General features: G+C 50.1%; 2 protein-coding genes and 1 pseudogene across 2 annotated transcripts; 2 read left to right on the top strand and 1 right to left on the bottom strand.

The window, feature by feature from the left end:
* Nucleotides 1-37,953: 37,953 nt before the first annotated feature.
* Grhl3 (grainyhead like transcription factor 3) lies at nt 37,954-69,973 on the top strand. Its single transcript, XM_052175700.1, has 16 exons — nt 37,954-38,147; nt 50,753-50,939; nt 52,961-53,022; nt 54,462-54,807; nt 55,058-55,131; nt 55,688-55,841; nt 56,009-56,120; nt 57,154-57,248; nt 59,042-59,200; nt 59,716-59,794; nt 59,901-60,034; nt 61,451-61,485; nt 62,437-62,525; nt 63,343-63,428; nt 65,566-65,630; nt 69,211-69,973. Exons 1-16 carry the CDS (start codon nt 38,131-38,133, stop codon nt 69,323-69,325), a joined length of 1,809 nt encoding a protein of 602 aa, XP_052031660.1. The 5' UTR covers nt 37,954-38,130; the 3' UTR covers nt 69,326-69,973.
* A 4,030-nt stretch (nt 69,974-74,003) lies between these two features.
* On the bottom strand, nt 74,004-108,597 carry Stpg1 (sperm tail PG-rich repeat containing 1). Its single transcript, XM_052175699.1, has 8 exons — nt 108,519-108,597; nt 106,716-106,834; nt 99,172-99,273; nt 94,281-94,451; nt 90,232-90,343; nt 85,969-86,134; nt 77,110-77,300; nt 74,004-74,080 (listed from the first exon to the last, which is right to left on the bottom strand). Exons 1-8 carry the CDS (start codon nt 108,595-108,597, stop codon nt 74,004-74,006), a joined length of 1,017 nt encoding a protein of 338 aa, XP_052031659.1.
* Nucleotides 108,598-110,377: 1,780 nt separating this feature from the next.
* Nucleotides 110,378-110,455, top strand: LOC127681913 (uncharacterized; annotated as a pseudogene).
* Nucleotides 110,456-119,789: the final 9,334 nt, after the last annotated feature.

The following is a 119,789-nucleotide window of genomic DNA, read 5'->3' as shown; positions in this document are numbered from 1 at the left end:
TTGTTCCTTCCTCCATTGTACTGAAGGTCAAACCCAGAGCCTCTCACATGCTAAGCGATTGGCTTTACTGATGAGCTAGACCCAGCCCTTCTCATAGTTTGAGAAATGGTTGCTCAGCCTTGCCTTGAAGTTACTCTGTAACCCAGGCAGACACTGAACTGTCTTCCTCCTACCTCAGCCTCCTAAGCAACTGGAATGTCAGGCCAGCACTTCTGTTCTGACATCTCACTTTAAAACCAAGTCTGAATCCGTGAGGTCTATGGCAGCACTCCTGCTGCCACCGGGGTCTTGCCGCTGTCCCTTCTTGTTCCCTCCCTCATCCACTTCCTCTCCGTTCAGCTGTTACAGGGAATCTTCCCAAAGAGAAAACCAGAGTCAGACACTTGAAACAAAACCCAACCTCCTCTAACAGCTGCAGTCTGACCCCCAGTCGGGCTCCGGCAGTATCACCCTGTTCACTGTCAATACAACCCAACAGACAGTGGATGGATGGCGCTGTGTGGTATTGGTTCACCTTGCCCCTCTTTGTCGGGCTTTTACTGGACTTTGCTGATGCTGATCTTTGCTGACAATGCTGTGTGGTATTGGTTCGCCTTGCCTTCTTTGCTGATCATCGTTTGTCCTGACTTTGTAGAGAAAAATGCACCAAAGAACTTTTGGTGGTGTTCCCATAGCTCCTTGCTGCTTTTGGGGACTTGGGCCGATTGGTAGAGCCTCAAGGTCTCTTTTGGATCTAACTGTGTCATTGCTGATGAACAAATGGTGTTTACAGATGGAAGGAGTTACCACTGCTGATTTGCGTGAACCGAACTGCTGCTGTCCTGACAACACAGATTGGAATCTCCCCAAAGAACTATTTCTAAACAGGTCCACATCCTCCTTTGCCCTACTATCCTTTCCTTTCCACCACCTCTGGTGGGTGGTGGGCTAGAAGGGAGGTTAAAGCATTTAAGCACATTCATTAAAGTAGGTTTTAAAAATATCAGCCTACAGCCATCCTTAAGCTTTCTGCAACCCCAGGGCCTTTACACTTGCTGTTATCTCTGCCCAGATCCAGCCAAAGCCTTTCCAGTCTCAATATTCAGATCTCAGAGTCAACGCTTCAGAGAAGGCTTCACGACCACACTTTCTTCTGTGACCTCAGCACAGTGCATTGCTTCCTCTACAGATGGGAAATGGCCACTTGTAGTGACTTACAGGGCTTGATGTCTTCCTTAAGAGCAACCACCTCTATCATTTGGTTCGTATGTGCATTCTTGGTACATAGGAAAAAAATAAAAACAATCTGAGCATATAACAGAAAATTTTCTGAATAAATGAGGTTATTGTTATTATCACTATAATGTTTTCAACGCCTGAGGGAAAAGATGAGTTTCAAAATAGTGCCAAACAACAACGACGATGATGACGACGACGACGATGATGATGATGACAACGACGATGACGATGATGATGCTGACGCTGATGACGCTGATGATGATGACGCCGACACCGCTGCCGCCGCTGCCGCCGCCGCCGCCACCATGGCGACAACGATGACGATGATGACGACAACGACAACGACAACAACAAAACGTGTTTTGTTAATTAAAAAACAGGGCTGGAGAGATACCTCAGAGATTGAGTACTTGTTGCTTTTGCAGAGGACCAGGGTTCAGTTCCTAGCACCCATGTTGGGCAAGTCACATAGCCTCAAATTCCAGCAACAAGGAATCTGACACCCTATTCTGGCCTCTGTGAGCACCTGCACTCAGCTGCACATTCATTCTCTCTGTCTCTGTCTCTCTGTCTGTCTGTCTGTCTCTCTCTCTCTCACATACACACACACATGCAAACAGAATAAAATTTATTTTAAAAATAACCAACTGTGCCATAAATTAAAGAACAGTATATACCACATGGAAATGTAATCAAAGCCCATTATTTTATGCAAATGGAATTTGCTAAAAAAACAAAAATCCGCACATTTTATAGTTGCAGTTTTACCTCAGCCACAACATAATTCTCCTTTTCTGAACTTTTATTTCCCGAAGGCTATGCATAATGGAGCGTGTCAGCTGATGATATACGGGGCTCCTGGCTCCTGACCTAGCACTCACTCTAATAAACGGACGTGAGAGTCAGCAAGATGGCGCAGTGGGGAAGGCACTTGCTGCCAAGCCTGATGTCCGAAGTTCAATCCCTGGGACGCACATAGCAGATGAAGTGTGTGTGTGTGCACTCACACACAAAATACAAATTTAAAAAAAAAAGTGTATGTATATACATATACTCACAAAAACACAGAGGTACATACTCAAAAATCTACAGAGGCAAATAACAAAATGTTTAATTTTTTAAAATTATCGAGATGCGTGTATTTTAAAATAAAACCAAATCCATATAACAATTTGTTCTCTTTTTATTCCGTGGTGCTATTGGGACTTGAACACAGAGCTTGTAGATGCTGGGCAAGCAGGCTACCTACCACTGAGCTGCATCCCAGCTGCCTTTTCTTTCCTGTATTGAGGTAGGGTCATACTAAACCGTCCAGGCTGGTCTTGAACTCACGCTATAGACTTAGCTGGCTTCGAAATTGTGACCCTGCTACCTCAGCCTGCTGAATAACTAGTATTATAAGTCTAAGGCACCAGGTCAGGCAGCAGCGACTTTTCTAAGTTTTTTTAAAGTAATTTATAAAAATAAGTGCACATACGAGTGAGGTACTATGTCCTGTTCTGCTGTGCAAGCACCTTGGGTAATGACTGCATCGGGCTGGACTTCTCCCAGCAGCCACTATTTCTTTATGGTGAAATTTTCAAGATCTTTCAGCTTTACGAAATGTACAGTATGTTGACCTTATCTATAGCCTCTCTCCTGTGCAATAGCGCCCCAGAATTTCCTGTTCCTGTCTGACTGTAACAAGTTACCCATCCATCACCCTTTCCCCAACCCGCCCCTGGAAAACTATCTCCATTTAAAAAGACAAGGTTCAAAAGTATAGTTTTAATGGTTTTGTTCCTTTTGTTTTGCTTTTAAAGGCAAGTTGTCACGGTGTAGCCCAGGCTGGCTTCAAATTCGTTAAATAGGCTGTGTAGCCCAGGTTGGCCTTGAACTCATCATCCTTCTGCCTCGGCTTCCTGACGCTGGGATTAAAAGCATATATTACATACCAGCTTAAAACAATTGTTTTAAATGAAGAAAGCCATCGATGAGGGAAGGGAAGGCTCAGTGGACTTGGGCCAAAGTTCACTTAATTTACTTTCCAAATTCCTGATGGCCACAAGGGACTTGAGTAGATCCCAGAGTGTATATGCGGGTCAGGGAGACATGATCGTTCTGATGTCAGCTAGGGCACAGGGGATCGGGTGATAAGGAGCATTATGTCACATGGTGAACGCTATCCTCAGCTTCGCCTGCGACACTGACACGCTCTTGGGTGGCTGCCCGTCACACCCATCATCTATAAAAACCAGGCTATAGCATCAAATCGCAACTCAGCAAAGATATGTGTGCTTATAGCCAGGCTAAAAGTGCCTTGGATACATTGCCCAACTCTGGCACGGAATCGCAGGCACTTCTGTAATGAATGCAGAGCCAGACTCGGCTCTAAGCACCTTGCACACGCATGCACGCACGCATGCACGTCAGCTGGTGTAATCCTGCTAACCGGGACACAGGTGCTGATAGGTCGCCCGCATCATCCACTGCCCTTTGAAGGATGGATGAGCATAGAGAAAGGAGTCGGACTACTTGCCTGGAGTCAGCCAGCTAATCAGGGTAACGCTGGGATCTGATCCCAGACAAGCTGGCTCAGGTACCCAGTGGTACAGCCCCAAAGAACCAGGAATCTGGGCCAGTTACACCCTCATTTAGACTCATGAAGACTTCTCTAGACATTCCACCCCTTCAGCCAGGCCAGGTAGCTCTGAGTTTCAATAGAGTCTGGGCTTGAAGCAACTAGCGCACTGCCTCCCATGCCAGGGAAGGACGGTGAGAGACAAGCGTCCGGGGTTTGAACACCAGCCACAGCACATTCTGCTGACTGACAGGAAGCTGAATTGCTCTGAGCCTATTGAGAATGGGAAGATTTACTCTGGCATCTTAGGGGTTGTAGAGAGAGGGTGGATGAGGTTTTAGTGTGAAGGGACTGTCCCAAAGCCCGATTCTACTGAGAAAGACAAAGATGCATCCCACAGGGCGTGGCGGCTTATGCTCAACTCAGGCAAAGACCACCCCTGTAATCACAACAATTGGGATGCTGAGGCAGGAGGATTTCTGTGAGCTCAAGGCCAACCTAGGCTTATACAGTAAACTCCAGACCAGCCTGGTTTACAGTGTGAAGCCCTGTCTCAAATTAAAAATAGAAAAAAGATCAGCCCTTCTTCAGGGGTGTGTTAGTTACTTTCCAAGGGCTAGACCAAAAGGACTTAAAGGTGACAGCTGAGGGTCCAGCATGGTGGGGGAGGGCGTGGTGTCTGGTACCGGAGAAAACTGGTTGCATTGCGCATGTCATCTGCCATCAGAAAGGAGAGATGAGTGTTTATACTCATTAGCTTTCTCCTTCCTTAAAATAATTGAGTGTGTGTGTGTGTGTGTGTGTGTGTGTGTGTGTGGTATATGATGTACATGCATATGTCGGGGGGGGGGGGGGGTTGTGGTATATAAACTTGTTAATCTGAGTATCTAGATGTGCATGGGGTATGTGTGTGGTGTGTGCGCATGGGGAAGTGTGTATGTGGTGTTTCTAGTATTTTAACTTGTTAGTCTGAGTATGTAGGAGTGTGGGTATGTGTATGTAGCATACATGTAAGCATGTGTGTGTGTTAGTGTACTCACATGTCACGGCGTGTGCATGTAAAAGTCAGAGAACAATTTGTTGGAACCAGTTCTCTCCTATCATGTGGGTCCTGGGGATAGAACTCAGGCTGTCAAGGTTTAGCAGCAAGTTCCCTAACTACTACGTTGTCTCAGTGGTCCTAACCCTCCCACATTGATCCAGTCCAGGTCCCGGCCCTGCAGGTGTGACCCACATTCGGGATGAGCCTTCCCACTTCAGTTCTCCTAACCTAGATCAACCCTCACAGGTGTGCCCTAGGCTCATGGCCTTGCCAATTCTAGATCCAGTCAAGTTGACAATATTAACCATTATAGGGGGCCAACTGCAGCCGCCAAAGGTATTCAGTTTCCCTTTCTGTAAGGAGTGAGTGATTACAATATCAACGCACAGGTAGTTCTGAGGGTTTAAACACCATGATGTTTATCCCATACTATGTACATCCACCATGCTTGCTTGATAAATGCAGGTGTCAACCTGCAGTGACTGGGTGAATGAAAGGCAGTGGAGGGGGTCACCTGCCCGGGCTCCTGCCCTGTGTGATGGCAAGCAGGGTCTCCAACCCTCAGTTTCTCCATCAGAGAAAAGGATTGAGGATAATATATGGTAGGAAAATACGCTTGTTCTCTGGCATGGTCCCCGACAATAGTCCTTGGAAACTAACACCACCCCCTCCCTCCATAATACACACATAACAAGAGTCCACTTGGTTTTCTGCTCTTGGCATGAGTTGGTCTGACTGCCTACCTGAGGGGGGCCAGGCTGCAGCCAGGGGGTTTAATTTGAGGGCTGATGGCTGGTAGACCCTCTGGCTCCTGGCAGGCAGACTCCAGACTAGAATGCCTAGCTGCCCCCAGGAAAGCTGTCCAGGGTCCTGTCAAGGTGCACGGGGAGAAAAGACTCTGCTTTGCCTGTCAGGAGAAAGCCCATCTTAATGACAGGACTGGCCAGCACCTCTGGAAACCTGGGACCTATTTTTAGGACTGGGCACAAGGCTCTTGGGTCCCAGTCCAGACCTCAGAAAACTCTGGTGCTGCTGGCATCTAAAGCAGTATTTGTGACATAGTAGAGGTTTTTTGGGTTAGACGACGGAAGCCATCTAGGAAAGGCTATGGCAAGTAAGTGAGTTTCCTGGAGATGGTCCACCATTCTGCATGGCTTCAATGGTGCGTTCTGTAGAGGCACAACCCCAGAGACTTCATCACAGGATTGCTCCTCACTGATGATATTCCCTTCCTGCCACTATCACACAGCCTAACGATTCCTGGGCACCAGCCCACACAATTAGGCAAATTTCCTGCAGATCAACCAGAAAATTAACTTTCATGAATCAATGCTGTTTAGATGAATTAATGACTTTATAGAATTCCTGATTTGATTAAAAATTTTTTAGAAAATTTAAGGAGATGGTTTTAGTTGTTTTGCCAGAAAGATGTAATAAAGACTCAAGAATAGAATGTTCTCACTCCTCATAGAGTAAGTAAAGGCTGCATAATAAGGAATACAGTGAGCTTTCAGAAATTGCACTAAGAAGAGAAATAGGCTTGGGATGGATTTGTGATCAAGGAAAACCATTCACTCTAGGTCAGGTCCAAGGATGAGGCCACAGATGCACACTATGATAAAGAGAGGCCATGGGAAATTGTTGCTTTGAACTTATAATGAGCTTATGGAATGAAACACTGCTTTGAGCTTCCTATCAACATCCTTCTGTAACTCCCCTTTGTGCAACGTTTTATCTATGAGGTAATTTTATAAAGAACTTTAGAGAGAAAAAATAAAGTGTGGTTATTGGGGCTCTGCCCCATCCACCAAATGTCTGTCTGTCTGTCTATATGTATGCACACTTAAGAGAGTTCAGAGTTTCTCACTGGGCATTCTTGCCAGCTCCAGATAATTAAGTTTTGTTCTGTCAGTAGTGCTGACCCTGTAATCTCCTGTTGCTCTCAGTGGGGGGTGGGGCTGTCAGTGGGTGATTACTATTAGCATGACCCCAATTGGCACCCCCATACTCCCTTTCACTGCCTGACTCAGTTTACCCTGTAATGTCAAATCTGGCTTTTGACAGGTAGCAGTGGTGGATCAAGTAACCCATCCAGGGTGGCCGTCCACTTAACGAGAGCTGCTCCACTTAACGAGAGCTGCTCCACTTAACGAGAGCTGCTCCACTTAACTGCATCCACTTAACGAGAGCCATGAGGCCTGTCTCCAGGGATGTGTGACAAAGGCTGTAATGACACCTCACAGCTCTGGACCCATTCACAGGATGACACCATGTCTCCATCTGAAGCTAAGCATCCCTTTTAGCAGACTTTGGAAACTTCTAGAAGAGGATGGTCTTCAGGCTGACAGAGTCTGTGTTCTCCTGGTCTTCACTCCATCCCTGACAGGTAGGAATGGTAATTCTACATTTAGATGAGGAAACTGGGGCTCAGAAAGTAAGAGGTTAGGGGAAGGTCTCATGAGCAGCCCCCAGGTATCCAGGGGATCCCAAGGCCCTTCCTGCCAGCTGACAGGGGGAAGTGGGTAGGGTTGAGAATACTAAAGCACCAGTTCACTGCACTGAAGGCATCGGCTGCATAGAGAGCCCCAGGTCAAGCACTCTGTGTGCACAGATGTATGGGAACACAGCATCGGCCCATCAGAGGCAGGTGTCAGGGCCGTGCCTCCGGTGTGTGAGAAAGCCCAGTGTCATCGGGGCTTTTTGTCTCAGATCACATGACTGGTAAGTAGAGAAACCAGAAAATTGAATCCGAATTTCTCTGATTTCCAAGTCAGGTTCTACAACTTTGAGTCTCACCTAAGGAACCTGGGAGATTGTTTCAGAAGCCTGGTAGCCTCGGTCCTAGCTGAGGGGAGAGAAAGGGTTCTGGAGAGGAGGGGGAGCGATTGAAATCGGAATCCATGGTGAACTGTTACCTCAAACAGCCTGGAGCAAGACTCTTAATGACCCATTTTATTACATATAAATGATAATGTGCACAATGGAAAATCATACTCACTTTGTATTTTTTCAAAGTGGGACACTACCAGTCTGTAGGTCTGGAAACAGAATTTCCCAGAAGCCCAGACAACCAGCCCTTCCTGGAACCGCCCTACCCTGACCCCCAGCTGTTGTGTCTGGTTTGTCCTTCACTAAGCGTGGTCACACACAGTGCTCCTCTGTGCCTAGCTTCTTTGGTGTAATGGTGCGTATCTCATTTTTTAGCTTGGGCTAGAACACATGCACTCCAGCCAGTCCTCTTACCTCAGCCTTTCAAACATACAATGTTCTCAAGACAGACACTGAAATAGTACTGTGACTGTGAGTGTGTATCTATGTGTGTGTGTGTAGTCTATGTGTAGTGTGTATGTAGTATGCATGTGTCATGTGCATGTGTGTGTGGTGTGTGTATGCATCTGAGTGCATGTGTGTATAGTGTGTATGTGGTGTGTACATATAGTGTTCATGTGTGTAGTATGCATGTGTGTGCAGTCTCATGTGTAGTTTATGTGTATGTAGTATGTAGGTAGCATGTGTGTAGTGTGCATGTGTATTGGGTGCATGTGTGTGTTGTATGTGTGTATGTATCTGCATGTGTGTGTGTAAGCATGTAGTCATGTGTATAATGTATAGTGTGTGTGGTATGCATGTGTATATGTGCATGTGTTATGATATGTGTGTTTATAGTGTGTGTGGTGTGCATGTGTGTAGTATACATGTGGGTGTGTAGTCTGTGTGTATGTAGTGTGTATATAGTGTGCATGTATATGTGTCTTGGTGTGTGTGGACTCTAGAGCTGTCAGGTGTCTTCTTCAATGGCTTCACCTCTCTATGTGAATATTAAAAAGCATCTGACTTTCTTTACAGAAAGCCTTTCCTCTCCCGACTATCAATGCGACTGTTTTCCTTCATCTTAAAGAAACTGCAAACTCCATCCATGTCCCCTGAAGACCTGTATTCACAGTACTGTATACAAGCCTACATCAAAAGGACAGCAACTGTGAACAAATGGTCTGTATTCTTGTCCTTTGACATAAACCTTAAACATGCTGTTATCACTAATGTAAATCCATACTTATTGAATTCCGATGACTGTGTGCACCCGTATGGGTCAAACTCTCTCAAGATGAAAAGCGATCTAACTCCAGACGGTTACCACGACCCCCCACCCCCAGCTGGTTGCTCTAATGTCTGACATCATCGATACTCTTCGGAATGGAATGGTGTGCACTCTTGTTCAAAGCTTCTCCTACACAACACAGTGTTTCTGAAGTTTGTCGGTGTTGTAATAAAGACACACTCCTTCTGTGTCTCACTGTGTGCTGGTGGTCAAGCCCAGGACCTTGCACACGATAGGCAAATGCTCCACCATTGGCCCACACCCCAGTCCTCCCTCCTTTCCTTTTACTACTGGGATGGGACACTGGCTATTTCCAGTTTGGGGCTACTATGACATAGTGTTATGCACACTTTTGTACAAGCCTTCATGACAATAAGCTTTCATTTCCCTTTGGTAAATATTTAGTAGTGTAATGACTGAGTCATGAATTAGATGGATGTTTCATTTTTATAAATTATTGACACATCTTTCCCTAAAGTGGTTGCGTGATTTTCTTCTACCACTGTGCATCATTTATCACCGCCATGAGTGAGCGTTCTGGTTGCTCCACCGCCTTGTCAACATTTGGTGTTGTCAGTCTTTGTTAAGCTTCTGACTAAGTGTCCTGGCATCTCGTGGCTTTAGTCCACGTTTCTGTGGATAGGAGCCTTTCTCCCCATGGATGCAGCTCCTAGCCAGACTTCCTAGCCAAGCAAGCAGAGCTCGCTCACGCTCTCTGGGAACATGGCAACTCTGACTCTGTCCCTCTGACTATTGGGCACAATGAGCAGGAGCCACTTCCCAAAATGCCATCTTTCCTCTAACGAGAGATGCATTTGCTGTGGTTGTGGGGCAGCTTCTGCTGCGAGGCCATCTGAGCTCAGATCCAAGTCTCAGCCTGTGCCTGCTGAGATAAACCCCACGGTGTCGAAGTCTTTCTGTCCCCATATCTGTGCCTGGCTTTGTCGTGACGATTTGACTGACCATTGGTAGGTAGCTCTTATCGTATCAATGACATCAGACATCAGAGATACCAGCTGGGAGAGGAGGGGATCGTGGCAGCCATTTGGAGTTAGATTGCTCTTCCTCAGAAAGTTACATACTACTGCTGTTTTAATATTTAATTTTGTATTATTCTTAAATGCACATGTGTCTGCGTCTGTATGTAGGTATACGCATATGGCTCTCCTTCGAAGCCAGAGTCATTGGATCCCCCAGGCTGTTGTTATAGATGGTTGTGCGCCACCTGATGTGGGGTCTGGGAGCCAAACTCTGGTCCTCTGGAAGAGCAACAAGGGCGCTTAACTGATGAGCCATATCTCCAGACACCTGTATTATTATTGTTGAAAATTAAGAGGCTATGATTGCCATAGGCTGCACCCAGAGAACTATTGCTAATACTCCGTACATATTTCCTATGGATTTTTAAAAAATATAGTTGACACCACATTCAGTATACAATTAAATATTCTTCTGATATTTAAGTCTACACCATTGATATCGTCCCATGTTATCATATATTTTTATGCTTTGTTTTTAAAGTCTATACCTTTTAAGTTAACTAATTAACTAATTAACGTATTCATTTGTTGTGGCAGGCTTTTACTGCGTAACCCTGTCTAGTCCAGAACTAACTTTCAGGTCAGGCTTGCCAGCAATTCTCAGAGATCTACCTGCCTCTGCTTCCTGAGTGTTGGGATTAAAGATGTGCACCATTATGCCTGGCAAGTTATTTTATTTTATGTGACTTTCTGGTTTGTTTGAGAAAGGGTCACGTATAGTCCAGGCTAGCCTTGAACTCACAATGTAGCAGAGGCAGACCTTTAACTCCCAAGTGCTGAGATTACAGGTCTGTGTTAGCCCATAAACTTTTATTTTGGGGCTAGGCTCTTACATAGCCCAGCCGGCCCCAGACTGGCTAGAAAGCACAGGCTGGTCTGGAATCGGCAATCCTCCTGTCTCAGCCTCCCTAGTACTGGAACCACACATGTGTGCTGTTCCACTGGGCTTGAAGCTCCACTACTGAAGGCTGTGTCATGTGCCTGCAGCGGACACCCCACTCTTGCTCACACTCAAAAAGGGTGCTGAAGTATCTGAGTCTGAGAACAGTGTCTCCAGAAACTGACTCAGAGCCAAGGGATTCTGGGCGCGTATCGACCCCTCAGGATATTTGAAGGGCCTCTGATAAATATTGCGAATTACAACAATGAGGTTAAAACGTATCATTTCGAGTTTCCTTGAATATAAAAGGAATATATGTTATGACGGAGGAAATTGAAAGCACCTCCTGGATCCAAAATAACAGGAAGTGGGTGGCCGGCCTTCCCCTGTGAAGGATGTGGGCTTCCACACATACACTAACACATGTGCATTAGCATGGGGGGGGAAGGGTGCTCTGGAGCTCTCGCACACCCTGTTCCAGACCTGGGTCCACCCTGCTAGTCATGTGACTAGCCTTGCTGCTTCTGGGGCTCAAAGGTTTCAGTCAATCTCTTTTTAAGGGATTCTCCCCTTCCCCCCAACGAAGGCTTCTTCTTGAAGCTGGTTGGACACCCCCTCCACTGTGAACCCAGAAGTACAGCCTCCCTGGTGGACAGCAGGCAAGGCTGGGACTCTAAGGTTCTCACCTTGTGGACAGTGACTCACCCGGGCAAATGTAGAATTGCACGCAAGACCCATGCGATGGGTGGCTCATGCCAAGTTACCTAACGCTTACCTTGCTAGGTGTGGCTACCTGGGGACAGGTGGGTGTCTGGATGTCATTCCTTGACTGGAGACACCGGCCACAGTCATCATGCTACTGCTGAGAAGTATGGGGGGAGGGGTCCCAGTCCATCCTAATGGGCAGGCCCCTTCTCCAGCATGAGAAGTCAAATGAGGCTGCTCACCTGGGGAGAGGCACAGTGGCTGTGAAGTAGGCGACCTGAACCTCCTCGCTCAAGCCAGACAGACCTCGGTCACCATGGACTTGTCTCAGCTGTGTGGTTTGATTTTAGTCAATGCCACAAAGGTGTACAATGATGCACAGTGCCACTGAGTCCCAAGGTGCTCTCTCTCCCTGTGTTTGCAGAGGCCGCAGGGCTCTCTCCCCCAGGAGGAGGGGCCCAGGCCACATGTTTGATTATTTATTTACCTATCTACACATCTGGCCAGGGTTCCACAGTGACTCATTTTAAGAGAGGTGTATCAGATGGGCTGACTTCCAAGAGAATCGGGGGAAGGATGCCTCAATGGCAGAATTACCTTCAAAGAGGCAAGATATCTCTCCTCCTCCCCTTCTCTCTCCTCTCCTCCCCTCTTTCCCTCCCCTCTCCTCTCCCTTCTCCTCTCCTTCCCATTTCCTCTCTTCTCCTTCCCCTCTTCTCCCTCCTCTCCTCCCCCTCTTTCCCTCTCCCCTCCCCTCCCTTCTCTTTCCTTCTCTATCTCTCCCTGTGAGCTTCCTCCCCAGAAAACCTCATTAACTCTGACTCTTTCTGTATGTTTTCTACAGGTAAATAAGCCTGGTCCTTGGACCAGGGTGACTCAGGGTGAGTCTTCAGGAAACCCCCAAAGGCTCAGTGTGCTCCGTGGAATCCCAGGCACTTGGCTAACCTTCTAGAACCCCAGTTTCCTCATCAACAAGAGGAGATGTTTCCTCTTGGGGTGTTGTTGCAAGATTTCAATAAAGTCGCATTGCACATCAGGCCTGCCTGCCACTGGGCCTTTGCACATACCATTCCCTCTTTCTGAGGCCCCATTTCCCCTCCACCCACCCCAACCCCAGCTCCTCAATTTGGTTAACTCCCACGATCCTTCCTGCGTAGCTTCAATGCCATTTCTTCAGACAGAGAACACTCCAGCCTAGTTCAGCGCCCAATTAAAAGCACCCACAAGTCCTTTGTACTTTTCCTCTTGGGCCTTCTGCCAGTTGTAATTTTGGAAACTGTCCTCTGCCTGGGGTCAGACTGGAGGCTCCAGAATGATGGCCGAGACTCTGTGTCTCACCCTCTACCTGAGTTCCTCACACGGGCCTGGCACCCCGTGGACCCTTGGGTCTCAGTGTTCAGGACAAGGTGCTTCTGAGCTCCCTTAGGACAAGTTGGGGTTCAGTCAGTTCCATGATTTAGTGGTCAGATTAGGGGTGAGCAGGCTCAGACAAGCCAGTTCTCAGCTCAGACCCCTGGGGCATGCCAACCTTGAGCCTCACCCAGGTTGCTAGGGCCACAGCACTCGCAGGTTGCTACATGTCTGACCAGGCACAGCGGGCTGCTCCCTGGACACTGCCCGGCTGCTGATCTTCCACTTTAACTGAAGGGTATGAGGCTGGGGAGCACCATTCTCTGGACTTATGCCATCTGAGGAGGGTGGGCCCAGCCCAGGATGCTAGGACCTCCTTGTCCCTGTGTTCCTGGGAGTTACATTGAGAATAAAGATAAAGCCAACAGCGGTGGCCTGCAATGGCTGCTCTTCATCAAAGCTTAGAGCACGCCAGACACCTGTGCTATACACGTCATAAACTCTCAGCACGGAAAGAGGGCCTACTGCATGTTAGGCCCACATAAGACTCTTGGGTTACAGTCCTGAATGAAAGCTCCAAGCTCTGCCCTCGTGTAGCTTATGGCTAGAGACAGAGAAAGCCAAAGAAACAATTCATGAAGTGGCTCAGAAGGTGGTAAGTGCCAGGGCCGGCGTTGGGATGGGGAACAATATGGGGCTAGGTGGCAGAACCCTGTGACTTTAGTCAGCCTGGTCAAGAAAGGCACTCTCCCATCATCCCAGAAAATGGCCCAGTGTCACTGCATGTAATCATTTTTTTGTGGTGTGTGTGTGTGTGTACACATATCTGTGTACATGTGTGTGTACATGTCTGTGTACACACTTGTATGTGGCAGTTAGAAGTTGATATCCAGTGTCTTTCCTGGCTGTTCTCCAACTTTTTCTTTTCTTCTTTTTCTTTTCTTTCTTTCTTTCTTTCTTTCTTTCTTTCTTTCTTTCTTTCTTTCTTTCTTTCTTTCTTTCTTTCTTTCTTGACACAGGGTCTCTCTCTCACTACCCTCACCCATTAGGAGGCTGGGGCAGCCAATGGAGCACCAGAGATTTGTTCGCCTCTACCTCAGCATACTCACAGATCCTAGAGACCTAGACTAGGCCCCCTGCTTGTGTGGCGGCTGCTTTACCAGCTGAGCTCTCTCCACAGCCCTTCTCCATTCACCTTCTTAACTCCTCAAGTCATCACTATCACCTTCTCATTGTCCAGATGAGAGGTCTGAGGCCCAGACGAGGAATGGACTTGCTTAGAGTATCTCTGCCAGTGAGGGGTGAACCCAGGCCTTTCTAATGTCAAAGCCATAAGTAGCCAAAGGTTCTGCTCCTGGCTCTGAGGCCTGCCATGGCCTAGGAGCACAGACCCTGCAGGACCCAGAACTGTGTCCAACACTTTATATGTGTGGGGGGACGGCAGTTATCCAAGAGTCTCCTAGGACCTTGGTGTTCCTGCTGGACATGTGTCTCCAAGTCAGACCTGTTTGGGCTGAACAGCCCAGCCCCTGAAGAAGTTCCTTTGTGCTTCTCAAAGGGCCTCACGAGAGAGAGTTCACCGCCCTCACATTAGTGCTAATTTGGGGCCGACTTTCCCATTCAGCCAGTGACAAAGCCAGGTGTTTGCACAAGGTCAGAGGAGCAGGACCACACGCACGCACTCACAGTCAGCCAGCAGGTTGGATTCCCTGTTGAATTCCCTGGCTGCCCGCCCGCCCGGCTCTCACTCAGGACCGCCGTTACTCTGTTCCACTGACCTTCATCCAGTCTTGGCACTGGGCACTTGATACAAGCCCTCTAAGAAGAAGGGGAAACCCAAGGCCTAGAAGAACCCTCCGACCTTGCCCTGTTACAATTCCCCTGCTGTTGTGAAGCAGAAATATTCGTAAGGGCTGGGGAAGGAAACTCAGCTACAGAGAGCCATGCATATAATCCCACCCTGCTGGCCGTGCATACAGTCCCACCCTGGAGAGGGAAAATGCAGCAGAAGGCCTGTAACCATGAAGACTGGTAAGGCAGTAAATGTCCATCAAAGGGGGGGGGTGATAAAATGCACGGTTCGCTACTAAAACACACAGCTCTACCATACAGATGTTTGGAAGGAGTGAGGCCTGTCTGCAGGCTGAGTACAGCAATAACACCACACAACTTGCTATTAAGTGAGAGATTAAAAAAAAATGAAACCCTGCAAAATAACATACCTGGTAGGATCCCATTTAAGTTAATTTAAAAACAACCCCGGCTGAGCGGTGTTGACACACACACTCAGGAGGTAGAGGCAGATGGATCTTCATGAGTTCAAGGCTAGCCTGGTCTACAGAGGGAGTTCAGGGCAGCCAGGACTATCTCCAAAAACAAGAATAAATGAATAAATAAATAAACAAACAAACAACCCTCATGACTGGGGAGATGGCTCATTTGGTAGAGTTCTTGCCACACAAGCGTGAAGACCCAAATTTGACACGCACACACCGCAACCCTTTAAACCTACAATAGTAGGAGGTCTGTCATCCTAGAACTTGTGAGGTGGAGGCAGGAACGTCGGGACTTGCTGGCTACCAGTGTAACTGTGAGCTCCAGGTTCAGTGAGAGGTGCTATCTCAAGAAATAAGGCGGAGGCTGCTGAGGCCGACCCCCAACGTCGACCACTGGCCTCTGTGTACTAGTGTTTGTGCACCTGGTCATGTTCATGAACACACACATGCACATGCACACACACATGCACACACACATGCACATGCACACACACATGAACATGCACACACACATGCACATGCACATACACACAAGAGGCCTCTCAAAAAAAAAAAGCACAAGCTCTTTGCTGTGAGTACCAATGTGTGTGAGTCTGAGCGACATTTCAAAATGACTTCACTTTCTTCAGAAAAATAAGGACACTCAGGAGCACTTCGCAAAAAATGTCGGAAGAGAAGCCATCAAGCTTTACCCTGGAAGGGAGGGATATGCTTATCTGGAGGTGGAAATAGAAAGTGAGTGTAAAACATTGTATTTTCTTGCTTGAAACATTTTAACATAATAAAAACCAATGGGTGTGCCTTTGTGTATGCATTGTGAGAAGTCAACCTTAAACCTTTCCACGCAGTGCTGAGGGTCTATCTCAGTACCCCAAGCATGCTAGGTCAGCGCTCTCCCATGGACCTTCAGTGCTGGTTCTGGGGGAAGCACTGCTAAGAATTTCCCTTCATTTTCATGCTGGAAGTCCTTGCTGGCAGTAGCTATCCTGCAACGTTGCTGCAGACGCTGGATTGGTAAATACCGAATTGCACGTCCTCTTTAAGAGAAAAACAGCATCTTTCCCAATCAAGCGATCTGTCACTTGTATTTGCTTCTGTTTAAATACATCTTTCCTCATAGTTTATTTTTCTTTTATGTGCATTGGTGTTTTGACTGCATGAATGACTGTGTGATGGTGTCAGAAGCCCTGGAACTGGAGTTACAGACAGGTGTGAGCAGTGGGTGTGGGGAATTGAATCCCAGCCCCCTGAGAAACCAGCCAGCGCTCTTAACCACTGAGCCATCTCTCTAGCCCTAAATACATCTTACTTAATAGAAAACATGCACTCTAACTCATGTGTAAATGAAGTTTGCCTGACATACATGTTCTTGGACCACAGCTTTCCTATGCTGAAGAACACATACTTGAGAGCCATGCCTGTATGCACAGATGATGTTTCCATGATTGCAGGTGTGTGTGCAGAGAGTGCATGTCTATGTGGGAATCAGAGGGCGACATCGGACATCCTCCTTCAGGCGCCTTCCACACTGTGGTTTTTGAGATGTATCTCTCACTGGCGCAGTGCAGACTTGGGTTCTGGAGATGGAGCTCAAAACCAAAAACCACTTTACTGACCAAGCTATCTCCCTAGTCCACACTTGACAGTCACTTTAAACCACAAAGTCACCCAACAACGACAACAACAACAACAAACCCTGAAATGTGGGAAGTGTGATATTATGCAGATCTTCTGAAGGACTCTTGTTTGTGGGGCAGGAGCCAGAAGAAGGAAGAATATTGTTCTGTTTGCTCTCAGCAGGGTTTGGATCAGGACACTAAAGTCTTTGCTTTGCTACCCTGTGCAAGCGAAGGTTGATTGGAGAGCTACAAACACGCCAGCTTGGCAGATAGTCTGATCAAGGCACCAAAATTACTGGGTTTTGTTCATAAATACAAGTCTTGTCCACGTTTCTGTAAAGTAATCTGAAGAGAAGCCATCAAAGCCTCGGGAGGAAGTGTGATGGTCTGTAGAGTGGGTCTGGAAACCATGGATGCAGAGATAGCACCAACTGTGTGGACTTCCACCTTCTGCTCCTTGGAAGGCTGTTCAGCTGCCGTTAACCCCTTGGTGTCCACAGCTGCCACTACCTGACTGGTGGCCTTGTGGATGTCAGGATCTGCATGTGGCCTCCTCACCTTGGTGTGGATGTCAGGTGTCTGTCAAATAGCTGGCATGGTGCTCTGTAGTGAGAATTTTGGTTTCTTTAAACAACACAGAACTATTATGAGATTGTGTTTTTGTTTTAATCCCAGGCATGGGATCTGGGGCTGCTTCACGGTAGGTGACTATGATTTGTCTCATGCTCTAGCAGAGGCATGGGCTTGTCAGCTGCAGATAGTTTCTGTGATTGTATGATGCTAAGAATTCTGGGGACTTTTCAGAGGATGTACAAATGCTAGAGCTCCCATAGAAGGGGCTGGTTGGTGGTTGGTGGTTGGATGCAGTTTGTCAAGTAGTCAAGCGAGAAGAGATGAAAAAGAAGAAATTAGATATCCTGATGGCAAGAATTAAACTTGTTCCAAGGAACACAATGCGCCTAATCAGCAAGAAATAATCTAGCAATATCGTCACCCCCTTTACCCTCTATCCTTGTTTCTCTCCTACCTAGTGTTTTGGGGGTTCAAAGGATAGAAGAAGAGGGGCGGAGAAGGATGGAAGAAAAAGGAACCCACAAAGCAGCCAAAAGTCCAGTTACAGTGCCTGGCATAGAGGTGCTCAAAACAACAGCAACAGCAACAAAAACAACGGCAATAACAACAGGAACAGCAACAACAACAGGAACAGCAACAACAACAGGAACAGCAACAACAACAGGAACAGCAACAACAACAACAGCAATAACAACAGCAACAACAATAACAACAACAACAGCAACAGCAACAACAGCAATAGCAGCAACAACAACAGCAGCAACAATAGCAACAGCAACAACAATGGGAACAGCAACAACTACAACAGCAATAACAAGAGCAACAACAATAACAACAACAACATTAGCAGCAACAACAACAGCAACAACAACAACAGCAACAGTAACAACAGCAACAACAACAATAGCAACAGCAACAACAACAATAGCAGCAACAACAACAGCAACAACAGCAACAATAACAACAGCAACAACAGCAACAGCCCCAGCTGTTGTGGCACTGGTAATCTCCCTGTGTTCTGTATGGCGTGAGGGTGTTTGGCCAAGGGTTGGGGAAGGGCTATCTCATGCTCACACACCAATGGCACCCACCTAGTCCCTCTGCGGCTCTTCGGGTAACTGTCCTAATATCAAAAACTAGTCAATAAAATAATTTCACGACCTTGAGTCACTTGGATTGTTTTCTTTTTGAAAGGGCAGCCCTGTCCTCTGGTCTCTGTCATTTCGGATATGGCCCTGAGTCTCCACTCTCCCCCTGGGACTCACAGGAGACTCTTCCACAGCATCTTGCTGGGGTGTGACTAACAGACAAGGGTGAAGGCTGGATAGCAGCTCACCCAGGGCAGGGTTGCGGCTTCCTACCAGCTCAGCACAGAGCCTGGCCCAGATCAGCACCTGGGAATGGCTAAGCTGAGGAGAAGAGGCCAATCAGCAAATGAATGGAAGGAACTTCTTTCCTGTGCCTGGCTGGAAAGCTAGCAACTTATACACAGTGAAAGCTGCCACGGAGTATTTCCCTGCATGGCTGGTGGCTCTCACAACAGTCTTGGAGGCAAGTGTTACTGTCCCCATTTTATAGAGGTGCAAACCGAGGCCCTAAAATGCAAAGTCGCGTGTCCAACATCACATAATTCATTGGTAGGGGCGGCTAGGCTTGGGCCCACATAGCTGTCTCCAGAGGCTGCCCTTCTAGGTAGTGTCACTCTCTGGCTTATCTCTTCGTACCGCTCCAAAGGTGGTACCTCAGATCTGCTCAGCCTGGGCCCAGACTCTCTGAGCCTCCTCCCAGTGTTCTCCTGCCTGGTTGCAGCAATCCTCACAGCCCTTCCCCTCACATTTCCTTCCTGCATCTAGTGCCGTGCCCAGTCCAGCAACTCCCTGTCCCCTGAGTGTGTTCCTGTTCTGAGGCCTCTGGGCAATTCCTTCTTCCTACTCAGGTCCACCCCAGAGGACACCCTGCCCATGCCACCCTCCTGTTCAGACCTGTGATGATGTTGTCTACCCTGACCACCTCTAGGCTTCCCAAACCAGTTCTCCATCCCCTACCACCTCCATCCCAACCCAAGATATTTCCAGCCCAGACTCCGAGGATCAGCACCCTTTCGAAGGAAGATGCCCACCTCTACGAATGCTTTAAAATCAGCACTATTGATCCCAGGGACCAAATGATCTGACATGTCCCTGCCATCAGGGGTCACCAGAGGAGAGACATACAGACCCAGAGTAGTATGACTCTCTGACAAAGGCTGACCTGGAGCAAGAACCCTGAGCTGCTTTTTAAAAGCGTGGATGCTTGGAGCCACCAAGGAATGTTCTAGATGGATACAGGATGATCAGGCCTTGAGTCCCAGTATGGGAAGGTGCAGGGACAGGAGTATGCCATTGTTGGTCTGCAGGGACTGTGCTAGGCAGTAGGGACCAGGACACAGACTTGCTGGTCCCTGGTGCCTCAGGGTCTGTCAAATGGGTTAATAACAACGGCTCATGGGGTAAAGAAGCCCACGGATCAAGTATGTGTCCATACTTGAGCCACCTACCTCCCATCTTTGAGCCTCAGTTTTTCTGTCTGTGAGAAAAGGGTTAATAAAAGCACTTTGTAGGGCTAATAATATACCTGTAGTGCCAGAGCAGGTCTATGCACACAGTAGCCACTGTGCATACATGAGTGACAGATTCTATCTGTCCTGCTGGGCCACTGGGATGGGTCCATCAGATCATGGCCCGAGCCTGGCAGGCAAGCACATTGCTGAGAGGAGCTGTTATTTAATATGAGTCTGGCTTGAATTCAACACATTACATATGCGTTCTTGGGAAGGAACCAATAAATAGCTGGGCAGAAACCTTAGGAATAAGTCTCACTCTGCCGTCTCCCAGGAAAGGGACTGTAGTTATCTTTTTCTGTGGGTAAGGGTTCTGAGGTGCAATTCCAGATGTGACCCGCTATCCAGCTCAGAGACAAAGTAACCTTTCAGCTTGTCTCCATCTGGTCCACCTCCAAACCTGGTCCCTGTGATTGTCCACCCATGCAGAGATATGACCTGACCCCCCCTTTCCCCCCACCCCAAAACAGCGAGGTGCCCCAATGCCCTGGAGCCCTGGAGGGTCCATAATTACAGCTTTCATCAAGGAAGTTCCTGCTGGGTCCCTCCCCTGCCCCTCCCACCTAGGTGTGCCCTGAAGCCCATGTCAACCTACATTGACTGATGGTTTGGCACATGCTAATTGCACGTTGTGTAATGTATCTCATCTAATCCTCTTGATTTCCCCCAGTTTCCAGATCAACAAGGTGAGGCTCACTAGAGCAAAATGCCTCACGGTGACTTCAACACCAGACCCAAGGTCTTTTTGCCTCTGTGACCAGAGATCTCTGGCACAGTTTCTATCCCAAAAGTACAAAAGTCAGGTTCCAATAACACAGTTAAGAATCTGAGCTCAGAGATCCAACGGGCCTGAGTTGAGTCTTCTCTGCACTGTGCTACCCTGGGCCAGTTGTATCCCCTCTCTGAGCTTGCTTCTTCCCGGTCCTATTGTGAGCACTACATACCAAGGTGTAAGTGTCGAAAGGTGCCTGGGGCAGAAAGGTCAGCAGAGGTCAGATGACATCCTCTTCTGTTGGGGTTGTTAGCCTTTATGGATTCAGGGGCCAGAGGTCACTGTCTGCATAGATGCAGCATCAAGGCTTGAGGAAACTGGTCGGGGGTTAAGAGGGCAGTGGGTATGCAGGGCGTTGATATCCGAAAGCACATTTTCCGATTTTATTCACATCCTAATCACGAAACTGAAATCTCTAGTTTGCTTATGTTAAGTCTCCATAGCGCAAAAGCTAAGGTAAGCTACAGGATGGACAGTGAGAGGCAAGCGGGTCAGAGAGGAACCAGGCAGCAGCCCTCTATGCCCCTTAGTATATCTGTAATTAAATATGTCAACCTACATCACACACACACACACATACACACACACACACATGTTTACACAGGTGTGCATTGTCATACTTGTCCACACACATAGGTAGGCACACACAAACACATGCACACACAGGCACATACATGCACACGCATTGTCATACTTGTACACACACATAGGTGGGCACACACAAACACACACATACAAACACATGCACACACAGGCACATACATGCACACAGGCACATACACATGTGCATGCACACACAAATAATAGGTGTGTGTCTGTGTGCACCTGCACACATACATAAACACATACACACACACACACACATGCACACACAGGTGGGATATGCTCACACACACACACACATGCACACACAGGTGGGATATGCTCACACACACACACACACACAGAGACATACACATACACACACATTCGCGCACTCTCACCAAAAGATTAATAAAGAAAAAGTTGTCAACAGTCCTTTCTCCATTTCTTTTCCCTTCTCCTAGGAAGGAACTGAGTGGGGTGTTGTTTTGGGGAAAGCTTCCCTAGGCAAAGTGTCGAAGTCCACATTACCCTATGACCCACTTCCCTCTGTGGCCCAGAACAAGTATGACTCTGCTCTGTGGGTGACTGTGTGGCAGTCCCCTCCCTCACCTTACTCATCCATGCCAACAAGGCAATTAATTGTTGGGCCCTGTCAGGGCTCCATCAGCCTGGGTGGTGAACCCCACTCCCCTCCAGGAGGGCTCAGCGAGCGTGCAGGTGCTGTGTGCCTCTCAGTAACCAGCAGGCTGGGGACTCGGGGTTGCTCGATAAGAAGGACTTTTATAGGTGATGTATAGTCTTGCAGAGTGTGAGAGTGGATGGCGCAGCTGCCCACTGCACCATTCCTGAAATCAACATGGCCTCCACTGCCCAGGGTCCTGAGTGGCCATTTCTTGCCTCCAGAGAGGACTTTAACGTTCAGAAAGTGGGGGATTGTCTTCAAAGACTGTACTGTAGTGTTTGCTTGCTTGCTTGCTTGCTTGCTTGCTTGCTTGCTTGCTTGCTTGCTTTTGGAGAGGTGATCACTCACAGCTGGCGTTCTCCCATCAGCCCTCAAAACGCTGCCACGTTCTCCCATCTTGTGAGCTTCCTGTTCCTGTCCTAGGAAGGAATCTGGGAGTTGCTTTCCCAGAAGTCATTTTTTCCTCAGTCTCAAGCTGAGTAGGGAGAAGGAAGGGCCCATGACTCTAGTCCGTGAAGACTCCCTTCTTTTCTCTTAGTGACAATAATGACATCACAGAACGCTCAATAAAACCGCGGCAGGCCCTGCTCGGGGACCTGTGCTGAGTCAGCTTAGCCTCTCTTCTTTCATCTCAAGCCCTGACTTAACAGCAGCATTTAATGAGGAAAGATGGCGGAATTAGTCTCCCTGGGCGGCCACCTTGAGAGAAATATTGCTATGGTCATGAAAACTAACAGGAATAAAGATTGATTCTCTCTCTCTCTCTCTCTCTCTCTCTCTCTCTCTCTCTCTCTCTCTCTCTGTGTGTGTGTGTGTGTGTGTGTGTGTATCTATCTGTGCGTGTCTATGTGTCTATGTGTGTGCACAAGTGCAAAAGTGTGTCAGGGAAGGGAGAAATCTGTGGATAGAAAACTAGTTTGGAAGATTGTAAAGCAGAAGTATTGACTGGTGAAGGGGTGTGGGCTTTTAAACTTTGGTTTCTATATTGCCGTCTGCCATTTAGAGAAATGTTTGAAGTAAAAATAGGTCAATTAATAATGGTAAAACTTAGGATATCCCTGGTAAATACAATGTCAACCTCATTGCCACAGTCTGATAGATTAAGACCCCAAAGTCTGCCTGGGCCATGTCCCCTTGAGCCCAGGGATGGAATCTGAGGAGAGAGAAGCTCTTGTACGGGGACTCGGTGTGGCTGTTTTTTTAAAGTCCGGCTCCTTGCCATTATGCGAGCTGTCACAGAAGTACGCAGGGAAGGAGTGGCTGTCTTTCCACAGACACAAAATATTTGCCCTCCCCTTGCCTCCTCTCTATCCTGGGAGGCCCGGGTATTAACAGCTCTGTGCCACTCTCAAGGGGGATGGTTGGTGACAATGTATTATTTGACACTGCCTGTCCATCACTGCAGATGTGCAAGGTGCTGCCATCACATTCTCTTCTGGCCTTCTGGGTGCACACCTGTCCCTCAGCAGGAGCCAGGAGCCAACAAGACCCTGGACTGAGCCTTCGCTGGTCTCCTGAGCCTCCCTCCTGCCCACATGACTCAGGCCCCATTTTATGTACTTCACTTGGTGTGAGCGGCCTCAAGCTGCAGAAGGAATTAGCCAGGCAGGGCACTTCCACCCCAAGGAAGACTGGATGAGGAAGAGGGTTGGGTAACACTGGGGACCTGCCCTTGGATCCTGCTAACAAGGGCCTTTGGGGACATTTGCCAAATCCCCTCTGGCAAAAGCTATTGCATTTGGCTCTCTGAAAGGCCAAGTAGGGAAGCTGTGCCTGTCACACCACTGAACTGGGTGCCCAGCACCCAGTACCCAACCCCCAGTACCCAATACCCAGTACCTAACACCAGAGAAGATAAAAAGTTACCTGCAAAACAGGGATGGGCTGGATGCACCCCGAAGGCCTGCTCACAGCGCTCCATTAATCTTGTGTCAGCCCCAGGCCTGCGTAGGGTCTCTTCCAGCAAGAGAAAATGTCCTTTCAGTGGATCAGAGTCTACATGCCAGTGTTGTCACTGAGATGTGTCACCTTGGGCAGAGGGGAGCAAGTTACCCAAAGCTGAGGATGGAGAAGAAGAGAAATGAGCAGGCCGTGGGCAAATGCGTCTTGAAATGATCGTGGGGTGGCATCTGGGTTCACAGATGATGTCCCGTAGCTCTGTAGCTCCATTAGGGATCAAAATCCCTGCAGAGAGGAAGCTGTATTCTGTGTATTAAGGAAGCACCCACTGTGACGATACCCACCCACCGTGTGGGTTTTCTTCTGCAAGATGGGTGGGTTCACCATGGGGCATGAAGAGGGTCTTTGAGAAGCAGCTTGTCTCCCTGCCTTGGTCCTCGGGACAGCCTGTGTCCTGGCCACTCAGAACCTCGGGGCTCTGCTGTGCCACACAGAAGCCACTGGCCACCTGTGGCTCTCACTTGTGCTGTGCTTACCATCTTTGAGGACCTGCATCTCACTTTTTTCTTGAAGAATTTACTTTTAAATTTGAAAGCCAAATAGGCGTGTTGAAACTTTATTGCTTCAGCAGAACTAACTCTGCATTTTTCCCCTGAGACATAATTCACACCACAAAATCCACTGTTTTAAAGCATAGATCAGTGGTCCTGGTACAGCCACGAGGTTGTGAAGTCGCCATTAACTGTCTAATTCAAAGCCCAAAGGAAACCTTACTACTAACAGTCATTATACATGTCCCCTCTGTCCCAAGCTCCTGGAGCCACCAGGTTTGTCCCCAATCTCTACAGATATTCCCAAACTGCACATCTCATCATCATCATCATCATCATCATCATCATCATCATCATCTCATCATGTCATAGCCAGGTAGTGGTGGCGCACACCTTTAATCCCAGCACTTGGGAGGCAGAGGCAGGTGGATCTCTGAATTCCAGGACAATCTGGTCTACAGAGCAAATTCCAGGACAGCCAAGGCTACCCAGAGAAACCCTGGCTTGAAAAAAAAATCATATGAGTCAAAGTGTTCCATTCCATCAATTGTTTGCCTTTTCATTTAGCTGTCTTCCTTCCTTTCCTTCTTTTGAGACATGGTCTTGTGTAGCCCAGGCTGTCCTCCGACTCTCTATGTAGCTGGGAATGACTTTGAGCTTCTGATTTTCTTTACTCTACCTCCTGTGTGCTGGGCTTACAGGCATGTGCCCTGACTCTGGGTTCATATGCAGGGCTGGGGAATTGAACCCAGGGCTTGGGGAATGCTAAGCAAGCGGTCTACCAATTGAGCCACACGGCCAGCCCTGTCAGGATGCTTCCTAGGCTCTGGTGAACTTTGCTCCTCTCTGTGACTATATTATATTCCAAAGAATGGGCATGTAGCCTTTTGTTCAGATGGCTGTTTCTATGTTTTGGTTTCTGTCTCTTGAAAATACAGTGTTCCAATGAGGTGTGTTGTAACATACATTGCAGACTTCTGGATATATATAAAAGAAATGACAAAGTACAAAATATATTCATACACTTTGGAATTTCTTTTTATTAATTAGGCTAGATAAAAATTATGTCTTTTTGAAGAAGAGAAAGCCCAAGGTGGAGGAATCGGGGACCCCCTTCTAGAGCCCCAGTTTGGCTCACCCCACCCAAAAGTGGCCCTGAAGTGAGGTGAGGGGCAGAGTCTGGGAGGGGCCACCATTCTGAGAGTCACGCTGTCACCCAGAGGAGCCACAGAGAGGACAAGTTCAGGCAGGAGTGGGTAGATGACTTCCCCCTGGGAGGAGACCCACGGCTGGAATTATCAGACAAAAGGAATAATTGGAGCGGCCGATGACAATGCCTTCAGCTGGCACCTGGCCTGGCCGAGCTGCGTGGCTGGCTCTTTTGGATGAAGCACTAGAGGCTCCTGGGTTCCCCTCCCAAGGGCAGCTAAGTGAGGTTTTGTCCCCTCCCGACCTCGGGGCTAGACCCTGAGCTGCTAAGAGGTCCAGGTGGGTAGTCACCAACCTTCTAGTTTGTGTCTCGGGGTCAGGTGAGGGAACTAGACCAGGCAACCTACTCCCTGGCTTTGACATTTCAGGGTTTGGAGAATATTGCTGAGTCAGGAAGTCCTGGGCCCAACTTCAGGCTTTCTCTTTCCTAGTTGTTTAACATCCCTGCTTGTTCCCTTCTGCCCAAGAGGTGGAAAAGATGAGCTTCACCGAGGTCCAGGGCTCCCTGAAGGCTTAGCAGGGCCCTACGCCCTTTGCCCAGGCAGTATAGCTAGCAGCTCGCTGTCAATGATCCGGTGACAGCAAACTGAGACAGTTCAGCTCCTTGTCCACTGTGCAACCCGGTCTCCTGGACTGGCAGGGGCTTCATATGCCATCTAGAAATGCCAGGACAGGGACAGAGCCACAGAATCCATGACTGTCACAAAATCTGGTGGATTGGGGGAAACCACATCCAAAGGTTAAGCAACATCCTGTACAACAGCCAAGTCCTAGACAACAGCCAAAATGGCCAAGGTGTAAAACACAGACATCTGTCTCAGAGCATTCTTGAGTTTTACGTGGGTAGACAAAGCCACCCAACCCAGTCTGGGGGCTCGGCTACCCCTGTGCATCACCCTTTGCCTGGCAAGGTGGCACTTCTGCCAAGCCTTAGCTTTCTCCTCGCAGACTCCCTGAGTTTTCTCCGGGGACAACAAATCTGGAGAGAGTTCAGGGTGTCCGCTGTGGACAAGGGAACCTCTGCCAGCTGCCCTGGCCCCAGGGAACTTACAGTTTCTCCACAAGAAATTCCTTCGCTGAGAATAATTGCTGGCAGATGAGCAGTAATGACCGAGCCCAGTGGCAGTGATGACACGGGGACAGAGGGAAAGGAAATGGGTCTCCTCCTTTTGCAGGATACTTGGATATCCTGGATGGAAAGTAGCCAACCTTAGGAAAGGGGAGGAAGACCAAGGAAGGGACAGAAAAGGGCAGGTGGACGTAGGGCAGGCAGACGTGATCAAAGCATTGCTTAACAACAACAGAATCCTGGATGGTGCCCATATGGAGAACAGGTAAACTGAGGCACAAGCCTTCCCACTGCCCAGTGGGGAAACCACAGGTTACAAATGCTGGCCAGAGCACAACAGCACCTGGCCGGCCAACAAAAGTTGCCCTAGTAATAGCAGGCCTCTGCCGGGTCGCTTCATCCATTATTTCAAGCCCTGTAACAGGGTAATAGTCTCTCTGCCCTCCCCTGCAGGGAAACCTCTGTGTAGACAGAATGCTTTGACAGAATCAACAGACATAAGAGGTAATTCTTGCTAGGGAATTTTGGGTAGTAAGATTTTTATTTTTAAATTCACACCAGGAGAAATGAACAGATCTTTGAAGTACAGATCAATAAATTTAGGCAGATGACTCTCCCCATGCAGTTATTTCCAGAATGAAGATCTAGACTCTACCCACACTGTCCCAAAAGCCTTTATGCCCCCTTTGAGTTAACTGCTACACCCCAAAAGTAACCATAGTTCTGATCTTTATCTAATGGATTGGTATTGTGTAGATTTTTATTTTTATTTTTTATTTTTGACAGGGTCTTATTATTTAGCCCTGGCTGTCTTGGAACTCACTCTGCAGACCAGGCTGGCCTCGAACTCAGGGACCCACCTGCGTCTGCCTCCTGAGTGCTGGAAGTTAACGGCGTGCGCCACCACGGCCCAGCCAAAAGTTTCAGCTTTCCTGATTTGCGGGTCATCGTCCTTGAGCAGAGGCCTCGCTCTCTCCTCTGTATCATCCTAGTTCCGGTGGATGCCTGCCAGGTGAGAGTCTTGCTGCTCAGGCTGGCCTTGAACTCGCAACTCTCCCGCCTCCACTCGCTGACTGCTGAGATCTTGGGTGTGTGCTACCATCACTATCAGTGTTGTCTTTGCTTCGCTTCCACCTGCCTGGAACCATTCTGAATTCCCTCATTTAGTTCCAAGCCTCTTTCCTTTCACAGTGTGACTGGGCTGAGCCTTGTCACACCAGGATGGAATAAAAGCCTTGGAAGTAGAGGGGGAAGGGAGGCCAAGGGGGTGGATTCCGAAAAGGCAGGAAGAGAGGAGAGACTGAAAGTGTACCTGTGACCAGCGAGAGGAGTGCAGGACTACCTTGGGCAATCCTTGGAATGTATTTGTGGCTCCCCTGAAGGGATCTAAGGGAATTCTGAAGTACAGGAAAAAATAAAGGACTCTCAGAGGGAGGACAGAGGGGGAGGTGACTCTCAGAGGGAGGACAGAGGGGGAGGTGACTCTCAGAGGGAGGACAGAGGGGGAGGTGACTCTCAGAGGGAGGACAGAGGGGGAGGTACTGAGGCTTGATTGGCAGGGTGTTAGCACCATCCAGGTGTGGGCTTCATCCTTTAGGCAGTGAGGAGCCTCCTGGAGCTGCCCTGCAGACTGATGAGGTCTGTGTTGGGAGAAGACCCAACACAGTGTTGTTGTGGCCACATATGTGGCCACAGAAGATGGCATGGCACGGAGTTGAGGAAAAGCTCAGAAGCCAGTCATTCCGTTGAGTTCATTCATCCATCCAAATGACGTTCGACCCAATGGCTTCTCACTCAACGGTTGTTCACTGTGTCTGGGACTCCAGTTGCTGCCCACCATATTTCATGCCCAGCTTTGGTCTCTGACTAAAGTGTTGGCGGGGAGGGTGGAGGTGGGGAGCTTGGCAAATCTTGCCTCTGCTCACTCCAGATTCTATCCTCATCTCAAAATTCTGGAAAACTTTTGTTTTCTGGTAACTTTTTTTTTTAAAGACAGGGTTTCTCTGTGTAGGCCTGTCCTAGAACTCACTCTGTAGACCAGGCTGGCTTCGAAATCAGAAATCCATTGATAAACACAGAGTCAACTCCATGCCTTGGTGGGAAGTTGGGGACAGCACTTCCCAAATATCTTGAATGGATCACCAAGTCTCTCCGTTATTTAGGCCTGGGGGGGGGGGGGGAGGATAGAAAGACAAAGGTCTGGCTTGGAGAAATAAAGAAAACAGGTTTGCCATTTCAGGGCTCCCCGAAGGCTTGACCGTCTTGTCCATTTCCAGGAGGGTCCCGGCTTCAGTACCCTTTCTGCGTCATCTTGGGGTCCTTATGTTCCTCAGGATGCTTTGTGGGGTTCCCTGGCAGGTGCTCAGAGAACCCAAGAGAAGGAAGTCAAAGAGGTTTGGGTTGGAGCTAAAGAAGAGCCTTGTGTCCCAGGGACAAACCTTTCCTCCGATGGCACAGAAAGTGTGCTTCAAAGACTCTGAAGCAAAGGAAGAGGAAAGCCAGCGGCCACTGGAAGGGGCAGCGCCTGAGGAGCGAGCTTGCCCCACTCTCTGTGCCGCCCTCGGGCCCCTTACCACAGACAGAAGCATGAGGTAGGAGAACACCAAGGTTCTTCTGGGAAACAAACTCCAGTGGGAAGGTCTTGCGCCCTCAACTGGTTCGCTTTCCAGAAGGAACTCTGGTCAGGTTTGTATACAAAATCATAGTTGGCCGCAGCCAAAGCTCTGCCTGAGTCCAGGGACTCCTCCAAATCCCAGCTCTACCCTTACCAGTCCCTGCTGCCCTAGGCTCAGCTGCCCCTCCTGACAGGGGAATGAGGACTTGGAAGCTGTTGCTACAGTGTTGGGGCCGTGGGGAGGGGGCATTTCTAAGGGGCTCTGGTCCCATGGAGAGAGCTTTTCTCCTAAAGCCATTGTCTCTTTAAATGGAAAGAAACCTGGAACATTAAAACAGCTAAATGACTTAAAAAAAAAAAAAAGAAAGAAAAAAGAAGAGGGGTAAAAAACTGGTAGAACAAGTTAAAATGGCCTGTATTTTATTTTCTGCAAATCCCACCCATGTTATCCCCTCAGGGTTCAAGCCCGGTGTCAGCAGAACTCAGCGGGGGGCCTCCCACTCTAAGGAGCTGGCTTCCTCCCCATTCCTCTCATTTGTCTTTACTGGGTGTGACTTGGCTGGCGGAATGGTGTCAGAGGTCACCAGGACTCCCAAAAGATGATATCTTTTCCCCAGGTGAGGCCTCTTTTATGGCGACACAGAGCACCCTCCACCCCCACCCCCCCCACCTCCCGCCCCCAGGCTTTCGGGGCACCCCTCCTTGTCATAAACTAATGCTCACCCGGAGCTGGTTAGTTCCTTAGACTGGCCCCTCGGTGCCTTTCTCACAACCTTTGCTTGCTAGACTCTACCTCCCCTGGGGCCTCACTCTGACTCCAGAAAGCATCTTGGGATCTTGCAAACAGTTCCCCTGGCAGAGAAGGTTCTTCTGATAGCCTGCTAGATGGACACAGTTGCCTTTGACGATGTTGTTGAAATCAGGGTCCCAGCTGATAAAAAATGACAAGCCAGGTTTCAAACCTTAGTGCGTCTGAGTCCAGAACTTGTCTGTACTGCCAGTGACAGAAGACATTAGAAGATTTCAACTTGGAGTCTTCATTTGCAATACCTCCAACCTATCCTGCAAGCTTCAGAGAACGCCCCCCTGCCCCCACCCCCCAACAAAAGGAAAAACAGAAGAGGGTGAAACTAGCCAGGTGGTGGTACATTCTTTTAATCCCAGAAGTCAGGAAGCAGAGGCAGGCAGACAGCCAGGGCTACACAGAAAAAACCCTGGAGAGAGAGACAGAAAGAGAGAAAGAGAGAAACTGGTCTCATCCAGTTTGGATTGAGTCTGTGCTCTTACTAGATTAAGAATAGCCAGATGAAATACTATGACCCTACAATGGCTCACCAAAGCCACAGGCTAGAGAGTCAGGTCACCTGCCTATCAGGATTCATCTTCCCCGAGGTGCACGCATTCAGAGTCCTTTAGTGGGTAAGAGTGCAGGTGACCCCAGGAAACTACAAATGATGGCGTCCATCACACAGGGAGAGGGGACAGGGCCGAAGGCTCATCTCCACATGGATTGGACTGCTTGCGGCTCAGGCTCCATGGGAACTTCTCAGGAACCTTGGGCACAGGACAACAGTCATGCTCACACCCTCAGAGGCAGGGGAATGTGGTGACTAAGCCCCTCATCTGCCCTGGGTTGAGCACCTTAGGTGACAGATGCAAAACAGACAAACACTCCCTGTGCTGTGGGGCGGTAAGGTGGTACCCACCCCTGGTGATAAGGACAGCAGTCAACACTCACCAGGATGCAGTTAAGGACTTTGCATATGTTGCCTCATCAACCAAAGCCTTACGGGACCAGAGTCAAGTCTGCTCTACAGACTGAAACTAAGGTTTGGAGTGGCCTCAAGGTTTGCCCAAGGTCACATAGTAATATGAGGTAGATACAGGATTTGAACTTAGAACCTAAGCTCTCAACTCTCTCTCTCTCTCTCTCTCTCTCTCTCTCTCTCTCTCTCTCTCTCTCTCTCTCTCTCTGTGTGTGTGTGTGTGTGTGTATGTGTTGGGGCCAATGGTCTATAATAGGACTTCCGGACCCACTAGGGTAAGGACTGAGAACTATGGGTTCCCAACACGCATGGAATTCTGTGAAATCTGATAACAAAATTGATTTTGTAAAAGTTCATAAAAGAAAACAAGTTTCCTGGAGGGGCTTTATTTATCCCCCCCACTCCCCACCTCTGCTCCCCTCCCCCACCCCCACCCCCACCCCACACCCATGTATGGCAGAGGAGACAGCCTGGTACTCGGGAGTCCCTGCTGGAACCAGACCTTGCTCCCTCCCTTGACTGCAGAGAGCATGGATGTGCCCCGATACTATTGACAGTAGTGACGTTGGAATTGACAGGTTTTCCTGACTTCCCTTTTAGTTGGAAGTGGGTCTTGTTTTAATCATCCTTTCACAGGCATGGACTAGTGATGGACCCAGTGATAGCTGGGGGCCCAAGACCCAAGTCCCTGGGAAGAGTGAAACTCAGGCTTCCCTTGCCCCCGCCCTGGGACCTCCCCTGCCCCCACCCTGGGACCCATGGGGCTGAATTGTCTTTTCAAACAAGCCTGCTCTTTCCAAGACCACGCCCTCCCTCTGGCTTCCACTTTTTCTAGCCGGTTCCTGGCCCCAAGGCAAAGACCACCCCCCCAAATGCTTTAGCACTTCTGTTCCCGCTCAGCTCAGCACAAGCCTGTCTGATTGGCTCCCCTTTAATTACTATAAAATTTCCTTTTTCCTCCTAACAAAAGAAGCCATGTTGACAGGTGAATTAAAAATAATCAACTATACACTGCCCTGTTCCTTTTACCTCCGGGTTCCCTGATGCCTTCCTTCTCCTTTTGAATGCGTTTTGTGGGTGGGAACAGACAGACGTAAGAAGCATCGTGTAAGTGAAAGATGTTGGAAGCAGACCAAGAGGGCTCTGCTCAGGTCTCATCGGGTGAGGTGTGCTCCCTCTGGGCCTTCACACTTCATTCATAGCTGTGAGGGTTAAGTGAGGACTTACAGGCTTTGGGCTGCAGGCCCAGCGACTGGCATCCGAGGTACAGGGAGGCGTCTACTGCGCCCTTCTAGACTGCGGCCTGGTGCCTGGCTCGGTGTTGTTCTCTTTCTTCCCAGAGCCTCCCTGAAGAGCCCTGGTACAGACTGATTTGTCAGGATTAGAACTGGAGGCCCACTAGTCATCCCTCGGGGCCCTCTACATGCAGAGATGATCGGCTCACACCAAACGCCCGTAAATAAAATTGCTTAGCCAAAGGACAGGTGACAAGGTCTGCGAGGGACCTCTTACCCTCCCCCAACCTGGTGACACACTTCTTTCACCCTTATCGAGGATGATCAGGAAAACGGCTGCTTATTTTTGAGGCCACTCATTTCAAGGGGAGACTCGTTCAGGGAGACTTTGGACCCTGCACGCTCCAGGAACCGTTTGGCAGGAATGTAGGCAGAGTCGCTGGCGGAACTAACTGTTAAGGATCTGTTGTAAAAGGGGCTGGAGGCTGTCCGCTCCCCTGTCCTGACCCTCCGGGAACACCTGGGCCAAACAAAGCCTTCGAAAGCTGGGGGAGGGGCTCGCCCTCTACACCGCCTCTGTTTAGGTCCAGTGATGATGGAGAAAATCACAGCAGATGGGGGGGGGGGCTCACACTAGATCTCCGGGGCCCCCATGGGTCTATCCTGGGGTGTCTGGCGATGCTTCATCTAAGAGCCCAGGTTCTTCGCTTAGCCAGGGGCTCTTTCTGAATTTCAGGGGCGTTTGCTGTGAGCCAATAACAAAGTCTCACCCTGACCCCTGGGAAAGAGCTGGATGCATAGATTAAGGTGCTATAAGGATGGCTAGGTGTGAATGCTGGGAACCTGGCTGTGCGCTGACGTTGGAAACCTGAAGCTGGTTGGTTGGACCCCTTGCTAAGTGGTGCATGCCCACCTACAATGCCTTCATTAGGGACCAATTTTTTTTTTTTTTTTTTTTTTTTTTGGCCATTGACCTACCATCAAGGGCTCATCTAACTTGGGGATGAGAGATTATAGGATAACTTGTGAAATTACAGGCCCAGCGTGAAGACCCTGAGACACACCAATAAAGAGGGAGCACAGGTTCTACCTTCAGAGGTCTTCTGTCTCCGGGAAGTGGTGGTAACAGCAGCTTGTCCAGGGCATTAAAACCTTTTGTAAATTATCTGCAAATTTCCATTCATTCAATTCCTGGCCATCTGTTGCCCTGGGTAAGGTTTTTCCTGGTCTTATTCTCACCCTCTGGAAGCTGACAGCTCCCACAACTCCTTTAATACAAAGTGTCAACCAATTTTCCAACTTTCATTCTGGCCCCCCACCTGACCCCCTTACCTGTCAATCCACTATAGACCTGAACAAATTCCGGGGACTGTTTCCAAGGCTCTGGTGGCAGGGAGACCACAGTTTGGTTCTGTTCCGACACCACGTGGCGGGTTTTAGATGTGGCGTCACCTCGCTCAGCCTCTGTAAGATCATCTTGATCATAGAAATCAGTTCAAAGGATTTGAGCATCACGTGCTACAGACACTAAGCATAAGACCACTGCCTGGCCCAAGAGAGACCATTTTTTATCCTCGTATCACCAGATATGAGGGGAACCCCTGCTGGGACCAGACCTTGGCTACTTCCCTTGACTGCAGAGGGCGTGGCTGTGCCCCAATACTGTTGGCAGTGCTGATGTTGGGATTAACAGGTTTTCCTGAGTTCACTTTTAGTTGGAAGTGGGCAGCATCTTCTTTTAATCATCCTTGATTAAATGAAGGGAAACAGAGTTCCACAGTCAGAGGAAGTTTTTGTCCAAGGTTTCCGACAGCTGGCCCCAGAAGTCACAGCTTCAGAAAGGCAGAAATGGTCTTGCAGGAAGCAGGCCCATCTGGAAAAGAAACCCGGGGCCCGACTGTTAGGTGGAGATTCTAAGCAAGAGCCACAGAGTTCAAAAGTGACAATAGCCACTATTGCTAAGTGAAGTGCAGACCTAATATCTATGCTCGCTGCTTCGAGCCAGCATACAAGTAGACGGGAGTCTTCTCTTTGTGTGAGCACACGTGTGCATGTGTCTATGTGCCTGGGTATGGTCTCAAATGTCACTTCTCAGGCTCCATCCATCTTGGATGTTTTGAGAGAGGGTTCTTGGAGGCATGGAACTCACTGAATAGGCTAGGCTGGGGAGACCGTAAGCCCCAGAGATCTGCCAAGGATCTGGCTGTCTCTAACCCCCAACTCCAGGGGTTTATGAGCATACACCACACCTGGATTTTTTTTTTTAATGTGGGTTCTGGGGATAAACTCCGGCTATGTTTGCACAGCAAGCATTTTACTGACTGAATCATCTCCTTGGCCCTCAGTCTTGTCTCTTTATCTCCACCTCTGCCCTAGGAAGGACAGGAACACAATGGCTGTGTAGTCTGTAGGTACTAATTTTGGCTTAATCACTTTCTGAGGTGGAGGGGGGGAGGGTTTGCCAAAGATCAAACCCGGGGCCAACAAAGTCTTTACCACCTGGCTGCTGTGTGCCTGGCCTCATTCAAAGGTGGTGGAGCTGGGGAACTGTGTAGAACCTCTTAGCTTGCATTAGCAAGCTCAACATAGACTGCCTGGTGGGAGAGGGGGGCAATCTTGTCACTACAGTTCCCACAGAGCATCTCTGTTAGGCATTCGACACTTCAATATCTCCTTATAGGCCAACAGGTGTTCCTGAGATCTGGGTAGTCATGGAGACCTGGTATATTAGGAGGAAGGGCTGTTAGCAAGGCTATCCTCATTGGATGTAGTTGTGTGGTATGTGACACTGGGGGCTTAGCAAGGCTGTCCCCATTGGATGTAGCTGTGTGGTATGTGACATTGGGAGCCGGTGCCCATTCATCTCAGTGGTCCTAAGGAGGGGGGAGGGGATACCACACTCTTCTGCAACAAGTGAATCCTAAGTAGTCATGTGCTACACAAAGCGATTTGACTTGTGAGGTTGGAGCACAGTTTTGTACCCAAATACAGATGAGGAAACTGAGGCTGGTTACTAGCTCAACCTCATGGTGCTGGTAAGGTGCCCAGGCTGGGACTCGAACCCAGCTCTGCGTCTTCTATCAATACGATCCCCCAACAGGGGTAATTCTGACACGGAATAGCAGCTGTCATTATTTAGTGTTACTGTTAGTGGATCTAATCGTGTTTCGCCTGATTGGCTGGTTTGTACTTTTAATTTCTTAGATAGAGCAACCAAGAACTGGGCTGCCCATGCAAGGGCAGTCATGCCAGCCTCCCCTGGCCCTGGGCTACACCATATCCCCAGGACTAGGAAAGGCAGGCAGCCAGACTTGGGCAATATCACTTCAAAATCTTGGCTGTGGTGTGAAGATCTGCATTGGCCTTGTCCCATGGCTGGGAGGACTCCCGGGACCCTGCACACGTGCTCCTCGCATCTGTGGTCCCTATCAAGGCACCTTCTGAAGGCTTCCTGTTGTAAGGAGGCACAAAGACCCTCTGATGATCTCTAACCATGGCTGTGAGCACAGAACCAGGACCCAGAGAGGGAGAGGACCCGTTTATAAAACGCAGCGAGCACAGACACGCCACCCGAAATCCCAGTGAACCCCCCACCCCACCCCCCAGCTCAGCGAGCATGAGTCACACCACATCCATTGCAACACAGCTGACAGAAACTCTCCGGCCTTTCATGAGGTGAGTTAGGCAGGGAGAGGGCTACAAAGAGAGGTGTGCCATCCTTCGGACTGCCGCGGGCCTGCAGCTCCTCTCAGCGCCTAGCGATCACTCAGATCCAGTCACCCGCTCACACTGCCGCTGCAGCGAGTGATCTGCATCCCTGTTCCCTCATCTCACGGGATGATAACCAAGTGCCTGAGTCACTTTTGGTGTTGGCATGATGCACGGAGAAGGCTTGGCATGACCCTGAGCCATGCAACATACACAGCACCCACCTACTGGGAGACAGACACCTAAGCGGGGACTGGAGAGTGAGTGACCAAGGCCGACAGGGCCTCTTGCTCCTGCGGAACTCACTCAGGAGGAAAGGGAGAAAGACACCTGATGATGTGAGAAATTCCGGAAGGGCTTTGCAGGGAGCAGAATAAAGCCTTGTGAAATCTGAGGACTGGTCTGTCCTCACGAGCGTTACTGGACAGGGCCGCTCCACAGAGCTAACTGTTAACAATCGCCATGGTCCGCCATGGTCGATTATCAGAGCTCCTTGGGGGTCGCCCCTAAACTGTTCCCAAGGAGAAAGGACTCCGATCGATCGTTCAAGCCCAGTAGCCCATCCTAAGAGGACTCTTCCTGAGTTATTGGATAGGGGCTTTTCAGGGGGAAGTTACCTTTCCTTCAGAGGGAAGGGGAATGCTTGAGTTGGGGCTCCTAGGACAAATGAGCAATGAACTGGGGTGGGGTGGGAGATTGCAGCAGTGGGGGATGGGGGGTGGGGGTGGGGAGGGTGGGTGAGGGGGTGGGGGTGAGGGTAATGGTAAAAGAGTAAACATAAGATTCTAAGATTCGCAGCTTAGATTTTCTTTCCTGTTAACCCCACGGAAACTCTCTTGTTCCTGCGGGTACTTGGGGACATTTTGGGTTTACCAGCCTAGGATGTTCACAGCTCATACCCCACCATCCCCTCACCTAAGAGGCATCTCCTGAGTGCCCAGCACAGAGTCTGGCACTTACGATGACTGGCCAGCTGAGACTCCTGAGACAGCCACCTTCAACTTTTCCATCCTTTCTGGGACAGCCAGAGGCATGTGGTCTGCCCACATCCCGTTCAGATTAACATCACACAAGATGAAAGGCTGCCCTGCCCTAATTCCCCACCTCTCTCTCTCTCTCTCTCTCTCTCTCTCTCTCTCTCACACACACACACACACACACACACACACACACACACACACACTCATGCACATGTTGGGGTGGGGGTGGAGGAAACACCTCCTGAGTAAAAACTAGTATTTTTTCCTCTGTTGCCCCAGAACCCAGAGCTAGGAGATCTCGCATACTCGCACTTAGTAAATGCCCCCTGTCAACTGAGGCCACCAGGGAGCAGCTAGTCTCCCAGATGACTGAACAAGTCTCTGACATTCGCTCTTACCCTTAAGCGAGTCACCCTGTCTCTCCAACCTAATTTTCTTCGCTCTCCTGTAAAGGGCATGGGGTTGGGAGTGTAAGGAAGAGTTGACAGAGTCCATCCTAGCTGGTTACTGGGAGAATCAGAAGAAATCACTTGGCTAACAAAACTAGAACCTGTAGTGCTTGTTCCCCGAAGGGGAAAGTTCTGGAGAAAAGAGAGGGGGCTCACAGAAATTTTCCGGGTAGAGAAGAAGGTAAAGAGATATGGTGTCTGTGGGGCGATGTTTCTGGGATCCGGGATCCGGGCGGTGAGATGGACAGAGATTTCTGTATTTTTCCTCTAGTTCCCCTATTCCTTCCCAACGTTTGTCTCCTCCCTCTTCCCTCGGCCCCACCCCCTCACCCCCTCAGCTAAGAAGGAATTGGCCGGCTCCACCCAGTCAGCCCCCCAGAGCTCCGCCCCTGCTGGTGGGCCAAAAGTTAACATCTGCACCTGCTGTGGTCTACCTGCAGTCGGCACCTGTGCTTCCAGCCAATCAGCGCCAGCGCCGCAGGGGACCGCTGTCAGCAAAATCTTCTACATCCGAAGCGCGACGTCGAGCAAACACTTCCCCGGGCAGGGAGGGAATGTCTGTGTCGGAGGAGAATTAGAGACAAGCAGTCAGCAGCGCCTGCGAGCCAACGAGAGACGGAGACGGATCGCTGGAACCTCGGAGACGGACGATGTCGAATGAACTTGAGTGAGTAAAGAAAGCCGTGGATGCCGGGCCTCCGGCCTCCCGGCCTCCCTCGCACCCCGAGGCTGGCTGGGGGTTTCCTGCAGAGGGAAGAGCAAGTAGGGAGGCCCGGCACCCCGATTCACACGGCAATTTGTAAGGGTGAATGAATGGGCTGACGATCCTGCCTTGGCGTGTTGAGGCACGTTCAGCTCTCTATCTAGAGCTGACTGTTTCCCTGGGAAAATAGTTTTTTTTTTTTTCTTTCTTTCTGGGCTGAGCAGTTTCGAGGAAGGCAAACACCCGGGCTGCCTGAAACCGTGAATCTTGGCATCGCTTTTTGATACTCCGGAGGGGCCTTGGAAATCAGAGACACTCCCGCCCTGGGGAAGCTTTCTCTCCTCTTGCCAAAGGGAACGCGTTGGAGGTGGTTCTCAGAGCTGTCTTAGGCAAAGAGTTGAGTTTCTGTAAGGGTCCTTTATGTTGAGTTGGAACAGTCCCAAGCGACCGGGCTACGACAGTGTACTGGCTGTATACTTGGGCTCTGTAGTGACTTTCCTTAGGTTCAAACCCAGGCCCTGTCTCCGCTCCACTGTTCATTCTTAAAAAGTCCTTGGATTTATCCGGGCTTCGCTTTCCTCATCTGGAAAACTGGGACAAGAGAGCTTTGAAGGGTTCTTAAGTGTGCTGAAAGCTGTAAAATGCTTACCAAAGAGACGGGTCTGAAGTTGCGTTCAATAAATTGTGGTCAGTTTTATCCAGAGGCAGTTCTAACGCTGGGGAAGCCGCCGACGAGCAGATTTTGGTGAGGTCATCTGTGTTGCCTGGCAGGAGGTAGGTGCATCCCTGCCCACATCTGGGATACAGAATCCCTGCCTGGCTGATGCTGACCTCACAGCCTCTGCTTCAGGTCCAGATATAGGAGACAGAAGTCGAGGGCGTGAGTCGCTTTAAGTTGTGGGCAAGGAGCTGGCAAGCAGGAAAGGTGCGACTTCTTTCTCTTCTCTTTAGCAGTGACCCTTTTGTTGTTTCTTCCTCTTCTCTGTCTCTCTCTTTGGAGCTTTTCCTCAGCAGGTTAAGAGTTCAAACACTTACAGGAAGAAGAACTGATAGATCCTAACTGCAGACAGGGTCCTGTGTGCTGGCTGACTCTCGGGCGTGTCTGGCTTGGCCAGCCACATCTACCGTCCAACCGCTATAGTTACAAGCATCAGATTTCTTTTTTAATAGATACTCAGGACACTGTTTTGTCAGTTGACCCCCAACTAAAGTAAACCAGAAACACAGCGTGAGCGCCTGGATTCAAGTCCCAACTCCTGCACTTATTACCTGAGTGATTTGGGTCACTTTACCCCCAGCCTGCATCTCCTGGCCTGTGGGCTGTGATCAGTGCAGTCCTGCGGGATTCAATTTTATAACAGTGATCTGTTTAAAGCCCAGTAGTGAGCATGCTATAATGCCTTTCTCACTTCATGGAGAAATTAATGATTGGACATTTCTGAAGCTTCTTGCTTTTGATTTTTCTATACTTTGAACACACACACATATTTGAGACACGTCTCCCGTACACTTTGACACGCCAATTACAGTTGCTGAGGCTGCAGAGAGAATCTATTCAGGTTTCTCCTTAAGGGGTACGCGGAAGCCGGCTTACTTGAACAGGTTTTCTGTTTGTGTCCTCAATGGTTTGGGTGTGAAGTCGGCTGGGCTGACAGCAGAGGTGTCTCCGTCAGGAAAGCCTGTACCTGCTGAGGAATGCTGGCCAACTCTGAAGCTTCCATTTGCGATGACAATGATGGACCCTGAGGGCTCAGCTGCTCCTAGAACATGGGAGTTCATGGGTGCCTGTGAATGTGTATGAGAGAGACAGAGAGAGAACATGTGGGCATGTGTGAGTGTGTATACATACACATATGTGTGTATGGGTGTGTCTTTGTGTGTAAGTGCCTCTGTGTGTGTGTATGTGTGTGTGTGTAGAGAGAGTACATGTTGTGGGCATGTGTGTGTGTGCACGTATGTGAGTATGGGTGTGTCTGGGTGTGCATAAGTATATTCTAAGTATCTGTGAGTGTGTGTGTGTGTGTGTGTTCTGAGCTGCTGATACTGTTGTGGCCTCCTTGGTCTTGGTCTTGCTGCGGCCATGGCTGGAATATCCTACTAGGCCAAGCAGACATCTTCAGCCCTCAGAGAATAAACAACTTGTCAGCCCTAGGGCAGTGGTGAGAAGTCAGGTCTGCATCTGCTTCCAATCAAATTGAATGAGTCTGCCCTCCCTGACCCTCGGCTTTCTCAGGAGTAAAATGTCCACTTCGAACACACCTACTTGACAGGGAAACCCCGAGCTCTGGCCGTGGACCACCTGGCCCCCAGTCCCATTCCTAGGCCTCCACTGGGAGGCAGCCCTGGAAAGACTAGCCCATGTAAGTCAGAAACCAGCTCCAGGCAGCTGGTGGGTGGTGAGCACCTGGCCTTTCATGTGGTCAGGCCCAGCGCCCGGCACCTCTGCCAGCCACCCTGGGTGCTTCCAGCCCACAGCCTAGCAGTACCCTGTGGCGGAGGCTGACTGCAAAGGTTCCTGGAGCTCCAGCTTCTGACTTCCCAAGAAAACCAACACTGCTCCTCCACACAGCTCACCACAGGCCTGGCTAAGTGGGCTGTCTGGCACAGGACAGGCCCTGATCTACTCTGGAGACTGTGGCTCTCTTGAGAGCCAGATTCTTGGTGACCATTGGCCTCTTCAGACTCTAAGTGTCCTACTGTGTATAAGGCAGTCCAAGACACCTGTTGAAGGATGGATGGTTTCACTACCTTTCATACACAGCAGGTTCATTCCGCGGACACCTGGTCTCTGCATTTCCCCACAGCGCGGACCCTCTACCATTGGTAAGAGAGACCGGAAGTGGCCACTGAGGGTGGCCCTAGGCTAAAGGGCTCACAACGCCCTCCCCCTCCCCCTAGGCCCGCAGCGCTGAAAGAGTTAACTCTGAGCGCCGCCCCGCTGCGGTTTTGTGGTCGAAACCATGATTGCCAGGAGCAAATTTTTGTCCGTGCAGGAGGTGTGTTATTAAAAGTCAGAGTTACGCGGCTGGTGAATGAAAAGTTAAAAGCCCTCATTAAGCTTGGGCTGTAAAACGGGGCGGAACGGGGGCGGGAGTAAGAGGGGGCGCGGGAGGGGGTGTTAACGGAGGCAGCTGCGCACGTATGCTAGGTCTGGGAAGCATGCTATCCCCATGCAGTCCTGACCAACTTCCATGCCCTGTGCTGAGTTCAGACAAAAAGAGGGGCACTCGCCCCTATCCCTGAGACCCCGACTGCACATTGAATGCTCTGGCAAGCGCTTGATCAGCACGTCTCTTTCGTCTTGGTAATCCCAAGAGGGATGGCTGTATATCAAGTGACACTGATTAGCTAAGATTTCATGGAAGAGCTGGGCTCTCATCAGGACCCATCCAGATGAAAGTTTCAAAGCCTAGACATTAGGTACAAGATGTAGATCATCTTCCTGCTTTTCGTTTTTCCTGTAGATCCCTGCTATGCATGCATGTGTGTGTATGTATTATGTGTATATGTGTAAGAGACCTTGCTTCTGTGTAACCTATCCAGAACTCACGTAGCTCAGACTGGCTTTCACCTCATGATCCTCCTGCCTCAGCTTCTTCAGAATTGGGATTACAGGTGCGCACCACCACACCAGACACACATTTTATATACTTGAGTTTTATGAGCCTGCGTAACTTTTGAAATGAGGCAAGGAAAGAGAGTTATTATTTGTAAGAAAGAATTATTATCGGGCGGTGGTGGCACACGCCTTTAATCCTAGCGCCTGGGAGACAGAGGCAGGTGGATTTCTGAGTTTGAGGCCAGCCTGGTCTACAGAGTGAGTTCCAGGACAGCCAGGGCTACACAGAGAAACTCTGTCTTGAAAAACCAAAAAGAAAAAAGAAAAAAAAAAAAGAATTATTATTGGCTCATCCAGAACACCATTCTCCAAATGTAGCTGCTATGAGGCAGGAGGTTAGCTCAAGTTAAAGCATTTGCCTGACAGGTACAGATGCAGAACTCAACCCCCAGCCCCACCACTAAAAGTAAGTAAATAAAAGAGGTCCCTGGCTGGTCCTCACGTGGGAACTTGGATATGCAAATTCTGAGCCCTGCCCTAGACTGAATCAGAAACTCTGGGGGCGGAGCTGGCCATTCTTTGTTTTAACAGGCCTTCCAGGTGTTTCTGACATTTGTTCAAGTTTTAAAACCGCTGGCCTAGGAGACTAAGTAGAGGATGGGGAAAGAAGGTTCCTAGGTCAGCCTCTGACCTGCTGTGTCATGGCTGAGTCAGCTGACCCAGAGCCCTCCTGCCCCCCTGCAGGTTCACACCTGCGTTAAAGCCCAGACTATTCACAGAGCGCAGAGCAGGTCGGTGACTTTCCCCCAAGCGCTTCAGATCTGCGTTTGCCTGTATAAAAGGAACAATAAGAATCCCCACCCACTTCTCAGGCCATAGGTGCAGGTGAGGAGGGGTGGGGGCTGGTTGTGTTGCCCATTCACCTCTTTTCTCTTGTCTTAACTCCCCTCCCCCTCTATTCCGTCTGCCTCCTCCGATAGCTAACTTCTAAGGCAGGGATCGCCTGACCGGCCTGAGTTCGATTCACACAAAGGGTGGAAGAAGCGAACGCCTTCCATCGCCCTCTGACCACGCATGATATTGCACAGCAGGCGTGCATATACACATGTGTATGCACACACACTCATATGCACACGGATATACACATGTATACATGTGAAGAGTTACTCCCTAGTGCCTTCTCAGGGAGCCACCAAGAACTGGGGACAGTGGAGGATAGACTCAGAGGACAGACGCAGCTTTGTGTCCCCGTCTCCGCATGCACCATCCCTCACAGAGTGACCCTCGGGGACTGCTAATGCAAACTCATCAATGCATAACTGAAGAGAGGCAGTTCTCTGAGAGGAAGAGCTCAATAGAGAAAGGAGGGGGGAAGTCAGACAAGCAGCCAAGGGACTAGGGCATAAAAGAAGAATTCCCACACAGGGGCGGGGGGGCAGTTTCCAAAGGGCAGAAAGCAAGTTTCTGGTATAATTAGGAAACGACATGTAATTAACTCAGATGCAGCTAACAGTGTTATCTGGAGTCTGTCCACCATCAGCCTGCCCACCTAGATCCAGAGGCGGAGGCTGCCTGGGCTCTAGCCATTTAGTGCCGAGCTAAGGCAGGGAAGAGATGGCCCCGTTTGACAAGACAGGGAGAAAGTGAGGCTCTTAACCATGCCATTGGCTGAGCCGATCACTCGAAGCCAGCGTTCAGAGTGATAACAGTGGAACAAAAGTTTGTGTGCTTACATACTAGCTAGCACTTGACATATGTTATCCTGTTGCAAGTGACACGCCACAGATGGAGGTAAAAATGAAAGCCGTGAGTAGAGGTTATTTAGCGGGTACTTGGTGCTTAGTGATCCCTGAATGAATGACCCCTATCATTCTTTCTTAGATTCTCACTTTCATCTTCCCACAAAGGCACAGAGGTGACAGGTGACACACTTGAGAGTCACACAGCTAGGAAGTAGCAAGTACCAAGGCTGGAACCTTCCGTGTAGCACTGGGATACGTGTTCCACCTCCTTCCTACTGGGGCCCCCCACACAGTCAGGTTCCACCTCCAATTGAGAGCATCCCCAGAGACCCCCTGGTTCATGTGGCAGGGCACATTTTACAATATATGCAGCTGGAAAACCAAATGGTCCACTGGCAAGCACAAGAACAATCCCCTACCCCACCCCCACCCCCACCCCTGGCATGCTCAGAAACCCCTTGCGTGGGGCTGGCTGAGAAATGTTTCCTCTGTGAGCAGTCGTGGAGGCCGTCCCTGTGGGTGACTGTGACTGTGATTGATCACTGCTGATGAAGCTGGGTGGCTCACAGCTGGGTTTGGCAAGTCACCCACTGGGTGTGTATCTGGGTGTCCACACCCAGTTCAGGTGGCCCCTGGAACTCTTCCTCCTTACGCTTCAGGGAACTGGAACCCAGCTTGCCCAATCCATCCCGGGCGAGGTACCGCCGTAGGTGAGGCTGGCCGCTGCTGGCTGCCAGCAATGGCCTTCCTCCCACTCTGCTAAATGCAACACTGTATTACTGAGATGCCTGTACTGTGTACAGTTATTGACCTCAGAGCTGGATAGGATGCTTTGAGACTCCTGCTCTGTGGTCTGTGTTTAAGGTCTCACCACACTGCTTCTTTGGAACACCATGTCTAAGGTCTGCCAATGCTCAGAATTGCCAGGACTCTAATAGTGGGAAATGAGATGAGAAAGTCTAAACTAGCAACCTGGGTGGCGTCTACTTAGTCTCGCTGGCAATCTGAAGCGGTTCAGCCCCAATACAGCAGCCACTATGAGTCAGAGCACAGCTTGGATGAAGTTTTACTTCTCCACTCTTGGCTTCCTCTGGGTTGGAATGTGCTGGAGTCAAGACAGGAGGCTGACAGGGCATGAGACAGCTGATACTGCACCCCTCCCATGCCAGGGAAAGGCTCCATTCCCCTGGGCACCCTCACTCCCTCCCCTGGGAAATTTACACACCCCTGCTACACAGTGACAGATCTGCTTCCCAGCTCACTCTTTGGTGAGCTCAATACATTGATACATTGTGAGGTCTATACATTGATACATGTGAGGTTGATACATTGTAAGGTCTATACATTGATACATGTGAGGTTGATACATTGATACATTGTGAGGTTTATACATTGATACATTGTGAGGTTGATACATTGATACATTGTGAGGTCTTTACATTGATACATTGTGAGGTCTATACATTAATACATTGTGAGGTTGATACATTGATACATTGTGAAGTCTATACATTGATACATGTGAGGTTGATACATTGATACATTGTGAGGTCTATACATTGATACATTGTGAGGTCTATACATTGATACATTGTGAGGTCTATACATTAATACATGTGAGGTTGATACATTGATACATTGTAAGGTCTATACACTGATACATTGTGAGGTTGATACATTGATACATTGTGAGGTCTATACATTGTGAGATCTATATATTGATACACTGGAAGGCAGAGGAATAGCAGCTTTGGGAAGGCTCCTGACTCTATGAGCTGGCAACCCCAGTTCCGGGCCTGATGTGTCAGTACCAGCCAGTGGCCTTAGGTAAATCTGTAGCCTCATCCTTGGGTGTTTTTCATGCTATCAAATGGGGACAGTCATCTCTTCCCTCCCTACCTTACAGGCACATTGTGGGACTTCAGATATGACAGACGGATGACAGATACGTGCTAGAAAGAAAATACTATGCAAATGAAGGAGATTGTCAAATCCTGGACTTGAGGTTCCTCCTCAGTCAGCTGGCCTTCCCTGAATCAGGACAATGCATGCAAAGCACCCGCCTCACACCCAGCACACAGTAGGCCAGGCCCGAGCTGACACTTTTGATCTTGGCTCTCAGTTGGAAGGTCTCAGGCCTTCCCACCCATCTCTCTCCATCTCTTTCTCAATAAACACCCACCTGTAGCTCTCCAGGGCTAAGGCTGCTCACAGGGCCTCTGGCTTCTTCACTCTCATGACCTATTTGGTATTAGTTGTCTGTCTGAAGAGAAGGTCACATCTGTCTTCAACCTCCTTGATGACAAGGACAATCCTGCCTTACTGTCCCTAGGACAGGGGCTAGACCATGGCAGTCACTTGAGAAGTATTTGCTGCAGTGACATGGACTACCACGAGGGCTCCTTGGGCCCTGGATTTTCTCCTCCATCCTTTGGTGTAAAGGTGACTTATCATGAAATTCCCAGGCCAGATTCACCTCCTGTCTCCACTGTCTATTCCAGGGTCTTTAAAGTAGGACTAATAACCTCTATGTGTGTCGGGAGACTCCATCAGATAAGGACTGTGAAAGTCAAGGCAGGGGGTTATTACACTGTCTCCCTTGTCTTTTGACTAGAGCCTGTCCACAGCCCAAGGCTTGGGGGGTTGTGATCATCCAGGGACCTCAGGCAGAGTCTCCCCTTTACTCTCATTCTGGAGTGATGGGAGGATGATGATGGTGATGATGGTGGTGATGGTGATGATGATGATGATGGTGATGATGGCAGCCTATTTACAGCGCCATTATTACTGGCAGGCTCATAAGCACATTTCTTATGTTAATGCATGTAATTCCCCTAACAACCCAGGAGAGATTAACTCTGCCTTAAAGTAGCCACCCCTGGTGACTGTGTGATGGTACTGTGTTCTCATTAATATTCTTCCCAGCACTTATCAGAAACTAAAATTAACTCCCCGGTGTGTTTATGGTCTGTCTGCTCCAATTAGACAGAAAGTTCCCTGGGAGCCGAGCCTTATCTCCTTGGACTTGGCTGGTTTCCCAGGGCCTAGAAGAACCCTTGATTGGCACGTGAGAAACATTCAGTCGATCCATTTAACAGATGGGGAAGCCAGCTAAGAAAGCCAAGGGCCTCAAAAACACACAGCTTCCTAACTTGTGAGCTTGTGTTACTTCTTCCCATGATGCACTGGGCTCTCCGTGCTGTGGTCTGACTGGGATCTGAGGTCATCACACATGTGGCCCGAGGCCCAGTCCTTTCCCAACTAGCTCTCCTGCTCTCCTCCCACGTTCTGTCGGCCCAGGGGTTCTGTCTTAGTCAGGGACACACACCAGCTGGGGACCTGGGCAGAACCTAGGGAAGGTGACCTGACAGGATGGGGTCACCCCCTTTGTGCTAAGCTGTCATCTTTCGTGAATAGGCCAAATTCCTTCTCGGAATCCCTTTCCATTGAGCCTGTAGTAGTAGCTCCTGGGCCGTTCACTCTGCTTCACCCACTGAGCCCTGCCTGAGTTTTTCAAAGAACACAGACCCCAGGTCCTGATTTCAGGATTTGTCCCAGAACTCTGCTGACTTTTATGCACAGTCAAGACTTCCAAGAAGCTAAATGCTTAGCCTTAAAGCATGACAAGAACCGGTAGCAAAAGCTCCAGAGCCCCCGAGCAAAAGCTCCGGAACCCCTGGGCACGAGCGTAGGGACTCCTGGGCTCTCAACTCCTCCCCAGAAACCCCTCCTGTCCCTGCCTCAGCTGTCCATGCCACCAGCCTGTGTGGGTGGGAAATTCCTCTTTGCCTTGCAAAGAACAGGTTCTGTGTATTCCAGAGGAGGGAAATTTCCAGACTAGGAAAGGCATCTAGAAAGGTGATCAGGGGATTCAGAGCTGATACTTGGAGTCTAAGCGGTCTGAGTTCAAGTTGAGCCACCCAAACTTCCTGGCCTAGTGGCCCTTAGTAAATGGTGATAGTTTGAGTCTCAGTTTCCCCCTCTTGTAAAAGGGGGACACATCTGTGTCTCAGGGCTACAGTGTGCGACAGGTGAGGTGCCACCCAGAAACTGCTGGCACAGAGTCTGCCTGTGGTAGATGCTTAAGATCCCTGAGGGGAGCCGGGCAGTGGCAATGCAGGCCTTTAATCCCAGCACTTGGGAGGCAGAGGCAGGTGGATTTCTGAGTTCGAGGCCAGCCTGGTCTACAGAGTGAGTTCCAGGACAGCCAGGGCTACACAGAGAAACCCTGTCTCAAAAAACATAAACAAACAAACAAACAAACAAAGATACCTGAGGAGATTGTTTAACAGAGAATCAGATTTGGGGATCCAAAAGGAAGCATTAAAGATGCATATAGCCCCTAAACACCCCCCATATGGAAACCCCGTTCTTTTGTTTGGGGTATGACTCTCTTGTCTTTTAAATCCTGTTTTCCGGGATTGGGGTTGGAAGATGGTGGAAGATGGATACCAAACTGAGACTGGCCATTTCTCAGTCAGTCGATCCAAGGCAGAAGTCCAGACGTGTATGACCAGGCTGGTAACACAGCTGACTCTCTCTGCATCTAGCTCTAAGCCAGCTTGAGCATTGGTATGGTATGCATACATTAGGCGCTTGTTATGTGCCAACAGGGTGTGCATACATTAAGCATCTGTTTCGTGCCAGTCGGGGTTCTAAGCATTTAGTGTGAATTCTAAGCATTGAGTGTGAATCAAGGTACCCAGGCTGCATAATCCTCCCTCGTATTCAGAGAGCAGAAGCATTGTGAACCCTGGTAGGACTTGCTGACCAGTAGGGGAAACAGGGAAGGCGGGGTCCCTCAGACACCCCCTGCTTTTCCCATGCTACCTTAGTTAGGGAGTTGCCTAGCCTGGAGCCTGGCAGAGGAGGGGCTGTTCACTTAGTTCCTCTAACCCCAGGCTCAGAGGCAGTGAGGAGGGGCCTCTTCACACCCCTCCGGTCTCGGCCTCTTGATTTATAGCCACAGAAACTGGGGTGTGGTTCACTCTTCTTGCTCCTTACAGCAGGAAGGTTTCTGTCATTTCTCTTTCCTGTGTGACAGCTCCTTCTGCCTCCCTCTCAGAGCCCAGTGAGAAGGCAGACAGTGGAGTGGTAGACACGGTTCCTGGATGAAACTACACAACTGTCCCAGTCGTCCCTACTGCCTGATGATTCCCTTCTGAGCGGAAGCCTGCACCTGAGCCTCAGGCAGCAGGGAGCACACTTCCTACAAGTGGCTTTCAGAGGTCCCCACCCACCTCCCACTCTGGCCCAGTGCCTGCAACTTCCTCACCACCTCCCACTCTGGAAAAGACTCAAGTCAGGACAGAACAGTGAGCCTAGTGGACAGCTCATGGCTTGGGAGCTAGATAAGCCTGAGGTGAAATCCTGGCTGAGGGCCGGGCGTGTAGCTCAGTTAGTAGGCCGTTTGCCTTCCATGCACACGGCCCTGGGTTCGGTCCCCAGTGCCACAGAAGCCAGGTGTGGCGGTGCATACCGGCAATCCCAGCACTTAGGCGGTAATAAATAAAGGGGGATTAGAAATTGAAGGTCACTCCCAGCTACCTAGTAAGTTTCAGGCCAACCTGGGTTACAGGAAGCCCTCTTGAAATAGTAATAATCTTGATGGGGTAGTTGACTGGCTAGTTGATCATAGGCATTTTCTTTTCTGCTCCAACTCTCGAGTCTCTACAGCTGTACAGGGGAGACAAGGTCATCCCTGGATAGTAAGGGGCAGAGCTGAGTGGGGACAGTCCAGATGCAGTTCCTGTGACCCTAGCATGGTGCATCAGTCAGACCCGTGTGACCCGTATAGACAGGGAAGCTCTGGGATGCCAGCAGAGTGGGGACCTCCGCACTTTATCTTTGAGTTGGGCAGCCATTTTCTCCCTCACTACCTCTTCCATGTGCCCCTTATCCTAAAATAATCACAAGAGCTTTGCAGGCCACATCTTCCTCCCGGGTTGGAGTGTGGGAGTGTGAGACCACTCAGTGTGGGGACCCTAGGAGGCTCCTCCGCCACCTCTAAGCTTTTGTTTCCTTGACAAATTGTGGACTGTACTTATAGGCTCAGTGCCCAAAACAGATCCAGGGCAGAGCAAAGATAATATGTCATTGGTTTTTGTTTTTGGAAAGAGGGTCTTGCTCGGTAGCTCAGGCTGCCCTGGAATTGGCAATCCTCCTGCCTTAGCCTCCTGAGTATTGAGATTGTAGGTTTGCACCTCCCCTGCTAGAGGCTAATTTTGCAATCACCATTATCTTTATCCTGTTTGCCTCTGTCCTTTCTCTGAGCCCCTGCCAGGCAAGGGTACAATGCCTCGATTTATCTTCGCTGCTGCTGCCTGGCCACTCCGGGACCTAGAATACATATCAATCCAACAACACCACTTCCCAGGGCCAGTCTCTGCACTCCGGCTCTCTGGCTCTGATAGCCTGTCTTTCGCTGCATTTTCCCTTGAATTTGATAATGTGCAGGTCTCTGTGCTTTTCGTGGTCTCTAGAAAACCCCGGTAGGTATGGTGTACTGTCTGGAAGTTTCATTTTTTCTAGAGACTGTTGCCATGGTTCCCTGTGGACAGTAAGTGTCACAGCAGCCGTCTGTGGGCTTTTCTCAGGGCCCTTCTGAGATTTGGCCAACCCTATGGTCCTTGTGCTGGTGATAAAGGTTCAGGCCCAGGCCCGCGGCTTCTGCGTGGCAACATCTGGCAGTGACTGGATCTGATTCCTTCCTTTGTCTCAAGAGGCAGAGGGGAAAAAAAAACCCTCCCATTCCTAGGGCTGGCATCTCTGAATTCCTCTCAATGGCAGGAGCTGTGTCCTGGGGATCTTCCTCTGAGCCTAAAAGAGACACTTCTTATTCATGTATGTGTGCTTGCACACATGCATGCATATATATAATATGCATGTATGTAGACATGTATGTGTATGTGTGCAGGTGCATGTATCTATGTGGATACATGTGCATATGTGTACATACATGTGTGTACACGTATGTAAAGGCCAGATGACACCCTTACCTGTTGTTCCTCAGCTGCTCTCCATTTCACAGTTTTTGAGGTACTCACCTGGAACTCACCATCTAGGCTAGACCACACCCACTAGGGAGTCACAGGGACCTCCCTGTCTCTGCCTCCTCAGCACTGGGATCGCAAGACCATACTACTAGCCGGGCGGGCGTACTCTTACCTGAGGACTAAAGTCAACTCTTCATACTTGTGTGGCCGGCCCTTTACCAGATCTCTGACCTTTACCAGGTCACCCAAGTGACCCTCCTGATCTGCCTGTAGTTTCAGGTCTGTGCGGCTGCTGAAGAATGACCCCGTTAGCTTCCAGAAGTTTCCCTACAGCAATGAGGATGAGGCCTGGAAGACGTACCTGGAGAACCCTTTGACAGCCGCCACCAAGGCCATGATGAGAGTCAACGGGGACGAGGAGAGCGTGGCCGCTCTGAGCTTTCTCTACGACTACTATATGGTAAGCTCGCCCCTCGGACCGAGTACATGGCTGCTAAGTGTGTCTCCGCTGCCAGGCCTCGAGGCTCAGCAGCCCCTCCACCCAGGGCCTTTGCACATGCCCTTCCTGTTTTCCTGACTAAACCCTACTACTCTCAGCCTGGGCCTCAGCTCAAATGTACCCTCGTTTTCTCATGACGCGGTGAGTCCAGAGGGTCTCCTGGGTCTCATTTCTGTATCACCAGATCCTTCCCCTCCACCCTCCCTGCCACCCCTCTCCTTCAAAACACTGTGTGCCCACACATTGCCGTCGCCCTACAAGATGGCTCCTGGAGAGTGGCCGCACTTCATGACATGGCTGAAGTCCCAGCACCCGCACAACCCGCCACCTGGTGTGCAGCACACACTGCTTGAGAGGATTCCTGGCTTGGCCAAGCACACTGCATCTCCGTCGTCCCCAGCAGCCACCCTTTCTGCCCTGTCCCTTGGGTCATCCTAGCCTCCTGCTATCCCCACCCACTGTTCTAATCCCACCAACTGCAACCGACCTCTCCTTTTCCCTAGTGTCTTCCTCTCCCCCCAGCCTCTGCCATCAGGCTACCTTTTCTCCTCCCTATTTCTGGGTCTTGGCTTTGACTCTGGGGACTGTTGGTTCTCAGGCGTGGATGGGCATTGGGTGCTTTCACCTCTCAATCAGTTTATCAGTCATGGATATGAACTCAAAACGCACCACCACCACCCCATGCAGTGCCTCTGCCTATGCCAGACATTACTAATAGATTGCGGCTTGCTTCATCATGGAGCATCCATGAGGCCTCAGCAGTTTTGCTAACCCAGAGCTCTGGGCAGGGCAGCCCTGCCTGTGTGAGTATCTGAATTTCCATAGCGAGCAAAGCTGTCTGGCCCTGGGGGATTGCTCCAATAAATCTGCCTGGATTTGTTGAAATAGTGGTCCCTGAAGGTGAACATTCAAAGCCTGTGGAGGGGGTCAGAGGCAGGGGTGTTTGTCCACCCTAACGTGAGAAAGCAAGTGAATTCTCTGCATGACTTCAGAGGTCCAGAGAGACCAAGATGTACAGTTCCTGACAGAGAAGGCCCCAGGCTGTCTCTGGTCCTCATCCCAGGAGAGCTTGGCCCCCCCTGCCTGCTGTCTACTAGCAGTCTCTGGATCCTGTCTAGCTCAGGCCAACAGGATGGAATTTGATGGGCTACTCCAGCTCACGGTCATGATGGAAGCCAGAATTCTTCATCCATCTTCAAGTCTCAGCTTGGAGTTCACAGGGTGAGGCTAGATTGTAAAATAAAACCCATGCAAGAGGTAACTTTCAGGGCGGTGCCTCTCCCCCTCCATCCTGCTCTGTGTACCAACAGTTCTCTTTGAGGCTAATATGAGGTCCAGAGGTGTGTAGTGCCTTGCCCAAGGACACACAGCCAATATATGGTTGATCTCAGAAGGGAACTGAGAAATGGACTTAGAATCTATGTAGAAATGAAATCTGGAGTCTACACTCCTTGAAGCGGAGTCTCTGACCCTTGCTCTCCCTACTTAGGTCATAGTAGTGATAGTAATAGAAATTCAGGGTAATGAGGGACATTAAATAAGAAGCATTTCGTACAAGGTCTCACTTATAGGAAGTGCTCTTTTTGGTTTTGTTTTTAATCTATAGCTTTAGACTTTCCTTGAAGAGGGAGCTATAATCCCCTATTTAACATTTGAAGGAATTGGGGCTCAGAGAAATGCAGTCATTTAGCCAGTGTCACACAGCACTTTTAAGTGGTGAAACAAGTCAGACAGGCTAGCCTGACGCCCACTAGCAGACTCTCGACTAGAAAGCACAGTGAGGTGCTGTCCAGCCTGTAACCTGGGTCTCCGTCTCCATCTCCGTCTCCGTCTCTGTGGCGGCCAGAGCACCTGCCAGCTTGAATCACTCACTTTCCTCCCAAGCGTGCCAGGGCCTGGCCTCAGGCTCTGGAGGGTGGGAGGGTCCGGATAACCAGGCCTAGCCAGAGCCACCCATCAGCCTGTCCCTCTTCTCCTCCCAGGGTCCCAAGGAAAAGCGGATACTGTCCTCCAGCACTGGTGGCCGGAATGACCAAGGAAAGAAGTAAGCTACTCAAGGCCATCTCTCTCTCTCTCTCTCAAGACCCTTACCTCCTTCCCTGCTCCGCTGGGGACCCCTGAATGCTGGTGGGCCCGCCTGCTAAGCAGAAGGGGTGTGGCGCTGGAACCCATAGTACTTCTTAGCACTCCTGTATTTTAACTTCCTTTAAGATCAGAAGCAAACAGTCTGTACAACTCAGCCTGGATTCTACTTATCTTTCTGCTGGTGCAATAGGGAGGTTTCAGAACAACTGATACCCAGCTGGAGGTATAGCTCAGTCGGTAGAGAGCTTGCCTATCAAGCATGAGGCCCTGGGTTTCGAAGCACCACACCGAACCCAGGTATGCTAGTGCATGCCTGCATGCCGATCATCTCAGCATTTGAGAGGTAGAGGCAGGAACATCAGGAGTTCAAGGTCATCCTCAGCTGAATTTGAGGCTAGCCTGGGCTACAAGAGATCCCATCTCCAAAACAACAACAACAAAGGAAAAAAAACCCTAATGATATCAAAAGAAGAGTTTTGCTAAGTTATAATAAAGCTGTGCTTGAATGCACGCGTACACACACACACACACACACACACACACGCAGATCCCAGTTGCTCATATCATTTGGGTTGACATTTACTGCACACACATTTCAAAGCCACAGGAGCAGGAAAGCCTAAGAGGTGGCTTTTTGGTCCAATGTCCAACCCCTCCTCCAAGGGGTCACCTAGGTGCCCGTCTTTCTGCACTTCCTCTCTCCTAGGAAACGGGACTTCACAGAAGTCACTGTATATGGCTCACTAGTGGCTTCTAGAAAGCTCCAAATGTCTAGGGTCATTGCAGCTCTCCATGACCCAGAAGCTGGCCGGGGTCCTCCTCTGCACTGATGGAGTAGGGTTCGGGGTGCATGGGCCTCTCTGAAATGAACTCTACAGTTCAGTGACTTCTAGTCACAAGCGCAATGCCTGATTCTTACAAAATAGTCAAATTCTACAGCTGTATATAAAATAAGAAGTAAGACCTTTTGTGTAGTACTATACCCGCTCCCTGAGCAGTTTGGAGTATCTTCATTTGCTGACCTTTTTCTGAACACATAGCCACTGTCTCCCACCTCCCAGACACACCCCACTGAATGTCTCAGTCCAGATGTTTTGAAGTGAAGACATTCTGGCACAGGGACATTTGGCTCAGAAACAAATGCTTAAACTTTCAGTGTTCTGAGTTAACTAGCCCTATAACAGCTAATGCAGGTTGTCCCCTCAGCCCAGGGCCTGGGTGAATTACCATTTCTTACCCTCTCCCCCTCTTGTCACCATGGCCAACTGGCCTCCTGCAGAGTCCTGTTTAGAGTCTAGCTTCTCACAGCACACTGGGAGGGCCTAAATCTTACACAGGATCACCATCAGTCCAGCCTAGAGAGATAGAGCATGCTCACTTTAACGGTCTCTCCCCCAGGTACTACCACAGCATGGACTATGAGTCGGATCTTGCCCCCCTTGAGAGCCCCACGCACCTCATGAAATTTTTGACAGAGAGCGTGTCTGGAAGCCCAGACTACGCAGACCAACTCAAGAAGAACAACCTGCTAGGCTTGGAGGGGGCTCTACCCACCCCCGGCAAGACCAATACCGTCCCCCCGGGTCCAAGTAAGCTGGAAGCCAGCTCCATGGACAGCTACCTCTTGCCCACCAGCGACATGTACGACAACGGCTCCCTCAACTCATTATTTGAGAGCATTCATGGGGTTCCACCCACACAGCGCTGGCAACCAGACAGCACCTTCAAAGATGACCCACAGGAGGTGAGAGTCTGTCCCCGAGCCCCTCCCAACAGCCCTGGATATGTGTATGCGTGCCCAGAAGGAGAAAAGACAGTACGAAGGTCAGAGCTTTGCCATGAATGTGAGAAAGTTCTAGACCTAAGGCAGGGCTGCCATGGATTGCCGTCCAAGTTTACGCTGCACAGCCTGTGCGGCCGTGTGTGCAGCCCTGGGCTGAGCCCCCTACAGCCCGAACATGGCCACTTATTCTCCTGTTTGCTGTTCTCTACAGTCGCTGCTTTTCCCTGATATCCTGAAGACATCCCCAGAACCCCCATGTCCGGAGGATTATCCAAGCCTCAAGAGGTAACTTGGTTTTTCCTAGGACCTTGGAGCAGGAGGCTGATATATAGAGCTCCACAGTAACCCTAGAACACAGCAGAATCCACAGCCTGTTCCTGGGCAGCAACTGGGGCTGTGGGCTCAGCACCGTTAGAAACACACAGACCTGTAAGATCAGTCCTTGAGCGGTGGAAACAGGGGGATCGCTGTGAGTTTGGGGTCAGTGTGAGCTTTGCAGTGAGTCTGAGGCCAGCTTGGACTATATACTGAGCTCCTAGCCAGTCTGGGTTACATAGTCAGATCATCTCTCAACCCTCCTAGACTCTCTAAAAAAGGAAAACTGAGGTTAAATTGTCTTGAGTCCCCCCACCCCATCCCATGGCTTTGCCCCTACTCTGGATTCTGCCTGGTTTTCTTTAGACTCCTTTGCTCAGTTAGAACAGGATTCAACAGAGACCATGCCAGGTCAGGAGAATGACTTAGGTCACACAGCAAGTCCACCTCACACCCAGACCCTTCCCCCATGCTCCCAGGACACCTCCACCCAGAGCCTGTCTCACCATCCTCTCACTCCCCACAGCGACTTTGAATATACCCTGGGCTCCCCCAAAGCCATTCACACCAAAGCAGGGGAGTCACCCATGGCCTACCTCAACAAGGGACAGTTCTACCCGGTCACCCTACGCACACCAGCGGGAGGGAAAGGCCTCGCTCTGTCCTCCAGCAAAGTCAAGGTGTGTGGGGCAGCTTGGGGAGGGCGTCACTGGTACGCATTCTGGGGAACTCTTGTCACTTGAGGGGAGGCAGGAGGAGGGTAAAGCGGAGCAGCCGGGCCATGCTCTCTCTGGGAGCCTGGTGCTCGGGCCTCCAGACCGGGATGACATGGCCGCTGTACTTACAGAGCGTGGTGATGGTTGTATTCGATAACGACAAGGTCCCCGTAGAGCAGCTTCGCTTCTGGAGACACTGGCATTCCCGGCAACCCACCGCCAAGCAGCGCGTCATCGACGTCGGTGAGAGTGAAGCCTGTGCCTCTCCTCCCTCACCCCTTCCCTCTCCTACCCCAGGTCAAACCCAGCAGGGTTCAGGGCAGGAGATTACATCTGCTGATGGAACCAGCAGCCATGGGGATGAGACGGGGCTTGGGGCCCTGGCAGTGTGAGAAAAAGGGACACATGGTGCCGTCCACCATGGGGTTCAGCATGGAACCGAACTCGGAGGTCAGATGATACAGTCAGATGCAGGAAGCCCTGGGCTGTGTCCCCAGCACTTTGTAAAACTGGCATGGTGGCACAGACTTGTCATTTCTGCCCTTGGGAGTGGAGGCAGGAGCATCAGTTTAGGTCATCTTGAGTACACAGAGTTTAAAGCCAGCCTGGGCTACACAAGACCCTGTCTTTTAAAAAAAAAAATAATAAAATAAAATAAAAAGCAGGGGAGAGGGGGCGTGTGCCTGGGCCATCTTGTCCCTGGACCACCCCAACCAGTTAGAGACCCAGCCCAAGTTCTGCCTCCATCTTTTCCTGTCTGCCTGTATGAGTTATGCCCCCTCCCCTCCCTATTCCTCAGTTTATCCAGCTGTCAAACATCAGGTGGCCAGCTGCCTGGCTGTGTGCAGGTTGGGACCGCTCAAGGGCTTGGCTGAGAGGCTGAACGGTGGAGCAATTAGGAGACTAGGCTTAAGAGCCAAATAGGGTGCTCCTTGCTCTGCCTTTCATTTGCTGTGTGACTTTGGGTGAAAAACCCAGCGTCTCTGAGCTCTACTCTCCTCCTATGTAAACCGACTATTCAGAGGGTTGGGAGCATTCACTGAGGTTTGCCCTGTACCAGTACTGCACTAATGACAGCTGCCAGGATCCCTGCTCCTACACCTGCTGCCCCACTGCATACCCCTTGCTACACGTTCGTTGCTCAATTACCTCAGCGACCATCTGTCACACTTCTAGGATAACCTCTGAACCATATCTTGGGGGTTGGCATGCCTGTCCTTGCCTGGAATGCATGTCTCTTTCCCACTGACCTCACTCTGGTCTCCTATACTTCCAGCGGACTGTAAAGAAAACTTCAACACGGTCCAGCACATCGAGGAGGTGGCCTATAACGCGCTGTCCTTTGTGTGGAATGTCAACGAGGAAGCCAAAGTGAGTGTGGGCTTGGGCGGGGCGACCGTGCCTGGGAACGGCTTGAGGGAACCAAGGGTGGTGGCACCCAGGTGGTTGCATTCATAGGCATCAGAGGCACAGGCTCTGGGCTGACAAGCTGGGCTGTACCCAACCGTTCCCCTCAGAAGCCATGTCACTGTGTTAAAGTATAGCCCCAACTGACTGGTTGTCATGGAGATGGGGTGATTGGCAGATATCAGCATCCCTATCCTTCGGATAACTGAGCCTCACTGCAAGGGGCTCAAAGCTCCTGGCTGCAGGCTGACACAGGCTCAGAAGTAGCAGGAGAGGGCTTGGTTCCCAGGCACTGGCTTCTTAGATGCCGTGGGCTGTGGTGACCTCCTATTGCCACATCTAAGAGGCTAGAACGAGGCCATGGGGAGGGAGGCCATGGGGTTGGGGAAGGGAGAAGCCAAGGAGAGGGAGCCCGAACCCCGAACCCCGAGCATTCTCCCTACCCAGGTGCCAGAGCCCATCACCAGCTGGGCATTTACAGATTCTCCATCTTGTGGAAATAGCACCAGCTTGGCCCTTAGGGGTTGGGTGACCTCTCTCCAGTCAGTCCTTCCATACCCTGGACAGGCTCCACCACACCCACTGAAACTGGGACCACTCATCCCAAAGGCATCTGTGGACCCCTGCATCCCTGGAGGGACATAGAGAAGATATGGGGGCGGGGGGGGGGGAGGCCCAACTGACATGGTTGTTATTTAAACAGAGCTAGGGGCTGGAGGAGCAGCCTGCCAGTCATGGGAGGTGGGAGAGTTTCTTGGAAAGGGAGGGGTGGGCCAGGGAAGTGGGAGAGTTTCATGGGAAGGGAGAGGTGGGTTTCGGTGGGGCTTTTTCTCACAGCTGTTATGCCCTCAGGCCTGGGTCTCAGCACTAGCTGGGAGCTGGCGGAGGCTGCCTCATAGCTGGGTCGGTTGAGCGGAGCTCCCACAAAGCCTGTGACCAGGGGGTCTGTGGAGATGCTCTCCCCGACCATCCCCCCAGCCCCACTTTTCAGGTCAAGATTGTTTCTAAGGGGAAATGTCCCAGAGACAAGTCCCAGACTGGGGCAGTAGAATCTGACCCTGAGCCTGCCAGGGCTGAGACAGGCCTGAGAAAACACAGACTGTCTGTAGACTTTGAACCAAACCATCACCAGAATCTCCAGCATCCCTGATTGACAAGAAGTGTGAACTCTTTCAGCCCCACATTTACCCGTCCCCATCTGCAGATAAAACAAACAGGGTCTGAGGAAGCCCATAGCATCTGTCCTAGCCACAAGCTGGCAAACTTCCCACGGCAGATTAGGAGGACCAGGTCCACGCTGACTCCCTAGGGAATGGGCCACATCAGTTCTGTCTCCGCTGAGCCTCCATAGCTGTAGAATAGAGATAACCTCGGTAGCCTCTGGCCACAACTGGCACAGGACTACTGAATGGCAAGAACTGGAATCCCATGCTGGCTTTAATTGGTCCTCAGTGTGAAGTGTCGCCTCCTGTGTGCCTGGGTCAGCAGGGAAGCTGTGTCCCCCTAACTTGCTCCAAGCTGCAGAGAAATAAACCTTCAGACCTACAGACCTCAAAGGATCCTTAGTACCCTCCCCGGGTGGGGTGACCCCAGTGAGCTAGAAGGGGGACACCAGCCTGGCTCCAGCTGCACCCCCTCCCAACTGTGAAAGGAAGCAGGTACTGATGCACGCCTGCAGGACCCAAGATGGCTGGAGGGTAGTCACTGAGCTATCAGACCTGAGTTGATTGCTTATCCACTCCCTGCTCTGTCCCCAGGTGTTCATCGGTGTCAACTGTCTGAGCACAGACTTCTCCTCGCAGAAGGGGGTGAAGGGTGTCCCCCTGAACTTGCAAATTGACACTTATGACTGTGGAGCAGGCACTGAGCGCCTGGTACACCGTGCTGTCTGCCAGATCAAGATCTTCTGTGATAAGGTGTGTGTGTGTGAGTGTGCATGCATGTGTGTGTATGTGTGCATGTGTATGTGAGTGTGCATGTATGTGTGCATGAGTGTGGGGGCATGTGAGTGTGTGTGTTTGTGTGTAAACATGTGTGTGCATGTGTATAGGTGAGAGTGCATGCATTTGTGTGTGTGTGAGTATGTGAGTGTGCGTGCATGTGTGTGTGAATATGCATGTGTGTGCATGTGTAAGTGTGCATGTGTGGGTGCAGAGTCTGTAAATTAATCAGGCTCTATGGCTCCATTTTCTCCCCTAGTCCTCCTCATTCCTGCTCATCTCCCCCTCCCCCCACTTCCCTCCATCTCCATCTCTATCAACTTCCTTCTTCATCTCTCTCAAGACTTGAGCCGACTTCAGGGATGCTGGGCCTTGGGCTGATATTGGTTCATTTCTCACTTTCCCTGTGGCCCATATTCAAGATGCAAAGCAGCAGCTGTGGACGTGGCTGCCCCTCCCCTGCCCCTGGTGAGCACCACCTCTCTTTGCAGGGAGCAGAGAGGAAGATGCGTGATGATGAACGGAAGCAGTTTCGAAGGAAGGTCAAGTGCCCAGACTCCAGCAACAATGGTCAGTAAACAGCGGACAGGGGCCCAGGTGGGGCAGGCTAAAGGGAAGGTGGACAGAGAGGCCGGTCAGGGCCTTCAGGGCTCACTGGCTTCTTTTTTCCCATCAGGCATCAAGGGCTGCCTGCTGTCAGGCTTCCGGGGCAGCGAGACCACATACCTGCGGCCAGAAGCTGACCTGGAGACCCAGCCCGTGTTGTTTATCCCTAACCTGCATTTCTCCAGCCTCCAGCGCCCAGGAGGGGTGAGGAGCGGGCAGGTGGGGGAGGGACCAGGCAGGCCCTGGATCTAGATAGGGCCTGTCTAACACACTACTGGGGGGTTCTACTTGCTACCGCCATGATGGTATTAGGGTGTTTCCCCGAACTGCTATTGAAAAGCAAAAAGAAAACGGCTTCTGTTGAACAGCAAGGAGTTTAAAAACGATCACTGTTCATGTGGGTATATAGCCTCAGGGACCTGTCACAAGGAAAAGAGAAATGGGTTCTCTCTTTATCACACTCTCTGAGCTTGGGCTCTCATGGAAGATATCAATTGGAGCCACACCCAGGCTGGGTGGCTGGTCCCGGGACATTCTGAGAGCCCAACAACCCCACAGCATCTTGACCCTTTCTGTACCTCTATGAGTCACCGACACTGCGTTGGGATGAAGGCACACTCCTAAAATCACATGGCCAGAGTGTGGACCCACTCTGAAGCCTAGATCAGGATCCAGGCGCCCTTGGCCACTCACTGGCTGCTCTGCCTGTCTCACACAGCATCTGCAGGCTGGAGGCACTGGGCCTCAACTGAGCTGTGTAATCGCCCTCTTGCATGCCCGTCCAATCTGTTTCCTTCAAGAACTGGCTTCACTCCGGTCTGGTCGGCTTCCTCTGTCACTATCAGCCGGCCACTTTCTTCCCTTGAAGGCTCAGCTCCTGTGGCTCCTCAGGAGCACCTGAAGGCCAGGCCATGGTGTCTGATTCAGTCCTTGGTGTCTGACTTAGGAGGCACATCACAGAGCTGTATACAGCCACCAACACGAAGTAGCTCAGATACGCCGATAAGCATTCCCACCCTTTCTGTTCTCGTGGGAGTGGCCTTTCTATATTGGTTCCATGATTGCTTGAGGCCCCAGAAAGGAAGATGTTCACTTAGTGGCCCCAGCTGGGTAGGCAGCTATTCTGTGGAAACCAGTATCTGCACACAGTAGGAAAGAGTTGGTCCTGGGGAAAGAAACGGTGTAGGGTCCTGTGGGGTGGCCCTGAGCCATCTCCTGTCCTCTCTGGCCCTGAGTGCTCACCCCACAGGACCACACAGGTGATGCCCAATGGACAGGGCAGTAGAAATAGGGCCAGGCATGCCGTGTGCTCAGGGGCGTGGCTTCAGCTCCATCTTCCCATTATCACTGATCCCCTGCTGCAGCTCCCACCTCTGGGCTTGCTGGAATCAGGCTGGGCCACCAGCCTGCTGACAATACTGCAGCAGTTCCACTGTGTCCCTGAGTCCCCAGTTCAGCAGCCTGACCTGGTTGGTTCTTGACTTGAGACCTCCCCCCTTACCCCCAACTCAATTAGGGAGCCCTCTGTGCAGAAGAGAGAGGACTCTAATGTGGTACCCGTCCCCCTTCCTTCCCAAGCCGCTCAACTTTTTCTTCTTGTCCCTTCTTGTCTCTTTGCAGGTTGTCCCCTCAGCAGGACACAGCAGCTCTGACAGGTACAGGAAAAGCAGCCAGGGGTCCTGTCCTTACCTAAACCTGTACCCCTCATCCTGCCTCCTGTCTTTTCCCTGCTGCCTGGAGCCAGGCCTGGGTCCTCCCTCCACACTGAAACCACCTGGGTTTTTATGGGCTTCCCTTGCATGGAAAGTTGGCAAATCTCTGGTGAGACACCAGCTTGTAAAAGAAAATAAAGGCAAAGAAAAGCCTCGAAGATGGGGATCCACATTCAGGGGAGCTCTGCTGGACACCCTTTTCTCCAGCACATCACCTCCAGAGGCCACCGTCACCCGTGCCCTTCCCTCTGTCAGTCAGAGCCTCTGTCCCAGCAACCCTGGGGGACCCCAAATGTTTAGAGGGTGTGACAGAAGGGCGGGGCAGCGTGAGTGTGTGGCCGTCACTGGCTTGGCTTTGCACTCAGCCATCTGCCGGTATCCACTTCTTCCCTATAAATGGCATGTACGCTTGTAGGGAGTTTTTCTCCAAATTCTCTCACCATGAGTGACACAGCTCATATTCTCCAGCTACTAAATCACAGGGACAGGACTTGAACCGGAGCCAGCTTGCTCCAGACTCCACGGTCCCCACTCCTCCCAAGGCTCTACCTGCGTCTCTGGCTTCCTTCCTTCTTCTAGAAGACATAATGTGCGCAGTGCTAACTGTTCACTTTGATTAAGGCCTTGTGTGCCTCGTGCCACCTCCTGCAGCATGACAGCTCTCTCCATGGCCAGCTTCTCTAATGTATCATTTGAGGTTAAGGACCCCGCCTGGCATGCCGCCAGCATGTGGCAGGGTGGGGGTCTGACCCAGTTAGACCTGCTCCCAGTCTTAGGACTTCACCTCTGTCCTAACACTGTTAACCTTTCCTGCTTCCTTCTCTGCCCTAAGGTCCCTGGGGTGGGTCGTGGGGTGACAACTGCCCTCACCAGCCCCTCTCTGCTGCCCCACAGGCTGCCTCTGAAGCGCACCTGCTCACCCTTTGCTGAGGAGTTTGAGTCTCTTCCCTCCAAACAGGCCAAGGAAGATGACCTTCAGAGAGGTACACGGAGTCTCAGAGTCCCTCAGAGCCCTCCAAAGCCCCCCTCCCTGCCAGAGCCTTCCTAGAAGCCCCACCCACCCCATGGCTTACCTAAAGTCCCCCCACCCAAGGCCTTGGAGAGTGTTTAGGCTAAGATTTGGGAGTGGCTGAGAACACTCCAGGCCTTGGACAGATGTCACAGAGGTGGAAGGACATCTGTGACTTTGACCCTGTATGGACATGGCCCTCCCAGCAGCTAGCACGGGTGACAGCCAGCTCAGGTGACAGCTAGCACGGGTGACAGCTTGTTGGGCTGGAAGAGGCCTTCGGTTCTCTAAGTAGATAGGAGTTGGATGGACTCCTATGTCTGCTTGTCAGACTTTGACATTCTTAAGTCTGTGACTGGAAGGAGGGTGGGGGATGGGGAATAGAAGCCCCTGGAGGCTTAGATGACCTTAGAAAATCCAAGGCCTCCAGTAAGTCAGGAACCAAGCTTAGCAAAGCACTTGGGGTCCCCAGACACTGTTCCAGGTTTCAGAAGCAGCTCTGAGGTAGGGGGCAAGGACCCCAGTGCACACACACAATGATGTCAATGAAACTGAAATGACCTTTTCAAGGTCACTGGCTGTTAGGTCACAGAGCCAGACCCAATACTCAACTCGGCAAGGCAAGGCAGGGCAGTTTGGAAAGTACTAGATGCAAGTTCACCCTTGCATTAGGGCCATGCCTTTTACGAGCCTTCTCCATCCTCCCAGGTCCCTCCTCCCACTCCCAACCTCCTCTCCCCACTCCCCCCCCCCCCCCCCCGTACTCAATGTCCTCTGTCCTTGGTTTTCAGTTCTGTTGTATGTGAGGAGGGAGACAGAGGAGGTGTTTGATGCACTCATGTTGAAGACCCCGGACCTGAAGGGACTGAGGAATGCGGTAAGGTGCCTCATTTCCCACAGGAGGGCTCTGGTGGTCTGCTCTTCCCACCCCACGGGGCGGGGGTGGGGGGAGGCCAGAGCCCTGCTAGGGGGTGTGCCTCCCGATCTTATCACCCTGTCAGAACCCTGCTCCACCCTGAGAGTCACTCACACCATAAATCCTCCTTAATCTGATGGCTGCTGTCTGACAGCCCAGGGCTTTTGTTGGTTTTGCAAACCTGTTTCTGTTTTAATGGGAGTGAAAACCCCTCCACAAAAGGCCAGGCCCCAGAGACGCTCATTTTTTTTCCCCTCCCAGGGTGGCCTAATTCCTTGTGCTTGCAGGACTCCGGGTGGCTGAGGGCTAGGGTGGGACTGTATCTGGACAAGGAGACCTTCTCCCAACCCCTAGCCACCTGAGTACCGCCCAGCCTGAGCAGGGTGAGGGTCACCAGGGCTTTGGACTTGAAGGTAAAACCTCTTATGACAGCTAGGCACCTGAAGCTGGGGGATCCTTGGCAGCCGGGCTGAGCTGCTAATGGAGACCCTCGGGCCTGGCGTTTTGTTCTATCTGTCATGCGCAACCGCCTCTGCTCTTTCTCCTCTGGGCACTGTTTAGCATCGCCTCACTCTGAGGACTGGCACAGGTGGCGTAAGTGCCAGTCAAGCCCAAGTTTCCTGCCCTCTGGGCAGCCTTGCTCTTGTAACATATTCCCAGCCTGCCTGGCATCAGCCCCAGGAAGTTGGGCTCACAAAAAGTCATTAATGTCACTTGAAAACAGATAGAATCTTTGGGCTGAACAGCAAACTTATAGCAGATTAGCTCTCACCGGCACCCGCTCTTGATTTCTCTGTTTCCAGGGGTTAGAGCTCAGTACTGAGTGTTTTCCAGACGGCCCTGGCAGTGATTGGCTACACTACCATTAGAAGAACATCTAGGGACATTTCTAGTTTGGAGAAATCTCTTGTGAAACATACCCAGGACACCGAACTCTTCCTGTTTCTTAACTGCCCAGAGAGGGCCGCCTGCCACTGGTGTCGTGGGCCTGGGTTTAACTGTGGCTTTAAAGCCGCCTGTTCCTCTAGGCACCCGCATTTGACTGAGCGCTGACAGCAGGCAGGACCTGGTCCTTTCCGAGTTCTTTTCATTGCCCCCAAGTGAAACTAAGAGAGGAACACTGTTCTATAACTCCCCAAGTATGGTGGCACACACTTTTAACTCCAGTGTTCCAGAGGCAGAAGCAGGCGGATCTCTGTAAGTTCAAGGCCAGCCTGGTCTACATAGTAAGTTTCAGGAGTGCCAGAGTGAAATAGAGAGACCCTGTCTCAAACAACAACAGTGAAAAGTTAGGCCAACCTAGTGAGGGGCAGGGACCACTCGCCCTGCTGGGTCAGGCTGCTCAGCTAAGCCTGGAGCCACAGCTGCCTCATCCATAGAGGTGTGGACCTAATGGGTCATTAGGCTCTGAGCCAGGCTTGGGCACTTGGTGCTCTGGGGGCCAACCCCATCCGCTGCAATTATTAACTCCTGCTCAGGAGAAGGACATGCGGAGTACCCCACCTAAAAGCAGGTCCAGGAACATGCCCACTGCTTCCAAGACAGTGACAGTGACACTCATGGAACTTTGGAACATGGCAGGAGCTGGCACGAATGTATTCCATCATCAGCCAATCGTTCAGCTCTCTCAGCAGTCCTCTGGGGTGGGCCTTCTTGCTGTCCCCACAGAGTCTGCATAAGGTCACCGGCCAGTGAAAAATCAAATCCTTAAACACAGATCCAAACGTCAGACCCTAGGTGAGAACCAGAGGAACCAGTAGATGCTCAACCAGGGTCTATATTTTATAGACCCTAAAATGCAGTTCCTAAGTGTTTCTTGTGATTTGACTTATCACAAGACAATACAAAATAATATCAACCCCTCTAAGTATGGTGTACACTTACTGGCATGCATGCATGCACGCACTGCACACACAGGGGAGGGTACCCGGAGGCCAGGGCGTTCACCCTAAGGAAATAGGATCATTGTAATCCTCTTTGTTTTCCCACAATGCTGATAAATATCATTTTTATAGCCACCAAGTATAAGGCAGTAGTATAAAGTGTGTATAAATCCAGTTTGGGCGACAGGCAGTGAAACCCTACCGTTTCCTTGCAGATCTCTGAGAAGTACGGCCTCCCCGAAGAGAATATTTGCAAAGTGTACAAGAAATGCAAGCGAGGGTAAGTGCCCCTTCAGCCCTCCCGTGGGCTACTCGGAGCTACCAAAGTTGTTCTTGGCCTTGGCGGACTTCAGAGAACATGCTCAGTGGTGGGGGAGGGGGGAGCGTCCCCAAGTCAGGCCAAGGCCATAGTCACCTCACCACCTGCAGAAACCAGCGTGAGAGTAGGAGGGAGGTGCCAGGGTCTTCTCACAAGTGACCCTCCTGGCATAGAGGGGGAGTGCGGGTCACTCATCAGAAGACCCAAGTTCAAGTCCCCAAAGCACTGGAGACCAAAGTTCTTTCTTATTCTTATCTTAATTGTAGCCTCCACTGTTCAGACATCAGACTGAGTTTATCTCATTTAACCCTCCGGTCACACTGGCATATACCCCCACATTTTACATGCTGGGAAACTGAGGCTTGGAGCTAATAAGCAGGGGCGGGTGCAGGAGCAGTAAGGCACCAAAGGCAAGGAGGCCCAGAGGAGCCTCCCCAGGCAGAGGGTGGCGGGAAGAGGTGGCAGCCAGGAAGCTCAGTGGGAATTTGATTGGGGGTTAAGCCCAGTCAAAGAAACTTCAAGGTTTTCTTCCACCTCCAGGCTGGAATAGAGCGGACAGGAGCAGGCTATAGTCTAGGACCTGCCAGTCCCGTAGTTGCTCTGCCCAGGGCACAGCCACACCCCACTAGACAATCTCACTCCACGGCCCACACTGTGGTCACTCGTTCTCCCGTTGAGAAGGCCTTGCCCGCCAGGCCTGGCTTCCTCCCGCCCTGCTGGCCCTCTCCTTACTCTGTGGCTCCCAGCTAGCCTCCTAGGCAAAAGGCTGGAGTGTAGAAAAGGACCCATTCGGTTTGTGTTTCAGGAGAATCTAGAGGGTTTTGTCTGTGTGTGGGGTCTCTCCCCTCCCACCAGCCCCCCCACCCCAACCCACCAAGTTTCGGTTTCATAAAGGGGCTCACACTCCGTCTGGAGTAGACTGCTTTATGTCTGCTTTGCCCAGACAAGCCCGGCCCCACATCTCCTTTAGCGCCACACCTACGTGGTGCCCTGCTTCCTGCTCCTCCTGTGCAGGGCTCCCCTGCAAATCCTACCTCAGGCCACACTGAGGGGCCAGGGATAGTCTCTGTATGACTGGAAGCTGCTGAGCTGTGTGGCGCTTTTACCAGAGGCCTTCCCTTCAATCCAGGCAGCTGCTCAAACTGTGATTGTAATGACTTCCATTGCGGAAGTTCTTCCCTCAAGCCAGATCCCGTCCCCTGTGAGGCCTGGCATTGCACACCCCCACCACCCCGGCCTTGAGCTTGGTGGGATCCTCCCTTGGAAGCTGTAGTCCTGAGTTAGAGACTAACAAAAGGGATTCTCAGTGGCCTAAAGTGCACTCCCCCACAGTTTGATCTCACCCCCCTCTCCTTGTTCCTCTGACCTCTAAGAAATATGCAAATAGTCCTTGCTCGGCACTACAGACACGTCGCTCCGTAACCGTGAAAAACTTCAGCTCAAAGATGGTCTGTAAGGTCCGAAAGAACATAGTTCTAAATACGAATTCATTTAAATATATGTCCACGTCAGAGAAAGGCGGCTATTCTAATCCAAAGCCTACTTTATTCTCACAGACCCTCCCCAAAGTCCTCCAGACCAAGGTAGATAAAATCAGTTTTACAAGCATCCTGGAGTGCTTGAAAGACTAACCAATACCCCGTTCCTGCTGGCAGCCGGCCAGGGGTTTAACTCAGTACAGGCAGAGGGACTGGAAGAGAAGTCATAACAATAGCTGTTGACAAGCTCCCCCACTGGCTGGGGCCCCAGTTGTCATTGACCTCTTACTGGAGGGTCCCCCTTCACAGCGCTGCCCTGGAGGCACTCTTGCACAGCCCAGTACCCCTGGGCTGGCGGGTGCCACTCTGGGAAACAGACAACCCAACCCTGAAGTTGTCAGAGCACCCCTTCTCTCCTCACCGCCCAGCCCTGCTTTCTGGCTTCTCGCCAGTCTCCAGCCCCCAAGATAATGATCACCTGGGAATGCAGGGTCCTGCCAGCCAGCCCCCTGCCTCTGGGAGCCCCAGCTCCAACCTATTTCCCCCAAAAGGTGCTGCTGCCAGCTGGTGCTGACAGAGATGACAGAGGTAGCCCATGGGCTTCCCAGGCTCACTGCTGTCCCCTCCGCCCTTCCCAGAGTCCTCACAAAAGCAGGCATCTACTGAGCTCTTGCCCAAACACAGGCTTTGGCTTCCTTCCACCCCTCACTAACTCATATTTATGGGATTTTGTGGCCCTTTTCTCTAACCTGAAAAGTGATGTCATAGAAATACAAAGGTCTAGATTAAAACCTGCGCTCTGCCGTCTACTAACTGTGGCTACGAAAGAATAGCTTTATGTCTTTGAAGCCTAGCTTCTCCATTCTATGAACTGGCGTGACATAGTTGTTAAGAACCCGGTCTTCCTTTCTGTGTGAAATTCCGGAGGAGCAATGTCCTGCACATGAAAGTGTCCAGCAAGACCAAGGGATCAGAGATGAATGGCTGTGTGGAGGGAGGATGGAGGAAGGAGATGGGGGGTGGATGTGTAGGTGGATGGATGCGCAGATGGATGATGGATGGATGGTTGGGTAGATAAGATGGATGATGGATAGATGGATGGATGGATGAGCAGATGGATGATGGACAGATGGTTGGGTAGATAAGATGGATGGATGATGGATAGATGGATGGGTGGATGGATGGATGGATGAGCAGATGGATGGACAGATGGATGGATGGACAGATGGATGGATGGATGGACAGATGGATGGATGGACAGATGGATGGATGGACAGATGGATGGATGGTTGGGTAGATAGTATTCATGTATGTATGTATATATGTATGGATGGATGGATGGATGCATGGGTAAACAGGTAAATGCATGGGCAAATGGATGGATGGACAGAGAGATGGGTAAATGGTTGAGTGTATATGCCCAATTCCATTACCTGCTCAGAAGCTCAGCGGGGAAGGGACAAAATGAAGCTCAGGTCACCTCTGGGTGACTCTTCATCAGGGAGGCAGAGGTTACAGGGCGCTCTAGACATAAACTATCACTTTGGCCTTCTCAGAGTCCATAGCCATAGTGCTTTCTGAGGTTCAGGTCCCCGACTTGATGGTGGAGGCTGCATCCTTCCAGTCTATTATACAATCCCCTTGAGATCCCAGCTTACAGGACCTGACCAAGAGGGGCGTCATAAAGCCCTGCCTCTGACTCAGGTCAGCACACCTGAGTGGCTCAGTGTAGCCTTTTGTTAAGTCCAGATTCTTACACCTCCTGAACTTGAATTTACAGTCCGAGCCCTGAGTCTAATGACTGAGAACATAGCATCTCTCCCAGAGTTTCACGTTAGTCACTCAAAAACCTCCACATTCAGCTCAGCATAAGGGAAGGAACCATAAACAGGCACCAGCGTGGCATGACTGACCGGCCAGGCTCTGAGCTGAGACTTGGCCACTGGAATTCCTCATCTTACAGCCTGGTCTTGAGGGTCACAGAAAGCTACTGAGGTGCCTGCCACTTTGTTCTCAGACTTGTTGCCACACTACAGCCAACTCTCTCCTCCTCTCCCTTCCAGAATCCTGGTCAACATGGACAACAACATTATCCAGCACTACAGCAACCACGTGGCCTTCCTGCTGGACATGGGTGAGCTGGATGGCAAGGTCCAGATCATCCTGAAGGAGCTCTGAGGGCCCAGCGCCAACCATCCCGAACACAGGGCCTGGCTCAAGCCTCTTCGTACAACCTCTTCTGTGTTGGCTGGTACTTGAAATGCCTTTCTCGGGAGATGTGGTCTCGCAAACAGCAGACTCAGCGATATCTGAGCTAGGAAGAGACCAAGAAGGTTCCAGGATCTAAACGTCCCACCGAGGCTTGAACTCACTCCAGAGAGCCCTGCAAGCACCCAACCCACCAGAGACACAGAGTCTAATCAATACAGACCCAACTGCCTGCTTTCTCTTCTAAGTCCCGCCGCAGAGGTCCCTACAGGGTACGGGGTCACACCACCCTCCCCGCAGGGCTACACGCGCTGTCCTGATTGGCTCTGACGTTCACCCTTCATCCTTCCACCAACTTCAGACCAAAGAATTCTCACACTTTGGCCAGTTAACTTGAAACCTCGTGACTTTCAGAGGCCCTTGGAGAGGAAGCTTTCTCATTGACTTCCTTGGCACAAGATGTAAGTCGCCATCATCGAGCTGAGAAGAACAAATCCCCTTGCCACCTACTGCTGTACACATTTCTTATTTACAGTTTTCATTATGTGATATAAATATATATATAAGTATATATTGTGTACATATATGCAATATTTTGTATGTTCGTGTTACATTTTTATCATTTCAAAACTATGTATTTCATATTTCTTGAACTATTTTTTTAGCTGTTATTCGAGTATGCATTTTGTATATCATAGGGTTTAGTAATAAAAGCCTGCCTGTGCACACTTCCCCTGCTTTCGTGTGCTCCGTCCTTCTGTGAGACTCCAGTGAGTCCCACAGACCCAGAAGAGAGGCTGGGGGTGGGGGAGGAGCCCTTCCTCTCTCTCTCTCTCTTCACTGTGGCCTTGTGCCAAGGGCTTCTTGTCCTGTACATGAAGGCTAGCATTGGGCATGGCATAGTTACACTGACAGGCCACAGAATCCACACGTGGTCTCACAAGAGCCATAAGGAGGGTCCTCCCAGCCAGAGCAAGGCCCAGGAAGGTTTGCCATGGAGGTGACGAGTCCTCACAGCGAGGCCAGTGGACAGAACCCAAAGCTGGGACCCATGCCACCACAGCCTGGGCCAACTCTGCCCCTACTCTTCAGGCTAACACTGTCTCTGGATTCAACTCAAACTGCTCCCCAAAGGCAACTAACTCCACCTCACTTCCCCTCCGTACAGCAGTGACATCATATTGGTACCTTGTGTAGAGTCATGTGCCAGCAGGGCTAGGCCTCTGGGGCAGGGGACAACTTCAGACTAAGTCTTGTATCCTCCTAGGAAGAGATCAAAAGGGCAGGCCAGTGGGGAGAACACTACCTGTCTGCAGGTAGCTAGAGGCAGGAGCCGAGGAGCAGGCCATGGAGGGGTGCTGCTTACTGGCTTGCTCTCCCTGGCTTTCCTATAGAACTCAGGACCACCAGCCCAGGGATGGCCCCGCCCACACTGGGCTGGTCCCTCCCACATCAATCACTAATTAAGAAAATGCCCTACAAGCTTGCCCACACCCTAATTTTTTAATGCAGGCCTTTCCTCAGTTGAGGTTCTCATCTCTCAAAGGACTTTTTAGCCTGTGTCAAGTTGATGGAAAACTAGCCAGCACAGGAGGAGTGAGGAGAGAAAGGAATGGGGAGGGGGAAGGGAGGAGGAATTAGCGAAGAGTTGGATGAACCCGTGAAAGAAGCAAGCTGAAGAACCGAGTGTGTATCAGACCCAGCTACTCTGAGCCCAGCTCACTAAGCTTGCAGCACCTGGGCCATGAGTAAGAGCAGGGTCTCCAGCTCCGCCCCAGACCCATGATGTCCGTATCCTACCCGAGGGATGTGCGTGTGCATTATCATTTGGGAAGTACTTTGATATCAGAGCTGTGCGTCTCAGTTCTGTCGTGTCCATCCCAGTCCCACGCAGGACTTTATAAACCAGCATGGCTGTAATCCCGTAACTCAGGATCTTGCGGCAAGAGGCTCTGGAGTTCAAGGACAGTTTGGACTACAGAGGGAGGCCTTGTATTAAAAAAATCAAAACCAAATACAAAAAAAAAAAAAAAAGAACAACTTGAAGAACACAGGTCAAGCGTGTCTGTGAGGCTAGCTCTGAAGAGGGGAGACTCATCCTGAGTGTGACTGGCACCAGCACATGGTCTGGGGGGCCGAGCAGAATAGGGAGGAAGGAGAAAGCCAGCTGGGTGCCAGCATGCCCACCCCTCTGCTTCCGGTGCCATCCTTAGCTTAGCAGCCATCTTGTGCTTACCCCTGCTAACACATCCTGAGCTGTCCTGACCATCCCACGGTCTCCACCATGGTGGACTGTACCCTCTGAGCCGAGATTCACCCTTCCTCTTACAAGTCACCTGTCAGATAATCTTGTCACGTGATGAGAAAAGTAACTGATCCCATGCCCCAAATCAAATCAGAACTTTGAGATTCAAGCTTAGCATGATCTTGGTGTTGGGACCTCTCTCTGCTCTTAGCTGAGCCTACGGTCTGTCTGAGGGTTGGGACGGAATCCTGAGCAGCCCAGGACTTCTGAGTGCCTGAACACTGCTACATGGAGCACGTGAGCTCAGGGCTTCAGCCCAGCCTTGGCATCCATGGTGAATTCTGGCGGGTACGGTCAGCCCACCCTCTCACTCCCTCAGAGTGGCCGTTTCCTTGTCTACTTGGAAAGACAGTAGTCACCTGGTGGAGCATCGTGAGTCTAAAGAGGCCCAACACAACTTCCTGTATATTACCAGCCTCCACCCAACATGCCCAGGACCAGGGGACTCCATGTGCTAAGCCTGGATCTTGATGTTCCTGGATGGGATCCCCTGATCCTAGATCACTTTGGACCTGGTCCTATTGTTAAGAATCTGTGGCCATTCTGGGCAGTAGTGGTGCACGCATTTAATCCCAGCACTTGGGAGGTAGAGGCAGGCAGATCTCTGAGTTTGAGGCCAGCCTGGTCTACAGAGTGAGTTCCAGGACAGCCAGAGCTAACAGAGAAACCCTGTCTTGTGGGGGTGGGGGATGGGGCAGTGGGGGGTAGGAGGGTGAGGGGGTAAGGGGTGGGGAGTGTGGGGGGCTGTGGGGGGGATAAAAAAGAATCTGTGGCCAGGCACACAGACATTGTCAAGTTCTGAATGTCTGCTCTGAACAGTCTTCTAGAACATCTAACATGGAAGGAGAGAGCCCACTCAAGAGTCTTTTTGCTTTGGTTTGTTTTGTTTTTTGAGACAGGGTTTCTCTGTATATCCCTGGCTGTCCTGGAACTCACTCTGTAGACCAGGCTGGCCTCCAGGATGCACCACCACTGCCCGGCTAAGAGTCTCCCCTTTAATAAAGTTTATAGTCAACTGCAGCCATCCTTCTAGACATTGTGTCAAAAAGAGACACTCTTAATAAAACTCCTGTAGCTCTGACACCCGTTCCTGTGCTGGACGCTAGCACGTTAGGTGTGACCCAACTCACACCTGACCAATCCACCCACACACTGTAAGACCTGAAGGTGTAGACTCTGAAGTCCTGATCCCAGCTGAGGATCCACAGAGGAGAGCCAAGAATCAAAGCAGGAGCCCAAGGTCAGAATCCCTTATGCTTCCCAGGTTAGACCAGGCTACCTCGCCACTCCAAAGCCCTAGCTTTTGGGAATCTGAAGATGACAAATAGCCCAGCTTCTGTGAGAAGCAAGAATTCCATTTAATTGAATCTGTTTCTTTATCCCCTCCCTCCTCCTGTCTCATGTCCTAACCCCTTCCCGGCCCCGCCTCAGGAAAAGAGCCAATAAGGTGGCCTGTCCAGATGGAAAGCTCAGGAGGCAGAGTTCTTGGAAAATGTCAAGGAAGGGGCCCTGGGAAGAGAGAGGCCCAGGCAGGTGCTGTGGAAGGGAATGGGGGGCTGGAGAAGGGACGGGGACCTATGAGCATTCCATTTAGGAAAGTGGCAGACTTTAACAGTGTCTGGGATAGGCGAGAACTAAGGGGAGGCAGGGAGGGGAGGGGAGAGGGACACATTTCATCTCTGTTCTTTGTCAGCTCTCCCGTTAGCCTTTGCAGGCAAGCCATGATCCATCAGGGACCCAGTCCAACTTAATAACCGACGCCTACTCAGAATCGGAGTGGGAGGGCAGAAAGGTGACAGACTGGGCAGAGGCAAGGTCAGGGAAGTGAGAACTTGAAGGCAGGGGACCCAGAGTTCCTCCCTGCCCTGGGGACTGTGGCGCCAGGCCTCTAGCTCCAGCTAGAGGTGCTGCCTAGCCTGCTGCTGTGTGATGAGTGATTCATGACTAGTTTCCATGTTCTTGCTGTGTAATAACAAGGCATAGCTGAGGCACCTCTGAGCCTTCCTGCCAACCAAAAGACAAGGCCAATCTGGAGGACAGGGCCTCAGCACTGTGGCAGGAGACTGGGACTCCACATTAGAGTCAATGCTCTAAGAGTCCTTATCTCTGGGAAGGAGAGTCACCTGAACCAGCTTGGAGGCTGACACAGAGGCAGTCAGAGAGCTCTGCTTGGGGTGGGGGGTGAGGGGGACATGGGAGGGGCAGGGGTGGCCAGTCTCCTGAAGGCAGCCCCAGACAGTATGTGGCCCTGGGTGGGGTGACACAGAGGAAAGGCATGTTCTGTTGATAGATGTCCTGGGGAGCAGGGTCGGGGGCCTGGCAGGCTGAGCCTCTGTGGCATCACTAGACCGCAGGGATCCATTTGTTATCTTCATTGTAGAGGAAGGACTGCTTCCCCGGAATCTCTGGCTTGTACGTGGCTGGAGGGAGAGAAAGAAAGAAAGCATCAAAAGAGGGAGAGGTGACCAGAAGGGTGGCTCAGAGCAGGAACGGCTCCCTCACCCTGCTCCTGTGTGGTGCCTGGCTCTTATTTTATTTTTAAAGGGGCAGAGGTCACCTTTGGATGCCTTCCTTATCCACTTATTTTGGGACAAGGCCTCTCGTGGAACCTTCTGCTCCATCTGTCTCCATCCTTGGTCACAGGCGAGCACCAGCGATCTTGGCTTTGCATTGCATGCTGGGATCTAAGCCCGGTCCTCATGCTTACACGGTGAGCATTCGAGCCACCGAGCCATCTCCCCAGCCCTGTGACATGGCTCTTAGCTGGCCAGACTGGCCTCTGGACTGTGGCTTCTGGCGTTCTTGAACTCTTTACACTTCCTTAACAGAATCAACTTTATTTACAATTTCACTTTCTAGAAGATGTAAAGTGGGCATCTCAAGTAAAACGGCACTCTTAAAGAGGGGGGTTTAAGCTGGTAGAGATTTATGTTAGCTTAACTGTTTCCAGGAAAACTGAAATCTACGGCCATTCACGGACATATGTCTCTAGTAAACAAGCCTTGTGAGGCACAGTCCCAGAATCTCTCCCATGTCCTCTCAGGATGCTACAGAGGGGAGGTCAGGGTCCAGGCAGACCCATGCCTGCTGTAGGCACCACAACACACAATGTTGTGCATCCTCCCAGCATACCCAGGGGCTATTATGATGGGGGTGACCACAGCAGGAGGAGGGTCATGTCTTAGGGTCCGTGCTTCAGGAATCCTTCATGTGCATCCTTCTCAGATACCATTCTAAGAGGATCGAGCAAAAGAGCTTGACAGAAAGCCCCAACCAATCCCTGGGCCTCCAGAGCTCCTGTGTTAGACGCTGTTCTCCTGTCCTGAGGAAACACCCTCCAGGGCTGCCCATCGGGGTTTACCAAAAGGCTGAGCGAGAAAGGCGAGGTGGCTGCCCTGTTGGCTCTGCCTTCCAGTCCCTGTGCACATGGCGCATGCCAATAGCTCTTGCCCTCGTCAGGGAAAGGCAAGGGGAAGTTAAGAGAGCTGCAGACAGGTGGGGAAGCCCAGAGATGGTCCATCACTGTGGGGCGAGCCTCTGCCTGTAGGAAACTGCCCATCTTGATGCAGTGGGCCCCTCAGAAAGCTCTCAGGGAGATCTACCCTCAGCTCATGGGGACGGAGGGAGGAGCTAGGTGGCACCAGAGAGTCACTCCTTCAGACCAGCTCTGGTTACTGTGACAAACAAGACACTGCAGCAAGAGACCTGTGGCCGTTTAAATGGGTTTGTCCCCCAGAGATTCATGTGTTTCCAGACTTGGCCATAGGGAGTGGCACTTTTAGGAGGTGTGGCCTTACTGGAATAGGTGTGGCCTTGTTGGAGGAAGTGTGTCATTGCAGTAGGACAGCTTTGAGGACTCTTACACTCAAGCTCCACCCAGGGTGGAATTGGAGCCTTCTCCTCCTCCTGGCTGCCTGTGGGTCAAGATGGAGAACTCCTGGTTCCTCCAGCACCATGTCTGCCTGGCAGGCCGCCATGCTTCCTACCATGATGATAATGGGCTGAACCTCTAAAACTGTAAGCCAGTCTTGATTAAATGTTCTCCTTTATAAGAGTTGCCTTGGTCATGGTGTCCCTTCACAGCAATGCAATCCTAAGACAAGGCCCCACCTGGAGACTCAACCCCACCACAAATATCCCAAGCAATAGGCAGCTGACCCTTCAGGCCTTACCTGTCTTTAAAATCCCCTGGCCAGTCTAGACTAGAGGCTTCAAGAATAAGAAGGTTTCCACACATCAAATGAGGTACAAGAAGAATGGAGGAGCGGCCCCTTGTTCTGGAAAGACTCTGTGTAGCATGAGTTACTGGCAAAACCAGAACAGGGAAGTGGGAAGAGGTGGGTGGGAGAACAGAGGGAGGGAAGGGGGCTTATGGGACTTTCGGGGAATGGGGGACCAGGAAAGGGAAAATCATTTGAAATGTAAATAAAAAATATATTGAATAAAAAAAATAAATGTAATCCACCACAATAAAAAAAAGAATAAGAAGGTTTCTGAGAACTTTATAAATGCTGTGACCATTTCCTACTAAAACAATGTCTTGGGGCTGGAGAGATGATTCAGCGGTTAAGACCAGAACGGTTCTTCTAGAGGTCCTGAGTTCAATTCCCAGCAACCACATGGTGGCTCACAAGCAACTGAAATGGGATCCAATGCCCTCTTATGGTGTGTCTGAAGACAGCCAACAGTGTACTCATACATTAAATGAATAAAAAAAATTTTTAAAAAAAGATATATTTCTAAATAACAAAAAAAATGTGTGTGGGGCTCGAAAGATGGCTCAGTAAAGATTGCTGCACAACCTGGAGGATCTGACTTTAGCTCCCTGGAGCCTTCGGGAAAAGCCAGCGTCATGGACATATACCTGTAACCCTAAAAGTGTTGGCATGAGGACAGGCAGATCCCTGAAGCTCGCTGGCCAGCTGCCTGGTAGAATCAAGGTGCTTCGGGGAGAGACCTCGTGTCCAAAACAATAAAATAGGTTTTGAGATGATTTGCCCACTTACTGCCAAGCCCGACAGCCTGAGTCCAATCCCTGGGGTCCACAAGTTGTCTTCTGACATTCTTACGGGTCATGGCATGAGAATGCATGTATGTGTGGGACACACACACACACACACTCACGAGATGAAAGGAGGGAAGAGAAGAGGGGAGGGGAGGGGAGGAAGGGGTGAGAAGGGAGGGGGGAGGTCTGTAAGGTGCACACCTTAGCTAGGACAGTCACCCAGAAGCTCTGAACTCTTGCTCGGCCCCAGCCATGGTTTTAAATCCAAAGCCCCCTTTCCATTCAAAAACAAAACATTTTAGTATTCTGAACTGTGAGCCAATGACCTGCTAAACCCACCTCACCCTCGGAACCTGTTTAGCAAACAGCCCATAAACTGGTGGTATCTGATGACCTCAGAATAGCACACTGTTGCAGAAGAGTTGGGGGTCTCAGTTCTCTGACCTGGGCCAGGAAGGTTTGGTTTGGATGACTTCATTGGCCACCGGCTGGTATTGGACACAAATGATGCACTGGAGATGAAGTGCTTAGGGGGTCCCTCGTAGTTCACAATCTCGTACTGACCAGGACCAGGCAGAGGTGGCTTTGGGGGCAGAGGCAGAGGGTAGGCAGAAAAATTCAGGAGCGTAGTTTTCCTTTGGAAAAGACAAAATGGGAAGGTGTTACAGCAGCCTCATCGGGGCAACAGTAGTGTCTGTAAAGCACAGGCAACTCCAGGGGATCCCCCCAGGGTCTATGGGGGGGCACCTTGAGCAGTATCCTAGCTCAGTTGCTTATGAGCCCAGAACCTCTGGGCCTGAGTTTCCTCATCTGTACAATGGTAACCAAACTACACAGGCTTGCCTGGGTTCAATGAGGTGTAGTGTCTAAACCATGGTCCTGGGACAGCGAGAGCACAGACACTCTTCTGTCTCAGACATCTGTTGCTGAGTTCATTGGGAAAAGCAGGTAGCATTGATTGCATGTGCTGTCTGTGATGAATTGCTTTAGTCTGGCTGGAGCTCTGAGAACTGATGCCTGGGTGAAAAGAGGCTTTGATGAGCCACTAATGATGCCTGTACTGGAGGCTGGGCGAGAAGAGTCTTTGATGAGCCACTTGTGATGTCTGCATAGCCAGGGAAGAGGAAGCCTTATCTTTCCGTCGAGGGATTTGCTGGTTTACAACTGGCAAATTTCTACTGACATTCCAGAACCCTGCTAGCTCATTTCCCCCTAAGGCTGGAGTTTAGGAATCTAGAACAAGACACACCTGCTGCTTGTATTGTAAACTATTTCACACTGCCACCTTTCCTTCCGGAAAGGGAGTCTATTTTGTATAGCATCTTTGCCATTAAGTCATTAAATAAAGCTAAAGGGACCCAGGCTAGAGTCCCAGCCCACGTAAACAATTCAGGAAGCATTTATAAGCTGCTGGATCTGGACAGGAGAGCCTTTGAGAGCTGTTCTCACACTGCAAGCCACAGGACAATGGTTACCAGGTGTCCTGGGGCCATCTGGGGAGTCACCCACTATCAGGAAATGCCTCACACCTGAAGTTTCTCCTGGAAGGGACACTGGGCCAGAAAGCAGTGGGGGAGTCCTGGCTCCGAAGACCCTGAAGAACCTGGGCGTCTTCCTTCTTAACTCCCGTGAGCAGGGACACACACAGCTACCTCATTTGCTGAGGGGGCACATGTAGAATCAGTCAGAGCTCGTCACAGGGATGGGACTTTGAAGCACCAGTCCCTCAGTCCCAGCAACTTAGAGAACCGCCAAGACAAAGGTGTCTGGGTTTCAAGGTCACCCACAAGGAGTGTGAATTCTAGTCATGCCACGGACTGGCAGTGGGGTCAAGGACAAAGTCCTGTACCCGGAGCAGGAAGGGGGAACCCCTGCTCTTTATAGGGGAGCCATAAAGTCAACAGAGGAGGTGTGCAGAGCATTTCCCGATGAGCCGGTGCGTGTTCAGCGCCCACACGAGGGCCACCCCACCACGTGGGGATTTGCCCGCTGCTAGGGAGGCTCTGGTAAGCCACATCACTCTGCCTGACACATGAGCTTTGCTAACAGGTGCCCTGAATATTTATATTAGAACAAAGATATCCTTGGGAAGGACATAATACGTACCTGTCCACTCCGCAAGGAAGACCTGGCTTTAGGTATGATCAAGAACCTTTCTCTGTATAGATAAACGCTACCTCACCCCTGCTCTGGCTGTGACTCCTTCCCCAAGACACCCTGAGAAATTCCACGTATGTGTGTCTGAGTGGCTACATTTGGAGACAGGCTTGACTCCTGGAAGTCACATCTGGAACAAGCCAACTACCAGATGAAGTCGTTCATCAGTCTGGAGCACCCCCAAAGCCCAAGAGTCCCAACTTTTTTCCAAGGTAGACCATGAAGTGTTTGCCTGCTGTTTTAGTCAGAGTTTCTATTCCTGCACAAACAACATGACCAAGAAGCAAGTTGGGGAGGAAAGGGTTTATTCAGCTTACACTTCCACATTGCTGTTTATCACCAAAGGAAGTCAGGACTGGAACTCAAAGCAGGTCAGGAAGCAGGAGCTGATGCAGAGACCATGGAGGAGTGTTTCTTACTGGCTTGCTTCCCCTGCCTTGCTCAGCCTGTTCTCTTATAGAGCCCAAGACTACCAGCCCAGGGATGGCACCACCCACAAGGGGCCCTCCCCTTGATCACTAATTGAGAAAATGCCCCACAGCTGGATCTCATTGGAGGCACTTCCTCACCTGAAGCTCCTTTCTCTGTGATGACTCCAGCCTGTGTCAGGTTGACACACAAAACCAGCCAGTACACTTGCCTAAGCAGGGCAGCTGTCGGAGGCTGATGCAGGCCGAGCTCACATCACATACCTGCACATTGGTTGGACTGGCCCCTTCCTGCTCCCCCTCAGAGTACTAGGGATGCCCCGTATCCTCAGCAGAATGCCAGGCTCTCCAGCAAGCACCAGCATTATGTGTGGTTCTGGCCAGGCACACTTAGGAGTCTCAGCTGCTCTGCCCTAAGACGCAGATCTTGAGGGCCGGGTAGTCTACAGACTGTGGCTTGAATGTCCCCTTCCCTGCTCACTGTCGTCAGGAAGCCTGACCACCCCAGGCCATGCACTAGGCGAACCAACTTTCACTCCTGTGCCTAACAGAAAGACTGTTAGAAAAGGAAACAACAAAAGTCCTGACCACACATAAAGGCACATGCCCATAATCCCAACACTTGGGTAGCTGAAACAGGAGGATTACCATAAATCTGAGGCATGGACTACGTGGGGAGTACCCATGCAGCCTGGGCTAGACTGTGAAGCCCTCTTATGGAAACAGGAGGGCAGAGGTGATTCCTATGAGGGGATCCAAACCTGCACCCAGGAAGAGGTCAGCAGGAAACCTTCAGGTAGGGAGGGGAAGAAGGGAATTCCAGTGACAGGCACACAGGGGTGGATGTGGTGCAGGGAGCAGCCAGCCTCAGCCCTTCCCTGGTGTCTGAGCTCTGTTGCCTTCTTTATTCCCCTACACAAATGTTCTCTGTAGTTCAGCATGGGGAACTAGGAGCCTCAAGGCTGAGTAAGGTAAAATCATCTCCCCTAAAACATGAGGCAAGTAGAAAGAAAGCACAATAGGTGTGTGTGTGTGTGTGTGTGTGTGTGTGTGTGTGTGTGTAGGTGTAAGAATGCATGTATGAGTTTATGTGTATACTGGCTGGTTTTGTGTGTCAACTTGACACAGGCTGGAGTTATCACAGAGAAAGGAGTTTCAGTTGGGGAATTGCCTCCATGAGATCCAACTGTGAGGCATTTTCTCAATTAGTGATCGGGGGGGAGGGCCCCTTGTGGGTGGTGCCATCTCTGGGCTGTTGCTCTTGGGTTCTATAAGAGAGCAGGCTGAGCAAGCCAGGGGAAGCAGCTAGTAAGAAACATCCCTCCATGGCCTCTGCATCAGCTCCTGTTTCCTGACCTGTTTGAGTTCCAGTCCTGACTTCCTTTAGTGATGAACTGCAATGTGGAAGTGTAAGCTCAATAAACCCTTTCCTCCCCAGCTTGCGTCTTGGTCATGATATTTGTGCAGGAATAGAAACCCTGACTAAGACAAATTGGTACCAGCGTAGTGGGGTATTCCTGTGACAACCTGACCATGTTTTGGGGAGGATTGTGGAAGGACTTTGGAACTTTGAGCTAGAAAAGCCATTAGAATATTAAGAGCTTGGTGGAAAGTTCTGTAGGAGCTTGAAAAACAATGTTAAGAACAGTGCAAAAGATGGAGGTCTGGCTTGTGAAATTTCAGAGGGAAGATTAAAGACTCTTATAGTGGCCATGTTTTGATTGTGAAGAGTCTGTGGTTTTGGTTAGCTGAGGCTGAAAAATCAGCTGTGAGTAACAAGATACCAGAACCACTAAAGCAAACCTTTGTGTTACTGGGACTATTGATGCTGGTTAGCTGGAGCTAAGAAATTAGAGGTGATTAAGAAGAGACCAGCATCACTGAGATGAAATCTTCTGGGAAGTGTTTTCTGAGAGCACAGAGAGTGTGTTTCAGAGATAGCCACAGTTGTGTTTTGTGCTGTGGCTGGACTTGGTACTGTGTAAGAGTCAGCCAGATGGTACTGGTTTTGAAGGCATGAAGGGGTCATAAAGAGCAGTTGAGGCTCTTGGCACAGTGAGAGGCCACGGAAGGCCATTGGTGAAGGTGCAGCCTCAGTTGCAATTGATGGCCCAGGACTTGAAGGGGTCATGCATAGGAGCAGAGGCTTGTCACCATGAAGAGAGCCTATGAGAGGCTATTGGTGAAGCCTAATTACAGTGGAAAATAGCGGCATTTTGGAGATGCCAGTACCATGTAATGACCACCAAGAACAGCAGCAGCAGTGGAGTACAGGCAGCTGGAGCCTAGAAGACAAGCTGTGTGCTGCAAAGGGCAGAGCTGGAGAAGTGACGCAAGCCCTTGGAGGAGCCCGGAAGATCAAGAGTTGGATCCCAGACATTGAACCACTGGAGTTTTGAGTTTTGCTTTTGGTTGTGACTGTGCCCTGATATGTTTCCCTCTTGAAGGAAGAACGTATTTTAGTGGAGCCCACAGTTAGAGACTTTGAATTTTTAAAAGACTTTGAATTTTAAAGATATTGGACATTTTAAAGTGATTGAACTTTTAATATGCAAAGACTGTGGGACTTTTAAAGTAATTTAGATCTTGGGGATGAATAAGAAAGTAAGGAATGAGGCTTAATAGTGATGTGTTTGTGTGTCAAGTTGACAAGGGGTCAATTGTACTGGCTGGTTTTGAGTGTCAACTTGACACACAGGCTGGAGTTATCACAGAGAAAGGTGTTTCAATTGGGGAAGTGCCTCCATGAGATCTAACTGTGAGGTATTTTCTCAATTAGTGATCAGGCGGGAGGGCCCCTTGTGGGTGGTGCCATCCCTGGGCTGGTGTTCTTAGGATCTATAAGAGAGCAGGCTGAGCAAGCCAGGGGAAGCAGCCAGTAAGAAACATCCCTCCATGGCCATCAGCTCCTACTTCCTGACCTGCTTGAGTTCCAGTCCTGACTTCCTTTAGTGATGAACTGCAATGTGGAAGTGTAAGCTCAATAAACCCTTTCCTCCCCATCTTGCTTCTTGGTCATGTTTGTGCAGGAATAGAAACCCTGACTAAGACAATGTGTATGTGTGTGTATGTTTGTATATATGTGTGTATGTATATGTATGTGTGTGTGTGTGTCTGTGGGGGTTATGTATGCATGTGTATGTGTCTGTGTATGTGTTTCTGTGTGTCTGTGCATGTATATGTCTATGTAAGGGGGTTATGTATGTATATGTGTATATGTGTGTGGGTGGATGGGGTGTGTGTATCTGTGTGTGTATGTGCCTGTGTGTTTATGTGTGTATATGTATATGTGTATATGTGTGTGTATGTGTGTGTATGTGCATGTGTGTGTATGTGTATGTGCATGTGTGTGTGTATGTGCATGTGTGTGTGTGCGCGCGCGCGCCACATGTGCACACAGAGCAGAACAGAGTGGACAGGGAGGCTGTTCCTTCAGGAATGAGGAGCATGGACAAAGGCCCAGGCTGGGAACAGTGTTATTCTCGGTCTTTCTGGAAGGTACACGTGACTGAAAAGTCATTAATAAGAGAGCTCCCTTTAATTTTACACTGGGCCTTGAGGGGGGCTGAGTGGGAGAATGGTAAGAAAGGAGAGAACCACCTAGAAAAAGGGACAGAGCTGAAGGCAGGCACTGTCCTCTTTTCCTATGTCTGAAACCCTGGGGGAGGGGTGCGAAGAAGGTGATGGAGTCCAGACACCAGAGCCCCCCTCCAGCCTCCCCCGCCCCACCCCGCCCCGCCCCTGCCCCCACAGCTGGCCCCCGGGAGTGAGGAGCAGTTGTGAAATCCCTGAGGTTCAGCGACCACACCCAGAATGGCCAGCAATGCAGTGTGACCAGGCTTTGATGGGTTTCATGCTTAGTAATGAATGAAAACATCCATTAAACTCTCCCAGGAGCCACAGCAGGGTTAAGCTCACTCCGACTTCCTAGGGACCCTTTTGTTAAAGGCCCAGAGATAATAGATGTCTTCAGGGTCACAGCAGGTCACTGGTAGAAGGCACCTAGGACCCCTGGGACACTCCCAGACACAGGTCTCTGCCTGGGGGATTCCCAGGTTAGGGAGGGATAAAGGGCAATTTCTCACAATTCGTCTCCACATTAAAGGGAGGCCGATTGCCTCTGGGGCGGAATGCAAGTGTCTGTTCTGCAGGGTAGGGCGGTGACAGATAGCTACCCAGGAAGAAGCATCCCGCAGTGAATGACAATCCTCATTCCCCAGGGAACCTTAGGTGGGCCCTAGCTTAATTACAGAACTGGAGCCTGGCCAAGGGGCTTGATTCTCTCCAGCTACCCTTGACAGGACAGCCTACTGTGCTGTGCTGGGGACATCAGGAAGCGGTGAGAGAGGAGTCTCTGGGGATATCTCCAGGTGGCAGCACCGCTGGAAGGACCCCGTTCTGATCTCAAAGGCTTCCCCTTGGCCTCCCCCACTGAGTCACACCCCCAGGATGGGAACTGAGGAACCCAAGAAGCGAAGCGCTGGCTGACACCTTTTCGAGACAGGGTTTCTCTGTGTAGCCCTGGCTGTCCTGGAACTCACTCTGTAGGCCAGGCTGGCCTCCAACTCAGACATCCACCTGCCTCTGCCTCCCAAGTGCTGGGATTAAAGGTGTGTACCCAGCTCTCGCTTCACAACCTAAGACAACCCACACAACAAGGAGTCCTCTTCGCTGAGTCAGTTGGGCATCTGAAGGATGAGAACACCCAGAATACATTCCTCAGCCTCCTCTCATGAGGCACAAGTGGCGGCCTCTGGAGTGGCACTGCCCTATGGCCACCATTCCAGAGAGCTCAGGGGAAGGTTCTCCTCATCGAAGCTTCCAGATCCTGGCTGTGGGTTTGAGCCACCATGTCAAATGGCAGCTGTGTCCTGGTTGAGCAGGATGCAGGAGCATCTCAGCTGTGGTGAGTGAGAGCAAGGTGTCTGAGGAGACAGCTTCTCCCAGTTTGAATGGCAGGTAATGCATTGAACATCAAGTGATCTCCATAAATATGCATGGCTTTTATGTGTCAGCTGGGGGAAAGTAAGAACTGTTTCCAAGTTCTGCTTCATTCTGCCGAGAAGGTCCTCATCTCCGCTCAGTGATGGGGCAAGGCGGGGCGGGGGGGGGGGGGGGAGCTCCCTACCGGACAATCCTCTGCCTACCAACCTGCCCATGAGCCTGCCCCTTATCACAACATTTCCCCTCAGACTAAGGAAAAGTTTGTGTGCTGAAGGAACTCAAGCCAGCCTGAAGGCAGGAATCTCTGACCTTTAGAGAGGGACCAGCCATCCTGCCCCTGCAGAATCCCACAATGGGAACACAGCGAGAACTTCCGTATGAGCCTCAGTTCCTTCTCCAGCTCCTGTTTGACTTGACAGAGTCCTGCCTTCCTGCCCTGGGCCCCAGACTGATGGCCAGATGGTGCCCAGTGTTTCCAGCCTCCTATCAGTTGCCTGGGTGTCTAGCCTGTGGTAGCAATGGACCTGACACCTGCTTTGTCTCTGTGGAGGGGTTCAGGTGTCCACACGCTCAGCCCCAAACCTGCTGTCCCCCTTCCAACGGTCGGACCTGCAAGAGAGGCTCCCACAGGAGGTGAAGCCTCCAACGGTGGAAAGATCAGTCAGCCTTCTGTGCGGTTTGCTCCAAAAGCGCTCCAGGCATCTGAGGAATTCTTAAGCCCCTTTGACTCTCTTAGATGAAAGTAACATTAGGAACGGGGTATAGAGAGGTGGAAAGAGGGTTCAGTGACAAAGAGCACTTGTTCTTGCAGAGGACTGGGGTTAGGTTCGCAGCACCCACAAGGCAGTTTGTGGTATACAACCAACTATAGCTATAGTTCCAGAGGACCCGTCGCCCTCTTCTGGCCTCCATGGGTACTGCAGACACATGGTGCACAGACACACATGCAGGCAAAACACCTGTACACATAAAATAACAATAAAAATTTCAAACGCTTGTCGCTCTCGGCCTCCCACCCCTGCTTTGCAGGGTCTGGCTAAATAACCCAGACTGATCTGAATTCTCAGTCCTCCTGCCTCCACCTCCAAAGTGCTAGAATTACAAGCGTGCACCAACCTGCCCAGCTGTTTCTTCTTAACTTTGTGAATAGTAAGTCACCATTTGCACCTACTGTGTGCCTGACAAATTTTTAATTCTGAAAGCAACCCTGTAAGGCAAGGATCAGACCTATTTAGCTCTACAGATAAAGGTAGGAAGCTAGGAGCTCAGAATATAGTTCAAGGGCCAAAGGTCAAGGGCCAAAGGTCAAAGTCCAGCAGTTCTCCCTCAGACCACATCTCCTGGGTGTGTCCCCACTCCTGCCTCCCCCGACCCCCACCCCCGCATAGGGAAGACTCCACATTATAAAAGCAGAACCACCATGACCCCGGGAGAAGCCAGCTTTGTGGGGGTGTGGTGTGGGGGAGGCACAGAAAGAGCCTGGCAGCTCTATACCTGGGTCTCTCAGGCAAATCCCTCAACCTTGCTGAAGATCCTTCCTCTAGGAAACAAGAATGGCGACACCGCTGCTGGCATGGGAAGGCACGCTCTAACGCAGGCACCGCTCAGCTAAAGTCACATACCCTCCAATGGCTAATTGAGCATTATACCATGGTGCCCCCCAGCCCCCAACCCCTGTCCCACCCCGGACTGAGTCCTGTTAAGTGGTGCCCTTCTCATCCTGGCCCTGCAAGGGTCCCCTGGAGCTACCAGAGAAAGAAAACGCGGGACTCACGGGAGATGAGCTTTTTTCAGAATCTTGGTTTGATCGTTCGGGTTGTAGTAGCCGGGCCCTGGGCCTGTTGAGTTCGGTTTTAATCCACGGTCAGTTTTGGATTTGAAGCAGGACATTAAGCACTTTGGTGATTGCTTCACCAGGGACTCATTGACATTGTAATACCCTGAACAGAGAGGACCACAGACATAGGATGAGACTTTGCCCAGATCAGGGAGAAGCAGTGCCTGCCACTGACTCCTCACCGCCACAGGCACCTCACAGTGGACATGGTGACAGTGTCATCTCAGTGGGTCAACTGGAAAGGTTGCCTGTGTGGGCTGACAGTCAGGCCTGACATTTGGAGAATGCACTTCAACCCATCAGCCTCAGAGCAGCCCGGCTGGGTGGGTCTCACTGTTTCAAACCATACCCAGGGCCCTGCAGTTAATTCCAGAGACAGGAATTAACTAGCCAGAGGACTTCCAGCCAGCCAGACACCTAAGGAACACCCCAATACTGGTGCAGCCCATGCTGACACAGCTCCCCCCTCAATAGAGTAAGAACACTCAGTCTTCTGGGAACAGGACGGTTCCAATAGCTGAATGAAACCTTCGCGTATGTATAGTAAGAAAAGGGTGTGTGTGTGTGTTTCTGTGTGTGTGTGTGTCTATGTGTCTGTGTATATCTATGTATCTGTGTGTCTATGTACCTATATGCCTGTGTATGTTTATGTCTGTTATGTACACATACATGTATGTGCAGATATGCATGTCTGTGTTCACACAAGACCCCTTCCCTTGTTCTTTCTACCACTTTCTGCCTTATTTCCTTAAAACAGAGATCTCTCTCTAACTAGGCTGGGGGCCAATAAAATTCAGCAGTTTCTCTGTCTCTGCCCTACACAACACTGGAGTTATGGGCGCATGTGTGTCCACACCCAGTTTTTTACATGGGTAACAAGGATTTAATCTCAGATCATCCTGCCCATACTGCAAGTACCCTACCTGAGGAGCCACCTTCTCAGCCCCCAAGCAATAGGTTCTTTAAAAAAAAAATTAAGTTTATTATTTTTAGGTGTCTCTGTTTGCATGTGGATGAATGAGTTCAAGGGTCCCTGGAAGGGTCGGATCTCTTAGGGTTGGAATCCCCTAGAGCTGTGAACAGCTGAAATGGATGCCGGGAATTGAGCTTGGGTCCTCTGGGAGAACAGCAAATGCTCTGAACCACTGCCTCACCTCCTCAGCCCCTGCACAATGTTACCAAGAATCTGCTGCATGGGGGGAAAAAAAGACCAGCTCCCTCTAAAGCAGTGTTTCTCAACCTGTGGGTCGAGACCCCTCTGGGAGTCAAATGACCTTTCCACAGGGGTCACCGAAGATCATCTGAAAACATGGGTCTTTACACTACAACCCATAACAGTGGCAAACAGTACAGTTTTGAAGTAGCAACGGGGATGATGGTATGGTTGGGGATCGCTGCGACATGCACAACTGTAGTAAAGGGTCACGGTGTCAGGAAGGCTGAGGACCCCTGCCCTAGAGCCCAGGTCCCACGATCTTGGTCTTAAGAAACCACAATCAGGGCTGGAGAGATGGCTCAGCATTTAAGAGCACTGACTGCTCTTCCACAGGTCCTGAGTTCAAATCCCAGCAACTACATGGTGGCTCACAGCCATCCGTAGAGAGATCTGATGCCCTCTTCTGGTGCGTCTGAACAATGTTACTCACATATATAAAAAGAAACCACAATCAAATCCACTTCATTTGTCCACAAAACTCCGAGAAGGGGAGGACGGCCTGAGCCGGAGGGGAGGACGGCCTGAGCCGGGGGGGGCGGGGGGGGGGGAGGATGGCCTGAGCGGGGGGGGGGGGGGGGGGGGGGGGAGCGGCCTGAGCCGGAGGGGAGGACGGCCTGAGCGGGGGTGGGGGGGTGGGGGGGGTGGGAGGGGGGGAGGACGGCCTGAGCCGGAGGGAGGATGGCCTGAGCCGAGGGGGCGGGGGAGGACGGCCTGAGCCGGAGGGGAGAGCAGGGAGCAGTCTCACCCCAGACTTCCCATCAGTCAGAAATGAGGGAATCACTCAACAGAGGAGGCGCTCTAGACATAAAGCTGGGCATGCTGTGAGCGAGCAGCATCACGGGGACTAGGCCAGCAGGGGCGGGCCAGCTCCCTGGTGACTCTCACAGGCCAGAGGGCCACCTGGGCCACCTGTGCATGGCTTGGGAGTTTGCTTGAGTGTGCTCTTAGTTATCTTTTGTGTGCCTACGCTTGTGTTAGTGTGTGCACGTCGGCGTGCGCTGGTGCACGTGCAGGCCAGACGGCCCCTCCCCAGCCCCCCTCTGCTTCTTACAGTTCTTTTCATTTGTTTACTGATGGCAGTGTTGTATGTTTACAGATTACCACCTCACATGCGTGGAGATCAGAGATTTGGTCCTGAGGACTGAACTCAGGGCAACAGGCTAGACAACAAATACCGTCTTGTTAGCTGCAGGGCCATCTTGTCAGCTCTCACATCATCATCATCATCATCATCATCATCATCATCACCACCACCCGCATGATCGCTCCCTGAACCTAGAGTTCCAGGTTTGGCTAGATTAGCTGCCCCCCACCCCCGAGGATCTTCCTGTCTCTGCCTCCCCAATTCTGGCACCACAGGAACCTGCCTCCCCACAGGGCTTTTTTACTTGATCATAGAGCCCAGGTCCTTGTGTCTGTTTTCAGCAAGAGCAAGCACTTTGCCCCACCCACTTTTTTTTTTAAAAAAAGGAAAACTCATAACAATTCTCCTGCCTCAGTCTCCCAAACATTGGGATTACAGGTGCCACATACTAATACACTTTTAGAGATATGCAAGAATACATACACAAGAAGCTTGAAAGTCTATATGACATCTGGCATCACTGTCTAAGTGACCAGGATGAGAAATCAGGGCAGGGTGAGGGGGGTCCAAGAGGGGTCACGCCAGGAAAGAAATTCAGTAGAACTGGTGGGATCCAGAAAGGTGGGAACAATCTTAGTAGCGGTGGCATCATGGGGACGACAGTTCAAGGGTCTAAGGCACTGTAGAATCTGACTGTGCTGTCTGGGCTTTTGTTCCAGAGACAAGTCTTGCTTTACAGCCCTGGCTGGCCTCACAGGGGATCTTCCAGCTTCTGTCTTCCAAGAGGCTGGCTTTGCTCTAAGATTTTACTTTTCTTTCGACTAAGTGGTAAAATGCTGTAAGACATCAGTACCGTCAGGACATGGGGAGGAAGGCTGGATGCCCTCTGTGAGAACAAGAGGAATGCTCCCCTGTGCTGAGGAGTCATTGGGTCCCAATTCTTTGTTACAGGGGACCCTGGGTAGCCTCTGAGAGGGCGTGCTGACAGATGCCAGGTCCCAGGGCTCTGTGGTGGGGCCCCTGGCTAAGCCCCAAGGGTGCTGCTTTGTTCCACTGTGTAAACAAACAAGGAGGCCTTTGTATGGACGGTGCCAGGGGTGGGCGCTGCGGCTGCGGCTGTGCTGAGCCTCCTAATTAGCGCTGATTTTGTTACTCAGCTTCAGCCTGATCTTCTGGCTTTAATCTGGATTTGCTGAAATCTGACATGCCCTACAATTTTCTCCACACCCAACGCCTCCCTGCCCCTCCTCTGGATTCTGGGTCCCAAAGTTCCAGGCTTGGCTGGGTAAGGCTGGTGAGGTCAGGCTGTGCGGACTCTTCTGAGGCTCTAGGGTTGGAAGTGTGGGCGCACAGGGGTGCCGCCACCTTTTGGAATACAGGCAAGCTCGGATGTGTTCCTGGATTCAGGTTCCGGAAGGCACCAAGGATCCGAAGGGAAGCAGGCGCCTGGTCAGGCACCTTTGGGCTCAGGTGTGCTATTTAGTGTCTTGTGATTCTGGACAAGTATTTGTAAACTCTCTGAGCATCTTCTTCCAGGGACTATGGGCACAGGCAGGCAAAAATCTCCCTGTGGAATAAATGCAGCCAGCACCTGGCCATTTAGGAGAGGATGGTGAAGTGGCCTCTGTGGCAGTGTCACCTTCTCTCTCCCTCCCTGTTAGTAGCCTGCCGAGGCCACTTTTCCACCTGGCTGCCCAAGAACTGCTGTGCCTGGTCCGGAAAGTCCAAGATGGCCACTTAGCTTAGCGGACATGCGCAGAGCCACTGGTCCCTTTCCTCTCCATGACCCCCAACCCCACAACCAAGCTTCCTCTGAACAGGCTCCCTGTAGAGAGGCGCCCAGAACACGCAAGCCACAGCAGGGACCCAAAGTCAAGGGCAAAGCCAGGCAGCTGCTTACCTGGGGCTGGCCCTCCAGACCCAGACGAGGGCATGAATCCTCTCGGCGTTTTCGATAGAAACCCGGCTCGAGCGCAGACATTGTTTTTCTGTTTGCAGGAGGCGATGGAGGCCTGTGTGGGAGAAAATCCACCCCGCATGATCAGTGGCCACGTGCCCTCTTTCTTTGTCACCCTGCCTGGACAGGTGGCAAATATGAGTCAAATTTCAACCCGTCTTTCTTGGAAGGAGAATTGACATGAGCTGAAAAATGTGGCTATGGCTGTGACCTTATCATCTACAGAGTCCAAGTGGTCTGTGACAAACATGCGCACGCGCGCACAGGCAACCCACGCACACCAGGGAGAACCTAGAGGACGGCTAGGAGTCTAAGAGAGAAACCTGAAGACCTTGCCAAGGCTGTGTGGCCCTGCTCAGAAGGTCTCGTCTCTCTAAGCCTGAGTTTCTCTCTCTCTCTCTCTCTCTCTCTCTCTCTCTCTCTCTCTCTCTCTCTCTGTAAAATGCACCCGGTGATCCCCGCTCTGTTTTGGAGCATTGTTGGAGGGTCAGGAGAAGACATCACAGACCATCCAGAGAAAGTTAGGGGTCTGTTTGTTGGTTTCTTCTCAGTGCTGGGGTCTTGTGCACCACGGGCCAGCTGCACCCACTGCCCTTGGGGGAAGGGGTTTTGCTGAGTGTGTGAGCCTGTTACGCGTGTTTTCATTTTGCTTGCTGTCATTTTTTTTTTTTAAACCCTTTCCAGGACAAGTCCTCCTGTCCCTCACTTGGTCCCTGGCTACATTCTTCCCTATACAAACAGAGCTCTACCCACAGCATCTGGGGTTGCCCGCAGCCCCGTCGGTCAAGATTCTAATCAAGTCTGCAGTCGCTCTCCTCTCTCTGCTTTTCTGGATGGACCAGAAATTAAGAATTTTGGCTGATCCACGCAATTTACATATGAGAGCGTTCCATGGGTTCAGACCTCTAGAAATGATAAGGGGGAGGGGCTGGGTCTCAGGGTGGGAGGAGGCTGAGATCATTCTTCTGTTACGCACGCATCACAAATATTTGAAGTACCAATTTGTAGTCAGTCTCCTGTATTCCTTAGATAACAGAAGCAATAAAAAATTGTGTTCAAGAGTGCTGGGAAATATTTGCTGAATGAGTGAAACTATTTGCTGGGGGCTGGGATGGCTTGATCCTCCCGGGTACTTCTTTGTTTAAAAAAAAAAAAGTTTCTTGAGAAATGCAGGTGGCGTTTCGGTTTTGTGCTCACAGCGGCCGAGGAGTGTAGCTTTTCCCAGGGTCCTGATGGCAGGTTGCATGCAGGGAGTTCCTGCACAAAGCCCAGATGGGCAGGCTAATTACTGGACAGGAGAGGACCAGGCCCAGAGAGGAAATAACAACACCTGCACGGCGAAGGACTCCAAAAGCAAAGCCCAGGCTGAGGCCAGGCTCGCTCAGAGCACAGCATGGCTAACGGGATTACGGCCTTTCGGCTGCTTGCCTGGTGTCCCTGTCATTGTGCTCTGGGCTGGGGGAAAACCTCCTGCAGACAAAGCAGTTCCCCACCTTTGTTCTTTACCCAGACAGAAACCTGTGGAAAATGGAACATTTTTGTATACCTGTGAGTCGGCAGAATGATTTCTCCATTAGACTAAGAAAATACTCAGCAGGTAAGCACAGAACAAAGCTGAGTTGTAAACCCTCCAAGAGAGGAACTCCAGATATAGCTGAGCAGAAAATACACCTGGACCCTGACAGCAGGGTGACTTCAAAACTGAAGGGGGGCAGGTGTCTGTGTGTATGGTATATGCGTGGTGTGTGTGTGTGTGTGTGTATGTGTGTGTGTGTGTGTCTGTGTGTGTGTCTGTGTGTGGTGTATCTGTGTGTGCATGTGTGTACATGTGTATATATATGTGGTGTGTGTGTATGCGTGTGTGATATGTGTGTGTGTGGTGTGTGTGTGTGTGTGTCTCTATGTGTATGCATGTATGCATGTGAGAAGCCCCTGAGGAAATTGCACCTGGCTCTTGGTGACATTTGCCTTGGGAACACACATTATAACGGAACTGACATGGGACAGGAGAGACGCTTCAGCAGTGAAGAGCATACACTGCTCCTGCTGAGGACCAGAGTTCGGTTCCCAGCAACCACACCTCTTACTTACTGCCTGTAACTCCAGCTTCAAGGGATGGATGGATGATCTGGCCTCCAAGGGCACCTGCACTAAAGTATACCACACACACACACACACACACACACACACCATACACACACATATACCACACACACCACATACCACACACCACACCACACACACACACACACCATACACACATCAGATATACACACACACACTTAAAAAATAAACTTTTTAAATAAAGAGAAGTAGAATTATAAGAAAAATCTACTCTATATCTCTGTATGCTGGGTTTCCATAGGGCTTAGTTGTATATTACTCAGAGTATAAATGTGTTACTTTCAGTCACCTTAAAACAACCGTGAACAAGATCCAGGCACTCCATGGAGAAATAGCTTAGTCATTAAAAGGATTTCTGCATAAGCCTAAGAGCCCGAATTTGCATCCACAGCACTCGTCATAAAAAGTCACACATGGTCTGGAGAGGTGGCTCAGCGGTTAAGAGCTCTGGCTGTTCATCCAGAGGTCCTGAGTTCAATTCCCAGCAACCACGTGGTGGCTCATGACCATCTGTAATGAGATCTGATGCCCTCTTCTGGAGTATCCAAAGGCAGCAAAAATATACTCATATATATATGTATATGTATATATATGTATATACATATATTTTTTTAAAAGGGACAGTGGCACACATCTTGGGAAAGTAGAGTCAGGAGGATCCTGGAGACTCGTTGACCAGCCAGTCACCAAGGACCCTTTCTCAAAAACATCATCGTAGTCATCATCATCATCATCATCATCATCATCATCATCATCTAAGATAGACAGCAGTTGAGGAAAACACCCTCACGTGCACATACACGTACACACAACATGCATGTACTGTCAGAAAGAAACAACTCTGCTCTGGACCTTGGTCATTTGCAGACTAACAGGGGCCTGTGCCCAGAGGCCACTCATTTGATGAGAGACATTTATCACATGCTGGTGTGTCCAGGGCCCTGTGGGGAAGTACAAGGATGTGCACAGAGGCCTGGAAGCGTCTCTTCTTCCAGGCTCCAGCTGTGTCACCCTTCTGCTGCAACCTAGGACACAGGGGGGTGCTCACGGTGACAGAGCTGAGCCTGGCTCCCAGGTGTCCTGGCCTGGGGGCTCTCTCTCTCTCTCTCTCTCTCTCTCTCTCTCTCAATGATCTGCACCTGCACAGATCATTCCTGGACACACATTTCCTTTCTCCTGAAAACGTTAATCATCTCCTCCCAGAATCCACAGTGCAGGCTGGAGGAGGTGTTCTAGAACCTTCCTCAGCTCATGTCCCACCCTTCCCACTGCCTACTGGGGGTTTCCCAAGGCACAGAGAACAAAGCCCAAACTCTGCCCGGGGTCTTCGGAGCGTCACTGAGATAGCCGCTGCCTGCCTGTGTGCCTTCTTCTCCGTCAGCCTCCTGGCTCAGATCACTCTCTGACCCTGCAGTCCCCGATGAACTAACTCCTTTCCTGTCTCAGGACCTTTGTACATGCTCTTCCCTCTGGACTTTCTTCCAATCCGTTGTTCAAAAAGCCAACAACAGAAACATTAGCAACTTTCAGATATAGAAAGAAGTTGGGTTTTGGGTTTTTTTTTTTCTTATCAAATTCTAAATTGAAGTGCTAAGTATGTACCTGCTATGACAGGGGACAGTCACGTCCCTGACAGGCTGGTCTGTACAAGGCTGAGTGGAAACAGGGAGCTCCTTGTCACTCCCTGCTGCCCACCACCATTGCCCACTCTTCAGGGTCACCCCACCCCCACCCCAGCTTGCTCACAAATGCTCTCTGGCTGACCCTTGGTGTTAAAATGCTGCCCCCCATACCTCATGCCCCTCCCTGCCCGTTGGCAACCCACCCTCTCAACCCGGGCTCTGGGCAAGGGCAGCTGATGACCTTACGTTGTAATAGTTTGGGGCAGGGGTTTCAGACTTGACCACTTTCATGAAGCTTGGCAGCTGGAACATGCTGGAACAGGAATTGCTGAAGTCCTTCTTGGAAACCAACTCCGACCGGATGGTATATGCGTTTGCAGCAGGATTTTTAGAGATGACGGTGCCCAGCCGGGCACACTGAGGAAGAAGAGGAGAGTTAGCATTGCCAAGGGGCCCGGGGGCTGTGAAGGACAGGTCAACGGCTAAGGTCCCTGCCTCCAGGCCACTGTTATTTGATTGCTGGTTTGCTTGTTTGTCCGATTATTTGTTGAGACGGGGCCTCTGTCTGTAGCCCAAGTTGGCCTAGAGCTTACTGTATAGCCCAGGCTAGCCTCAGACTTGCAGCAGGCTAGCCTCAGACTTGCAGCCTTCCTCCCGCCTCACTTTGGGAGTGCCAGGGTGCTGGGCACGAGCCACCAGGCCCAACAAGTGAGTTTGTCCTTAAGAGGCGAGATCATAGCTAGTGCCAGTGGTAATCAGACTTCGAGCTCAGACGGCTCATTCTCGGGATTTACAAGTTCAGACCCGTTCTGACTTCTGTAAACTAACTCAAAGTATTCGTCACCTGTTTGGGACCTGGAGAGAATTATTTTCCCGGCATCTCATTTTCCCAGTGCCCCGTGCCCCACCACGATGCCCGCCTCATCAGCTGTGGGGTGACTCCTGGGACAGGAAAGGTGAGATGGCTCCCCATGGTGTTTTCAGGGAGCTGCTTCTGGGAGGGACAGGGAAGCTCAGAGACGACAGCTCACTCACGCCTCCCCTCCCTACTGTGTTCTCGCCAGGTAGAGGGGCGCACACATGTGGTTCAGAATCCGGGAGGCAGAGACAGGATGACTGAAAATTGGAGGCCAGCCTGAGTTATACAGTGAGACACTGTCTCAAAAATAAATAAATAAATAAATATCATCCAGAACAGCAGAAAATCACTGTATCAATAAAACCCTGAAACACTTATGTTTCAACAGAACCAATTCCAGCCCTTCCCAGAACGCACAGTAAAGTATTCTCAGTTCAAAAACAAACACGACCAGTGTTTGTCAGATGAATGGGGGCAAAAGCCATAGAAACTCGACGATAAAATCTCTTTCCCCTATGACAGCATGGCTGGTATTGGAGCCTGATAAAACAAGAAAGTTCCCATGGTTTTACCGTGAAATGCTTGGGAACACCGCATGGGGTTTCTCCACTCAGTGGAGGTCAATAACCGCACAGGCTCAGGGGCGGCTGAGCCACTGCCCCCGCCGCCTTTGAGGGGGCTGGCAGGGATGGCTCTCAACGGTGGTATGGGGGTAGGGGTTTCAGCAGAAGCAGGGCTGTGCTAGTCTGGATTCTGACCCAGGTTCAAACCCAAGCTCAAGTTGTGCTGCTCCCCAGTGTTCTGTCAGCAGCCTTTGGTTTTTGGCCAATCGGTTACCTAGAAACTCAGCTCTGCTACTGAAGTGGTGTGGGACCTACATGTTCAGTCAGGCAGTCTGTCTCCACCTGGTGACCAAGGTCAGACATGACGTTCAAAAGCTCGGCCCTAGAGAAATTGCGAGTGTTTCTTTCCCATCCTGGTATCTTTCTTGCCTTCAGAGACTTGTTACTTTTAAGTTTGAGGGTTGGGGTGGGGTGTTCTAAAAACTTCCCGGGGATGCCGAGTTCTCTGCGGCACCCGGATAGGATTGGTGCTAGCAGCACCCACTCCCCAGCCCTGCACCCTGCATTTACCTGCCAGGCCTATGGTCCCCACTCAGCCCCATGCTGGCATTCGAGAACTTCTCCCAACACATACTACTAACTCCGCTGTGCAGTGGTAACCCAGAGAGGCCACCAAAGTCCCCACCCATCTGCCTCATTTAGCTTCCTGGTCAGAGTCGTAGAGGATTCTAGAATAAAAACTCGGAGTGCCTTAATGAGGTGCTTTATACCATTTGAACTTTGAGGGATGACAAGTCTTCTCAAAAGGCTGGGCGTTGTCCCCCTGACAGTCATGAGGAAGTGTGTAGAATTTATAAGCCCATGGACATTTTGGGACGGCCTCACCCTAAGCACATACCTTCTGGGCTCTTACGATCTCTCTCTGAGGTGGGAGGATCCAAGTCTCGGGATCCAGGAGTGGGGAAAAGGCTCTCTGTCTCTCATTTAAGCTGGACAGTGTGGGGCTACAGTCAGGTATTACAAACCCTTAGGACCCCATCCCAAGAATAAAGGAACTCAAGCATTCACAAGTATAAAGCTGAGACTGCAGGGATGGCTCAGACATCCCAGCACTTCAGGAGAGGACTTGGGCTCTATCCCTGGCACCCACAAGCACCCTTGACCTATTACTCCAGTTTCTAGGGACCTGGTACCCTCTGCTGGCCTCTGCAGGTACTGCAACTCCTGTGTGCATTACTTTCATCCCCCTACTCAACACACCTAATTAAAAACAAGCCTTGTATTTAAAACAAGAACTATAAAGTCGAAGTCCATCCAGAGACTGTCCCACCTGGGGATCCATCCCAGATACAGTCACCAAACTCCGACACTATTTTGGATGCTAAGAAAGGCTTCCCTGATATCGCTGTCTCCTGAGAGGCTCTGCCAGAGACTTACAAATACAGAGGCAGATGCTCGCAGCCAACCCTGAGTACAGGGTCCTCCAGTGGAGGAGTTAGAGAAAGGACTGAAGGAGCTGAAGGGGTTTGCAACCTCATAGGAAGAACAACAGCGTCAACCAACCAGATCCTACCCCCAGAGCTCCCAGGAATTAAGCCACCAACCCAGAGCACATACACGCCTCCGGCTGCATATGCAACAGAGGACGTCCTTGTCAGGCATCAAGGTGGGGAGAGGTCCTTGGTCCTATAGATGTCCCATTGTAAGGGAAGCGAGGGTGGGGAGGTGGGAGTGCTTCTATGAGGGTGGAGGAACACCCTCATAGAAGCAGGGGGGATAGGAGAGGGGGTTTCTGGGAGAGGAGGAAACCAGGTAAAGGGATAACACTTGAAATGTAAATAAATTAAAATTAAGAGAGAGAGAGAGAGAAATATAAAGCTGACTTGACTCTTAGGGCCATCGAAGAGAGAAGCCCCCCCACTTCCTTCTGGGTCATTTTTTTAAGGGGTGAAAGGCCTGATTGGACTGTGTGACCCTCGGACCTTCTGAGCCTTCTCTCTTGGATAGCTGAAGCACTCAAAAGCCATGGCCAGTGAAGCCTGGCAGAGTCCTGGTCCACTGTGTCACTGATCTGGACCCTTCATGGTAGGGCGGGAGTGCGAGGTCTGACAGAGGAGTTCTCAGGGCGCTGTGGCAGTCTGAAGTGTGACTCGGGGCTGGCAGGGCTGGCGCCTGCTTGCTTACAATGTTCGGTAATGTCAAAGCCTTTCTCGCTGCTGCAATTTGTCCAGAGCCTCTGGGGAGTCTCTGAAGCAACTGGGAAGGGTGACGTGCTTGAGGTCACATTCGGGCTCCACAGCTGAGTCAGGATCGGGCCTCCAGGCCTGTGGCTGATGCTGGGGCATTGCAACACAGCGGCACCTTGATGGTTGCTTTGGGGGGGGGAGTCTTTCTCCTGACTCGGAGCTAAAGGCCTGGCTATCCTGTGACTTTGCTGAGGGCTCAGAGACCATGAGCCTTCACTCCAAAGTCAGTTTGCTCCTGAACATTCCCCACTGCCAGTCCAGTTCCCAGCCAGAGGTGGCTGCGTTTGGCCGGCCCTAAATGGTCCCTTTGTGTGAGATTAATGAGAAAACGACCCCTGGTGTCAGACATCGTGTGCACCTGTGTAAGACACTGTCGTAGCCTTTACAGGACAGGCAGGCACACGTAGTCTACGGATGTCAGTCTGGCCCTGCTGGCTCCACCTCAGGCAAGGCTCTGGCTTGGCTCTCCCCCGCCCCCCCCCCCATACTTCCCTTAAGGCTGAGGCTGTAGCTTAGTGGTTAGAGCCTTGAGTGCCATCCTCGGCATACACACCAAAACAGAAGGCAGAGCAGCAGCCTTTACCCACGTCAGCTCAGAGTCACAGCTGTTTCGTTTACATGCTTGACTGCAAGAATCCTCAACCAAGGTGGGGTCCCAGAAGGAGCGGGGGTCCCTGTATCTCAGGCCCAGTGTGTGTTCTCTTCCTTCACTCTTACTCTTACTCTCTCTCTCTCTCTCCTCTCTCCCTCCTTCTCTCTCTCTTCTTTCTCTCATGCACATGGACTGTGTGTTCTCTCTGTCTCTGTCTGTCTGTCGGCATGTCTGTCTGTCTCACTTGCTCTGTGAATCTGTCTCTCTGTGTCACTGTCTGGTCATCTCTGTCTCTTTGTGTGCACATGTGTGTGTGCCTCTCTCTCTCTCTCTCTCTCTCTCTCTCTCTCCTAGGAGGCAGTGATATCCACACCCTGAGTCCAGTATAGAGAATGTGGAGGTCAGAGGTCAGCTCTCTCCTACTGTGTGGCTCTCAGCAAACCAACTCTGGCCATCAGCTTTGGCAGCCCGTACCTCTTATCCTCTGAGCCATCAAACTGCCCCTAGGATGTTGTTGTTGTTGTTCATCCAAATTCCCAATGATTTGAACAACCCAGTTATATGAACAAGTGTTAAGACTCATTTTCCTTTCAGGGCGACACAGCAGTTTCCCCGGCATGCCTCAGAGCGTCAGGGAGACACCTGCTTCTCTCGCTGGACAACCAAGGCCTAGTTTCTCTTCCTCCCTCATCCACACACATCCACGGAGATGAACGGCGTAAGGTCACGGGGTCGGATTTACCTTTGTGAAATCGCAGGAAGTGGTTGCTGTCTCAATCAGGACAGGGATGTCTGGAGAGAAAGGAGCATGTGCCCAACGTGTCATTATGCAGTAAACAGGGGAATTACTGACCGGTCAACACCCTGGGGCTCTCACCGTGGAGGGGAAAGTGCAGGTTCCTCTCTTGGAGAGAGAGACACTGTTGAACACTGGAGACTGGTGGATGACGTTGTAGAACCCAGGGCCCGGGATGTCATCCTGAGGAGGACAAGAATGCAGTGTCACTGGGCACGGTGACTTCAACACGCTTCGCCCCCAGCCTTCAATCCATTAGTGCTAAGCCTCTCTCTAATCCTCCAGGGCTGGCTCCACCATGACAGGGGTGACAACCTTTCCCTGACTTGCCCAATCTCCACCTCAGTGACCAATGGGCAGGGCTGGAATTCTAACTCAGGTTGGGTCTCCAGAAGCCCTCGCTCTTTCCACAGAATTGCTGTCCTGAGTTCTAAGGTGACTCTGCTGTGGGGAGACTTTGTTTTTCCTGTCATTAGGGAAATGTTCTGGTGTGCTCGCCAGCCTTCGTGGACCGGGTCAGCCAAGCCTGAACTAAGGGGCGGGTGACCGATTTTACGGTAACCACACCCCACCTGAGTCAGTTCCTCCTGAGGCCTCTAAGAAGGGAAATTGGGGAGTGTTTCTGTTTATAAAGCAAAAGGAAACGAAAACAATCTTCATTCCAAACGAGGCCATCTTGAACTTGGAGACAAAATGAGGCGCCCATGGGGCCCAAGGGTAACTTGAAGCTGGGGTACTGGGGAGCAGTCAGCTGAAGCCGTGCTCAGAGCCAGCTCTGCTGCTGCTGCAAGCTATGTGAGCTTCCAGAAGCTTCCAGCCTCTTTCTGTGCTAGTTACTAAGGGGATGCCAGAGATGACAGAAGCCGGAGGAGCAAGTGACACAGAATGAGGAGAGATGTCATCATGGCGCGGAGCTTCCTGGGCCTGCCTGCTGCCGGGAGGGGAGCGCTTCAGCACTAATCCCATGTTCACCACCACCCAGTGAGGAAGGGATTACAGTCCCCGATTCACAGAGGAGGCACATGCAGATGACTTTGTCCAAAGTCCAAATGCTGACTACACGGTGTGTGCTCTCGGAACTGGGTCTGTCACCAAAGCCACCTAAAAAACCAGAAGCCAGGCATGTGGGGCCACAAGCAGTGAGCCCCAGATTTGAACCACTGGGCCCTGATTCCAGAGTTTGTTTGTTAGCACCACTCTGTAAGTCCAGATACATCCTGACTCTCCTGTCCTGGCCGCCTCGTCCGGCCAGGGAGCTTGATGTACCACTGGTACCTTCCAGAACTTCCCAATCTGGAGAGTGGGAACAGAGTGACTGGAGTTGATTATAAAGAAGAGAGGCAAAGCTGCTGTTAGCAGGATTTGGAACAGAAGTGTGGTGCACACACACACACACATGTACTCACATACACACCACACACATACACATACTCACACACACATACACTCACACACATCCTGACACATACACATACACACACTCACACACACATATACACTCACACACATACATACCACATACATATCCATACACACACAGGTGAGATATACATGCACACACACACATATGTACATTCACACACACATACACACTCATACATATACATACTACACACATACACACAAACACACAGGTGAGACACACACATATACACAATCACACACATACATACCATACACACATACACACACAGGTGAGACATACACATGCACATACACACACACACAGGTAAGACAAACACACACATATACATACACACACCAGTGAGACATACACACACATACACTCACACACACATATACACACTCAAACACACACCACACACACACAGGTAAGACACATACACAGGTTACACACACACACATATACACAAGTGAGACAAACACACACACATACATACGCACACACAGTTGAGACATACACTCACACACACACACACACACACACACACACACACACACACCTGAAGCAGGCAGTGAGAAGAAGAGCAGGGGACTCAGCCTCCCAGGCCAAGAGTCAGAAGCGAGACAACTGCAGGCAGGTCAGTTTCCCAGGGTGTGGTTTGCACACTCTCCCCAACAGCACACTGAGACTCCACAATGACTGTCTCACTGAGGAGATGGGGGTCAAAAGAGAGATGTCCTAATGTTGCACAAGGGGCAAAGACCTAGGCAGTCTCAGGATAGAGTCTTCCAACCACGGACACCCACTGCCTCTCGGGTGAGACTGTAAGGATGAAGGGAAAATCCTTCCCCAGGGCTGTGAATTGGAATGTCTGTTCTCAGTGCTGGTCAGCTTGATCTCCAGGAAGTCGCCACACTCACTGGGCTTTAGTTCCTTATCTATAAATCTAAGGTGCTGGGATCCTAGTGAGGCTCCAGGTCCCCATCTGCAGCAGGAGTTGTAGTGTTAGTAATTATACGGATGATGTATATATGTGTCACCTGCTTGTATGTATGTGAAACACGTGTGTGCCTATGGAGCGCCCGTGGACGCCAGAAGAAGGTATTGGGTCCTCTGGAACTGAAGATATAAACAGTTGTGAGCTGTCAGGTAGATGCTAGGAATTGAACCCAGGTCCTCTGCAAGAGCAAGTACTCTAACTGCTAAACTATCTCCCCAGACCCTGATATGTGACCTTAGAGGTACAAACAGTGGGCAAGGGAGACATCTCTCTAGCTCCCGGTCTATCTGCACACACCCACCTACTGCTCTGCCTCAACCTACCCAGTTAAATTAGAATCACAAACAACAGCTAGCTGTTTTTGCTTAAGTACAGCCCATGAAGTATTTGGGACATACTTATGCTAAAAATAATTACCTATTTGCAATTCCAATTGATCCAAGCACCTGTATTTGTCTTTGCTAAATCTGACAACTTTGCTGGACATCCATCCAAAGCAAACGGGAATAGGGGTGTCACTGTTTAGCCTGAGGGGATGAAATTTACTCTTGATGAGGGTCCAAGAGAGAATCTTTTGGGCCGAAGCATGCTGGAGCTGGCCTGTGAAGGGGGCCATTAAAATCCTCACCGAGGGGCTGGAGAGATGGCTCAGCGGTTAAGAGCACCGACTGCTCTGCCAGAGGTCTAAGTTCAATTCCCAACACCCACATGGTGGCTCACAACCATCTGTAATGGTATCTAATGCCCTCTTCTGGTGTGTCTGAAGAAAGTAATGGTGTATTCATATAAATAAATAAATCTTAAAAAAAAAAAAAACCTCACCGAGGTCATTGAACTCAGCCGTTGTAGGAATATTTACAGTGGAGGCTACAGCAGAGGGAAGAGCTTGATTAGCTTCTCACTGTTAGGTCACAAAACCACCAGAGGGACTCCACGGGCACAGAGAAAGAACAGGGGCCTTGGGAAGTTGCCGGAAGTTGGAACAGGACTCATCCATCCCCTCGGTCTCTTAGATGAGACACCTCAGAAGACAGAAAGAAAGAAAGAAAGAAAGAAAGAAAGAAAGAAAGAAAGAAAGAAAGAAAGAAAGAAAGAAAGAAAGAAAGAAAGAAAGAAAGAAAGGAAGGAAGGAAGGAAGGAAGGAAGGAAGGAAGGAAGGAGGGAGGGAAGGAAGGAAGGAAGGAAGAAAGAAAGGAAGGAAGGAAGAAAGGAAGAAAGAAAGGAAGAAAGGAAGAAAGAAAGAAAAGAGAAAAGACCCAGAATAGACTCGATTGCCCAGAGCCACAGGGCCAGGGCCATCTGTGGGCATGGGACTGAGCAAGCAATGGGTGGTAGGTGTGTCCCCTCCCCCTCTCGGCCAGCACACACTTGGGGTGACACTCGGTGGAGAAGCACTTAGAGCGCTCATTGGACTGACAGTCTCTGCAGGTGTCAGGGTGGCAGGTGACCCCTAACCACCCGACCTTGGGATGAGCCTGAAGAGGTCACGAGGGAGCCGGCATTCAGACCCTGGGCCTGGGCATCTTCCCAGGCCTGTGAGGAAGGTCTGACCGTAGAGCCTAGAGCGAGGCATGGCTTCCTATACCCTGTGGTTTCCATCTAATACCATCAATTCTGTCTGAGTTCCTCTGTAACCTTAAATAGTTTCACCACAATTTCAACCCTGGCTTCTGAGCGGAAGGGTAGGTCTCCGTACAACTACCAACTTAGTTGGCTCACTAGTTTGTTTCTGAAGTGCTTTTCTATATCCCAGGCTGAACTTCAACTCACTACGTAACCAAGGATGGCCTTGACTAAGGCTGCTGATTGTCCTGCCTTAGCTTCCTGGGTGCTAGAATTGCAGCACGGTCAGTTTCTACGAGCTACCTTATGGGTGCTGGGAATTGAACGCCGGTCTTGTACGAGGGCCACAGGTGCTCTAAACCACTGAGCCCTTTCTCCAGCCCTTTCACCCTGGAATCTAAGCAGCCCTCACTTAGAAGACAGTCCTACAAGCACGTGGTCATTCAAGTGGAAGGCATCAGGTTTGTCATCCGGCCATCAACACCACCATGAAGAGCTAATGTAGTGTAACATCCTAATTTTTAGGGAGAAGAACCAGATACAGGCGGTGCCCTTGCAACTGAGCTTGGGAAACTGAGTGTGACAGAGAAGAAGTTGAGTGACTTGACAGAGAAGGAAATGTCCAGTGGGCTCTGTCACCTACAGGCAAGTCTCCTCAAGAATGTTAAGTTAGCTACTCGTTTGTAACCAATTATAAAATCTTCTCCTAGCAATCCAAATGGCCAATTTAGACACAAGTCTGTGCTGGACCCTCACCGTCCCCGTGGTGAGATTTAAAACAAAAACAAAAACAAAAAAATCTGGCTGGTAGTGACACAAGCCTTTGATCCAAGCGCTTGGAAAGTAGAAGCAGGATTTCTGTGAGTTCCAGGCCAGCCTGGTCTACACAGAGCACGTGCCAGGAGGGCCAGGGCTACACAGAGAAACCCTGTCTCAAAACGAAAGCGTGAGGGGGACGCGTGAGCCATGGCTTGGAGGGCAGGGTTCAGAGGACAACCCAAAGGAGTCAGTCCTGGAAGTGGGTACCTTTAGCACGCCCCTCCCCCTTTAACAGACCCCTCCCCTTTAACAGGCCCCTCCCCCTTTAACAGGCCCCTCCCACCCCAGCCATCACACTGGCACCCCAGCAGTGGGATTCTTAGGGGAAATGTAAACTAGCTCTGCGGTTCAGCTGCAGCAAAGGTGAGTGCCAGCCTCGGAGGGTGCCACACTAAAGCAGGGCTAAGTGGGTCATTGCTCCAAGGTGAGTAGTTGGCCGGGCGTGGGCTCAGCACAGGGTGTGTGTGTGGCTCCTGTCTTAAGCAGGGGAGGTTTCAAATCTGTTGTTAACTCGCGTTGCCTCACTAAATTACTGGGTGATGCCGCGCAGGCGCATTGCTTCTCCGTGCTCATCCCCCTCCCCCCAAGGAGAAATGAGATGGGCACAGAGAACGGAAGGATCGGGTTTTCTGTAGCCAGGACAACGAGGGGGATTATATAACGCCTCGGTAATTACGCAATCCTAACTCTCATGTCGCCGACGAGGAAACCGTGGCCACAAAGGACAAGTGGCCGCTCTCAAGGCTCCTGGGTAGAGACAGGGAACACGGCGATCTCTGTAGAGATGCCATGCTTCTGCAAAAATAAAAATAAAAAATAAATGCTAGAGATGAAAGACTTCCCATCAAATGGATGCCACCACACCAGAAAATTTGGAACCAAACTTCTGAGCGGTTTCTGCCTGTGTCTGATGCTATCCCGCAGTTCTGGCTGGTGGCCGCGCTGGCACCCCTGGGCAGGAGACACGGGATTCCACGGGGCGCTTTCAGCTCCTGATCAGAGTCTTCAGAGCTTGCCAAGTCGGATGGCGCCCCGGCTAGGAACACTCATTGCCCTCCCTGGAGATCAGACTGTTTTGCCAAGGTCGGTCCAGAAGCTCGCTGACTTTCATCAACTAAATTTACAGCCTCGAAGGCCACAAAGGCGGGCGTGGCTCGGTGTGGAAACAGTGAGAGGTTTTGGAGTGAGCTGTGCCTGGGTTGAGGCCTAATTCTTTCGAAGTTGATTCAGCAAATATTTATTTAGAGCCTCTTATGTGGCAAACGCTGGGCTGTGTGACCCAGGGTGGGTCATCAGCCTCCCTAAGCCTCGGTTTCCTCTTATGTCAAATGAAGACACTAAACCCTTTCTTTCAGTATTGTTCTGGGGGAGCAGTGATACGATCTAAAAATGCTTTAACACGTACTAGGGATTGGCCGGCGACAGCTGCTATTCTTTTTCTTGGAAACTGAGCTGCAAACGCCCTGGACGTGGACTACGTACACAGTCATTAAAACGGATCAATGGGAACCCACACAGCAAGTGGGGAGAAAACCTGACAGCTAAAATACAGAGAAGCTAGAGAAGGGAAGGAAGGAAGGAAGGAAGGAAGGAAGAATATAAATGCCAGAGCAAATTCTCTTCCTGAGGAAAGACACCTGTGATTTTTAAGTGTGTGTGTGTGTGTGTGTGTGTGTGCGCTTCTTAGTGCCGGCTTCACAGAACCCTGAGGTAACCAGGTTGAAAGAACTAAATCTGCTCTATATAGTTCCAAGATCCAGCTCACAATGAAGAGCCTGGCTTGGGGCTGCGGGCCTCGCCAGGGCCCCTCACTGGCTACCTCACCCGTGTTCAGAGCCCAGGTTCTCCTGCCCCTCCCCCGCTGCCTTCTGGGGGAGGTCGGAGGATGACAGCCTCCTGCAGAGAGCCGCAGGGGGTAACGGGACGACCACTTCTTCAAAGGAATGCTACTGTCCCGGTCCTACTTAGAAGATAGAGGGATGGGGAGAAGACTCTAGGAATGCCTTGAGCTGCTACTGCCCCCTGCTGGTCAGAAAGGAGAAGCTCAAAGCCCAGGAATAAGTTAAATAAAGGCTTGTCAGCAAACACACAGATCTTTGCGCGGGTTGAAGATCTGGAGAAAAGGGGGTTGGATGGAGACAGCACAGGTATAGCATTACTTTTTAATCGCATCTATGTATTTATTTGTGGGTACATACCATGGCATAACGAGGAGGTCAAAGGGCAATTATTAACAGAGTTGGTTTCTCCCCATCAAGTGGGTTCAAGGCTAAGCCATCTTACTATACCTGGTAATATTAATCAGACACTATTTAAGGAACTTGTAAATAGGGGAGCTCATTACTAACACAATTATACATTTATTAGAGACTTGTTTTCTCACGTTATCTGAGGGAACTATGTAATTCCCTCTGATGGATCAGAGTGGGATGGTTTTTATCTTCTGCTATATATACATAGGTGTGGAAGATTCTCTATTTTTATTCTTTTCAAAATAAAGATGACTTTGCCTACAGAGGCAGATTTCAATTCAGGTAGGCAGGTGGCCAAGGAAGGGGGACGTTGAATACAAAGCTAGCTGGGTTACACAGCAAGACCCCGAGTTTATGTGCTTGTTTCCAAAACACATAAAAGCCTGAGGTAACCCCCCAACACAACAAATAAGTCAATCAATTAATCTAAAGTCAGTCAATGAGATTCAGGCTAGTTCTTACCGTACTGGCAGTGTGCTCCTCGGAGGACGGTCCAGCCCCTTGGGTGACACTGCCCTCTGCTGTTCATAGACAAACACAACAGCGAAAATCCAAGCAAAGAAGTTTGAAGGCAACTGTCATTTACCTTTTTGCTATAAAATCTCCTGGCTTGGCTGTTAAATCCCTTTTTTTCTGATTCTGGAATTACTGTCGTCCTGTATCTATACGGAATGGAGGATTGAGTTGGGTATGCAGCGGTAAAACCTAGACAACAACAGAAAGCCCTCTGTCAGCGCTGGACTGCCAATGTTGGCTCAAAGCAACCGATAGGAAAACTGTGGAGTCATCCTAGGCTGGGAATGTAGCTCAGTTGGTAGACAGCGCACGCGCAGGCCCTGGGTCTGTCCCCAGCACCACAGAGACCTAGGTGTGGTGCTCACACCTGTATTTGCTGTGGTCAGATAGTGGAGGCAGGGGGATTAGAAAGCTAAGGTCACCTTTGGCTACATATTAAGTACAAGACCAGGCTGGAATATATAAGACACTGTTTCAAACATAAACAACCAAATGAATAGTTATCTTAGTGAGCAAACAAAGGCGAACTCAAAATAGGCATTCCCTCCCCGGGGACCGTGCCGTGAGAGGCAGGGAGACTGTCTGCCCATCTTTGTCACTCAAGAAAGATACAACCTTTCCTGTTGTTTTGTGTTTTCTCTTGGATGTTGGCTAGAGCCAGAGGATGCTTATATTGGTCAGTTTGAGACGTCCTTACTCTTTCTCCACAGCCCCCTTTCCCCCTGTGGCTGTCTGGGGACACCCTGTGGCTGTCTGGGGACACCCTGTGGCTGTCTGGGGACACCCTGTGGTTGTCTGAACTCCACCGCCAGTGTGGCGCTTTCTCCCTTCTCCTGGCAGCTGTTTAGATGTACACCTTTTCTGCTCTGCTTTCTTTTCTTTTTCTTTTCTCTTTAAATCTCTAATAAAACTGTCCTCTTTGAATTAAAAACAAACATTCAGTACAGGGTCAAAGGCTGGTTCAGTGGGGCAAGGGCTTTCTTGCCAAGAATTCAGTCCCCAAGATCTCCATGGTAGAAGGAGGGAACTAATCCCCAAGGGTTGTTCTGTGTCTTCCACATGGGCTCCGTAGCATGCAGGTACAAAATAAATAAGTATAATTTTGGAAAATTAAAATAGAGACTGAAGAGATGGCTCCAAGGTTAAGAGCACTGGCTGCCTTTCCAGAGAACCCAGGTTCAATTCCCAGCACCCACACAGCAGCTCACAACCATCTGTAACTAAAATTCCAGGGGACTCCAAAACCCTCTCCTGGCCTCCTCAACCACTGCATGCACATGGTGTGCAGACCTAAAAATATAAAAATAAAATAAATGTTTTAAAATTAAAATATTCAATACAAAGAGTGAACAAATAAAAAATAGGCAGATAGGGCAGACAGTAAATCACAAACCGACAGACTTACACTTAACACAGTCATAACCACATTAAATGTTAATGGGCTACACATTCCAGTTAAAAGATAGGGATTGTCAGATTGGTTAAGAAGAAAATGACTCAACTGCATGCAGCCTACAAAAAGACACATTTCAACTACAGAGAGAGGAAAAACAAGTAAAAAGAACAGAAACTTGCAATAAGAACTTAGTTGTCAGAAATAAAGCAAGCAAGACCTGTTACACATTTAAAACTGAAGAACACGGTTCTGGATAGACATATAAAAATAGCGTGTTGGTTTTTGCTGTTGTTGAAGGGACAAGCCCCCTCCCTTCCCATTCATGCTTTCTAATGGTTTCTTCCCATCTTCATACTGGAGTCAGCAAGCCATGGGATGCACTCCCAAGGGATGGACTTGAGGCTAGTGCCAGGATTTACTAACAGCTGCGCCTGCGCTCTCAGGTACTGGAGCGGACATGTTATAAGTTAAATTTACCTTTCTGAACATGCTTGTTAGGTTTGCCAAGGTCTTCTCTCAGGAGAATGTTGTCCGCGTTAGCAAATTTCTGGGACATGTTCCGTCTGTTTGAGGAGAACCACAGCCTCACGTCCTTCTAAAAACCTGAAATAAGATAGGGCATTTGCAGGGGCCATTTTACCCTGCGGGTGGCTCGGTGCTAATGGTGGGTTAGGTTGAGAGATTTTGTGGAGCAGAAGTCTACCAACTGCTGAGATGCCCCAGGTTTCAAGCACACAGCAGTGCCAGAATTAAGGAGGCCACCCAAGGTCACCATCACTGCTGGACATGGCTGTGGAGGCTTTAGATCTTATTTTCATTATTAATTTAGTTTGGCGGAGATATAATTTACATACAGTACAATTCATCAGTGGTAAAGATATGAGTCTTGACAGTGTGTACAGTTGGTTTATATACCACCAGGACTAAGGGTGACTAAGGTTGTCTGTACACCACAAAGTTGTCACAAAGTTGTGCTTTTGCAGTCATTTCCCTCGGGAACAAGTTTCTGCCAGTTTCTGTGCTTCCTGTCACAATGGCTACCCTTCGCCAGTGCGGCACCAATGGGACCATCAGCTGATCAAGCGCTACTGACCCAATCCTCCTGGGGCTGGAGAGACAGCTCAGTGATTAAGAGCATTCACTGCTCTTGCAAAAGGAGCTCTGTTCACTTTCCAAGAACCCACACAGAGAAATTCAAAACACCTGGAACAACAGCTTCAGAGAATCAGATGTCTTTTTCTGGCCTCCACAAGCGCCTGCACACTTCATATGTGTAAACACAAGCACACACACACACACACACACACATACACACACCTCTAGAAATAAAAGGTTATTTTCTTAAAACAAAACAAAACAAAACAAAAACTTCCTAGATTTTGTTTGGTATTATATCAAAAGTTCTGTGAGAATATCTTAGCTTCATTGAGTAGTAAGATCTACTAATATGGCAGATCTCCTGTTTATTTTGATATATTTACATCTCTCAGCAGTAACTTGTACTTATCAATGTAGAGCCATTGCACATCTTTGTGAGCCCCTGTGAGAGGGGGGCATGCATGCGCCACAGTGCACACGTGAAGGTCAGAGAACGGCCTTGGTATCAGACACCGTCTTCCACCTTGCTTGCTGTGTCTGGCTTCTCATGGGTTCAGGGGATCCTAACTCAGGTCCCCGCTGGAGACGGCCATCTCCCCATCCCAACACAGACTTTCTTAAATGGAACCCTAGGGGTTTCATATTCCTATGTCACAAGAATGGACTCTTTTAGAGTTTTGACCTGAGAATTGGTGCTGGAGATCGGAGCCGGGCAAGCAGTCTACCCCTGAATGCAGCCCCAGCCGTCCATTCCCAATCCTCCATTCCTGGTGATTTTCGTATATTGACCCTGTGTTCTCCAACTTGGCCCCGTTTTTCCGGTTCTAAAAGCTTCGCTGCAGATTAGGAATTCTAATAGAGATAACCATCCACACAGAGAAGAATGGGGTTGTTCCCTCCCTTCCTAATGTGCAGTCATTACTTTCTTCCCTTTTAACATTGCAATGCCTGGGGCACCCAAAGCCACCCCTGAATGTAGCTGACGAGAGCAGAGATTTATCTTAATAGCAGCTTGAGCAGGGACACACAGCCCTTCTGCAGTAAGTATGATGTTAGTTACAAGGGTTTGTTTGTTTAACTGATTTTGTAGACAGGGTCTCCTTATATATTAATAGCCCAGGCCGGCCTAGAATCTGTGATCCTCCTGCCTCAACCTCCTGAGTGCTGGGAATGAAGTTGTGTACCACTACATTTGGCTCTAGGAAGTTTTTCTTTTTTTTCTTTTTCAATAGAAGTTCATCGCTTCTTGGCCTTTTGGCTAAGATCAAGTGTAGAAGATATTTTTCATTTTTAGTCCTAATTTCCTACAACTCCTTTTCCTGTGTAGTGAGAGATATTGAATTTTATGACATATTTCATCTTCATCTGCATACCTGACCCTGTCATTATTCTCTGCAGGTATACTAATTAAAATGTTTTCTAAATCTAGAATTTCTGTAATTAGTGCTACTTGGTTGCAATGTAGACTTCCAGACCTATGTACACGACTAGTAAATGGTAGTTTTCTTCTATTTTTTTAAAAAACGTCTTTGATTTTGTTTCATAAGATGAGTTTAAAGGTATGTATTTCCTTTTTCCCATTATTTGTTCACCCGTGTGTCTGTGCTTGCGTATGCGGAGGCCAAAGGGCAATTTGAGGGCGTCTACTTTCCTCTCTTGCCATATGACTCCTTGGAATCGAACTCAGCTCACGAGGCTTGGCAGCAAGCTCCTTTCTCTGCTGAGCCATCTTGTCTACCCTGCTTCTCTGTTTTACTTCCCGGTATTGGCATTATCCTCAAGTGTTTGCTCAGCATTCAAATCATTTCTTCTTTCCATTCACAAAGTCAAGGCCTAATGTTGAGGAAAGGTTCTCAACAACAAAGTCCCTTCGTGTAACTTTATGCTGTCTGCTTCTCCCGGAGGGTGCTTTGGTAATAAGCATATTTCAGAGAAATGTCTGCATTTCATCTCCATGAGATCCATCAGCCTAACGTTGCTTATCACGGTCTTTGGCTGTCCTTGTTTGGGGACAGGGTCTCACTGGGTAGTTTTGCTGTGCAGAGCAGTCTGCTGTGCCTCAAGGCTGGGTTTAAATGTGTGCACCACCACGCCTGGCCGAACTCTCCTTTTAATATCTGCGGACCTGTCCCTCCTTTATTTGTTATACTAATAATTTACACTTATAGACTTCTGTTGGCAAGCCTGCTAGAGCCTTACCAACCAGCCTTTGGAAAGCAAACAGCTTTTCCATGCCCTTTCTTCCTGGGGGTTCCACGTGCTTTTTTTTTAAACTCTTAGGAGAAAGCCTGGGCTAGTGTACTCAGGCCTCTTTTACCACTTAGTATAAAACCAATATTTTAATCTTAAATATGTCCACAGGTACCATCTTAATGGCATCTCATACATCTTGATGCGTTACATTTTTATTTATCTCTTAGTTTATACCATTGACTTCATTTTGAAATGTAGAGGCCGTCTAGTTAATCTCCCAGTCTTTGGGAAAGTCCCCGGACTTCTTCCCATTGTTAGTTTCGAGGCTTCCTCTGTGGTTGGCTAGTGTTGTGCACGATCGCCAGCCTGGTGGAACTGCTCATTGTTGGTGTGCAAGCCTTTTATGCCCCGGTTTCCCACCTAGTCTGGCAGTGCTGAGGGATGTGCTGACAGCCCTGTGCTGCATCACTGCAGGCGCAACCTTATTTCTAGCATCCTCCCTTGTGTCCCAGGCGTGTTGAAGCGCTGTTAGGGATACCTGCACACATGTGATCTACAGGTACTTCTGAAATGCCTCTCTCTAGCCCTGGTAATATTCCTGTTCTGCCTTATTAATAGTTCTTATTAATATTCTTTTAATATTTCTTATTAATGTCCCCTCCAGCTGTCTTTTTTTTTTGAACCAATGGTTCCTTCATATTTAAAGGTAGTTTTTTTTCTTTTCTTTTTTTTTTAAACTGTAAATCGAACCCAGGACCATGCAGTGAGCTATAACCCCAGCCCTAAGTGCGGATTTCTGCTGTTTTGGTTCTGAAGTTTGAATTCGGTACTTGGAACACGCTAGACACTGCTTTGCCCCGACACTGCATCCCCACCTCCTGGCCCCACAGTTATAGAGAGGTTCACTGTAATTCTTGCCTCCCTTCCTCTGTAAGCTCTGTGCTTTTTCTTGTCTTGTTTGAGAAGCTGCTTTGCTATTTGAGACAGAGGCATCACTGTGTAGTCCTAGCTGACCTGGAACTAAGTTTATGTAGACCAGGTTGACCTTGAACTCACAGAGTTTTGGGGTTTTTTTTAACACAACTAATTTTCGTTTCCTTCCTTTGTTTTGTTTTAGAGACAATAGCTTACTATGTACTCCAGGCTAGCCTTGAACTAGTCTTTTACTTTCTCCAGTAATGGGTTTTAAAGAGTACATGACAACAGCTTCCACCTACTTTTTTTGTCTTGTTTTGTTTGAGGCAGGGTCTCACTACATACTCCTGGCTGTCCTGGAACTCACTATGTAGTCCAGGCTAGCCTCAAACTCTTCTCTGGCTACCTCTGCCTCCTGCGTGCTGAGATTAAAGGTGTATGCCACTGCTCCCACGGAGGTTCCTGCTTTGACTTCCTTTCAAGACCGACTGTGGTCAGAATCTAAACCTTTCCTCTCCAAGTAGCTTTCGGACATGACCTTTATCACAGTGGTAGAAAGCAAACCAGAACAAAGGCATTTCCTCCATAGGCCCCTCCCCCACCACCACTGTTCTGCTGCCTGCAGCTCCGCCCCTCTGTCCCTCCACCCCTCGACCCCTCATTGATCTAATTTCAATGGTGCCTTGGCATGATTTTCTTCAGGACTTTCAATGTTTGGAATTTGCTGCATTTCCTGAAGGTTTATGGTTTCCATTGGATTCTGAGAACATTTTGCATTCCTTTTATTGTTGTTGTTGTTTTGGGTTTTTTGTTTTGTTTTGCTTTTTTGTTTTTGAGATGAGGTTTCTCTGTGTCGTTTGGCTGTCCTGGAACTCACTCTGTAGACCAGGCTGGCCTCAAACTCAGAAATCTGCCTGTCTCTGCCTCCTAAGTGCTGTAATTAAAGGCGTGTGCCACTACCACCCGGCCCTTGCATTCCTTTTTAAAATATTTTTTTTTCTGCTTTTTTTCCGGGACGATGGTTATACGTATGCTAAGGCACCTGTGTTTCCCTAAAGGTTGCTGAGAGTCTGTCTTTGAAGCTCGGATTTGTTTAACCTCTGTGCTCCATCAGACAACCTGGTTTGTTCCAGCTTCGGTCTCACAAGTGATGAGATCTCACCTGTGGATCTCATCAACTGTTTTCATTTTAATTGTTATATAAGGTGGAAATTCCTGATTTCTTTGGAGATTCCATTAGATTATAATGATGCTTTGCTAGAGCAGACAGGTGAAAAAATATTTTGAAGAAGACACAGGTTAAAAAAAAAAGGTTTCGCTGAAGCAGACACAGATGAAAGGAGGTTTTGCTGAGCAGACACAGGTGAAAGGATGTTTTGCTGAAGCAGACACAGGTAAAAGGATGTTTTGCTGAAGCAGACACAGATGAAAGGAGGTTTTGCTGAAGCAGACACAGGTGAAAGGATGTTTTGCTGAAGCAGACACAGGTGAAAGGATGTTTTGCTGAAGCAGACACAGGTGAAAGGATGCTTGATTCTCAGAAGGAATGTAAATAGGACCCCACAGACAGTGAGAACTCAAGCATTGGTCCACCTTGCTCTGCCTCGCAAGTCCCCACTGACGACACACATGTATTGGTTCACTCGCCTTACACTGTATTGCTGAGCTTTGCTTGTGGTGACTTCGTAGAGAGAAACTCACCAAGGAACTTCTGGTGTGATTCCCGTGGCTTTTTCCCACTTCCCTGGACTCCAGCCTATTATTGCACCTCGCCATTTCTTTTGGATCCAGCTGCTGCTGATGATTTGTGTGTGGTGTTTGCTAATGGACTAGACTGAGAACAATGGAGATTGGAATTGTCCCCCCCAAAAAATATTTCTAAACATGTCCGCTTCCCCTGCATCCTAATAACCTTACTTTCCCACTCTCTGATGGGTGGTGGGCTAGAGGGGAGGATGAACCCTTATTAAAGTAGGTTGTGAAAAATATATGCCTACAGTTATATTTTCTCATTTCTAGATGCTATATTGTGACCCTGTGTGTTCATGTGTATACATTTGTATGCCTGTGTGTCAAGAACCACACCAGATGTCATCCTCTGTCCCTCCCTTTCATTTTTGAGGCAGGGTCTCACAGTGAACCTGGAGTGGACTGATTTTGACCTTCTGACCGGGGAGTCCCACGGAGCCTGCCATCTCCATCTCCTCGGAGCAGGGATGTGGGATCCGGGTCTCTGCTTTGTAAAGTCAACTCTACCCCTTGGTGGAGACAGGTCCTGTCTCCTCCCTTGAGGGTTAATGGAGTGGGACAGGTCTGGGATCTGTTGAGGGGACATCCCTAGGAAGGGGAGGTTACCAGGCAATACCAACCCCTTTTCCGCAGCGCAGTCACCAGCAGTTGCCATGGGGATCTGCTGGGTCTGACCACCTACGCATAACTATTTCTTCATTTTTCTTTCAGATGCTGTCCAGAGATTGAGTGTGCTTACAAATTCCCCAATGCTTTGAGTTTAATCTTTTTCTAAAGATCCTGTCCTCACCGTGTAGCTGATCTCCATGCCAGCTTCTCCCTTCCATCCTCCTCTTCCTCTCAGGCAGTCACGAGATACAGCTCACCTGCCCTGGGCTTCTCCTTCCAAACTAATACAATCGCCCTCAACTTTGGTCTGAGTTGGTTTTTGGTCCTTGGGCTTCAGTTAGTGTTCCTTAAATTCTTTTATTAATGAAACTGAGAACCCCAAGAGGGGACCCTGACTTCCCCATATAATGCGAGGCACTTCTGGGACTCCCCAAGACGCCTGGTAATACTTCTCTATCACCTTTTACTTTAATTAGCAGAGAAAACTAACCCACCCCTGCACCCACAGGCAGCGTCTCTCATCTTTCTGTTTTTAAAAAAAAAGACCTTCCCCGTCCAGCCTCATGATGACCACGCTGCCCTTCGCCCTCCTGGGCAGTCTTCTCCAGCCTGTGATGGCTTCTCTGGAGTGCTTTTCTGCTGATCCTGTAATCTGTGCCATTGCTGGGACCACTCTCCTGGATGGGGTCCGTTTTCCTGGATCTTTGCGCCGGGTACTAGACAATGTGAAATCTCTATGCGTGTGTATCTGCATTCTTTCTCCCTGACTTGTTTCTGATCTGGTAATTTGCAGATCAGACTCCTTCAAGCTCTCAAACTTGGAAAGATTCAGAGCAGTTTTTATTCTGGAAGTCATTTATCTTCACTACTGAGGCATGATACTTTAACAGTATTTCATGAAGCCCGAGCTGGCAAACTCATAATGGAGCTAAGGATGGCCTTGAACTTCTGATCCTCCTGCCACCGCCTCCTGACTGATGGATTGCCTGCATACAGCACCATCCATGCCCCTGGATGTGGCGCCAGCAATAGAATTCAGGGGTGCACGAGTGTAAGGTAGGCAGGTCCTCTGCCAGCTGAGCCGCACCCTCTGTCGCTAGGCGTGACGCTTCCGTGGAACCATCCTGTCCCCTGTTTCACAGTGTCCCTCCATCCTGGAGGCGTGTGGGAGCCTGAGGTATCATCAGCTCTATGACCCTGGGAAATGCCCTGCCTCCTCCTTCATCAATGGATTCTTCTCACGCTCAGGGAGGTCGCACTGCAGCCAACACCCAAAGCGATCTCTCCGGCCGGCCAGCTTTCTTTCCATGCCATCATCTCCTCTGGTATTTTAGGTCATAGTCTGGATTCTTTGGCTTCCCTGAACTCTGACCTCCATGTCCTTATGCCAGGCAGTATTCTATCATTTAAGCAAAAATATTTAAAGACTTGTATTGGCTCATGGCTTCCAAGGTTTTAGTTCCTCCTCACTGGTCCCGCTGCACAGGGCCTATGTCAGCACTGACCACGGGAACACAACATAGTGGAAGTGGGGAGAAGGGGTGTCTCTCCACAGCATCCAAAGAAGCAAAGAAAAAACAGGACAGGGCTAGGTCCCAATAGTTCCTCCAACAAGACACACCCAGTGACCTAACTTCCTTGCACTAGGCCCTTCTTTCTTTCTGCCCCCCCACAACCCCCTCCGAGACAGGGTTTCCCTGTGTAGCCCTGGCTGTCCTGGAATTCACTCTATAGGCCAGGCTGACCTCAAACTCAGAAATCTGCCTGCCTCTGCCTCCCAAGTGCTGGGATTAAAGGTGTGTACCACCACTGCCTGGCTCTTTTATTTATTTTTTTAAATAAGGGAAAATGCTGAGTCAAAGATGACGCCAAGGATTTTAGCCTCTGCATTTTTTTTTAAAGATTTATTTTATTATATGTAAGTACACTGTAGCTGTCTTCAGACATCCCAGAAGAGGTGGTCAGATCTTGTTACGGATGGTTGTAAGCCACCATGTGGTTGTTGGGATTTGAACTCAGGACCTGTGGAAGAGCAGTAGGCCCGACTTTCTAAAGGTTCCACAACCCCCACTACCACCAAAGGCCAGGGACCAGGCTCTCAACAAACAGGCTTTGGTTTGCATCCAAAGATGCAATCTCTAATGCACTTCAATTCAGAAGGCTAGAGTTTGTTTCCAATACTTTCCTGCCCCAGGTGCAGCCTGGAAATGGCTTCCTCACTAATGGAGGTAATGTCCCTCGGGGACTGCATTATTGGGACACCTGCTGTCTGATAGCTAAAGTTTTCCAACCTGTGTAGCTGGGGCTGTTATTCTGGTTTTTTTTTTTCTTTTTGTTTTTTGCTTTTTCTTTTAGTTGCCAATAACATGCACACAGTTTCATCTCCAAAGCAGTTAATTTTTCATGCGCTGACTCTAGATTTGTTTTACCCGTTCGCCCTAAAGAACTCACCCTGTCTCTAAACCCTAGTGAATGGGAGCCTTTTATGTCTGTCTAGAACTTTCTTCCTCGATGTGTGTTCCTTGCTGGATTCATCTTCACAAGGGCAACTTGCAGCCTTTTTAAAAAAAAGAATCTAAGATTTTAACATTTAATGAGACCATGGGAAACTAAGGCCTTAAACCATTACGATGTTTCCAAACAGTGATCAATATCGACCGGGAGCAGTGTCTTGCTGTCTCGGAAAGCAGCTGGGATCCACTCACCACACTGCAGTGCGACCTTGCTATGTTAGTGAGGACCATGTTTAGCCCTGCCTTTAAGGAAGCTGCTGTTTGAGGATGCCGGATCATTTGTTGTCTAATGAACACAAAGCCCCGGTTTGATGGGCAGCAACAGCAGCATGAGTTGTAATCCAAGCTCTTTGAAATAGAGGCGAGGTTCAGGAGTTCAAGGGTAGCCTGATCTACACACTGAGTCCTAGGCTAGCTTAGACTATATGTCAAGACCCTATCTCAAAAACCAGAACAACAGGGCTGGAGAGATGAACTGGTGGTTAAGAGCACTGGCTGTTTTTCCAGAGGACCTGGGTTTGATTCTAAGCATTCATGTGGAGTCTTAGAACTCTACATATATAGAGCCAGGCAGTGGTGGCGCACGCCTGTAATCCCAGCACTCTGGGAGGCAGAGGCAGGCAGATTTCTGAGTTTGAGGCCAGCCTGGTCTACAGAGTGAGTTCCAGGACAGCCAGGACTATACAGAGAAACCCTGTCTTGAAAAAACCAAATCCAAAAAACAAAAACAACAGCAAAAAAGAACCATATATAACTCCAGTCCTAGGAGATCCGATGCCCTCCCTCTTCTGGCCTTCACAGGTGCAGAGACATACAGGCAGACAAAATATCCATAGACATAAATAAATGTTAATTTTTAAAATGACAACAAAAAAGATTTTGGAGTGATTTTTTTCTCCTTTAATGCAAGCATACAGAGGTGGATGGACCTCTTTGAGTCTGAGGCCAGCCTGGTCTAAATAGAGCATTCCAGGCTAGCCAGGACTACATAGTGAAACCTTGTCTTAAAAAAAAAAAAGGGACTGGAGAGATGACTTAGAGGTTAAGAGTTCAATTCCCATGAACATGGCAGCCCACAACTGTTTGTAACTCCTGTTTCAGGGGATATCTGACACCCTCACACAGACATACACACAGTCAAAACACCAGTGTACTAAGGTAAAAATAATTTTTTTTAAAAATTGCAAGAGATTAAGAAATTATAAAAATGTCAAATAGTACATTATCCTACCACCAAAAGTTAACACATATCAATCTCGCTTTTCAGCCTTCCATGGAATACCAGTGCAGTTGGTAGAGAACAGATACAACCTAGCTCTGGACGGATGCTGCTTGCCAGGTGAGCCTCCTGCACCTGATGCATGGTGACGGGTGGTCATGGTCTAGACTCTACACTGATTTCCTCCAACTTGGAACATCCCTCCTGGAGGGCAGCGGGAGAGGCAGGACATTCAAAAGACTTTTCAAAGCCTCAGGAGAATGACCCATTAGGTATTTTTGCTTGGTGAGCGAGTGTGTCCAAGGCCTACATGGAACTGTACCAACTGTTTGTGGCTTCGAGAAGCCAGTGTGACCCTTTCCTGTTATAGATGGCCAAAACGGGGCCCAGACTAAAGAAAACTTGCTGAGGACGACCCGGAGTACCAGAAGGATTCTGTTAGAGCGGGCACTCGGGGTCCACCTACCGCCCAGTTCTAAGACCCCCCTCCAAGAGTGAAGTAGAAGCGTCAGATGTTCAGATTGGTACTCTGAGGCTTAGGCTGACCCTCTCCCACCCCGAGTGGCACCTCCTGGCCCCGAGGCACCACCCAACTGGGCACAGAGATTCCGCACGCACCCGGAATAGGGAGGTCTCAGTGGTTGTCCCATGGAGTGCGCTGAGTCCTCTTCAAGACCTCAAGGAACGGTCCCTTAACCGGAGCTGGTTCCTAACAAGTCAGCCGCCCAGTCGCTATGGCAACCACTGGCCTAACATTCCAGAGTCCGGAGGGCAGGCAACTGGATAACTCTAGCCAGTGGCGTCCTCTGTTTCTTCAACGTGAAAAGCTGTTGACCAATCGTTGGAGCCGTTTCAAAAACCAACAAAACAGCTACCAGAATTTTGGGGTTCGGGCAGGGACCTGTGGCAGGGAACTATTAGGATTTTTGTTTCTGGGGGTTGGTTTCTTTGTTTTTCGTTTTTGTTTGGTTGTTGGGTTTGCTTGGTTTGTTGTTTTAGTGACTCATCGTGAAGGAATAAACCCGAGCCTTTTATCCATCCACGCCCTGAGTATGAAAGCAGAAAGGTTAATGACATAATTCCCCAAGGACAACCGTGCAGTTTTCCAAGAGCCCCTTACCCGTTTCACTGCAGCCACAGTGCCTATCTATCCACAGACCGGTTTAAACCCACAGGCATCTCCTTTAAATTTATGGGATAGCCCCCTGTTATAGACTGTCTCCCGCTTGTTCCTCAGATCACATCTCCTGCCACCCACGCCTCAAGAAAAAAAAAATCTCGCACCGGCCCAGCTGGTCTTTGGGCATCTCCCATAATACAATATGGCAGCTCCATCTCTCTTAAATGCTCCCTCCCAGCTCTACTGCGTTCCCATCGCTGAGGTCTCCCCAAAGTCATTTCCTCGTAAAACCTGCGTGATCACAACATCTCCCTCAGAGGTTGCTGTGAGGC

Source organism: Apodemus sylvaticus, chromosome 3 (genome assembly GCF_947179515.1).
Source record: "Apodemus sylvaticus chromosome 3, mApoSyl1.1, whole genome shotgun sequence".
Taxonomy (NCBI): Eukaryota; Metazoa; Chordata; class Mammalia; order Rodentia; family Muridae; genus Apodemus; species Apodemus sylvaticus.
Note: the sequence above shows the minus strand (reverse complement) of the source record. Positions and strands in the feature narration are given on the sequence as shown.

What these genes read in the sequence shown, in the direction of transcription:
- Grhl3 (XM_052175700.1), top strand. An exon ending in CGGAATGACCAAGGAAAGAA is followed by an intron (nt 53,023 to 54,461) that starts GTAAGCTACTCA and finishes TCTCTCCCCCAG; the next exon opens with GTACTACCACAGCATGGACT. An exon ending in CCCAGACTCCAGCAACAATG is followed by an intron (nt 59,795 to 59,900) that starts GTCAGTAAACAG and finishes TTTTCCCATCAG; the next exon opens with GCATCAAGGGCTGCCTGCTG.
- Stpg1 (XM_052175699.1), bottom strand. Translation starts at nt 108,597, where the DNA reads ATGTCCCAGAAATTTGCTAACGCGGACAACATTCTCCTGAGAGAAGAC. An exon ending in TAACAAGCATGTTCAGAAAG is followed by an intron (nt 106,835 to 108,518) that starts GTAAATTTAACT and finishes GTTGTTGTCTAG; the next exon opens with GTTTTACCGCTGCATACCCA. An exon ending in CCTGCACTTTCCCCTCCACG is followed by an intron (nt 94,452 to 99,171) that starts GTGAGAGCCCCA and finishes CTTCTTCCTCAG; the next exon opens with TGTGCCCGGCTGGGCACCGT.